Raw genomic sequence first — 126,463 nt, 5'->3', positions numbered from 1 at the left:
TTGATGTAATATTAGAAAGCACTCTTTTTTGCGGATATAATCGTGTGAGCTGATGAAAAGATTGTATCTCTTATTTTCCGAATTTTTTAAAATTTTTTGTCCTTTATTTCCGGTTTTTTGTTATTTTTATTATTATTTTTCTTTTCCCCCACTCTTTTATTGTTCTGTAATTTTTCCCTTGTTTTCTTCACATTTCATGATATATATATATATATATATATATATATATATATATATATATATATATATATATATATATATATAATGTCTGCTTTCCACATACTGTTTTCAACACATATATATTATATACGCATAAGTCTGTTTATAAATACTTAATTTATCCCATAAATGAGATTGTGTAAAAAATTTTTCTTTCAATTAATGCATGTATATTTGATTTTTTTTAGTTTGTATCACGTCCACAGGGACGATAATGATTTTGATCTTCTGGAAAAAGGATTGTATGAACATAATAGGTATGGTGTTTTGGTTTTTGATATTTAATTTACTCTTTATGTAAACTAATACAGATTTCTACCATTATGCTAATGATATAAAAAAGTATTTTTGCCGAATTTATAACCAAATTGAAACCAATCCACATTTTTTTAAACTTGATATTATTAATCAAAATATAATTCTTCTGGAGGCATTTAAAATGATATGCCATTTTAGTTAATCTATGTTTAATTTAACTGAAGAAGGAGAGGGTGAATAATTTTCTTCCATTGATTATTCGTAGATCTTAAATTATTTTTTTTTAATATTTGTAATTTGAGTTCGCACAACGTCCAGTGAAATAATGGAGATTTCGCTTCTTTTAAAATAGGATTGTATGAAGATAAGTGATTTGTCTAATAATAGGTAATATACTCTTTATATATATTAGTGCAGATTTTTACCAGCATTGGGCGATTGCTTGAAAAAAAAACTTATTATGCAGAATATCTTATCAAATTGTAATCACGCATTATTTTTTTCTTCCTGACATATTTAATGTAATAAATTATTTTTCTTTCGTGTCAATTAAAATAGTAAGTTCTAAATATTTATAGATATTTTATTTATCCGAGATAAGTATATTTCATTATTTTATTTATAATTTTAGTTCTATGAATTGGGTCGATGAAGATTTTGATCTTCTCGAAAAAGGATTGCATGAGCGAACCAGTTATAGTGCTTTGGATACTGATAGGTAATTAACTCTTTATACATTTCAAAGATTAATATTGTGCTAATGATTTAAAAATATTTCGGTGCAATTTATTATCAAATTGAAATCAAGTCTCCTTTATCGTCACTTAATTTTTTTTAATAAAGTTAAATAAATTTTTTTCGAGGCATTTAAAACATTAAACCATTAAAATTTATCTATAGTAAATGAATCCATGGAACGAGATTGCATGTAATTCTTCTTTAAAAAAATGCAAGTATATTTTATTTTCATTCATAATTTAGATTTGAACAAGCCTCATATTTATTTTATTACTAGCACTTAAACTTTTCTTTAAAAAAAATTACTATTCCATGGGAGAGAGAGGTTATCGTGCAGATGTGGTAGTTTAGACAAAAGGAATATTTCTGTTATTTTGCACTTAAAATATTTCTTTAAGTTTTGTCAGGTTGTGAAAATTCTGTTACTGTTGCACATGCAGTTACATGACAGAGGACATTGTTATATACCAAAATAATGGCTTTACTTAAAAAATGCTTTACTTTTTGATTTGTTTAAATTTTGTTGATTAAATAAATATTGAATCTTGAATAATTGATAATTTTTTAGAACACTAAAAAATATTAAAATAATATTTGCTTATAATTCAGACTAGACTTATGGTTTACAAGCTTTTAAACTTCTACTTAAATTATTCAGAAGTTTTCAGATCGAGAGAAGTTGTACAATATTGACCTCTCAGTAATTGATTATTCACTTAAATCATCCATGAACTTTTTTGACTCGTGTTTTTTTTAATAAAATAACGGGTTTCAAACCAAGTTTTTTTGTGCTTTTTTGAAACGCAATTACATTTTGAACGCTATTTTCCTTTTATTATATTTTGAAGGAATGTAGTTTATCAAGCTAATTTAAATAATTGTTTCTCTGATTAATACATGCTGAGATAAAATATAACTGAGACTAATTTTTTAAAGCATATAACATTCATAATTTTATTTATTTTCTTGTAAATTATGACTTATATGATTCTTTATGATAGGAAATATTACATATTAGCTGTTCATCTATTTCATTTCCTCATTGCTTTTATTTCAGGTTAGTTACTCGCATTAGAGTAGTTTATGGACGCCCGGTGGCTGAGCGGTAGCGCTTCGCGCTGTCGTGCCACAGGTCCTTGGTTCGATCCTTGGGCCGGGCAAGGCCGACTCAGCCTTTCATCTCTTCAGTGGGTCTATAAATGAGTACCAAGCATGCTTGGGAACTAAACGCTGGGGGTTCCGCGTTCGGCTGACCACCTGACCGGAACATATGCTCCTGCACCCCAGAGCCCAAGGTCAAGAAAACTGAGATGGGCACAGTCGGCCTTGGCCCTCTTTGGGCTGTCGTGCCACTGAGTTTAGTTTAGTAGAGTAGTTTATCAACAATAATTTATTTATTCTAATGTGATTTAATTCTATAAAAAAATAACTTGGTACGAAGAAATCCTAAATTTATGAGATATTAATGGTTTTTGCAGAGAAACTCGTGTTGAGGTGATTGTGGAGACCGTGGTTGAAACCACGGCGAGAGAAAGAGTAAAAAAGAAGGAAGGGTTCTTTGAATCTATTAGAAATTTGTATGGTTGGTTTAAGAAGTTCTTCTAAAATTGTGCACGTATAGGTAAGATTGAAAATTGTACTTCATGCTTTTCTAAATTTCTAACAACTTCTGAATCATTAGTCATGTCGACTTAGTTTGGGACTCATTTGATTTTAGTAAGAAAATTGAGGAAAAAACGTCTTCTGTCCACAATGATTAAGTGTTATTCCTTTTGACTCCTTGCCACAAATAAATTCAAGATGACGGCTAAATTTCCTCTAGGGGGAGGGGGAAGGACAAACTTCTGACATTCATATTAGGCTCAAACCCCAACTTTAAAAAAAAAATTAAATCTGTCTTCTAATTATTAATTATTCAATAACTTAGGAGCTGGCTTGCACCGCAGTTTTCGTATGAAGAGAAGTAATGCGCTATAGACCAAAAATGGGGCACGTTTTTTTTTCGAATAAGATATGCTATTAAGGAAGACACGACCTTTTTTTTTGCACTGAATCATGAATACAATATTGATGCATAGCTTGATGCAATTAATTTATGAGTACAATATTAATTTAACTATATGGGAAGATTTATTAAGTTAAATTTAAATTATTGTTTTCCTGATTCTTAAAATCGCTGAGACACAAAATAATAATGGCAAAATTATGAAGTATATAATCGTTGCTTTACACTTTCTACTGCAAATTACAAATCATTAAGACTTTACTATTTATTAAATTATATTTAAATCTAATTAATTTTATAATACATTATTAATTAATATTATAAGAAACGGTTTCTAATCGTCCTGGTTCAGCTGCTTTATTTCCTCTTTAAAATTTTGTTCCAGGTTAATAACTCGCATTATATTATTTATATCAATTATTAATTTTGTTTAATATGATTGAATTTGATAACAAAACAACTTTGTGCGGAGAAATTATAATTTATTTGAATTTATTATTTTTACAGAAGAGCATTTGTTGATCTATTTAAGAAAGATTGGTTGAATGCACAATATAAAGAAAAGTAAAAGGGTACAAGAAATTCCGAAAGTTCTCAAAAAATTAATTTTGTTGGGAGATATTGAAGAATGTATTGACCATACCATATTTGAAAATTTTCATAAATAAGCCAATGAATCAAGTGTTTCTTAAAAAAAAAAAAAAAAAAAAAAAAAAAAAAAAAAAACTACGTAAGAAAATTTGTTGGCAATACGTTTAATAAATTATGGGTAAAAAAGAAAAAAAAAGGAAAGAAAAGAATTCTCATTATATTTAATAAATTATGCATAACAATGAGTAAAAAAAAAAACATTCTTGTTATATGTTGTAAAAAAAAAAAGAACAAAAAAAAAAAAACTACTCTCCAAAATTTGTTGTTAATGTGCTTAAAATATTATGGGCAAAAAGAAAAACGAATCTTGCCATATTTTGCAAAAAAAAAAAAAAAAAAAAAAAAAAAAATTCTTGTTGCATTTCAAAAAAAAAAAATCTTGTTATATTTGGTTAAAAAAAAAAAAATGGGGTGTAATGCGACAGGCCTCCTCGTGGTGCACCCTGGGTAACGCTAAATCTGTCGCGACGTTGCTTTGCTTCTTCCTATTCTTTTTAGCATTTAGAAATCACGTTTACTATGGTAAAGCAAAGGCTGCTTATCTTCCAGTAGGATAAAATCTTACATTATCTTTATAATTCCATTTTTAGGAATCGTTTTTAATTCGTTGTAGATTGTAGATTCGTTGTCAGAGGACGCCATTTGGTATAAATATAAATTCTGAAAAGAAATTTCTTAGTACCTTTGAAAGTATTTTTTCAGCGTGTTGTCAGAACTTGCAGGAGGTTTTGCGATTTTCACTCTCGCAACGCAATTTGCAATCACCTGGTTAATCTTTATATCACCTCTATGAATATGTTGGTCAAATTTTGGAGCACCTTCTGTAGTATTTACATTAGAGTGGACACTCACAGATTGTTGCATAGCTTTTTACAATGCATATTCATTTGAAAATTGATTTCACATTAAAATATAAGCTTTCCGAGTTTTTCGAAAATTCCCATTACTTTCAGAAATATTTATAGAAAATTTAAGACTATTTTTATTTTGTTCAAAAATGCCAAGTTCTTGAGCAATTATTTAGCACTACTATGAGTATATACTCCTTGGCTTATTTCTTTTAGAACAAATTTTAAAATAGGTTAATTTTAAGGGAAGATCGCCGTTATGCATATTTAGAACACGTCATATACATTACAATAAGGCTCCCTTGTGCCCCGTCTTGTGATTCGTCTATAATTTTGCGACTGGGTCTCGTAGCCCAGTTAAAATTAGATCCCAAAAAAAAAAAAAAACGATTTGCTTCGAACTTATTCCCAGAAAGTTGGAAATGATTTTATTTCATTTTGGGCATACAAGAATAATATGTGCTTACAACGATTTCTCAAGTGAGTTGAACTTTTGAGAACCAAAGATCTGCTACCTTCTAGTAACTTTATTAGTTTTGGCCTTATAACATCTGAAAGGACCTTCGTTCGCAAAATTTAATTCAAACCATAGAACAATATATTCCGCATCCAATGATATACTGTGACGCTTTAAATTTCGCTTTAGAAGTTTGGTCAGAATAGTTATCAAAATTGAGCAAAATTTCTTTCCTTGGTTGAAAAAAGCAATTTTGCTTTTTTTAAGCGTCTGTAACTCAATAACGCCTTTCCAAATGAAATATATAAATTACAAAAATGAAAAAACATCTGAAATTGCTTTCAGGGAGCATATGAATTTAATGTTTTTTTTTCTTCTGCACATAGGAGTACGCAATAACAAAAAAAAGAAGACATTCTACCATAATTTTTTTGGTCCTGCCTTCATTTTAATAATAAATAAATTTCCCCTTTTACGCTTAAATCCTCCTTTTAAACACTCTGTCTGAGTACTCGGATGGAATCATTTCCCACTTCTCTATAAAAATTACAGTTCTGATTTACTGTTCCATTCGTGTTTCAGTTATTGGTAAAATTAAGCAGGATTGCTTCAAAGTATGATGGGATTAAATCGAATGCTAAAATTAGAACCCAATCTATGGCATGTTATCCAAAACTTACCTGGAATCAGAAATGTTGAAACGTTTTATGAAATTCAGTTTAAATATAAAAAGCTTTTTATACTTTTTAATTTGTTACAAAAATGATCTTATTAAACATTAACGTTCGATTATGTTTTTATGTCAGTAAAAACCTCCTGTATGAAATTGTAAATGTTAAGTAATTATAAAAACATCATACATAATTTAAACAGAAAATGTACGAATTTCAAAAATGAAATACAACAAATTAGTATTTTCTTACCAAATTTGCCCATCAAGACCCCTAGGAAATCGTTACTGTTTCGCAGGTCAAGGTAGAAAACTAGTTACAGAAAGCAAGCGTTTGTGACTTCAGGAGAAGAAGATATTAGGTAAAATTAGGAATTTCAGTGAGGGGGCAGAAGGAAATAACAAGATCAAATATTATTTTTTCTATATTTCTCGAAATTTACCTCTAAAAAATACACAAAAATTGTAATGACTCTAAAAGAAAATAATAACATTTTAAACTTGGAAATATCTAATAATTTTTTAAGAAATTGCAGTAATCAATTATTCTCTCATGAATTTTAGAGTTCCTATCTTGTGCCATAAAGATTTTTTAGCATCTTGGGTTTCTAAGTTACGGAACACATTATTTGTTTTATATATAATGACCGTAGAAAGGAGAATGAAGATAGTTTTTATTATTAATCCTACAAGCCTTCATTGGCTGCGATAGTACTTTTGCCTTTTTCAGGCAAGGAAAAATAAAAAGTTTAAAGTTTTTCCTGAAGATTTCCAGTTTTCAAAGGAATGTTTTTGCTTTTTCATGATCCTAAAGGTACACCTGATTAGGTTTCTTATGCTGGTCACAAATTTATAATCCGTCTATGTACGGAAGACAACAAAGCTTTTTGTAAACTAACTCGTTTACATCTTTTTCAAAAGGCACTCTTGAAGGCTAATTTCAAATTGTCAAGTTTGCCTCCAACCGAGGCATCTGCGTGACAAAGCTGTCTCGAGGCTTACCTTCATGTGTAACTGTGAAACCTTTCCTTCTTTCCCAGGAGACCGAGCCATAAGAAATAATTCTGATATCAAATAGCTTCCAAAACCACTGAACAATGTTTCATGTTCCAGTAAAACAGGACATCAAGTCGTTTGCTCTTGTGGCAAATCAGGAATGAAATGTTCAGTGATATGTGCAAATTGCAATTACCACACTTTTAATGACATGTCTACTTGAGGATCATACTTTATTGCTGGAAACATATTCGTATGACGAAGAAGATCTCCCACTTCAAAACTCTTTCGAGCATGAAGATCTGGATAGGACATTCTTGAAAAAGATGAAAGAACATTTCTGGACTATCTCATGCCTTGAAGAAATTTTTTTACTAAAAATGAAACTATTTTGCAGTAACCTTGAACGTAGTTTTTATATTTACGAGTTATTCATAAATCACTAGTTGTATTTATATATTACTAGTAATATTTATATATTATTAGTTGCATTTCATTTATATTATATTACTTTTGTACTCAGATTGCTATTAAATGTTTGTTTTTAGCTATAATGCATTGAACATTATGGTGACTTTCTTGTTATCCATTACTATTTCTGATAAGCAATATACATATATTTTAAATTTCTTGAAAAGAAAGTCTTTTTCATAACCTTCCGTCGCTTTGTGAGTAAAATCGGAAAATTAAATAATAACAAGCAAAAGATAAATTGTCGATTAAATGATACATTTAGTCTAATCCATGTGAAAACTAGAATTATGTGAACTCAATGTGAAAATAAAGCACAAAATAGGGAGGTCCTACACTTTCTCTATCCATGATTTATACAGCACCTCATTCCTTATATAAAAACTCAATAGATTCCTCTTACAATATGCAAAATATAGAACTTTGCCTGTTTTAATTTATAATTAATTAATTTTCAATTAAATAATAATTTCAAATTTTTTGCTTGTTTTAATGCTTATAAAATAGCAAAATTGTGAACTTGGTGCCCTCAGAGAGCAGAATTTGATGCTCTAAATATTTCATTTCTATCATTTTTATTGGGAGTGGCATTTATAGTTTATAAGAATTTTTTGAACGCGAGAGCAATGTTTTTTCAAGCAGGGTGTAAAATACTTCAAGTGTTCGATTACTGATTTTGCTCAAACAGCGCAAGCCAAAATTAATGTTTAAGTACATCATTCGATGTGAAATTTATTGATCTTTATTTTGATTTGATTAAAATTTTTTGTATGAAGGACGTTTTAGATGTTTTGAGGCAAAAAATTAAAAACTCCTAAAACTTTAGCAGTTTTTCAGCTCTCAAAAGTTTAGCTCTCACTTCAAAAATCGTCGCAAACTCATATTATTCTGATTGGAATATCCAAAGTGAAATAGAATCATTTCCAGAGGAACGAGCTCAAAAGAAAATTCAAATTTTACTGGGTAATTGCGTTAAGGTATATTTTAAGGATAAATGGAACCAAGTGTAAAAATTATAGGTCAATATATTGAAAAAATGGAAGGTTTCATGTGAATGCAGAGAACACACACAAAAAATAAAGATTAACATTGCAATTCGGCCCCAATGAGCTCCAACTAATTCGTCTATAATAATGCTGCTAGGCCTCGTATTGGGTACATTGTAATAGTAAATAGGGTCGAGTTTTAAAATTATAGGTTAATATAGGGAAAACATAGGCCTTCACTTTCATAAGCAGAGAACTAAAAAAAAAGAAAGACATTAAAATCAGGTCCCCTAGTGCCCATAATTGGGTCAAAGTTAGGAAATTATAGGTTAATATATAGGGAAGATATAGGTCTTCATGTATGTGCAGAGAACCCACAGAAAAAAGTTTTACTGCAGAATAGAAATATTCTGTATAAAAAAAAAACGATAATGAGATATAAAAAAAAGGTTTTTAATGGGATTGAATAATTCTGTAACAAAAAGAAAAAATATTAAGCTAATAAATATACGTAGCTGTTCACATACGTTATGAATGGTTTCTATCCTGAACTCTTCGAATTAGCAGAAAGACACTACATACCATACCACGGGACCATGGGCATCTCGCGGATTGACGGGATTCAGGCTTCTAAGTAGTCATTCTTACGCATTCGCGTAGTGTGCACAATGGGACCCAACTATGCCTCATTGTGCGGCCCTTAATTCATCAATAAATTTTCATCTTAATCAGGCAGCGTAATAAATTATAACAATATATCTGACATGTTTCATATAGGTTAATATTAAGAGGAGATATATGCCATAATGTATAGTTAGAACATGAACCATTTTTTCTAGTAGAAATTATAGTTATACTAGAAATTATAGTTAGACCCCATGTGCATGAATTAATTCCCCTGCAAATTTGCGGCTTTTCCTCGTGACGTGCAATATGTACTTTGTGCTATATTTTTCTATTATAAAGGGAATACGAACGTTACAATTAGGCCTACTTGTGCCCGAATTAATTTGTTAGGAAATTTGCGACTTGGCTTCTTGTTCACTTACATAGAAATTTTAATTAGGGATAACTTTTAAATTTGTAGGTTTATGCAAAAATAAAGTATATGCCATTATGTATAAGCAGAGAACACTAAAATCTTTCATAATGTCCCGACGCATTATTTATAAAGTGGAATATTGAAAGCAATGATTTAAAATATTTTATTAAAAATACCATACAGTGAGAAAAAAAAAGATTTTTAATTCTTTCATAAAAAGAAGTTACAGGCTAAATATCACCTTATAATTAGTGTTTTTATTTATAAATAATACGACTGACCATTCCCGGCTCGCTACTTAGGATTGGCAGTTTGGCACTTCTTAAAATACCACAGGACCATGAACCTTATCTGCTTAACGAGAATCAAGCTAATAAACTATTTTCACGGTTTTGCATTGGGCACAAAATGGAACCATATTATGTCTCATTGAGCTGTTTATAATTATGCAGATTGGTGTAGTAGTTTTATGCGTATAACAGAATATATGAGAGAGTTTCAAAAATATGGGTCAATATAGAGAGAAGATATAGGCCATTATGTATAGAACACGAACTATATTTTTCTATTAGAAAAGGAACATTTTCGTTATAATTGGACCCCTGAACTAATTCGTCTGTAAATTGGCTGCTTTTCTCGCAATGACTTGTACTGAAATAAAAAAAAAAAAATGGGGCGAAGTTTAAAAATTATAGGTCAATAAAGAAGTTGAAAAAAGGCCTTCATGTATATGAAGAGAATAAACACAAAAAAACGTGGTTTCTCCCGTCCTCGAACTTATACATAAAGCAGAGCTCGTAATGTAATAGCCTGGTTAAACCTCTTTCAAGACCTAGGAGATCATCTGAAGATGAGGCAAATATTTATATTGAAAACGAAACAGGTCAGAGGCTCCGTATCATTCCAGTTGTGTAATGAAATGGTTTCGTAATGAAATATGGGAGTCTTACTTTCCAAAAATATCCAATGGACAATAGTTCCAAGTGCCCACCATTAACAAATAAATAAATATATATCCATATATGTCAAGAAAAAATTAAAGACAATTTTTAATAAAACTATTCAGTCCAAAACACGCATAGTTCAGGATATACATGATGCTAACATAAAAGACGAAATTTTAAAAATTTGCAAAATTTTAATATGATTTTGCTATCCAGGATTCATAAGTAACGTGTTTCAAATTAAAACTTGGGAGTCATATTTTAAGAAAATGACTTTGTATCTTTTAAAATATTTATAGAAAATGTTTACAAAATTTATAATGTCGCAAAACACATAAATCGGAGAATATGTATCGAGCTAAAATTTTAGAGGACAATTCACAAGTTTTTATGATATTTTGAAAGGTGGAATTCATTTGAAACTTGTTTCTAATACAAATAGTTGCGTCATACATATCAAAAAGCATCATATGCGACTAAAAGATATACAGATATTTTTTTAAAAATTTTATTTCGTCAAAATCTTTTGATTATTTTTTGTGATTTAAAAAACAACAATTTGCAACGCGAAATTCATTTGAAACTTGTTTCATTTCAAAATATTATCTTCATGTTTTCCATTAATACCGATATATATCCATGGATAATTATCGAAAATTGTTTTAAAATATCTTTAGTTCAAAATATGCAAATAACTGTAGATATAAATGGTCCCATATCTATCTTTAATATTAACCTATAATATTCAAACTCGGATAGGTATTTAGTGTAACATAGGAAATGATTATAGACAAATTAGGAGGACCACAAAGTAGCATAATATTTATGTATGTACGCATATATTTTTGAATGCGTGTAATAACGTTAAAATGAAGAAATTATTTCTCATATAGTAGATATATACATATATAGTCCCAAAACTCCAGTTGTGGGGACTGATGAGCGAAGCGAGTAAGGGTCAGAACCCCCTTGTATAATATAGTATTTCTTATACATATTTACATTATCTTCCCATCCCTTTTTTATCTACTTTTTTATCTTTTATCTACAGTGTACATTACTTATTTTTTTCAAAAATAAAATGACTAAAATAGTTACAAGAAACATTTTAAACAGAAGTTTTGTAAATATGCTACACAAAACTTATATTTTATGGACATTAATAATTTCTACGACTATCATACTTTAAAATGGTACACACGCAGTTGATTGTAGCTTTGATTTTAACCAGGCAATCAAATCTTGATATTTTTTTATTTCACATTTTATTTCACATTTTCTGAAATCCGTACCGTGAAACTTCAAATTTTTTACCTAAATTTTTACAACGAGATAAATTCTATGAAACAGAGCTATATACTTTGGGGTTTCAGCTGTTATTTTCTTTGAATATGTTGCTCTTGACACAGCGTTTCTCTTTCGTCCTTTTTTTCCCACTTCCCTTTTTAAATGAAATTGTGACTAAACTTTAATTGTTTAAAGAATGTATTTCAGGAAGCGATTTAAAAAATTTGAATCGCTAAAGTTTTCGGATAGAAACATTTTCTATATAATAATATTTCGGATATAAGCATTATTAAACTATAATTTTCAAACTTTGTCCCGTCCCACAGTGTACTGATCGTAAAAACATGGTTCCCAGTAGAACACCGAAGTCAAGCATTACTGGCTGCTGTCAGTAAGAGTGTGGGTAACCATTTTGATCAGCCTACGTAGGATCCGAGGATGCGCGGTATTGGTACTCTTTAAACTGTTCTACCGTAAAGTGCTCGACTTCGCATGCTGTTTATCGGGCTGCCAAAACAGGGGAGCCATCCCCTCTGCAGAGGATCAAAAATTGCGATGGCATGTCGGATCATTCTCAGGAATGTTTCCCAGACCATCACCAATGGCCCATAGTGCAACTCTAGGGTGACGTAAATAAAGTACCCACCAAACTTTGCTGGTGGTATAACTTCAATCGTTCCCCTCAGGATTGTATAGATAGAAGAAATAAAACGAAATCACGGTACCTAGGAAACTACGGAAACTAGAGAATCAAAGGAGCACCTGGTCTATAAGGCCACCTCCGTACTGGAAAGATGGTTGGTTGGTTGGTGTCGTATTCTCTATTGAATCATATCTCATGGTGTGCTTGAATAGTCTTTGCTATCTCTATGGCATTAAATGAATATAAATCTTCTGTGGGGTAGTTTAAGAGGTGAAGGCCTGCAGTGACTGCAGGGCAGTTAAAAACATGATATGGTGTGAGTTCCGGATTAAGACAGTTGCACAGTTTTGATATTTTCTAGCCCCACCTGCAGAGATTTTCATGTTTTTATGATGATTTGTTCTTAGTCTGATGAGAGTGGTGGCTGTCTTCCTGTCTATGTCAAGATTAGTTATTTGATCGTGGGTCTTGATGGTAAGATGGTAACTGACTGGAGAAGATGAGTTTACATGATGTTGCAGAAGCGATGAAGTAAGAATTCTCCGTATGATGGGTACCCTAGGGTGACCAGCTGAAAAAGTGGTCACTCAGTAATCCGTCTGGGCATACTAGGCTTACAATTCTTTCATGTGTAGCCTTCGTTGTACAATGTTGGCAAATATCGTCTTACCAACGACCGCTATAACCATAAATGTGGAAGATTCCTTACCTATATGTCGTAGGACATCGTTTGGGATTGTTTCGATAATCGTAAAATGATGGAATGATGGGCGCCGAAGAAACGAACAACATATGTGTTAGACTGTACTGCTTCAATACGCCTGACTACAAGACAAACTCACAATTTTTCAGAAGGGGATCTTTTGGAAACCATAAAAAGAACGTCTAGGTTGTGAATAAATTGTAAGAATGTTCCAAAAATCTTTCTACTGCCTTTTCCTGTAAACTTACACAAAGTCAGTTTCTTATACTACTATACCTATTTTACATATATCTAGATTTAAAAACGTGTTTGGCGATTATCTAACTTATTTTTATTCTTCCTTCTAATGTGACACGATTTACTGCTTCTCTAATTGCCATTGTCTTCCAGAGATTAGACTTTTTTTTCCTTGTCTGACTTTGAAAGTTAGAATCAAATCTACATATATACTGAGTGCATATATTTAGTATTAATATTCTCCTCAACGAAAAACTTGAAATCATCAGTAAAACTTACGTGAGAAAAGTGAGAAGGGTTCGCATAATTATATTTAAAACAAAACGTTATTGAAATAAATCAAATCACTAGTCAAGAAGGCGGAATGAAAAACAGTTGGATTTTCTGATGAAACTTGGATGTGTTTTTATCCCTAGAGATTTATTTACTGCGTTCCTTCTTACGAATACACGAGTTTTTTTATGTTTTTAGTCTCCCATTCCGCAATGTGCATTTGATGAATTTCGATGACGTTTTGCTTTTTTCTGTTTTAAACATTTGGCTTTATTTTTGACAAAAATGTTAATATGCATTATGATATTAAACAAATATTAGCGAAGCAGTAAAGGAATTATAATTTAGACTTTTTTGTACTTTATACTTTTTGTAGAATTTTTATTAGTGCACTTCTTTAAGAAATTTCTAATTTTACGCATTTTTTACGGAATAAAAATAGATAGTTGTGCTTTAAACATTTTTGCTTAAAAGCTTTAATTTATATAATAAAAAGTTTTTTATATTTTATAACTATATATGACTAGTTTTAAAATGGTTTAAATGTGAAAAAAAGAGGTTTCATGGAACTGGACTTTATATCAACATATTTGGAGGTAGATTCAAACTTATTCAAGAGATTATTTACATGCATAGTTGTTCATTTATAAAGTTGTGCGATATACAAGGCGTCAGCCAGAAGTCTTATGCGTCCATCCGCTGACTGGACCCGTTCCTAGGCTGAAGTGGAGCTGGATTAGTTGGCCAAGTCCTGGGCTATATGGTTAAGGGTTTTTTATAACCTAGGTACATGCTCAGGACTTGGAGGAAAGAAAGAAAAAGAAAAGTCTTATGTGTCCCTACCAGATATCTCTAATTTTTTGTTCAGAATAAACTAATTAGGAATATATATTAAAAAAAACACTAATGTCAGATTAATTTATAAAAGCTCTGCATATGTTTTAAACCCTTTTATATGTGTTTTCAGCAAAATTTAGATCTCTTTTTTGAATATCAGTCTCTTGTATTCAGAAATCCTTTTTCTTTAATCTAATATTTGGAGTTTTTTCAGCAATGTCTATGTTAGCTTTTGTATTTAATTTGCAACAATGAAACAGGCAAAAATATTCACTTTCGAACTACAACAATACTTAAATTTAATGAAATGTCAGAGAAATATATATAAAATTATATTGTTACACATTGTTGCCAAACTTATAGTAATTGTTGAGAACTGCAACAAAGGTATAAAAGAAATTTCATGTTCATTCTTTTTTGAGCTATATTCAGAAAAGGTTGTCAATTTGACTGCGATTCTCAAAAGCTTTAAAAAAGTGTTTAATTATGAGTGATTTGTATCACCAAAGAATGATTTCTTACTGGCTTCAGAAGAGGATGAGGTTTCCTCTTTATAAAAGAGCCATTATTAATCACTGGTTAAACCAGTTGAAAGAACATCCACGACCTCTATGTAAGTACAAAACACATACTTTTTAGATCTTAATTCATATAGCAAAAATTTGAGTGAGATAATTCAAATGTATGCTGTCAATAGCGTGATAAAAAATGCAGTATGTCCTTTAAATGAAAATATGTATTTCTTGTATATGTTTAGCTGAAAATAATGAATTTGTAATTATTTTTGTTTACAACTCACCATTTTCAAAAAGGAAGAAAGACATATTTTTATTTGGCGATTGCAGTCTTGCAATTTAGCAATCTTGGTTAAGCTTTTTGCAATAAAAGACTTTATCTACCTTCTTGAACTTCGATGCTCTTGATGCATTAGGAAGCGAGATACCCGACTATTCACTTAAAGATTGTAAGTTTTCTTTCACAAAAAAAGTGCATGATTGTTCTTTATAATTCTTATGAGTCAAGCACGTTTCTTTATAAAGATTTAATAGCTTCATTTTGAAACTACAAAAAAAAAAAAAAAAAGAAAATTCAAATTTGTTGTGCTGCAGGTAATGGTTTACAATTTGGGGCACCTCTTAGATTTGGCGATTTTGTTTTGTTTTTTTCGAAAACTTCTTGTAAAAATTTGTACTTTTTCATAAAAAATATCAATATATTAGCAATAAAAATATCAATATATTATAAATTAGCATAAAAATATCAATATATTAATAAGGCAATATAATATTTGCAGTTAATTGTAAGAATGTTCCTGGCACTAATGTCATTATATCACTAGGTCAAAAATCGTTAAGGTTAATCGTATAATCAAATGTAAATAAAAAACTGTAAAAAAGCTTCATATGGCTGAAAAAATTACAAATTACGAAAAGAGAGCATTAACTCGCATTATTAGCTTGATTATGATTATAAAATTTTTAATACTGAATAAAATATGTTAATTTTAATAGAAAGGTAATAAAATGTGCGATTCATTGCCGAAATGTCATGGGCAGTAATCTCAGAATATAACTTTCTCAAAAAGTAAGAATTGTATATGGATAATTTATTTTATTTCATCAAATAACAAGAAATAAAATAAAACATCTGTTGAAGAGCTTCAAGGCTTGGCAAGTATTTTTTTACAGAAAAACGTCAGTCTTTCCTAATGTATTGTAAGTTAATAAATATGGTAAGTTAAAGACATTAGGTTTCAACCAAGTTTTATAAAAGAATAATATGATAGTTACAACAAATTTTGTTTATTCTTTGCATAACCTTACATTGTCTAGTAAATTTTTACTTTTGTTTATTGAAAATATAAAAAACAAAGTGTAATTTTTCTTCATTTTGATTCTTTTGGCATTATGTTTCTTTAAATTGTGTTATACTTGTAAGTGTTGTAATGTTCTTTTTCTTCCTATTTTTAATTGTAGTTGAGGTTGTAGTAAATGTTGATGAGGGCTGCGATGGCAGCGGTGATGATGAGACTCATATGTCTGGCGATGAATTGTCTGATATCAATGATTGCAATAATTTGCATCACGTCCAGATGGACGATGACAATTTTGATCTTCTTGAAAAAGGATTGTATGAGCATACCAGGTATGGTGTTTCAGTTGATGATAGGTTATTTACTTTTCATATAAACTAATACAGATTTCTACCAGTATTGTGCTAATTCTATAAGAAAAAAAATACTTTTTTTGAATTTATTACCAAATTGAAATAAATCCCACTGTTTCAAAACTTGTCATATTTAATACATTCAATCAAAATATATGTATATATATTTGGAGGCATTTAAAATAATATGCTGTTCTTGCTAATATATATTTAATGTATCTGAAAAAAGAGATGGAGAATAATTTTTCTTTCACTGAATACTCGCAGAAACTTTTTTTTAAATATTTTATAAGTTATAATGTGAGTTCGCACATCGAAAATGAAATTATAGAGATTTCGTTTTTTTTTTTTATTATTATTTATTATTATTTTTTAATAGAATTGCATGAACATAAGTGTTTCGGCTAATAATAGATAATTTATTCCTTAAATAAAAATAAATTAGTGCTGATTTATACCAATATTGCACTAATGAATTTTAAAAAAAAATTGATTTAAGTAGAATTTGTTATCAAATTGTAATCAAGTATTATTATTTTCTTCCTGACATATTTATGTCAAATTATTTTCTTTCCATGACAACTAAAATAGCAAATTCTAAATATTTATAGATATTTAATTTATCCGAGAAATGAGATTGCTGACATTCCTTTTTTAATTGAATACAAGTATATTTCATTATTTTATTTCTAATTTTAGTTCTATGAATTGGGTCGATGAAGATTTCGATCTTCTCGAAAAAGGATTGTATGAGAGAAACAGTTATGATGTATTGGACACTGAGAGGTAATTAAATCTTTATACATTTCAATGATCAGTATTGCGCTAACGATTTAAAAAAAATTTCTGTGCAATTTATTATCAAATTGAAATCAAGCCTCATTTATCTTCCTATTTGACTTTTTCTAATAAAGTGAATTTAATTTTTTTCGAGGCATTCAAAACATTAAACTATTAATATATTTATATATAATTAATGAAATTGTCTGTAATTCTGCTTTAAAAAAATACAAGTAGATTTTATTTTCATTCATAATTTTAATTTAAACATGCTAAAAATATTATTAAAAACAATTTTTGCTTATAATTCAGACTATACCAATGATATACAATCTTTTAACCTTATATTTAAGTTATTCAGCAGTTTTCAGACAGAGAGAAGTTATACAATATTGACCTATCAGTAATTGACTATTGACTTAAACCATCCATGAAATTTTTGGACTCGCGTTTTCTTAAAAAAATATCATTTTTTTAAATAAGTTTTTTTTCCTCTTTAGAAACGCTATTACATTTTGAACGCTATTTTAATTTTATTATATTGTGAAGGAATGCATTTTATCAATAATTGTTTCTATGACTGATAAATGCTGAGATAAAAAATAATCTAGAAATTTTTTTAAAGCAAAACAGTCATAATTCACTTCTTTTCCTTTAAATTAAAAATCAATTAGACTTTTTATAATAAGAAATTTTACATGTTAGCTGTTCAGTCTGCTTTTTTTCCTCATTACTTTCATTTCAGGTTAGTTACTTGTATTAGAGTAGTTTATCAAAAATATTTATTCTAATGTAATTTATTCTATAACTAAATAAGAAATCCTAATTTATGAGATAATAATGATTTTTACAGAGAATCTCGTGTTGAGGTGATTGTGGAGACCGTGGTTGAAACCATGGCGAGAGAAAGAGTCAAAGAGAGAAAAGGATTCATTGAATCCATCAGTAATTTGTATGGTTGGTTTAAAAAGCTCTTCTTCTAGATTTGTGCACTTATAGGTAAGATCGAAAATTGTACTCTCTTATACTTAATACTTACTAAATTTCTAAAAAAATCTGATTTATTAGTCCTTTTGACTTGGTTTGGAATCCGTTTGATTTTAATATGAAAATTTGAAAAAAAATGTCTTCTGCCAATAATGATTAAGTTTTATCCCTTTTGACTCCTTGCCACAAATAAATTCAAGATGGCTGCTAAATTTCCTCTGGAGGGAGGAGCAAACTTCAGATATTCATATTAGGCCAAAACTTCAACTTTAAAAGCAATTAAGATCTTTTTTCTAATTATTTATTATTCATTAACTTCGTATCTGGCCTGCACAGCAGTCTTCACATAAAGAGAAGTGATGCACTATTGATCAATGCTAATATACAATCCATAAACAAATTTTGCGGAACGTGCATTTAAAAAAATGGGCACGTTTTTTGAGAAAGATACGTTATTAAAAATACACCCGATCTTTTTTCTGCGCTGAATCCTGAGATCAATATTAATGCAATGCATAATGCAATTGAACTATGAATGCAATATTAATTTAACTATGCGGGAACTCATTTTATTAAATTATTTAAATGATTTTTTTCCTGATTGTTAAATTCGTTGAGACACATAACAATAGCTGCAAAATTATAAAGTATATAATAATCGCGCCTATACACTTTCTCCCGTAAATTACAAATTATTAAGACTTATTATAATAAGAAACAGTTCCTAATTGTCCTGATTCCGCGGTTTCATTTCCTGTTTCAAATTTTTGGTCCTGGTTAATAACTCGCATTATTATATTATTTATATCAATAATTAATTTGTTTAATATTATTGAATTTGATAACAAAGCAACTTCGTGCGAAGAAATTATAATTTATGTGAATTTATTATTTTTACAGAAGAACATTTGCCGATTTGTTTAAGAAAGATTGGCAGAATGCACAATATAAAGAAAATCAGAAAAGTAGAAGGAATTCCGAAAGTTCTAAAGAAGTTTATTTTGTTGGGAAATATTGAAGAATGTTTTGGCCATGTCATATGTGAAAATTTTCATAAACAAGCCAATAAATCAGTAGTATCTTAAAAAAAAAAAAGAACTTCTTAAGAAAATTTGTTAGGGGCCGTTCAAAAAGTACGTACATCCCGAAGGGGGGGGGGAGGGGATTTGCTATTATGTACGGTTTTGTACGATGGGGAGGGGGGGAGGTATTATACAAAGTACGTACTTTATAAACATACACCAAATTTAAATTTGACTTTATCCTACACCCTCCTTAAGTAAATATTTAATTTTATTTAAAACATAATTATTTTAATTTTTATGAAAAAGGGGGGGTAGACTAATAAAATGTACGTACTCTAAGGGGGGGGGGAGTAAAACCTTATGTACGGTAATGTACGAAGGGGGGGAGGGGTTTAAAATTTCTCCATTTTTGTGTACGTACTTTTTGAACGGCCCCACTCCTATAAATAAACTCTGATAACAGAATGACCAAAAAATATGGTTATCTTGGTGAGCTCATTTCAAAAGTTGTTCTTTGTGGTTTCTTATCAACTGTTCTTAAAAAAATGACCACCCAAAAAGTTTCCAAAGGAAGAAATTTGCGTCCGAATTTCGGACATAAGACCCTGAAAGAGCCATGCCATAGGAGAGAAAATTTTGGAAGATCAGAAGGTAGTTAGACAACACTTTTTCTGAAGCAATAAAGATAAGATGGAGTGACATTTGAAACTAAGAGTTTTCCCATAGGACAGCAAGGGAACATATGTCACCTCAGCGGGGAATTAATAAATGATAATTTGGTAGTTTTTTGAAAACTAAGAATAGAAGTTTTTATCAGAGCATTTTGCTTATATTGAAACAAAAAAGTTCCAATCGAAACAAAATTGTCCAAGCAGGTGGGGTTTGTTAGTTTCTGGGAATTTACAGAATATCATACTGTGACCTATGACCTCTTTGAACCCCCATTGTGGTTAGATGGAACAAAAAAAAGACTGTTTTCTTTAGAGGATGTGAGAAGGGTGAAGAATAAAATAAAATTTTATTACAAATCGTTCGTTTTTTGCCTAAATAAACGGAAATTTAAAACAAAATTAATGTCAATTTACTTTTCTTTTTAAATTTTTTTTCAACAGAAAGTTGGAGGGCACCAATTGACGAGGAGCACCGGGATAGGTCCCAGTCCATCCCTGACGTTAAGGTACGAACAGGACATCTTTTTTTTTCTTCAGATTCTTCTCAGGCACAGGGGATAAGGCGTTCGCCTTCTAATGAGGTGAACCGGGTTCGAATCTCAGCGATGGCTGGTCAATACGAACTCCGCATCCGGTTTGCACCGACCACTGTGCTGACGTAAATAATCCTTGGTTGACGGATCATGGGCTAAACTCTCCTGGAGCTAGGCTAACCATGGGAGGTTTTCCTCTCCATGTAACGCAAATGCTGGTTAGGTCCATCAAAAAGTCCTCCTCGAAGGCACATTTTTCCCAATACTTGGCCCAGGAGTTCCCTTGTCTTCTGGATTGGGTTCTAAATTACAAGGCAACGGAGTTGAACATTGGTGGTGGTCGTAAACCCAAAAATTGGTTTGGCTGTACAAGGACGGTTATAAAATAAAATTCGATTTTTCTAAATTAATGTGCAATATTCAAATCCAAAAATCAGTTAAAATCTTACTTGCTTATTCATTTTTTGTATAGTTTTCATGCAGTTAGTGAATTTTTCTCAACTCTTCAGTACCTACTTAATTTTGGTTTTAACATTTTGTTTTCATGAGGGTTAAATAAAATTTTAAATTAATTCTTTACTTTTAAAATTATTATTAAGATATTATTTAATCAAAATTTCTGACATTATAGTATAGAAAACTTTTTTTTATTTTAAGTTAACACTTTTTTCTTCTAAATCATCTTTTAAGTAAACCTATAAAAAAAATTTCAGTTTTAAGCAACAACTAGACCGCTCGTAAGTCAAATTTTATTTTTAATTTTCAGTTTCAAATAGTTTTAATTTAAAATCATTTGAAAAAATGTTTAATTAGAGTCGATTTTGTGAAATATTTTTATTTAAGGTTTGATTCAATACAAAATATTGCCCTAATTTAACTTACAGGGTTTTTCGTTAAGAATAATCTTTTTAGAATTTTTATCAAAAATGAAGATTAAAACTTATGCGTATTGGGGTTATAAATGAATTTTAAGCGAGGAAAAAACAAATTTGCAAATCACTATTGAGGAAAATAAGTGTACGAAACACCAAAATCTTTCTAATTTCGAGATGAAACGAAAAAAAAGTTAAAATACGATTATTAGGATCACATTCAACTTTCATCAAGCAAGTTTTGATGTTCCGTGCAACCGCCTTCCTCGAATGTGATTTGTCATATTTCGATAGTGTTTTTGTTTGCCAAGCTTACATATTAATTTGCGACTCAAAATGTGTATACTTTTGTCTTCATTTTTGATTCTTATTCTTGGGATGCCAACTTTCCGCACTCTGACGTACAGTAATATACAGAACTTTAACAAAATTCAAATTAGCGCAATTTCAAGGTATTTTTACTATTTAATTCTATAAAGGTATTTACCTAATATTATGCATGAATTTACTATTAAATTAAAAAAAAGTAGCACTTAATTGTTACTTTCGTTTGGATATTTTCCGCGATCAACGATTTCACAACTCTTGGTAGTAAAGAAAAACAAAACTTGTTTTAAACAGATTAATACAAAAATTCTCAAAAAACGCAATTTTCTATGCTCATCCGTAAGACTGCAATATTGACTACGAAATCGTAATAATCACGAATGTATCGTAGTAGTTGGCTGGGATTTTAAGAAAATATATACTAAGGGTGATTTTTAGGAACAACACTATGGGTACTCGAAACATAACAATTAGTAATTATCAACCAATCGGGTTTTAGTATTCATTTGATCAAATGGTAAATTACACTAGTTTTCTCAATTAAAAATCTATTTTTTCGAAAAAATAATTTCAACAAAGCTATGAACTTAATCTTAGTTTACATCCACATGACATGTGCTGACAATGAGACTGAAATATTTCACATAAATTAGACCTATGGCTTGTTACCGGACCAATTACCAGCCATTTTTTTTCCATTTACGTCGCACTAGAGCTGCACAATGGGTTATTGGCGACGGTCTGGGAAACATCCCCGAGGATGATCCGAAGACATGCCATCACAATTTTGATCCTCTGCAGAGGGGATGGCACCCCCGCTTAGGTAGCCCGACGACCTGCACGCGAAGTCGAGCACTTTACGGTAGAAAAGTTTAACGAGGACCTATACCGCACACCCTCGGTCCCAACGCAGACTGATCTAAGTGGTCACCCACCCGCACACTGACCGCAACCAGTGATGCTTGACTTCGGTGATCTGTTGGGAACGTGTCTTAACGATCAGTCCACTGCGGGACAAATTCCGTTATGAATAGCCTATTAAGTAGACCAGTACTTGAACTAAAGCAGTAATTTTCACCATGACATTCTTGTAATTTTGAGAGGAAAAACAATAAAACAGTTCAATAGTTAGTCTGATTACCCATAATCTGTCGACCGTTAAAAATAATTTATGATCGCTACTTTAAAGCTCGTTTTGGGCTATTCACGTTTAAAATTTTTAGTAAGTATTATTTTCAGTTTCTTATGAGACTTTATGGTTAGGAAAGTTAGCAATATATTTTACTGATTATCTTAAAATTTCACTATACATCTTTGAATATGTACTTTTTTAAATATGCTCTCGAAAATGTTACACACTAGGAAGATTCTTTAAGAGGATGCTATACCACTGGAGAAAACCTTCATAGAAAATTCTCTTTCACCTTCATAAGTAATTTAAAATATAGAAAATGTGAGTAAAGGTAAACCTAGAGTAAATTATGAAGTTTCAACCACAGAAATTTTTTTTCAAAATATTGAAATGCAACATAATTCCAAACTTTAAAATAACAAAGGAAGTCCAACAGAATTTTTCTGAAACGTTTCTCCTGTGCTATTACGCCCGTTTATGCCATCGTTGCTCTTAGCAAAATGAAATAAATTTTTTCTCACAAATCTTGTATGATGTTGCAGTTTTATTGTAGTTTATTTACGTCGCACTAGAGCTGCACAATGGGCCATTGGCGACGGTCTGGGAAACATCCCTGAGGATGATCCGAAGACATGCCATCACAATTTTGATCCTCTGCAGAGGGGATGGCACCCCGCTTCGGAAGCCCAACGACCTGCACGCGAAGTCGAGCACGTTACGGTAGCACAGTTTAACGAGGACCAATACCGCACACCCTCGGTCCCTAAGCAGACTGTTTCAAGTGGTCACCCACCCGCACACTGACCGCAGCCAGTGATGCTTGACTTCGGTAATCTGCTGGGAACCGTGTCTTAACGATCAGTTCACTGCGGGACATGTTGCAGTTTTAATTTAGTCATAAATTAATACTTAGTGTGGATGGTGTAAAGAAAGAAATTGAGAATAATAACAAAAAGAAGTTACTTAGACAGAAGGGGAATTGAATTTTATTCAGATATGACAGCCAAAACAGGAACACTCTTGACAAAAATACACCTCAATCGCACTGTAATTGCAATGTCAACAGCGAAGTTTCCATCAAAATTAGAGACTAGGATAGGAAACTTTGAAAAATGAAGAGTGAAAATGTCTGTTATAAAATTTACATAATGCTTGGCGATTGCGTTTTCTACTTTTAATTCAAAAAATGTAAATTTATTATAGTACAAATACCAAACAGGTAAATTAAGTGGATAATTTTGGAAATTTTTTTTAAAATGTGTGACTTACTGAATGAATCTTTGCAATGCTTTTCATTCATCATATGGAAAACTATTTATATACAAAATCATAATTTAAACGGATAAATTTAGTTAAATTGATTCATTAATCGTGGAACAGCTTTTGATGTTTCTAAAGATAAAAAAAAAAGTTTGCCAAACAACACTTTTCAACATAGCGACAATTCTTTTCTCTTCATTTTTCAGCTGAAACATTGCATTTAACTATAAATAATTCTTTAAACATGGCAACATAACATAAGTTCAAAACTGATAGATAAATAAAATACAATAGAAAAAAAATTTATAGTATGAAAAAAATTAGCATTCGACTGACTATTGCAAAAGTCTCTTTACACGGGGAAAACAAATTGACTTTTATAATCCAAGTCATGAATATACAGCCTGGTACACCTTGGGAAAGATAGATGGGACATTTTTATCTTCACTGACATTATAAAAAGGCTGCTTATTTCTATAACAACAATACTGCATAATACAACCTTACTTTTAAGATTGAATAATTTATTATGTCACAAAATGTAAATAACATATATATACAAAAACAGTACAGTATCATGTAATTTTTATTGCAAATTGGTTAATAAATCATGATTTATGAAAGTATTACAATGATATATGTATAACTTCATAACATTTTTATTCCTCACAGATTAACCTAAGTTATGCTAATTTCAGAATTTTAAATTATTTTTTATTAAAAAGGAAAATCTACTTATGCCTGTAGAAGTAATGAAAGAAGAAAAAAAAACAACATATAAAATAAAAATTAAAAACATAACAGTGAATCTTTCTTCCAATCTAAATTTTGTAAAATTAAATAATTAACAATAAATTTTATGAGGACAATTATTGCACGAAAGACTCAATAGGATAGTTAAGTTTCTGTTTATTAACCTATAATGCATATAAATTTTCGAAAATAGAATAATTCTTTTTATATTTAACACTACACCAATTCATGATAATTTTATTGCACACAGAAATGAGGTTCAGGTTGATAAGAATAAAATTAAAGAATAGCCTCATACAATTTCATAATAAATAAAATTAAAGTCAGTTCTTCGTACCTTTCCAAAAACTTAACGAGAGTAAATATTTTAAAATCTACTTGGAAAAAATCAGCTTGTTTAATGTATGAAATGTGAATAAGTTTTCTCAATAAATTTCTATATAATAGGGAATTTACATAGAATAAAAATATTCCTTAAAATCATGCAAAATGTTTACTAATGAAATGATCATTATAAACATTCAGTTTATATTCATTAAACTAATTTCTCTTGTGTTAGATATTTATAGTCCACATACTATTTACAAACTTAAATAAAGATAAACCTGTTTTAAACAGGAAGAACAAAGCCACATTTAAGGCATTCAGAGCAACATAAATTTAGGTATATATAAGCAATATTTGAAGAAATGCACACCAATATAGCCTTGAACATTGAATGATATACAATAAAAACAACACTAACACACTACTCACTTCTATTCGCCTAAGATTTATTGTAGTGCGAGCAGTGCTAGTGTTTTCAATATTGCATTTAAGTGATTATATTCATAAAATATAGGATGGTACAAAATATTTTAATACAACTTAAAATTCTATTGAGTAAATGTGTAGATTTAATAGTGCTTGTAGCCTGATTTAGAATCGATGAATATTTCGAACTGATTTTGAATCAGCTAAAGAAATATTTTCGCTAGCTGATGTTCAAGGCTATCAGCACTATGAAATTTAAATGTTTATTTTCAAAAAGAAATATCTCAAACTAAAATCAAAATAATCTAATTTTCTTAAAAAATGCACCAAGTAGCATGAAGTGAAAATAAAACACATTTGAGTGTTTTGCACTCCAAGCAGCTTGGTCAGTTAACTGATAATAGGGTGAAGTGCATTTTTATATCAAAAGATTTGATTTGTTTTTCTTCAATTGAAGACTAGTTTTCAGCGCTCGAAGCTTTAAGAATGCTGGATGATTAAGTCTTATGCGATTGAGACTTTGGTAGCTATCTGTGCATAACATTTAAGGGTGTAAACACTATCACATTTTATCACATCACACAACTCTTAATTTAGAAAACTAAGATGGAACATCACTTTCTCAAGTACAATTTTGGCATCATATCACTAAATGCACTGATTGTTGTTTTCTGTCAGCTAAGATGGTTTCATTGTTCCCATGTCAGTTCCTCTTATACAAGTTCAGTTCAAATTTCAATATCTTCATCCACTGTTATTAAAAGTTTATACATGACATATAAATAACTGCAATTAGAGATATTTGAAACAAGCCTGGTATGATGATATTGCAGATCTCTGTAGAACATCAATATTATATTTTCCCCCTATATATAGCTATACATTTACATCATCCTTTTTGAACAAAGATGAAAAAAAGGAACAGAAAATTTGAACTTTTTCTGTTAAACTCACATTTGGCGGAGTTTTTTTTTTTAAAGAATGTTTTCCATTTCATGAGCAGGAGATTATTTTGAGTGATTTACAAAGATTAAGCTCATTCTGCACTTCATACTATACACATTCCCAAACTTTTATCATTCAAGTAGACCTTTTAGTTTTAAAAACTACTGAATAAGAGGAGAGTTTGTTGGGAATCTCCTGCTGAGCACCACCTTAGGAGGCTCTCTTTAAGTGAAAGATCCATCAAAAATTTAACGTCTGTCTTTTATTAGAATAAAATCAGACAAGAATTGCGCTGGTCACATAGGACTAGGCAAATTTGGACGTCTAGGACTTCCATAACGCAACATGCACACACAGAATTCACGGCACATTGCAAGATTACTGACCAGGTCAGTACTGAATTGCTAAAACGTATACTCACGGATTGAAGAACAAATAATCACAGATATAATTCAGTCAAGATTTGAAATCCCTTTTATCATTTAGTTTTTGGCCCAAGTCCAAGAATGGAAGGACTTTTAACAACAGGTTATTGCACATTTATATTTTTATACTGCACCAATGGAATGGATTAAACCTTCAGTTGTATTAGAGCAACAATATTTTTCATTTAAAAGTTTTAGTTATGCCAGTAACTAGTAAATACTTTTGTAGTAGAAATAGAAAAGTATTCTATCCTGTCAATTGGATAGAAAGAATGGGAATCAACAGTATTGTACAGAAGCAATAAAAATAACAAAGCTAAAATTATAAAACGTAATTAAGTGTTTGGAAGAAGTAACAGAATATATATAAGAAAGAAATAAAAATCTTTGTTAAAAAGACTTATCTACACGACAGTCAATAGTTTGGTTATAGCTTTTTAATACTGAAGGCCTCAGTCAATTTTATAAGCATTATTAGGAGAGGAGGGCTCTTGTTTGATTCCTTTTTGGGAAAAGGCAAGAAGGGCATTCAAACTGTTGGAAGTTCCTTTCCCGATAGGTTCAGGAGAAGAAGTTATATCAACAACAGGTGAATTACTACCTCCAGAACCATGTTGATGATGATGCTGGTGATGATGATGATGGTTAAGACCATTTGTTCCATTCGTCATGGGCATTGCAAATCCATCCACAGAATGAGACGAGGCACTGATTGGGATGCTAGAACTACCATTGTTGTTGTGGGATTCAGAAGGGCATGATGGACCATTCATAGCAGATGACATACTACGTCCATTTTGAGCAGATGGTGATGATGTAGGAGCACTTCCTCCATTATTACTATTAGAGTTGTTTGTTGTGGAAGGAGAAGGAGTAGATGCTGGTGGTGGATGGCTCATAGGAGTGGGAGCTCTAGATCCACCACCAGTGGCAGAAGCTGTTGATATTGAATAGTCTCTATCAAGCCTAGGAGGTCGACCTCGAGGGCGACTCCCAGTTTCGGGTTTGGAACTGTTTGAAACATTAGGAGTAGGACCATTTGAAGTAACATTGATGCTGTTATTGCGTGGAGGACTTACATTAGGTGGAGCAAGGGCTGAGATTTCATTCTCTTCTTTCATTATTTCTTTAACAACTCTTAGGCCTTCATCCATTAAAGTTTCTTGAACTAATTGTTTAGTAATTTGAACACTGGTTTTCTTCACCATTTTCATAGTTCCAAAAACATCCGTTGTATGTACAGATTGATTTGAATCTTGGGATGGTGAATCATGAGCATCATGACTTAGAGTAGGAGAAGAAGCATTACTATATGCAGAGAATTGTGAATCTGAAATGTAAGAAAAAAGTTATGTATCGGCAGAAGTTAAAGAGAAAATAAATAACATAAATTAGAAGAACGAAAAAAAATAATTTTAATAAGTTTTATTAATTTAATTGGTAAATGTAGAGCTAAAAGTAAGCACTAAACATAGTAAGCGTTAAAAGTTTTCCACAAACTTCTTATATTTTCTGAATCAATGAACAAATCAATGAACAAAATAAAGTTAAAGTGTTTTTTAAAGATCTCAGAGTTAAACATTTATTTGTATTAATAATTAATAACTATTTTCTAACATAAAATGCTGCTCGGAGTTTGTAAAAAAGTGATTAAAATATTTCAATAACGTCAGCATAATCTATAACTTCTCAGTAACTAAAAAAGCAACAGGAATCTGAAACCAAAAAACCTCTATCCCTTAGCAGTCATTTATGTGATTCCCAGAGTTTTCTCAATATAACTGGCTCACAAAAATAACTTAATAATTAAATAAAATCTTACACTACATCATTAATTTTAGTTTCAAGCCAATGGGATCACAAAAAGTAAAAAATGAACCTATCTAGCAGCTTGTCTGACCCCCGGTGGCTCAGCGGTAGCGCTTCGCGCTGTCGTGCCACAGGTTCCTGGTTCGATCCTCGGGCGGGCAAGGTTGACTCAGCCTTTCATTCCTTCAGTGGGTCGATAAATGAGTACCAAGCATGCTTGGGAACTAAACACTGGGGGTTCCGCGTTCGGCTGACCACCTAATCGAAACATCTGCTCCTGCATCCCAGAGCCCACGGTCAAGAAAACTGAGATGGGAACAGTAGGCCTTGGCCTTCTATAGGCTGTCGCGCCGCTGAGTTTAGTTTAGTTTTCAGCAGCTTGTCTAGATCTGATCCGGAAGACAAGGAAATACCCAGATCACTGAGACAAATTTATCTCTAATGAGGACTTCATGACTAAAAGAGTTATATGGAGAGGAAAACCTCAAAATTCATACACAGTTAATCTGATAACAAGATGAGTCCAAACCATGATGTGTTTACCACTAAAGACATTTTGCGTTATAATATAATTAAGGATTCTGAGTGTCTTGATTGAATTAGATTGTCTTGTGAAATGAGCAATCTATTCTTTTAAACCATTTAGGTTGCCTTAGATTGAGACGAGGGGTGCCGTGACGTCTCCATGATTTTTAAATTTTTTTTTATAACCGTCGTTGAACAGTCGACAAAATTTTTGGGTTTACGACTTCTAATGTTAAACTCCGTAGCCTTGTAATTTTGAACCCAATCCAGAAGACAATGGAACTCCTGGATCAAGTATTGGGAGAAATTTGCCTTCGTGGAGGACTTTTTGATGGAACTAACCGGCATTTGCGTTACATGGAGAGGAAGACCACGAGAGCTTCCCACGGTTAGTCTGACGGCAAGGGGACTCTAACGCCAGCACTGTGGTCGGTGCAAGCCGGATGCGAAATTCGTATCGACCAGCCATTACCGGGATCGAACCCCGGTTCACCTCATTGGAAGGCGAACGCTCTATCCCATGAGCCATCGTGGCTCCATAATCAAAGCCGACAAGGATTGGATTCGAACCCACGCGGGCAGAGCCCAATGGATTAGCAGTCCATTTATAGTGAGCCATGATGCCGACTTTATAGTGAGCCATGGTGGCTTAGTGGCTAAAAGCACTGAGCAGTCATTACGAAGTACTGGGGTTCGATCCTGAGTGGTTTTTTGAAGCTCAACTAGCTTTAGATACATGAGTACCAGTTTGTCTGGGAAGTAAAGGCGGCTTGTGCGCAATGCTTACCATATCAGCAAAATCAATATGGAGTCTTAACCTCCATGAACCACCTGGCCTACAATTTGCAGTTGCGAGAATGCTTTAATAGTAATCTGTTTTTACTGACACATATCAAACATATGTTATGTATATCTAAGTAATAAATATTATACGGCAGATAAATATTATGACAGGGGTGCCATGAGATAATTTTAAATCTTGTAAGAGAGTCCCAACTTTGAGAAGTTGGGGAAATCTTTCAACCTTACTAATGTTTTTAGACCAACCCAGAAGACAAATGAACTCCTGATAATTATTTTTATCAATGCATGAAGTAAGTTCTTGTCCTGCAGTCCTTTTTCTTTACCACATCAACTGAACTGTTTTATTGAAATAAAAGTTGTAACGTGAATTTTTCAAACCCCTATGCGATTCGTTAAAAAAACTTTGCAGATTTTTTTTTTCTATTTGTTAAAATAGTTTTTGAGATATTGCGAAATACGCAATAAGTAAAATTAACATTATAGGTGTTTAAACTCTCCTGACCAAACTATTTTTTTTTCGGATTGTGAGTCTCTCTCTCCTTTTTTAAGTAAAGAATAAGAATCCATTAGAAAAAAAGCATGCATATTCCGAGAAAGTCCGCTTTTGTGTCCAATTTCCTAACTTAAAATATCGTCTGCACTAATAAGTTTGCTCTCAAACCATTAAGAGTTGAGTTCTGCTATGTGAAAATCTAATCATTAGATCAAACACTATGCAGGGTTTTCCATTTTTTTAATTTACACACTATCTGCAAATTACTCCTCTTTACACCTGATAGTTAGGTGCATAATAAATTTATTAGAAAATTCTATTCACATTCAGAGTCAAAAGAATGAGTTATCCTCAAAATATTTTTGCTTTTATAGAATAATTTTTAAAATCATACCTGTGTCATCATTATCTATTTTATCTGGATCAGAACATGAAGATAATCTTCCACATCCTTTTCCTCCAAGGTAATACCTATATAAGAATATATTTTATGAAGTAATGTTTCATACATTCAATGAAGGTAAGCTTAAGAAATCAAAATATATTTTTGGTGAAATAAGAAAGCGATAAGTATTTTTACAATGATCAGATAGTGTATTTCAAACTAATTTTTTGCAATAAAACTTTAACTTGCAAATTAAATTAATAGCAATAAAAACTAATTATATACAAAACCATTCTTAGTGGTCCAGTTAATATAAATAATTGGTTATATCGGGTCAAAAGTAAATATAGAAAATATAGCTCGTCCATCTTAAGAAGACGGATATCATCCAAGGCCAAATGAGGGTACGAATCCATTATAGGAAAACTTAACAAAAATTATTGGTCCACTTAATATATTTCATAACTAGCGTTGAACAGCTGACCCAATTTTGAGTTTACGGATATCAATGTTTAAATCCGTGACCTTGTAATTTCTAACTTAACCCAGAAGACATGGAAACTCCTGAATCAAGAATTGAGACAAACAAGCTTTCATTGAGAACTTTTTGATGGAATTAATCCGCATTCGCATTACATGGAGAGGAAAACCACCCAAACCTCCCATTGTTAGCTCGACGGCTAGAGGATTGGTTCACTTAACAAAAATAATTGCTTATTATAATATTGTATCTATAGTAAATGTACAATATATATATATATAGCTCGTCAACCGTAAAAAGACAAATGAAAGTCAAATGAGGAACGTGTATAGGAATTATGTACGAATGCGTTCGAGGAAGTTAACAGTAAGCAAGAAAAAAGCTTCGCGTCAACAATTCGTCAGCACAATGACACACGAAATGAATTCTTAAAGGTTAATAGTTTACTTATGTTGAATAGACAATAAAGATTCTCAGGGCTAATAATGAGATAAGCTAACCTTTCTATCCGTCTAAGCTGCTTGTTTAAATCACTTTGATCATTAATGAGCTGCATCTGTTGAGCTGAAATTTGCTCAAGCTGCGATTGCAGGTGAGTAATAACAGCATAATTCTGGGCTTCCCGAGCCTGTTGAAGTCTATTTTTTAGTTCTTCTTGTTGACTTCCCAACAATTTCAATTGTTCAGAAATAGTTTCAAGACGTTCCTGCAAAATAAAAAATTTAAAATGCAATAACATTTTAAACTTAACAATATAAAACTACTTTTTAGATCTTAATTAGGTTTCTGTAACACATTGTTCTGCGTAAAATTACAAAAAAAAAAAAAAAAAAAAAAGAGAGAGAGAAATTGTTTGCTGAATAGATAGAAAGATTTTTTCCAGGTATTAAAATAATCCTACGTAATTAGAAACATTTATTATTTACATTGAATAATACTTAGCAACATTATATTATATGATTCAATTCGTATGCAATTTATTTTAAATTGAACAAAAAGAAATATATGATAGTATAGTTAATAAATTTGATTTTATTTATACTGAAATCTTCATTGAAAATTAAAATTGTCAAAAATTCATTAAACTACTTACTTATCAACAGTTTAAAAAAATATGTGCGAAAAGTAAAAAAAGAAAATAAAAAAAAAAGAAAAAAACTAATGCCAATTAAAATATTTTCAATAAATTAAACAAGTTTTTTTAATTTTTAATTAAATAAATAATTATATTATTTATCTAATTAAAAATTAAAAGCATAATTTTTTATCAAATTACCCTTTTGAACAGCAATTATTAGTTTTCTTAATTTAAAAGACTAAATTCTCAAGCAAATTTATTTTAAAGTAACATCCGGCTGCAACTTAAGTGGCGGCACTCAAGAGTTCGATTTATAAATAAGTTTAAAAACAATTTTTTAAAGTACAATATGTGTAATTCACACCTGTCTTTTCTTTCGTTCTTCATCCAGTTGAGACTTTTCACCAGCTTGACCAGGACTGGCATCTAATCGCGATCTTTTACAAGATTCTTCGTCGAAAGACTTGTTGTAGAGCTGCGACCTATAAATGAAAATAGTATTTTTGCTAAATAATTTTTAAAATAATAAAATTAAAAAAAACTAAATTTTATTTAAAAAAAAGTAATTTCTCTCTTTAATTTAAAAAGAGTTGTTAAAAGGCACATAAAATATCCAAAAATTGCACATTAGATATGACTGTACGGGAAAATTTGTGATAACTATTTTAAATCTTCAACCCCGTTAATAAAAAGCAACAAAATCTTTAATTTAACAAAATCTTAGATCTAACATCTAAACCTCAAATTTAAATCTAGACAAGGAAAAGGTATCTTTTTTTGATCGAAAATAAAAAAAAATTAAAAAATTGTGAATATTGATTTCAAAATAATTTTATAATAATAATATCTAAATTAATGACAGCCAGTCAATCAATAATCTTTAAATCAATACCGTCAATTCACTTGAATTTCAATTGAAAAATTTGATTTCGAATAAAACAATTAATTTTAGCATGTTATCAGTTCATATTATTCATAATCTCATAAATAAAACTAGATTATAAAAATTAACAAATATTGCTTATAAGTATAAAAATAATTATTAAATTTATTTCTTGCAGTTTATAACAAATTATATAAATGAATTTTTCATAAAATGTCTGAAAGTATAAATGCGTATTAAACTAAATAATATTAAGTGCTTATAATCCATTGATTTAACTAAAATGTTAGTTTGATAACATTAAAATTGCAATTTTCTATAATTTTACTATATTAGTAAATTTTTTTTTTATCATATGTCACTGATATCTGGGTAAACTTTTCATTCCATGTCTTTGTTACAACGCTTTTATGAATATATATACTATTTTCAAGGGACATGAGAGAAAAAAGAATTATTATGCTTGTTTTTTTATTTATTTGAGGATTGAATGTAAGGTTTATTACAATGGAGCATATTTATCCAAATATCATCTAATTATACTCTAACGATCTAATTATTATTTGAACAATTAATATCAATCAAAAAGAGTTTTTTTTCCCTGAACGGATAATTTAGTTAGTTTTTTTAATCTATTAATAAAAATAAAGAAGATCTAAAATTTATAACTTTTTCATTTGGGCAGAAGATAGACGGGAAGGTTTTTATATAAGTAAAAAATAAATAAGTGAAATAAACAAAAAAGAATATAAAACGACGAGAACAGATTGCGTAAGTATGCAATACCAATAGTATTTAAATTATTGTTAGATAGATATAAAATGCTAGTATTCAATAGCACAGCTGCCAATCTTAGGAATAAAAAATTAGGAACACTATATGCGACACAATTATACGCGCCAATTACGAGAGTAAGACAAATATTTAACTAATAAATAATAACATTAATAGACATATACTTAAATATCTTATGTAAATTAGTAAAGAAAATTATAAACACTATCTTTTAAGGGAAATTTTTAATATTTTTTAATTAAGAATACTGGTATAATAGTTTAAAAACAACCATTACCTATTAATATGTAATTATTCTTCTCCAAATTATAAAACACAGATAAATATTAAACTACATCATAGACAAATATTTCTGATGCAAGTGCTAAATACTACAATACATTAAAAAAAATAATAATAGTTGTTTAAGATTCAATTTAGTGAAATGATCAGCAACAGCTATTGGAATAGTATTTTCCAATAAAAAGCTACTAAAAATTACTTCTGCACAATAATCACAGGAAGCGCGATTACAGCGATCAGAACAAGGGATTGGTTTAAAAGCAAAAATACTGCAATTTTACAAAAATTCGGATTTTTTTAATAAAAATATCAGATTTTCAGATTTGATTTAAAAATTAGGAACAAATCCGAAAACTTCTGGTCAGTTGGCAGCTATGCAATAATATAGTATTTTTTTTACTTTATCAATAATTACCATATTATGAGAATAAATAATACTAAATATAATTCAGATAGTGGCAAAAATATTTATATCGATTTTTAAAAGTTTAGTAAAAACATAAAACTAGTTTTATAAAATTAAGAAACATTTTGAATTACATATATTAGTTATTATATTTCTTATAAATTGCATTCATAAGTTTTCAGAGAAGCTAAGATTATTTTTAAAAGAAAAGTATCAATTATAATGTTCTATCGCAGCTAAAGAAAGTTTACTTCTGAGAAATAAATACTATATTTTCTTTTATTATGTATTCTTTTGTAAGTTCGTAAATTTATTGTAATGAAAATATTAATTAAATGCAGCTGATTTCGATTTCAACACATGGATTGACAGGATATTTTTTTTGCGGCTAGGATAAATTATTTTTAAATAAATGTTGTTTACAAAAATAATACTTGCATTTTAATTTTAATGTGCCCTCTTTTAAAACATGTCAAACATATTTCTAATTTTAAAAATAATTTTTTTTTCATATACACGAGCTAGGTTTCCGGGAAATAAAATGTTAGTTTTTATTATTTTTATTTAAAGACTTATAAATACCTTTTAATTTCATATTTAAGAGGAGTATAAGATTTTTTTTAGATTAATAGGTTTTTTCCGTAGTTTAGACGACGGTTTAATTTGGAGAGAATGCTTTGGAAAATTTATTTTCAAATTTTATTTTTGAAGAATAATTGTTTTATAAAACGCATTAAACTTTACATTTTAAACATTTTACAAAGAAAATAAAGAATTTGTATGAAAATAGAAGAAAAAAAACGTCATCGTAACTGATTTTTATGAACAAAATTTGCAAAAAGTAAAAAAAATTGTGTCATGCTCTATTAATACAATTTTAAAGGAAAATCAATTTTATGCACCCCGTGTTCTTTTAGTTTAAAATACGGAGTAATATAAGTATTCATGAAAAAAGGAAGATTAAAATGCTCTAATACATCTTTCATACAAACAATGTGAAATTATCTAACTGTAATATAAAATATATTTACAGAGACGAAATAGACGATTTTATCAATTTATAAAAATAAAAATTAAGTGTGCTTCACACCTAACTCATTCACGCTTGGAACACAATCATTCTTCTTACCTTAATCTCCCGTACCGTACTAGGCGTTGATACTAACTTAATGAATACTTAGATAAGGTAGTATTACCAGTAATTTTGTACCTACCCTTATTAATAATTCTTACAATAACTAAATAAATAAGTAAATAAAAACAAATGAAAAATATGCAATACAATAAGCAAAATAAAATCAAACAAGTTAAAATATTAGCTCAAAAAAGAAAAAATTAATTTCACCAAATGCTTTTGGAAAAATAATGTATATTTGTTTCAAAATAAAGTAATACTGCATTCAACAAATGTACCCGATTAGAATTTGAAATAAAGTTTTAGAATTTGAAATATTCTAAAGTATTGAAGTAAATTTGTTTTATTTCACTTAATTTTTCAGGAAAAAAAAACTTGTGAGGAACTTCACACACTAAACTATGTCTGATCTAAGTTTGAATTTTTTATAGATTCGATCAATCGAAACATCACATACAATTATCAATGATATAAGTTGTTATATTTAATGAACTGATGACGATATCCAATTTGTTGTAATTTAAGTTGATTTCAAATTGCTAGATAACTCAACCTACAACAAAATTTACAATTGTAATTGAGAGAAAAGTGTGTTTCGAAATAAAATAATCAATGAATTTTTTTTAATGAGTAATCATGCATAAATTTCAAATTAAGTGTACAAAGCTGGAGCAAACTAATTTAAAATATTTCTTAAAATGAATACACGACTCAATTATATAAATTAATCAGATATTTTATTTAAATCCTTTCATTTAAAGATTATGATAATTAGGTTAAATTTTTTTTCTTCTTTTTCTGAACAGTGAAATAAACTGGAAAAAACCAGAATAATTATGCAGACATTTTTTTTGTTGATTAAAATGCATGAAATTTGTCTAAATTTAGTTTGAAAAATGGTTATATTGGAAAATATAATTATATATTTTAATTTATATAAAATTTATAAATATAATTGAAGTTTTAAAAATAATTTAAAAATTAAATATTAAATTTGAAAATAATATTTATTTTTATTTCAAAAATTAGATTTATTATATGTATACGTTTTAATTTATTTAAACAGATTTTATTTTTGTTTTTTTCAGTTAGTTTTTAGTTAAAAACTATTAAATGTTTACTTTAATATTTTTTTTAAAAAAAAACTAGGCTTTTCAAACTTGATCCTATTTCCTTAAAAACAAGTAAGGTTTTAGTGAATGATGTTTTAAAACTTGTATTCTGTTTAAGAAAACACGTTAAAAAAATGCAATTGTATAAAACTATTTTTCAAACTGAAAACAAAAAATTCCTATATTTTTAGAATATAAATGAAAAATATGAACATTTAATAAAGCTATAATACAATACGTATCGGCACTAAACTTATTTAAATTTACAATAATATTTAATTTTACCTAATGATTTATTTAATTTAAAATATCTCTTTCATATACACAGTGCAATGTGTAGTTTAAAACAATTCATAAGTTTACAGGGATAAATTTTATAGAAATGTAGTAAATTGGAGATAATATTAAGAGACTGAACATATATAGCTATTTATTTAACTTAATTAGACTGAAATAAAATTATCTAGCGCTATATTAAATTTATCTAGCGCTATTTAAATAAGAAAAAAATTAGTAATTTTTACGGGGTACGCGTTTTTATGCGATAACAAACGAAAATTTCAAAAATTTTTATTTAAAAACAAAGCTAACCATGAAAATGTACCATTACGTATTTTTCTATTGGCTATATTTTGCAGAGTTAACAGTTAATAATTAGTGGTGTCAACAGCCATTTGCGATTTTTAACTTTTGTAAAAATTTTTGATAGAAAAAAATTCATGCATATTTTTTATTGGTGGTGCACAGCGTTATGAAAAATTTAGAAAGAGTACACAAATGTCGTAAGTTTGGGAAACACTGGTCTATTTGAATATAGACATTAATTTACATTAGTCATGCATTCATGGTTCTAAGTTTTCAAAACATATTAAAAAAATATTTTTTTAAAAGTTTTTATTTTTAATTTTAACAACGCGGATATTTTGACATGTTTTCCAGAGATGGATAAATCAAGAATTTTAAATGGTTAAATTATTTGTGGTTAAATTATGAAATCACAAAGAATTATTAAGTGAGGGAAGGGGGAATTAGGTTTTGTTTTTAACCCCTTTCTTTCCCATCCTATCTGTGGCGCGTAACTACTCTGAGAAAAAAATTATGGTCAAAACTACCAGAATATGAGGACCACAATAAGCTCGATATATTTTACCGAAGCGCTTTGCTAATGATTTTAGTAAAATTAACAATAAAATATAGTTTTATAATGTGTGATAAAATTTGGTAAATGAGGTAAAATTTGGCAATTTTATCATGATATCAGAGCATGGCATAAAAACCATTTCTTCGGCTGAATTTACTTTTCAAATTTTAATTTATACTAAATGTGTAGTAATAAGAACTATAATTTTGAAAAACAGAATTTCCGGTAAACCGTTGCCATATGAACCGAAAAATTACCAAAAGGTTTTAATACCATATATTTTGGTTCTTATTACCAGAATTATGGTTTTTACTGTCAGAAGTGTCATTACCATACAGTACGGTAATTTTACCAGAATTTTTTCCACCGTGTATGAAAGGAAGTTGGAAAAGGGGCTTAATGTTAGCAGCTAAAAATCAATAAAAAAGGAAATGAAGATCATTACCATTACATTGGAATGTATTGCATATATGATAAAATATTTTAAACTTCACTATGTAAAAAAGAAAAACCGAAACGGCAAAGGAACGAAACGTTAACGGGAGTGAAAAGGCAACGCTACGAAAATAGCGGGATCGAAACATCCTGCTCCGGACAAAACCGGTTTTTATGAGCAATAATATTTGATGCTATCTCATAATATTTTTTTATAAATTATGAGTATCATTAACAAAAAATTTCAATAAATGCATTCTTTTCAATAATTGCTAAAGAGCTAGTTATTAAATTTTCAGTGCTTAGACGGTTACTTCAGTATTGAAAGTATGCTAAAAGAAATGCACCAAAACAGTGAACACGTGAATTAAGAGCAAAATTTGAATTTTAAAATGGGAATAAAAAAAAACATATTTGATTTGATGTAAATGATCAAATGCAAAACTTAGGGGATACGATACCCTAACGCAAAAATTACAGAACTGCTTTTCGTTTAAATAAATAAATTACACATAATAAATGCAATAACGCATTTATTGATGAAAAAAATTAAAATTTTTTTAAACAAATAAATTTTTGAAGAAAAAATTTTTTTAGTTATTTTTTTAATAATTAGTTAATGATAAAAATAAAATGAGATTTTTGAGTTTTAGGCTGTAGTCTGTATAGCTAAAAAAGTAGACCTCAGCCCCTAAAGTAGGCCATTGTAAATATCGGAATCTAACTCAAACTAATAATTGCCACAAAGATAAGATACACTGTAAGAAAGTTATGAGCGCATTGAAGCATAATACTGTTCAAACTTGCGACAACGCTAAAATGATTATTAAGTTGAATCACATTATCATATTTCTTACACACGATAATAACTTGAACGGAAACAATGTACAATTTGACACTTTAATAAAGTTGGAACAAATTTGAACCTTATTATGGTTCAAAGTTGAACAGGTTAGTAAAGTATCGGCTTCTTCTTTTAATTGCTGATTTTCTTGCGGCTCAAAAATTTTTGACGAGGGTGATAGACAAGTATAAAATAAAGTTATTAATTAATGTGAGTGTAAAAATTTTCTTTTTTTGTCGGTGATAAAAAACTTATTGGTCAAAGTTTATTCTATATCTAACAGTAATCCATTAAAATGTGTTATTAAGTACATTTTAAATGCATTTGAAAAGTTAAAACAAAAAGAAGGAAGATTTTTATTAGCATATTGTTCAATATTTTGGAAAGAAGGTTGCCATTTTTCTTAACTTCTTGGATATCGAAATATCCGAACAAGTCATTTAATAATAGTCAAGTTTAAGAAAACTAAAGAATTTCTATTTCGTGTTGTATTATGAAATAATTACTAGGAAGTTTATAAACTTTTCATTATATAAAAACGATTTTTAGCAAGCTTTTATTTTTGAAAGAGGTTAGTTTATAAAATTACCTTTTGAAACAGTTAACAAAGAGCTTAAAATTGTCTAAAAGTGTTTGACCCATAGGTCTAAGGTTTATTATCACTGGTACGTACGAGAACCTACTAATTAATACAGTTAATTATTTTTAATAATTACTAAGGAAATTGTGATTGGTGGAACTTGATCATCATATGATGAAACAGGTAGACAGTTAGTTGAATGATGAAAATTTATGCATAATGATCCTACATAATAAATTCAAAGAAAACAATCCATCAACTTTTATTCATTGTTTCCTCTGAAATTGAAATAAAAAATAAAGCAGTTATTAAGAGTAAACATAATTTTTATTTTCGTTTCATCGGATTGATTTAAAGCAGTAAACGTTTCTCTGTGAAGTGCCTAAAAACAATGAAAATATAAAAATTTATATGATATTAGACCTCTATTTTTTGTAATTGCTTCAAAGAATTCAATTTCAGTACTATTGTACCATCTATTAGCGATTGCTACCGTTAATTTAGTGACAGATGAAAATAATTTACTATTCGCATAAACATTGCGACTTAAATATTCCAAAGATTTCACATGAAGTTCAGTTTTAGACATTGAATCGGCCATGGTAAAGAATTTTTTTTTTTTAAACCGTTCCTAAATTGGTTTATATGCATGATAAAAAGCATTTTCCTGCTGATATACCGAATTAGAAGCACCAAATCAGGGACCAAAAGGAAGCAGGTTGCGAAACAGAAAAGATTGATATAGCGCAGAGTATATAGGTCCAAAAACTCGCTGTAATTCATACACTCCGTCACGTGAAAAGGATTCCAAGAGCTTCAATCTCTTCCCATATGTCGACAAAAGCATTCTTTTCATTTGGTCATCAAGTCATGCCAATAGTGTTTGCAACCATCGGAGTCATCAAGGTTGAATTTCTTTTCATCAGAAAATATCATTTTATATTTTATAACCGGCGTTGAACAGCTGACCCAATTCTGAGTTTACGACTATCAATGTTCAATTTCGTAGCCTTGTAATTTTGAACCAAACAGAGAAGACAAAGGAGCTCCAGGATCAAGCATTGAGACAAACAAGTCTTAGTGGAGGCCTTTTTGATGGAACTAACCCGCATTTGCGTTACATGGACAGGAAGACCTCCCACGCTTGACTGCAAGGAGACTCTAACCCATGGGTCGCCAAACTTTGTTGATCATCGACCCCTATATAATTTTTCGAAATCTCCATCGACCCCCATAAAAGTAATTTTCGGTTAATTAAGATAAAACTCTATTAGATACTGTGTTTGTACATTTATTTTATGATTTAAACATTTATTAAAGTAATAGTACATTGTGTAACAATAGTTTTATGAAAAATATATAAATGTTGAAATTTAAATACCTTAATATTTATTAAATAATAAGTAATTATAAATAAGTAGAAATAATAAGTAAAGTAACTACAGATTTATTGCTTCTTAACCAATGAGATGAGTGTGCCTGGTGTTTTTTGCAAGGTTCACTATATTGGGTTCAAAATTGGTCAATTTTAATTTTAAATCCCCTCGTAACTCCACATTTAATTTATTTTAGTTAAGATTGAATTTACGTGACTGAAACCGGCTTCAACCATATAGGAACTTGGAAAAGGTTGAGTTATTTCTTAAAGTTCTACATAATTTTGCATTATATTTATATTTGTTTAGAATTTACTTATTGTTAAATTTTTAAAAAGCGTCTTTGCTTCAAGATCCGATAATAATTTAGCAAACTCATCTTCCACGTTTTTGATGATGCGTTTATTAATTTATGTTCTATAATGAATGATATTAAGTCAATTATAAAAAAATTCACAAATTTTACATACTCAATTAGATATGTGTGATTTACGTATTAAGAACTGCTTTTTCTTTGACCTCCAATCGACCCTTCCGATTCGGATCAACCCCCACTTTTGTTAAATAGACCCCTGGGGGTCTATATAGACCAATTTGGCGACCTCTGCTCTAACCCATGATCCGTCTACCATTGAGGCTATTTTATATCAGCACTGTGGCCGGTGCGAACCGAGAGTAGAATTCATATTGACCAGCCATTGCTGGGAATCGAACCCTGTTCACCTCATTGGAAGGCGAACACTCGATCTCCTGAGTTAACGCAGCTCAAAAAATATGGTATCACATTTTCACCTAATTAAATAATTTGCAATAATTCGCGCAATAATTTGATGTATCGCCTGTATCAGAAGTGAGAACTTATCTCTTGAGAAATTTTACTTGAACACAATTTTACCTATTTAATAATTTTAACTTGATCACATGATAAAACTCAAACTTTAAACTTCTTCCTCTAAGCATAGTTAATATGAAATTTTGCCCGAAAATAAATACCTTTATTGATATCCTTTGAATTATTTATTGACTGTTGGTATTGAAAGTTTTGATTATGATTGTTAAAAATAATGCTAATTGTTAAAAATAATAAGGCATGGCACAGAAGACGTTTTTATGGCTGCTATATTTAGAAAAAAGTACTGTTTATAGAATTGAATTAGTAGTATTCCTATTATTTTGCTATAAAAAGGAGTCTCAAAGAACAATACAGTCGAACACCGATTTAACGAACTTCAGTTTGAAAAAATTCGCAGGTTAACGATTTCTTTTCCTTCTACGATTAAATTGAAAGTGAAAACTGCAATATATTGTATAATAAATTCCGAAAAAGGTATGTTTCAAGTAAACTGTTTATAGAAAAAAGTACTGTTTATAGAATTGAATTAGTAGTATTCCTATTATTTTGCTATAAAAAGGAGTCTCAAAGAACAATACAGTCGAACACCGATTTAACGAACTTCAGTTTGAAAAAATTCGCAGGTTAACGATTTCTTTTCCTTCTACGATTAAATTGAAAGTGAAAACTGCAATATATTGTATAATAAATTCCGAAAAAGGTATGTTTCAAGAGCTAAAAAAATATTTTTTACTCTATTTTGACAAAATTTCCCCTATTTTTGAACCAAAAGAGATACTTTTTAAATATTTTAATATTTTTAGATTAGTTTAAAGATACAAAAGTGAAGAATTATTTTGTTAATTTATCAATCTCCTGTCTAAAATTAAGGAAACGTCTGTGTTTTCTCTAGAAAATTGTACCAGTGTGTTTCAGTTACTGCACTTTCGTAAAAATTAATAACAGAAAGTTGATAATGAGAAATATTACAGCATTGTTGGACAAAAATGAGGAAAAAAGATACAAAACCACTTTTAGGATGCTTTATATTTTGTGAGATTATCTTGAGACCAAGTTTCCAAATCAAGTTTCCAAAAAATACAATTAAAAAATGCCTTCAAAAAGTAGGATTTCTAATGAGTTATCCAAAGTCATCAGAGTCCATATGTTGAAACATTCTCCAATGATGTAAGAGAAATTTAAAATAGAATTTTTAAGAAAATGTGATGGCACCAAAAAATCTTGAGGAGGTCAAGACACTATGTGAAGGTCAGGAAGACAAAACAGAACCAGCGATGAATTACTAATTTACAAAGTAGAAAAGCTAATACACGGCTTGTTAATAGTAATAAAGAAAAAGTAGCGTTAGAAACTAGTAGCAAACTTAACAGTTTAAATAAATGTTGTTCCAAAAACGTGGTCAGCAAAACATGAGGAAGTTTAAAAATCGCAATAGTCATGGATAACATAAAATGCAATAACTAAAATATTAAAACTGTGCTATGATACAAGATCAAATGAACATAAATTTTTCTAAAAATTTGATTTTATCTTGCCAAACAAATATTCATGGATAGCATAAAATGCAATAAGTACAATATAAAAACTGTGCTTTGATACAAGATCAGATGGACATAAACCTTCCTAAAAAATTTCACTTCATCTTGCCAACCAAATAAATATGGATGGCATAAAATGCAATTAGTGAAATATTAAAGCTGTGCTTGAACACAATATCAGATGAACATAAACTAAAAAGTTGAGTTCTTAGTCAGTCTAACACTGATTGTATTGTAGAAATATGAAAAAGTGAGAGAGAGATCTGGAACAATAAATAATTTATTAATAATTCTTAAAGAATAGAAATAAATATTTCATTACTAATTCTTAAAGAATATGTAATAGCACAATAGCTAAAACAGTAGAAAACTATTGTAAGTGCAGAAGAATCTGAAACAACTAGAGAAAATCAGTTGTAGCAAAAACTACACATAGTAAGTTTTCTTAAAGGAGCCACACAAATGCATTGTTCTACTGAAAATTTGAAGATATTTATTTCGCCGAATTATCACTTTGTCAATCTAACACTGATGGTATTGTAGAAAGATGAAAAAGAGAGAGTGAGATCCGGAACAATAAATAACTTATTATTCTTAAAGAATAGTAATAAATAACTTATTATTAATTCTTAAAGAATAGTAAAGAATATGTTGTAGCACAATAGCTAAAACAGTAGAAAACTATGGGAAAGAGTGCAGAAGAATATGAAACTAGAGAAAATCAGTTGTAGCAAAAACTACACATTGTAGGTTTTCTTAAAGGAGCCACACAAATGCATTGTTCTATTGAAAATTTAAAGATATTTATTTCGCCGAATTATCACTTAGTTTTTATCTCTATAAAGGTTTATAGTTTAGAGGAATATAACAACTTATAACACTTGACGTAAGATTCAAGTCGATGCCCTTTAAGGGTTAATATCCTTAACCCGTTCTTATGTATCACTTGTCACCTGTAAGGTGCAAAACATACCTTCAAAGTAGCAGCTGTCTAAAAGAAGGGATATTCACCTTTGTACACTACCTTTAAAAGGTGAATGGGAAAAAGGGTGCGCAAACGACAATACATGCTTTTTTTTCCCAATTCCTTAAGGGCCTCTCTTAGGTAATTTCGGTATACCCCTTTCCCTCTTGAGATTTCAGGGGGAAAAATCAACTCTTTTATGAAAAGGATTTTTTTTTTATTACTTCAAATAAAAAAACGTAATAAAGCAGTGCTAGGTTGGAAACCAAAAAAAAGGTAGAAAAAAACTACACGACTTTAAAGCACGATATATACAATAAGAACTTTTTCTCATATAGGAAAATAGGTACTACACATGTGCCTAAGCCAAATGTCCTTCAAGTTCAATAACTAAAAACAACAATACTGGAATAAAAAAAAATCTTTTAAGGCTCTATAATGAGGTTCTTAAATGATATCTTCGAAGGATCTGGCATGAGATGAACTAACGCTTTTTAGTGAATACCTAGATAGCTTTGTAAGATTGATTTTAATATAGCAGCAACCTTTATCAACAATCTCAACAAGGTTTATAAATGATTTGCAACTAAACCATGCAAGCTTGAAACAATGTCAAATGTAACTATGCTAGTTTAGGCACAATGAGGTTCGCATTACGCTTGTATAAACAGCTTTTTATATAGAGATTGAATCTAAAAATACTACACATTATCATTAAAAAAATATTTAATTTTTTTTAAAATACATAGAATTTTTATTGTAATTAAAATAATAATATGCTAGCCGGGGACTTTTGCACGCCAGTGTTATTGATTTTATTTTCAGTTTTTATTATTTTTCGCCCTTAAGTGTCGTTTATTTGTCCTTTCGCCAATGTTTCAGAGGTTTTTAATCGGTATCTGTTTGAATTAATATGCGTGATCTGGCATGTAAATGTAAAAAATACGTACCCGGGGGATGTCGGGAATATAAATTCGAGCAATAAAAAATTGAGCAATTTTAATGAGGGGAAAAAACTAATTTTCTTATAAAAAAAAAGCGCTTGTGATTAAATTTTTTGTTATATTTTAAAAATTACTCTAACATAAAATTGTTTAGACTCATGAAAATATTCAAAATTGAGAATTAATTGATTTTAACGATTTTTAACTAAGTATTAAAATATAGCCAACTTGGCAATTTTAAAAGCCCAGTCAATTCGTCTAAGCAAGATAATAACTAAAGTTTAAAGCTAGAGCTTTATTTCGATCTTAAGAATCTCAAACAGGGTTTTTCCTCTTGACAAAAGAGCTTCGTAAACCACTCTTAAACATATAATTGTAAATTATTTTGTTAAAATAAAAATAAACTTCGTAATTTAGAGAATAAGATAGTATAAAGAAAAAAAAGCAACAATTGGAATAGCATAGTATAACACACAACCACTAATACCAATCGTATTTTTTCATATACCAATTCCCAATAATAGCAATTATAAAAACAAATAAACAAAAATAAAGCTTTACATAATTAAATTTGAGTTACTTAGTGCCTAATTTCATTGTTAATAAAAAGAGACAATAGAAAAATCAATATTCAAATTGCCCTCATTATTTTAAGACAAATGTAAGAGCTATAATGTCTCGAAAATAAATCAACGTTAACAAACAAGAGCCAACGACAATTAGTTATAGCAAATTGAAAAATAAAAAATTATCGCCATTCAATTAAACTTTATTCTAAATTAATGTAATAAAATAAAACTAAATATAAGAAATTAGGCGTTCATTTGCGGCAAACTCTAAATTTTTTCTAATTAAATGACCATCTGGTTAATGGTAAATGTACTTTAAACAGATTTATATTTTTCTTTAATTTTTATAAGCATAAAAAAAGAAGAAAAAAAAATCGAAATTAAAAAAACAAAAAAAACAAATCAGAATACTAAGATGAATTTTCTTTTAAAAACCTAAAACGTTTGTAATAAAAAAAATAAGTGAAAGGAAATTTAGTATTAATTTTATGAATGAATTACTTCGATAAGAGCTCGCCTTACATAGATTATTTAATAATTTTACTTCTAAAAATAGTTATCAAACATAATTAGAAAATTCGGCGGATTGAAAGCATATAATACCATAATAACTAAATATTGTATACTATAATAACTAAAAATTGTAAGATAATAATTATTAAATAATAATTCACATATGAAAAAAAAACCTAGAACACGAAGGTTAATTTTTTTAAATGCCCAATAATTTCTAGTTTATATAATAGCTAAATATAATGAGCTTTAAGCCAGAAAACTTTATCATTACAGCTTTACAAATTAATGTTTGTACTCAAACAGTTAGGAATTTTGATGCGTGCTAAACCATATATTTGGTTCAAACTTGCGTCAACTTTTAATATGACGCTAAGTTGTAAGTTAAACCAAATTAACGTATTTCTTAAATTTGATTTAACGATAAGAACGGTTCAAATTGAATGAAAACATAGCGCCAATTTAAGGTTCTAGAAATTTTAATCACATAACTGTTCAACACGCCAAAAGACATAAATATTATGGTTCAAGGAGGAATTGATTTTTTTCAAGATAATACAAATAATTTATATTGAAGGAGTTTGTGTACAGTTTATTAGACAGAAACAATATGCATTGAGTCCTAGCACTTATTTGGAAGGATCCCCTGTACCTGGTAGAATCTGTTTCTAGGATTAAGGTTTTTTTGATTTGACGCGTCATTAATTGAATATATTTTTATTTATACAGTCCTTAATTTATATATATATTGAAAATTAACAGAGGGGCCGTTCAAAAAGTACGTACATCCCGAAGGGGGGGATTTGCTATTATGTACGGTTTTGTACGATGGGGAGGGGGGGAGGTATTATACAAAGTACGTACTTTATAAACATACACCAAATTTAAATTTGACTTCATCCTACACACTCCTTAAGTAAATATTTAATTTTATTTAAAACATAATTATTTTAATTTTCATGAAAAAGGGGGGTAGACTAATAAAATGTACGTACTCTAAGGGGGGCGAGTAAGATCTTATGTACAGTAATGTACGAAAGGGGGGGAGGGGTTTAAAATTTCTCCATTTTTGTGTACGTACTTTTTGAACGGCCCCTTAGCAATATGTTAAAAAAATTATATGTAAAAAAGAAAAAAAAAACATCTTGTTATATTTTGCAAAAAAAAAAAAAAAGAAAAGAAATACTTTAGAAAATTTGTTTTTAATATGTTTCATAAGTTCTGCGAAAAAAAGGAAAGATAAGAATTCTCATCGTATTTTGCAAAAAAAAAAAAAAAAAAAAGTACTACTTACGAAAATTTGTTTTTAATACGTATAATATGCATAAAAAAGAGAAAAGTTCTTGTCTTGTTTGTAAAAAAAAAAAATTCTTTTTTTACATTTTGAAAAAAAAAAATTCTTGTTAAATTTTGTAAAAAAAGAATTAAAAAAAAAAAAAAAAAAAAAAAAAAAAAAAATAGAAATAAAAAAAAAAAAAAAAAAAAAAAAAAAAAAAAAAGAATGGGGTGTAATGCGACAGGCCTCCTCGTGGTGCACCCTGGGTAACGCTAAATCTGTCGCAACGTGTTGTTTTGCTTCTTCCTTTTCTTTTTAGCATTTGGAAATTGAATTTACTGTAGTAAAAAAAAATCTGCTTATCTTGTTGTAGGATGAAAGCTTATATTATCTTTTTAATTCCACTTTTAGGAATAATTTTTATTTTGCTGTAGATTGTATAACGATGTTTGGGGACGCCATTTGGTACAAATATAAATTTGCCATTAAATGATACACTTAATCTAATCCGTGGTGTGAAAACGAGAGCCATGTGAACTCATACTCAATGTGAAAATATAGCACTAAACAGGGTGGTTCTACACTTTTTCCATCCACGATTTACAGAGCAACTCCTCCCCTTTATAGAAACCCAATAGATTCCTCTAGCAATATGCAAAATATAGGAGTAACTAAGGAATAACTAAGAATAACTAAGATTAAGTTTTCTTCTTGTTATAATGCTTTAGCTTTGCAAAAGTATGAAATTTGGTGATCTCGGAAAGCAGACTTTGATGCTCTAAGCATTTCATTTTTAAAATTTTTATCGGGAGTGGCACTTCATGGTGATTGCTCGTTTTTGATTACTGATTCTGATCAAACCACGAAAGCCAAAATTAATGTTTCAGTAGATCATTAGATATGGAATTTACTGAACTGAATTTCGATATGAAATAAATTTTTCGTATGGAGGACTTTTTAGATGTTATGAGGAAAAAAAAGTAAAAAGTTAAAAAAATTTAGAAATTTTTTGGCTCTCAAATGTTTAGTTCATATTAAAAATCGTGGCAAACTCATCTTATTCTGATACCCAAGGTAAAATAAAATCATTTCTAGATTTTAAGGAACCAGTTTGAACCAAAAAACTACTTTGACTGGGCTATTGCATTGAGATATATTGCAATGAGAAATGGGACTTTAAAAATTATGGGTCAATATATTGGAAAAATAGGTTTCATGTATATGCAGAGAACACACACATAAAATGAAGATTAACATTACAATTAGGCCCTAATGTGCTTCAGTTAATCCATCCATAACAATGTGGCTTGGTCTCGTGTTTAGGTATATTGCAATAATAAATAGGGCCATGCTTATGGGTTAATATGGGGAAAACATAGGCCTTCAGATGCATAAACAGAATACAAAAACAAAAAAAAAAAAAAAAAAAAAAAAAAAGCATTACAATTAGGTCCCCCTACGCTCAACTAACTCTTCTATAAATTTGGAGCTTGACCCCATGTGTAGAGGTATAAAGTAATAATAATTGGGTCAAAGATAGAAAATTATAGGTTAACATATAGGGAAGATATTGGCCATCAGGTATATGCAGTGAATCTACAATGAAAGTTTTTCAATAGAATGGAATAATTCTGTAATTAAAAGTAAAAGTGTAAATAATTCTGTAAATTATCATACAGTAAAAAAATAAAGGTTTTCAATAGGATTGAATAGTTCCGTAAGAAAACAAAAATTAGTTTTCATACACAAATAATTAATTAAAGCAATTAATAATTAGTCAAATAATAAGGTTTTGATCCAGAACCCTATCGAATTAGCAGTATGATACTCCGTATGGTACCACTGGATCATGGGCATCTCGCTGGTTGATCGACGTCAAGCATCGAAGTTATTTCTGAGCATTCGCCCAATGGGCACAATGGGACGCAAATTTTGCCTCAATGCGCGGTCCTTATTTCTGTTATAATTTTGCAACTTAATGTGGTAGTGTAATAAGTTATTACAATAGATCTGACGTAGCTTCAAAATTATAGTTTATTATTAAGAGAAGATATGGGCCATTTTGTTTATTTAGATCATTGAACTTTATTTTTCTACTAGGAAAGAAATATTGACATCATAATTAGAGCCCCTTGTGCCTGAAATAATTCGTCTATAAATTTATGACTTTTCCTACTGACGTGCTATGTGCTATATATTTGTACTATAAAGGGAATACTGCCATTACAATTAGGTCCTCTTGTGCCCCAACTAATTTGTCAACAATTTTGCGACTTGGCTTCATGTTCAATTATATTGAAGTTATATTTGGGGCAAAGTTAGAAACTATAATATAAAAGTTATGTATACGCCTTTATGTGTTAGCCGAGAACACTATAATCCTTCATATTGCACCGACGCATTTTTTATAAAGGGGAATATTGAAAGCAATGATTTTAAATATTTTATTAAAATTACCAGACTGTGAAAAAAATGTCGAACGACGAAAGATTTTTGATTCTTTTATAAAAAGAAGAAAAAATGAGCTTATGATTTGCTTTTTTATTTACAAACCATACAACAGACGCTCATTGCTCTCTTTTAATTTTTAATTATTATTAATAGATGCGCTTGAGGGAGTCGTTTGGCGGAAATTTTAATGATTTTTTTATAATTGTTTCATACAAAAGAGATAATTATTAAAATTCTACAAAGTCTATAAGTGTTGTATCGCCAAATGCCCAGATTAACAATTGTGTTTTTAAAGAAATTCTATAAAAAGTTTTAAATAAAAAAACTCGTGTTTAGTTTTCTACAACTGCTCCAGCTACTTCTACAACTGCTTCTTGAAGAACTTGGCTCATTGATTAAAAATTTTACAGTACTAACTTTACTTCTACTTACATTATTGCTATGACCCTCTTTCAATGCATTTCACAACTTCATGCTAAATTTGAGGACTTCACGTTGTTTTGTGGTTGAATACACTGACATTTAGAAATGTGTACATAAAAAAATAATATTTAAAGGTTAAGAGTTGCCTCAGAAAAATTTGAATTGTTGACACTGAATTTAATAATGGAAACAAACGTTTTTGCGAAAAATTGAATTGTATTGCTGACATCGAAACTAAAAATATTGTGTTTCAACTTAACAAACAATGCTACCTAAATTTTTACTTATATAATTACTATGATCCTTTATATATATATATATATATATATATATATATATATATATATATATATATATATATATATATATATATATATATATATATATATATATATATATATATATATATATATATATATATATATATATATATATATATATATATATTACAACTTCATATTAAACTTCTGTTGTGTGTCTGAATACTGACATGTAGAACAAAATTAAGGTTTAGAATTGCCTCGGAGAAATTTGAATTGTTAACATTGACTTAAGCAAAAAGTTTTATTTTAACTGACAAATACTATATTATAATTTTAACTTTTTCTATGACTATACTCATTTTCTTACTCTTTTCTTTGTTTTTTAAACATTTTATTATTTTGTGATAAAATAAAAACTTATAGTTGTTCAGCTTCTGAACACTGATGAAAACACAAAATGATGGGCTTCATCAAGAATCAAAAATGTATACATTTATTTTACAAATTCCATATTATTAGGGTGGCGCCCACAGTGGGACAAAATCAGAAAAATGCGGCCGAAATTAGAGTTGGCGAGCGACAGCGAGCAGGGGGCGAAGCCTCCTAGTTTAAAAAATTTATTTTAAAACTAAAACTGTTTGTTCAATAATTACAGTTCAAATGACAGTAAAAAAAAAAACAGATAAAAGCCACTTTGATTGCTGGAAAGTAGCAAGTATATTTACTCGTAATAATACAAAATAAGGAACAGCAGAGTTGAAAACAATATTAAATTTTAATAAATTGTGTGATGAAGCCATATTGGCGTTATTAAAAAAATGACGATTAAAACAAACCAGAAATACCAGCATTAATAGGGTATGAGAGCATTTTTTATTTGCATACACAGTGTACATGCTTGATTTTATATTGTCCATCAGTTTTAAAATTCGGGAGATGGCTGGAGTTGGCGCACATGCACACACACCTCCGCTTAGGGCATTCCAAAAACTATCAATTTTATTAAATTCCGAAAAGGGAGTCGGCCGACAATCCCCTCATTCGTCAGTTAGTCGTTGCGATAACAGCTTTATGAGTACATCATTATTTAGAACGAAAGATGTTCCGACTTCTGACTGCGTGGAATTTGACTACGAGGACTAGAGCTTTATCCCCCTACCATATTGCCATCCCCGTACCCGTTTAGTAGATTTGCAGATCAGTAAGATATCCCTATGAAATTTATGCCCATACCACGATGCTTTTTTCCGTGGATTTCGATGATTTTAGTGGCCTGCAATGTGCGGTTTGTTCCCTTCTAACACTTAAACGTTTGTTATTGGATTGCGGGCCAAACCTGGATTCATCCGGGAGTATGACGTCGTTCTAATCAGACATAGTCCAATTAGCATGCTGGTGGTACGGCGGTGCTTCAATCGTGCCCTTCAGGATTGTATGGATAGAAGAAATAAAACAAAATCGTGGTACCTGGGCTTAAAAGTCTTTCATGTGTAGCCTCTGTACAATGTTGGCAAAAATTGTCTCACCAATGGCAGCTATAACCATAGATGTGAACGATTCCGTAGCTACATGTCTTCGTACAGCTGTTTGCCTCGTTTGGAAATATTTCTACCATCCTAAAATGACGGAATGCAATATGAGTGATAGACTGTCCTGCTTCAATACGTCTGACTACAAGCCACACTCATAATTATTTCAGAATGCGATCTTTTGAAAGCCATAGAAATACGTCTAGCTTGAGAACAAATTGTAAGGATGTTCTAAACACCTTTTATCTGCACTTAAGTCTAAAATGCACCTCCTGTAAACTTACACAAAGTCAGTTTCTCATATTACTATACCTGTTTCACGTGCATCTCGATACGAAAATGTTTGCAAATTATCTTAAATATACGACTTCAATCGTGCACCCCAGAATTGTTTAGACAGAAAACAAAATCGTGGTACCTAGGCTTACAATTCTTTCATGTGTGATCTTCATTGTACAATGCTGGCTAATATCGTCTTATCAATGGAAAGCTATAGCCCTAGATGTGAAAGATTCCTTAGCCATTTGTTTTCGGACAACTGTTTGTCTCGTTTGGAAATGTTTCGACCATTGCAAAATGACGGAATGATTGGCGCGGAAGAAACGAGAAGCATATGCGTCAGACTGCCCTGCTTCAATACACCTGACTACAAGACAGACTCACAATTTTTCAGAATGCGATCTTTTGGAAGCCATAAGAAGCACGTCTAGGTTGAGAACAAATTGTAAGGATCTTCCAAAAACTTTTTAACTGCATTTAAATTCATCTCGAATAAACTTACGCAAAGTCAGTTTCTCATACTACTATACCAGTTTTACATCTATCACGATTCTATTCAAAAACATGTTTGGTGATTATCTAACTTATTTGCATTCTTCCTTCTAATGTGGCTCGACTTACGGTTTCTCTAATTGCCATTGAATTCCAGAAATCAGCATTTTTTCCTTGCCTAACTTGTCTAAGTGAGAATAAAACCTACATATATGCAGAGTTCATATATTTAGTATAATTATTCTCCTTAATCCGTAACTTGGAATCATCAGCAAAACTTAAGTGAGAAAAGTGTGAGTAGAAGAGGTCACAAAATTATATTTAAAATAATACATTATAGAAATAAATCAAATCACAAGTTAATAAGGCAGAATGAAAAAAAAAGAACCAATTGGATTTCTTGATCTATTTCTTTTTTCTTACGAATACACATGCTTTTCATGATTTTAGTTCAAATCATTCCGGAGAGCGAATTTGAAAAATTTCGATGGCGTTTTTGTTTTTTCTGCTCGCTTTATTTCGCTCTTTTTTTCCCTCAAAATGTTAGAAATATGCATGAGGATATTAAACAAATACTAGCGAAGCAGTGGAGAAATCAAAATTTAGCCTTTTTTATACGTCATACTTCCTGTAGGGCAATTCCATATGTGACGGAATGACATTTTGACTTGGAAAATACCATTTCATTTAAGTTTCTATGCATCTAATTTCAAGTAAACATTGTTTTTTCTCATGCATATCATTATTATTGGCATAATGCGATTCATAAACTAAAAAAAAAAAGGATTTTCTATCTTTTTTATTTTTAATTTTACGAACATTTTATTTGTGTGACGGAATGACATTTTGGCAACCAAGCTTTCGGCATGCTGCTTAAAACTGGTAGTTTCTGTGAATTTTGCAGCTATTATTTTTCTGAACTGTTTTTTAATGTGTAAGCAATGTAAAATCTGAATTTGGAAAATTAACCTCAAGTTGGCTAGCAGTTATTAGCATCTATTTGCTGTGACGGAATGACCGTGACAGAATGACAAAAAGTTTAGTGGAAGAAAGTTTTCATTTAAAAAATGCTTTATTAATATGTAAATGATAAAAGGAATGTAACAGATAAACAGGATTATTGTGTATCTAACGGATAAACAGATTTAGTAAATATTTCAACAATTTGAAAATTAGCTTGTCTCTGAAGAGTTTTATATCTAACTTGCCAATTACACATCTTATCTTCTTTCTCAGGAAATTTATGCATAAATCAATTTTTGTCCCGTCTTCTTTTTAGTACTTTAACATCTAAATGGTCTATCAAAGTAATTTGACCCACATATAAATGTTCCTTTTCTGAAATATGGGACAGTGATTAAAGAGTCTCCTCAGTCATGTTTTCCTCTTCAAAACAGTGGCCTTCTTTCAAATCATATACTTGGTTTTGGTTAAAATTAGCAAACATTCTAATTTTGATGATTCACTTCTCAACTACATGAACGTCTAGTGCACGTATCTTGTCTCTGGCAATGCTGCTGTAACAAGTGACCAGCTGAAGTCATTCTCTTTTGCCCTCTCTTAACCCCTTGGGGACGGGTGATTCAGAAAAGCATTAGTACAAAATCAGGATGTAATTAAATAAAAAACGGTAACTTAAACGTAGTCGTTTCTAATTTGACAGATTTACTTTGCTTTTACTTTAATTATTATTAGTTTAATCACACATATAATCAATGTTAATTCAAGGTATAACTAAATAGTTTTATTTTGAACAAAGTAATGGTGAATTAAGTAAATCAAACAATTATAACTCCGCCCACAAATAAACTGCTAAAGAATTACTTTGATTACCAGTTTTATCTTTTTGCCCTGATGGATACGGTTTTATACTGGCACGTATTTGTGACAGTCGGCGCGAAAGGGTTAAATAGAATAGCTGGACAAAAACAAAACTTCAACAATTTGTTGCTTCGACTTTATGAAATCATAAAATTCTTTTGCATATTAGGTGCCGTTTTGAAGCATCCAACGCCTTGTTTGGTTTTTTAAAACAACCTCACATTTACGTGGTATTTATAGGTGCATGTGTTGTGAGGTATTAATGAAATACACTTAACAAAAATTAAACACACTTTATATCATTATCTGCTTCTTTAAACAAATGAAAAGGCTCTTTTAGTGCACTCTTCGTTACTCTGTCAGAGTTTGTATTATGATTGAATCCTTCATATCACCTGGGGGCTTGTAACTAACATCATCTTGACAGTTAAATTTTTTAACCAAAATAAACAGCTTATCGACATTCACTTAATTTAGTTTCTTTTGAGTTGAATGTTAAATACTTCTCACATTAAGACTGAATTAATTTTTTTAACTTTATTGGTGATTTTGGAAGTGAGTGTACAACTTTTTTTACGGCTTTATCAAGATTTGTAGGGGGAATTTAAATTATTTGTATGTGAAGAGGTTGGTAGAATTGGATTTTTTCCTTGTTTACACAATCTCTGCACAACATCTAAGCTTTTAAGTTCAGCTTTTGTGGCGGAAGCCTTTTTATCTGCTTTTCTGTCTCTGGCTTTTTTTTCTCCATCGTATTATGGGGATCTTGTTCCTTTTCAATATTCTATCTGTCTTTCAACAGTTGTTTTAGCCATTAGGTTAATTGAAAAATAAATAATTCTCTAATTTTTGAATAGGCTTTTCAAGGACTCGTTTTGTCATTCTATCGCCGAGGATGAGTCATTCCGTCACATTAATTATTGGAAGTTAATAATCAAATGCATAAAATTTTATAATCTCTCATTGATTCTTATGCCACATCTGCTTTATATTCCAAAATATACAAATTTTCATTTTGTAGTTGCAGTTTGAAAAAAAATACTAAAACATGTGATGGAATGACACAACAAAAAGTTTCTTTTATTTTATATATTAAACTTAAAATGACTTAAAGACTATGTTTTAAATGTTTAAATTTTGTACTATATGCATAATTTTATCAAAATATTGCAAAAGAAAGATACATTTATTTTATTTTATAAGTGTTTTCAAGAAAACAATTTCATCACAAATGTGAACAATTCACTTGCTAGCCATGTGATTACTTTAGAATACTGCTAGATTCAAAAAACCTTAAAATTATCAAAAATGAAACATGAATAAGTAGACTTTGGCTATTTCTGAACATATTTTTAAAATCAAAATATGCAATTCATAAAAAAAAAATTCGCTTTAAAGTTGACACTTTCATGGAATTGTCCTGTAGAATTTTAATTCGTGCACTCTAAATTTCTTGCAGTGTATAATATAGTTGTTCTTTAAACTTTTGCTTCAATACTTTAATTTCTTTTAAAAAATGTAATGTATTATTTATAACTATATATGACTAATGTTTAAATGTTTTAAATAAGAAAAGTAATTTTCATGAAACGGGGCGTTATGTTAACATATTTTGCTGTAGAATCGAATTATTAAGGTTACTTCAAGAGATTATTCACCTAGATGTTTATTTATAAAATTGTGTGATAAATAAAATTGTGTCAGTCATAAGTTCTATACATCCCTGAGTGATATTTCTAATTTTTGAACATAATAAACTTATTAGGAAATTATAATAAAAAAATATACTAAAGTCAGCTTAACTTCTATAGGTTCTACATTTGCTTTAAAATTTCTTATATGTTTTTTGCACAAAATTTAGATTTTTTTTTTGAATATCAGTCTCTTGTATTAAGATATCCCCTTCTTTAATCTTACATTTAGAATTTCTTAACAATGTGTATGTTTGATTTCATACTTAATTTAAACAATAAATTTAAAAAATGTTACTTTAGAACTGCAACAATACTTTAATTGAATAAAATTTCAGCGAACTGTGCATGAAATTGCATTGTTGCACATTGTTGCCAAAAATATAGTAATTGTTAAGAACTATAACAAAGGCATAAAAATTTTTTTTATGCTCATTCTTTTTTGAGCTATATTCAGAAAAGGTTGTCAATTTGACTGCGATTTTCAAAAGCTTTAAAAAAGTGTTTAATTATGAGTGATTTATATCACCAAAGAATGATTTCTTACTGGCTTAAGAAGAGGATGAGGTTTCCTCTCTATAAAAGAGCCATTATTAATCACTGGTTAAACCAGTTGAAAAAACATCCTCGACCTCTATGTAAGTATAAAACACACATTCATTTATATCTTAATACATATAGTTAAAATTCGAGTGAGGTAATTCAAATGTATGTCCTTTAGATGAAAATGTGTAGTTCTTTTTTTAATTGAGTGAAAAATAACACATTTGCAATTAGTTTTTGTTTACCATGAACTTTTTTAAATATAAAGGATAGATTTTAATTTGGTGACAATGCGTATTTTAAGAGCACGTTTTAAAAACTTAGGCAATGAAAGGCATTTTAGTAATCTTGGCGACAAAAGACTTATCTACCTTTTTGAAGTTTCGGTGCTCTTAATGCATTTGAAAGCGAGATAACCGACAATTCACTTGAAGGTTGGCGAGTTTTCTCTCATAAACGAAAAATGATTGAATGTTCGTTTTGGTCACTTTTCAGCCACTATAATAAATCAGCCACTTTTTCCTAGCAAAAACTCAATAGTTTCATTGAAAATACAAAAAAAAGTTCAACTTTACTGTGCGAGCTCACAATCGGGGCCCGTCTTAGATTTGGTGATTTGAAAATAAATTTTCATCAATAACTTCGTACAGAAATTTATACCATTTTTTGAAAAATTTATATAAATAACAGGGCAATAAATATTTGCAGTTAATTGTAATAATGTTCCCGGCTCCAGTACTTTGTCGAAGCACGGCAAGGTCAATCATATAATTAAGAGGCTTCATAGGGATGAAAATGTACATGGGAATTAAATATATTTAATAAAAAAGGTATAAGTAAAGAAATTTAAAAAAAGGATTAGCTGAATTTGTAATAATATAATATGTATTTCATTTGAAACATCTAGTCACTTTATGGATAAAATATTTCTGACAATAAAATTTTCAAAGTTAATAAAATATATAAATTTAAATACAACTTAATAGTGATATGTCAATTTAAGAGTATTAAACTATTCTAACAAGCAAATATTTTCAAAAAGAGAGAAAAGTATATTGTTAATTTACTGTATTTACTTACAAAATAAAATAAAATAAAGCATCTACAGAAGAAACTTAGTACTGCAACTACAGAAAGAACTTAAAGACGCAGCATTTATTTAAAAAAAAAAGAGACTTTTATAAGAAATAGTAAAATAATAATATGGTTAGTTAAAGACAGTAAGTTTCATACAAACTTTATAAAAGAATAATATGAAAGTTAACAATTCTGTTTATTCTTCGCTGTGCACTACAATGTTTCATAAACTTTTACTTAAATTCAAAATCAATAAGACAATATCAATGATTTTAAGACAATACAGAATATGAAATTTTTTTGGCATTTAGATTCTTTTGTCAGCATTACATATCTTTAAATTGTATTATACTTGTTAGTATTGCAATGTATTTTTATTTTTTTATTTTTTTCTAATTTGTAGTTGAGGTTGTAGTTAATGTAGATGAACGCTGCGTTGGCAGCGGACATGAGCAGACTTATATGTCCGGCAATGATTTGTCTGATATCAATGAGTAAGTATAACTATTTTTAAAATTCCTACAATTTTAACTCAAGGTACAAGAAATTTTTAAATGTTTAGCAGGCAGTCATGTTACGGGGCAATTCGCAAATGGTATCACATTTGGAGGGGTTTTGAATAGGTTTGTAAATTTTTGGTGTTGGGCTAAAAAATTGAATATATATATGTCACGGCGAAAGACAGAAATCGGTGGTTGTTGACTTTCACCGGTGAATGTCGACAAACACCAAATACGTCGGTGAAAGATCGAATATTTCATTACATTCTAGTACATTCGGACCCTCACCGGTGTATGTCAACAATCACATAGTCGCTTTGGTGAATGTTCGAAATATTTATGACATTCGATTTGATATGAATTTATTCGTGGATATAATTACATTTATTCGATATTTTAACCCTACACTGATGTTTTTTTAAGGTTAAGTGCCACTGCCCGGTATATATTTGCCCGGTATACCCTACACTGATGTTTTTTTAAGGTTACGTGCCACTGCCCGGTATGCCCTACACTGATGTTTTTTTAAGGTCAAGTGCCATTGCCCGGTATATATTTGCCCGATACTCCAAACACTGATGTTTCTTCTAATCTATCGTCAGTTATTAAAGGATAGAATAAATATAAATATATGAAATAAATATAATAATATTAACGAATAAATTAATATAAAATTCGATATAACAAATATTTCGGACATTCAGTACAGCGGTGAATATATATATATATATGTGTGTGTGTGTTGTGTATGTGTTTTTATAAATATTTTTTATTTCTCCCAGACATTTAATTGTGTAAGTAGTTTTTCTTTCAATGATTACAAGTATATTTGATTTTTTTTCTTCTTAATTTTAGTTCGTATCACGTCCAGAGGGATGACGATGATTTTGATCTACTCGAAAAAGGATTGTATAAACATACCAGGTATGATGTTTTGGTTAATGATATGTCATTTACATTTTATGTTCCAGTATTGTGCTAATGATGTAACCTTTATGGTTCTGATGATATAAAAAAAAATTGTTGAATTTATTACCGAATTGAAATCAATCCACATTTTTACACTCCTGAAATATTTAATAAAATGAATCTAAATTTACTTTTTTTCGAGTCATTTAACGTAATACGCCCTTCAAGTAAATATATATTTAATTTATCCTAAAAATGAGGTTTTAAATAATTTTTCTTTCATCAAATACTTGAAAATTTTTTTATTTATAATTTTCCATTATAATGTTCAAAGTCCATTTGATAAATGGAGATTTCGTTCTTTTTTCAAAAAGTATTATATGAAGATATGTGTTTTGGCTAATAATAGACAATTTACTCTTTATATAAATTAGTGCAGATTTCTACCAGTACAGTGCTAATGATTTAAAAAAAATATGTGGAATTTCTTATCTAATTGCAATCAAGTTTTTTTCCCCTTCTGACATATTTAATATAATAAATTTTTTTTTTCCGTTTCAATGAAAATAGTAAGCTCTTAATATTTATATATATTTTTTTTATTAAAAAAATCAGATTGCAAATATTTGTTCTTTCAATGTATACAAGTATATTTCATTATTTGATTTTATAATTTTAGTTCTATGAATTGGGTCGATGAAGACTTCGATCTTCTTGAAAAAGGATTGTATGAGCGAACCAGTTATGGTGTTTTGGATAGGTAATTAACTCTTTATGCAATTCAATGATTATTATTGCGCTAATGATTAAAAAAATACGTCAGTGCAACATATTATCAAACTGAAATCAAGTCTCATTTTTCTTCACACTTGACGCGCATAGTAATTTGAGTACGGCATTTAAAGTACGGGGCTCTCACCATTTATAAATATTAAATGTATGCGTGAAATGAGATATTTTCATTCGTTATTTTAATTTAAACAAGATTCCTATTTATTTTATTATTAGGCTTTAAATTTTTAATTTTTTTTATTGTATGGGAAAGACCGTATCGACAAATGGAATATTTCTTTGATTAATCATTTAAAATAATTCTGTAAATTTTGCCAGGTTGCGAAAACTCTGTTACATTTACACATGCAGTCATATGACAGAGGAATTTAATGTTACTTACCAAATTAATAATGTTTAATAATGTTAATTAATAAATCTTGACTAGTTGCATGTTTTTTCAGACTGCTAAAAAATATCAATAAAACCTATTTTTGTTTATATTTGAGACTACATCAATAATACACAAGTTTTTAAACTTCTACTTCAACTATTCCGCAACTATACAATATTAACCTATCAGTGCTTGACCATTGGCATATAGTAACCATAAACTTTTTGTGATTTAACATTTAATGACATAACATAACATTTAATGATATAACATTTAACATTAATGACACCATAAACATTTAAATGATTGTTTTGTAGATTGATAAAAGCTTTGGGACACATAATAATTAAGACAAATTTTTTTAAGGCATATACCAATCATAGATTTAAATCTTTTCCTGTAAATTACAAATAAACAAACCTTTTTTTAAAATAAGAAACGGTACTTATTAATAATTCGTTGACTTCAGGTTAGTTACTCACCTTGTTGCAGTTATTTATTTATGATGATGTGGTTTAATTATATAACAAAACACCTTGGTTTGCAGAAATAATGAAATAAGATAAATTTTTCGTTAAAATAAATATTGAATCGTGACTAATTGGATATTTTTTTCAGTATGTAAACAACAATTTTTGTTTATAATTGAGACTACACCAATGATACACAAGCTTTTAAACATCAACTTAAACTATTTCCCTGTTATATAATATTGAGCTATCAGTCATTGGCCATTCACTTAAAACATGCATAAACATTTACGATCATTTTTTGTTGTATTTTATCAAAAATAATATATTTATACTAAAGTGATTTATTTATAACAAAACACCCTGTTATTAAGAGTTCCTAATTGGTGTGATGTTAATAATTTTTACAGAAAAGATAGTGTTGAAATCATTGTAGAGTCCGTGGTTGAAACCACGGCGAGAAAAAGAGTAAAAAAGAAGGAAGGATTCTTTGAATCTATCAGTCATTTCTATGGTTGGTTTAGGAAGTTCTTCTTCTAAAATGGTGGATATATAGGTAAGATTGAAAATTTTACTTTTTTACACTTCACACCTACTAAATTTCTAATCATTTCTGAATTATTAGTCCTATTGACTTGGTTTGGGTATTCTTTTATTTTCGTAAAAAAAGAAAACAAACAGTACGTCTTTTGTTTATAATGATTAAGTTTTACCCTTTTTGACACCCCTGCAACAAATAAATTCAAGATGGCAAAATGTTCCTTGGGGGAAGGGGCAGACTTCAAGTATACTTATTAGAAACAAAACACAGGTTTAAAAACTATTTAAATCTTTTCTCTCGTTATTTATTATTTGACAACTTAGAAACTGGCCTACTCTGCAGTATTCATGCAAAGAGAAGTAATGCATTGTTGACTAACGACTTATACATTGTGAAACGTGCACTTTACAAAAATTGCAAGTTTTTTTAAGAAAGCTAAGTTTTAAAAGAAGATACGTCTTTCTTTCATTGTTTTGAGAGGGAAAAAAATCATGAATGCAAAATGTAAATCTTACAATGCGAGAAAGTATTTTATTAAGTAAATTTAAATGATTCTTTTATCATTGTTAAATTTTTGGAGATTTGTAATAATTACGGCAAATGAACAACGCATATAACATTTATAGATTTACCTTTTCCCCTAGAAATTATTAATGTTAATTATAATTAGGAACAGTTCCTAATTGTCCTGATTCTGCGGCTTTATTTTCTCTATAAACTTTCGTCCCATGTTGATAACTCGCATTATTATATAATTTAATATCAATAATTCATTTTTTAATTTGATTGAATTTGATAGCAAAACAAACTTCGTGCGAAGAAATTATAATTCATGTGAATTTATTATTTTAACAGAAGAGCGGTTGTTGATGTGTTTAAGAAAGATTGACTGAATACACAATATAAAGAAAAGGAAAAAGGTTCAAGGAATTCCGAAAGATCATAGAAAATGTATTTTGTTGAGAAATGTTGAAAATTGTTTTGAGTAAAAAAAATCTTGTTATATTTTGTTTAAAAAAACTATTTAAGAAAATTTGCATTCAATGCGCTTCATAAATTCTGCGTAAAAAAGTATGAAAAATACTCGTGTATATTTTTTAAAATATTTGCTAAAAAAAGACTATTTTAGAAAACTTGTTTTAAAAATATGTAATAAATTATGCGTAAAAAAGTAAAAAAAACAAAACAATTCGTGTAATATTTTGCAAAAAAAAAAAAAAAAAAAAAAGACTACTTAAAACTTGTTTTTAATACGTATAATAAATTATGCATCAGAAAGAGAAAAAAAAATCAGGTTATATTTTGCAAAAGAAAAAGAAAAAAGAATTTTTTTTTTTTAAAATATGTTTTATCAGTAATGCGTGAAAAAGAAAAAAAAAGAATTTTTTGTTATATTTTGAAAAAAAAAGAATTTTTTGTTATATTTTGAAAAAAAAAGTCTTGTTATATTTTGAAAAAAAAAAGTCTTGTTATATTTTGCAAAAAAAAAAAAAAAAAAAAAAAAAAAAAAAAAAAAAAATGGGGTGTAATGCGACAGGCCTCCTCGTGGTGCACCCTGGGTAACGCTAAATCTGTCGCAACGTTGTTTCACTTCTTCCTATTCTTTTTAGCATTTGGAAATTGCATTTACTATGGTAAAGAAAAGGCTGCTTATCTTGTAAGAGGATAAAACCCTTTTTGATCACAGTCCGATTTCAGGAATCCTTTTTACGTCGTTATATAACGATGGCAGAATCAATAATTTGCGGTTAAGTGATTTTGTAGTACACTTGGTAGTAGTTTTAAAAATATTTTTTCAGCATGTTGTCAGCCAGTATGGGGTTTTGCGATTTTAACCCTCTCAACATAGCATGTTGAGAGGGTTATGTTTAATTCATTTCTATTATGTTTAATTCATGTTTAATTCATTTCTATCGCATGTTTAATTCATTTATCACCTCTCTGAATCTGTCGGTCGAATCTTTCTGTATAATAGGCTTACATTAGATTGGACACTAAGAGATTGTTGTATAACTTTTTGCAATGAAAATTGATTTCATATTAAAATATGAGCACAAGGGTTTCCGAAAATTCCCATTATCTCTAGAAATATTAAAAAAAACTTCAAAAATAACCAATTTTGTCCAAAACTGCAAAGTTTCTGGGCAATTATTTAGCGCTAATATAAGGGTATACTTTTTGCCTTATTTCTTTTTGACCAAGTTTTAAAATTATAGGTCAATATTAAAAGAAGATAAATGACGTTATGTATATTTAGAACATGAGCTACACTGACGTTGCAATCAGGTCACATTGTGCCACATCTATCATCTTGTTAGACCCTGTAGTGTGAAAATAAAACAGAATACCTTAATAGCTTTTGAGCTAATGATTGGATTATCACTTACAAAGATGCATTATTAGTGATTTCCAAGAATTTGCCAATAAATTTGAGATAATTATATTTTAAGTTGCAAAATAGCAAACAAAAGTGCACCTTCTCTGAACGTGCATAGCTATTTTTTTTTGACAGATTAGAATTTTTCTTTCAAGTTTGAAATTATTGTTCCAATTAATTTAAATGCGAGGGCAGTCGAATGCTTGGACCCCTTATTGCTAATTTAAAATTTTTATCGTTGATCAGTACAAAAAAAACTATATTCATTAGCTTCTCAAGAACTATTTGTCCTACTTCTTTCAAAAATTTTTTTTTTTTCATTTAAAACTGATTGGTTAAAAATGATTTAAATTAGTATCTGAAGTATTGGTATCTTAGTTAAAAATGATCTGAATTAGTATACCTAATAGCTAGAGAAATGTTTTTGAACTATTAAGTTCATTTTGATAATCGGATCATTAAATCAAATTTTAAAAATCTGCACTTCAAAGTGACCACGAAAATTTTAAACTCCTTTTTTCATATTCTAATTTAATGCTTTTTTATTAATTATAAAATGTGGTACACGTGTAAAAACCTGACGATCAACTTTGCCATAATAATGAATTTTTCTTTATTATAATGAATACTTTCATGTTCAGTTATTTACTTATAAAAATTTTACATGTTACTTATAAAAACCTGTGCCTTAATCTATTTAATTGAATATTTTTAAAACCTTGATTTCAGTAAGTTTTTAAAGTTAACTTAATTCTCTCTTTCTTATTAAATATGCACTTGTCACAATATGAAACCATTTGATTTTAATTTGGTGAAATTGCGCCAACTTTCTTGGTTGTCAGGATTTTACACATGTACCTAAAACACTCCATTGGTAAGTAATTTGATGTAAATAATCTTACAAAAATAATTTAAATTTAAATTTATACAACATTAATATTGGCAAATTTCTATCTGAACTCAGTTTATTTTCTCCTGCGCAACAGATTTCTCTTACAAGAGAGACATTTGAGTATTCAGAGGACATTTGATTTTAAGTTGGCGAAATTGCGCCAACTTTCTTGGTTGTCAGGATTTTACACATGTATCTAAAACACTCCATTGGTAAGTAATTTGATGTAAATAACCTTACAAAAATAATTCAAATTTATACAACATTAATTTTGGTCAATTTCTATCTGAACTCAGTTTATTTTCTCCTGCGCAGCAGATTGCTCTTACAAGAGAGACATTTGAGTATTCAGAGGACATTTGATTTTAAGTTGACGAAATTGCGCCAACTTTCTTGGTTGTCAGGATTTTGCACATGTACCTAAAATACTCCATTGGTAAGTAATTTGATGTAATTAACCTTACAAAATTAATTTAAATTTATACGGCATTAATGTTGGCAAATTTCTATCAGAACTCAGTTTATTTTCTTCTGCGCAACAGATTGCTCTTACAAGAGAGACATTTGAGTATTCAGAGGACATTTGATTTTAAGTTGGCGAAATTGCTCCAACTTTCTTGGTTGTCAGGATTTTGCACATGTACCTAAAATACTCCATTGGTAAGCAATTTGATGTAAATAACCTTACAAAAATAATTTAAATTTATACAACATTAATCTTGGTGACTTTCTATCTGAACTCAGTTTATTTTCTCCTGCGCAATAGATTGCTCTTACAAGAGAGACATTTGAGTATTCAGAGGACATTTGATTTTAAGTTGGCGAAATTGCGCCAACTTTCTTGGTTGTCAGGATTTTGCACATGTACCTAAAATACTCCATTGGTAAGTAATTTGATGTAAATAACCTTACAAAAATAATTTAAATTTATACAACATTAATCTTGGTGAATTTCTATCTGAACTCAGTTTATTTTCTCCTGCGCAATAGATTGCTCTTACAAGAGAGACATTTGACTATTCAGAGGACATTTGATTAAATTTCTTTCCGTTGTTTGGGAATGGAGAAAAGTGAAGTAAACTTATTTATGTCCCTTCGATACCAACTCAGAAAGTATGTAACCTTAAAACAACCTTGCATCGACATTTTCCTTTTATTGTCACGAAAATGTTTGTACTAAAAAACCTTTTTTTCAATAAAGCAAAAATATTGTAGTTTTTAAACCTTTCATCTTAAAAGGATTAAAAATTATTTTTTGAGCATACAAGGCGTTGCGAAAAAAACCCTTAAAATTACCTACATTTAAGATTATTTCACCTTAACACAAGCTTTATTTAAGGATTTTTTTTTCGTGCTTGAAAACCTTACGACAATCTCGATTTCACGGTTTTTATACAGAAGGTTGTTTTCCAAGGTTTTGAATTACGGTAATGTGTGTAGAAAAGAGCAGATTGTCTCAGATCTCGTTTAAAGATTAGAAGGTTTACACTTAAACTGCATAAAAAACCTTTTTATGTTTATATTCAAAGGTCTTTGCTGAGTGAAAATGAACCTTATTTTGCTATCTGGTAAATTCTTCTAAAACAATAACTTAACTGAACACAGGTGACTACTAATCAGTTATTAGTTTTTATTTCCTATTGTAGTGTATGTAGGATTATTAAAAGATAGACAAGACATTTAACTCTTTAAATACTTTTAAAGTTTAGATGCTATAACGAAACAAATGAGATCAACAAATGTTGCAATAACTATATATTCATTTCTATAGTATCTATAGATCAATCAGCGATGGAGAGTTGTTGTTTTCTGAATACATGAACTCGATTTGTTTGGAAAAATATTTCTCACATACAGTCCTTTTCGTTTTCAGAGTCGGGGTAAGATGATCATCTTGGAGAGTTAGAAGATAAGGATGCAAATGAATTTTTTTTACCTAAAAATTGAGTAAAAAATAATTACTAAGGACAAATAAAGATTATTTTTTACAACACTACCGGCAAAAATATTTTTATATTTGCATTTGTACTGATTTTTTACAGATTTCTGCATGTTTTTAAAATTATTTTATGTGACATTTACTTTAAATCTTATTAAGATAAAGCTAAATGCGAATATAGCTTAAAAAATAGCGTAGTTGACACACAGAACTAGTTGACACACAGTTCGGGATCAATATGTAAACAATAACTTTCTTCAGTGTCGAAACACAAAAAAATAAAATAAATCTTATTAAATGGCAGAGCTAAACAATGTGAATAGAGCACAAACAGTGCTGTAAAGTAGACTTCTCTGTAGATCCGACTCTGTAAGCAAGAACTTACGTAACAGCCAAAAGTAAAAAATTTTAAAATCTTTTTAAAGGTTAAAGCTAAATAATGTGAAAAAGACACAAAAGAGCATAAAAATGAACACACTGCAACTCCGGTAGTGTGAACAAGAATTTTCCTCAGTGACGAAACACAAAAATTTTAAATCTTATTAAATGACAGATCTAAAAACCGTGAATAAAGAACAAAAAACTGCATAAAAAGGGAATGCTACAGTTCCGGTTCTGTAAACAAGAACTCTCCTAAACTTCAAAAGACAAAAATTATAAAATCTTTTTAAATGATAAATCTAAACAATATGAAAAAAAAAGAAAAAAAACTGCCTACCGTCAAGTGCTCGACTTCGTGCGCAGGCCGTTGGACTACCAAACCGGAGAAGCCATCCTCTTTGCAGGGGATGAAAATTAAGATGGCATGTCTTCGGATCATCCTGAGGGATGTTTCCCAGACCGTCGCCAATAGCCCATTGTGCAGCTCTAGTGCGACGTAAATAAAGTACCTAGCAACCTAACTACATTTCTGTTTTAACAGCCAGACGAAGTGTGCAGCACAATGTGCAATTGAAAAAAAGGTTCAATTTCGTCGCAGAAGAAAGAAATCTGAAGTGTGTGACAGAATTATTTCGCCAAAAAGAAGTATATTAATAAACAAGCCACATAATGTTTATCCCACAATATGTGCAAGCTATTTGAATTATAAAAAAAAAAAGTTGAAATTGTTTCAAAGTACAACATTCCTCTCTTTAGACACATCCAGCAGTCTCGGAACTCTGAAATAGGCGGCAAAACTATTCTCTCCTCTGATATACTTTTTTGTGATCTTAATTTGATCGCCGTATAGCCAATTAATTCACAAAATGAAATAAAATATTGATATTTTTTTTACCTGTTCGAAAGACATAAGTCCAGCTTCTTTGCCTAGTCGCGTCATATCTTCCAAAATCAATTTTTGAACAACCTGAAAAGACATACAAAGTCATATAAGATGAGATAAAATTTTGTGCTTATTAATCATATAAGATAAGATAAAATTAAAAAAATCAAAATTAGACTTTTAAAACAGTTTAAAAAGAAAAACGAAGTGAAATGAAAATAAAATGTAGCATGCATTAATATCAAAAGTACAGTAAGGGGAGTTCTGGAGGTGATAGAATTTTATTTCGAGAATATTATTAAGTGGTATAAGAAAGTTATCTAAAGTATATTTATAGTACAGAGTATATCCAAAGTGCATTTAATGTATATTATAAAAGTTAATGTAAAGTATAATAGAAGTTTATCATTAAATTGTGCAAAATTGGCTGCTTTGTAAATACAGCCTATTATACTCCACACTGAAGTATTAGAACACAGGGTCCACGCTTAGCTTTTACCACCTCGCCAAATGCGATAAAATCGCACATTTGGCGAATAAAACTGTGTCTTGGCGAAAGGATTAGCGAATGATTTTTTCCACTGGAAAGAAAAATATACATTTCACTCGATCCACAAAATTACGTCAAAATGTATTTTTCTAAGCAAATCAGTATTTTTTATTCGATAACAGTAATTTTCGAAAGCCAATTAGAATTGGGTCCAGATAATGTAAGTCGTAAACAAATAAATTGTTTTCTATGGAATTCTAAATTTAATCGTAAAAAATTGTTAAGATTTGCATTTGGAGAATACTTTTGATATTTGGCTAATTTAGTGGCTAATAACTTGAAATTCTCAGCGTGGGTCCTGGAAACCCATTATAAAACCCACTTTAAACTATTTCTAAATGCTAAAAAATTCATCTGTTAATTGTCGTATACAATTTTCTAAAAGTTTCTAAATTAATCATTTTAGAGTTTTTAAAGCAAAAACGAAACTAAAGAAAAAAACCTGCTGAAATTTTTCAAATCATAAATCTATTTATATACTTCAAGTATAGTCAGTCCACCGTGAGAAGAAGATTGAAGGGGAAAATCATGGAACATGTTCATCAGTTGAAATAAGAGTTTATAGTAGCCCAAGAAAAAAGCTTAGCGTCGATTATGATTCTCAGCAATCTTTCGTTGAAATAAACCCTCCCAAGATCAATTGTCTTCTTACGGTGGATGAATTGTATTAGACATTTTACCAGTTCATTGCAAACTTCTTCCCACGAATTGATGGCTAAGTTATTTTCACACCAGGACATGACCACATTCTGATCTGGTATCACAATTGCCACAAGATAGTTCTGGTTTAAAAAAAAAACATATTATGCAAAGAAAAATAAAAAGTAACAAGATTATATATATATATATATATATATATATATATATATATATATATATATATATATATATATATATATATATATATATATATATATATATATATATATATATATATATATATATATATATATATATATATATATATATATATATATATATATATATATATGTGCATATATTTACACCGAAGAGCTATTACATTATGACTACCCTGCTAATAAAATGTAGGACCACCTTCAGCCCTCAAAACTGCTAGCACCCGCCGTGGCATTGATTCCACAAGGTGCTGATGGGTAGTCTGAGGTATCTGGTACCAAGCGCTCACCATCTGGTCCTGAAATTCCCTCACATTGCGAGGGGGTAGCGTGGCAGCACGAATTTGGCTTTCCAAGTAGGACCACAAATGCTCTATTGGGTTAAGGTCAGGTGAATTTGGGGGTCAATACATGACTTGAAAGTCACTGGAATGTTTCTCGAACCAATCCATGACGATTCGACCCTTATGACATGGTGCATTATCCTGTTGGCAGACACCATCCCCCGCAGGAAAAACTGTTGCCATTAATGGGTGAACCTGGTCTGCAATTGTGTTCAAGTAGCTTACAGACGTCAGGGATTGTTCTATGAGGATTATGAGTCCCAATGTGCCCCATGAAAACATTGTACCTGGGCGAGAAACATTGAAAACCTGGGTGAACCCATTGTTATAGGTGGTAGGTGGTCATAATGTAATGGCTCTTCGGTGTATGTGCATATATATATATATATATATATATATATATATATATATATATATATATATATATATATATATATATATATATATATATATATATATATATATATATATATATATATATATATATATATAAATAAATACAAGAAAACACTAAGAAAGTTAAAAAAAAAACAATAAGTACAATAAAACAATTTATGTAGTTATTTTATAAAAATTTTTTTGAGTGCTCCTCACACTATTGTATTAATATATTTTGCTTTGGCTTTATTGATACAATATCAGAAAGCACTCTGTTTTGCCGATATAATCGTGTGGGCCGAAGAAAAGATTATATCTTTTTTTTCCGGTTTTTTAATTAAAATTTCATATATTTTTTTTTTTTTAAATAATATGTTGTTTGTTATTTTTTTACTTATTATTTCCCACCCCCTTTTTTTCATATATCTATAATTTTTCTTTGTTTTATTCTTCATTTTGAACTTATATATATATATATATATATATATATATATATATATATATATATATATATATATATATATATATATATATATATATATATATATATATATTTTTGATATGTTTGCTATTCACTGAAGGACAAGAGCGTCAATTAAAAGTAGACAAAAAATAAAAACAAAAACCATGACACCTATTAAAGACAAAATCAATAACTATAATTACAAAGACGATTAAACAAAAGAAGATGAACAATAAAGACAAACAAGTAACAACGATTAACAAAGAAAAAAAAGAAGTGACTATGACTAATAATAAATACAAAGAAGTAACAATGATTAATATTAAAAACAGATTTATTAAATTAAAGACATTCGAGCAAACGATGACTCGCAATAAAGACTAACAAATAAAAATAAAGACAATTAATTAAAAAAAAAGACTAACAATAAAGACAAACAAGTTAAATATACTAATAATATTAAAGACAAACAAAAAATAAAGGCTAAAAACTAGTAGTTTTAAAAACTTTCTTCACCTTTAAACTGTCACCGTGAACAAATATTTGAGAAATGTAAAGACTTGTTAAATAAATATTTTCCAATTTTCCAGGTGAAACGTACTCTCCTTGAGAAAGCTTTAATATATGTTTAATTCTATCTATAATTTTAACAGCACCAGTCTGAAAAATAAAGGGGAAAAAAGTAAGCATTGAGATTAGCATTTATTTGTTCATTTAAAATTAATTTGGAATTCATGACCCGAGAAAAGGTAATCTGGTATTTTTACGTTGACTGTTTTGGTTTGAAGAAAATCTTTTTATTGGGTATAAAAAGAATAATAAAAAAAATTACCACTTTGATACTAATTGAAATTAAAACAAACTTGAAAAGTAATAAATTTTATGAAAAAAGGCAACATATTGTACAGTTTAAATTATCTTTTAAAAAAGGAGAAAATTCTTCTTTGAACAAAGATTTGGTTATGATATGAGAAACAGCTATATTTATCTTACATTTTAAGCGATTAGGCCACACTCACTATATATATATATATATATATATATATATATATATATATATATATATATATATATATATATATATATATATATATATATAACACTCCTTTTTACAGTTTTACAGATATAATCGTGTGAGCTGATGAAGCTGATTTTTCCTTGGCTATTTAATATTTTTTTAAAATATAATTTTTTTTTTAATATTTGAAAAAAAAATTATTGAATTTTTTTTAGAATATTTATGAAAAATTATTGATTTTTTTTTAATATTTAAGAAAATTTTATTGAATTTTTTTTTTAATATTTGAAGAAAATTTCGGTTGAATAAATTTTGATTATCTTCCGGCTAGTTTAAAACATATTGTATATTCTTTGTTAGAATTTTATAATAAAAATCGCCAACCGGTGTCCACATAGCAATGTCTCCAGTGTGTATTTATTTAAATTCAGCCATTTTTGATTAATAAATTTTGATAATCTTCAGTCTAGATTAAATCATATTGTACATTCCATGTTAAAATTTTATAGTAAAGGTCGCCAACCGGTGTCCACATAGCAATGTCGCCGGTGTGTGTTTATTTAATTTCAGCCATTTTTGATTAAGGAATTTTGATAATCTTCCATCTAGTTTAAAACATATTGCATAATCCTTGTTAAAATTTTATAGTAAAAGTCGCCAACCGGTGTCCACATAGCAATGTCGCCTGTGTGTGTTTATTTAATTTCAACCATTTTTGATTAAGGAATTTTGATAATCTTCCGGCTAGTTTAAAACATATTGTATAATCCTTGTTAAAATTTTATAGTAAAAGTCGCCAACTGGTGTCCACATAGCAATGTCGCCAGTGTGTGTTTATTTAATTTCAGCCATTTTTTATTAAGGAATTTTGATAATCTTCCGGCTAGTTTAAAACATATTGCATAATCCTTGTTAAAATTTTCTTGTAAAAATCGCCAACCGGTGTCCACATAGCAATGTCGCCAGTGTGTGTTTATTTAATTTCAGCCATTTTTGATTAAGGAATTTTGATAATCTTCCGGCTAGTTTAAAACATATTGTATAATCCTTGTTAAAATCGCCTACCGGTGTCCACATAGCAATGTCTCCAGTGTGCATCCATCCCTTTTCATCAATTGTTTTTTCTGTTTGTTCTACATCGTGGTAGTATCCTTTGAACACATTGTATCCTTTCACACACAACTAAAAACAAATCAGCAAATTAACCTTCATCAATAGTATTATGTATAGCTTTTTAGAGCTCAGCATCTAATAGATAAGACAATATTTAGTATAGATTTATCACTTAAAGGAAATATTTTAAGAATTTGTTTCTCTTCGCATGTTTTTAGAAAGTGATGGACTAGTTAAAAATTTAAATTAGTTTGACTGGATTAACTGGAGTTTCTAATTGAAATGAAAAATTAATGCAATTTAAAATATTCAATATAGGGAAACCTTTTGTACAGTTTAAAGGCATCTAAATAAAATATGATTTAAATCTTGTAAATTATGTTTCATGACCAAAACGTTCAGACAAACATTGAAAATATTCTACGCTATGCGAAAAATGCCATTGAGAAACAATGCAACTAATTTTAAAATTTAGTAGAAGGGTTTATCTGGTTTTCTGAGAAGAACTCTGTAAACAGAATGTTTTCCACGTTTTCCATTGATAAGTATTTAAAAATCATCAGTAATTTTTAAAATATTTAGAAGGAAAAAGCACTCTTATAGAGAATTATTCGAAATCGGAAAAAAACACTTCATAAAGAATCTGGAACAGATTTATCTATATCAATTGGTGCACCCAATGAATTTGATCGAGGTATGCGTTCCGCGAAAGAAAAAATATGAAAGTGGAAATGGCCTTTCTATTGATATTTTTTCCTTAATAATTTTCTTTAAATAAACGAACACCGTAAATCTTCAACGTTTTAAGTGTTACTTTAAGAAGGCAATTTGAAGCTCTAAAAGTGCTATAATCGTAAAATGCATTTTATAGTTGTTCCGTGCCATCTATTGACAAATATTGCAACTAATTTTAAAATTTAGTAGAAGGAATTTCTAGTTTTCTGAGCAGAAACTAGTTTTCTAGTTTTCTGAGCACTGTAAGCAGAACACTTCAATTTCTTCCCTATTTTCTTTAATTAATGCTTAAAAATAATCGGTAATTTTTATAATATTCAGCAGAAAAAAAAACATTCTACGCATAATTATTCGAGATCGGAAGAAGAAGCACTGCATTAAGAATCTAGAACAGATTTATCTATATCAATTGATGCACCTTATAAAGTCTAAAAATATAAAAAAGATAATTGGTTTGCAAATGCGAAAATAAAGGTAAAAGTATTTAAAAATAACGGGCTGGCAAAAGCATAAATAAAATAAAATAAACTCAAAAAGAGATAAATTTAAAAAAAGAAAATCAGACGATAAAATTAGAAGTCAATTTTTAAAACGACAGAGTTGTTGGTTTTCTTTAGATTAGTTTTTGTTTGGAATTTGAGTTTCCTTATATCCCGTTACGGGTTTTTCTTGTTGTTTTATGATCTTTTTACTATTCCGTTACGGGTAATTCATATTTGTTACTGTTCGTGTTGTTTATAAATTAAAGTTTTTTATAAAAAAAAACTGAACAGTTCTTTAATATAGCTTGATACGCTACAACCCAATGAATTTGATCGAGGTATGCGTTCAGCGAAAGAAAAACCATGAAAGTGGAAATGGCATTTCTATTGACATTTTTTCCTTAATAATTAACTTTAAATAAACGGACAACATAAATCTTCAACGTTTTTTCAAGTGTTACTTTAAGAAGTCAATTTGAAGCTCTAAAAGTGCTATAATCGTAAAATGCATTTTATAGTTGTTCCAGTGCCATCTATTGACAAACATTGCAACTAATTTTAAAATTAGGTGGGAGGAATAACTTGTTTTCTGAGAAGTACATTTCAAACAGAGCACATTAATTTTTTCTCTGTTTTCAAAAAGACAACTTGAAGCTCGGAAACTAGTGCTATAATCTTAATTTTGAGCAACGTTGTATTAAAAAGGAGTATGTAACAGTATTACTTACTTCACCTTCTCCATCTTTTGCGAAATATCCTAATTCAGGAACATCGACCAGTTTTAACATGTTACTTGGTATTGGTATACCGACATGCCCTTTTAATTAAAGAAAATAGTGAATATATTAAATGCAAAGACACAGTGAGCTAAATAAATAAGTAAATAAATCATTAGAGCAAGTAAACTTTCGACCATTCTCTGGTACTTTATTGTGGCCACCCTCCATAGTGGGAGAGTCAAAATTCGAATTTATTGAAAAACTTTTTGTCCAGAGAAAGTACAATTTTTGTTCGATTTCGTAACGAATATCGTCTGAATTAATTATTAATATATTTAAGACTGAGAACTTTGAGATTGATTTCCATGTGATTCATTGAGATTGAGTTCTAGTTCATGAATATCCGCTTATAATAGAGTCAAAGAGTCCATGAGAATCAAAGATTCGAATTTATCGAAGAAAGAAAAAGAATTTTTTGTTCTGAGAAAGTACAATTTTTGTTCGATTTCGTAACGAATATCGTCTGAATTAATTATTACTATATTTAAGATTGAATACTTTGAGATTGACTTCCATGTGATTCATTGAGATTGAGTTCTAGTTCATGAATATCCGTTTATTAAATCAAAATCTATTAAGCTTTATGGAGGTCTCTCGTATGATGAAAACTTTTTATTAAAAAACATAAATTAATATTACCGAAAGAGTTGTCACTGTCAATATTTAACGTGCAAGGTCCAGTAGTTTCAGTTTGCCCGTAGGCTTCATAAACCTAATAGGTGAACAAATAAATAGATAAAACTGATTAAATAGTAGCAATAAATATTATCTAATTAGATAAAAGTTAAAAAGAATGTAAAGTAATAATTTATTTGCAATTTAATTAAAAAAGCATTTACGCTTTACGCTGTTGCAAATTCGTTGTGCTGTTATTCCCAGACTTTGCAAATTAAAGATTTTTTTAAGGCATAGTTACACATTTTATTTATTGCAATAAAACTTATTTATGTCACTTGAATTGGAGTACAAAGTAGTACTCACAGTAGAAGAGCCTTAGGAACTAATGGGTCACTTTGAAAATTGCTGACTTCACTTTTCAATGTACCCAAGGAACTCATTTTTATAAACCTAACAAATGACGTCAGCAGTTTGCAAAGAGTCAATTTTTCCAATTAGCCGATGACATATACAGCGCAATACCGAAATTTATTCATTAAATAAGAGATTCAAAATTGCCAGGAGAAAAAATAAAACAATTACTTTCAAACTGTACATCAACATCGCCAATTCTTGAAGTGATATTGCATAATCCCCTTTTTGATTGCTTTCTTATTAACAGTAATAATGAATTAAGAAGCAATAAGAATTAATATAAATGATTTCTAACAATCGTAACAAATATATACATCTTACTATTCGCATTTAAAGAAACTGATGAAAGAATATTATAATTTCTCCCACAACGAAAAAAAATAAAAATTCTTAACTCACATTTAATGTGTTAAGAGCGTATCAGCAGAAGACGAACCATTTTCAGTAGTCCAATCAAATCCAATGCTCTTGCAACGTAATATAGTTGTTTCCTTTTCAAGAACGAATGTTCTCCTTCGTTAGCGAAATATGTTACCAAATCTAGAATTCCCGTAAGACTACGAAACTATAACTCTTTTTTTTAATAATTCTATGATATATATATCATAAGAAATAGAGCTGAACTTCTGAGGACTACAAGGCTACAAAGTTGACAATTGATAGCCGTTAATCCAAAAAACCAATAGGTAATGATTGAGAAAACAGTTCATAATGCTTGTAATACTTATACGCATTTACCGATATTTTTAATTCTCTGAATGGCGCCACCCTAATATGGAATTTGTAAAATAAATGTATATATTTTTGATTGTTGATGAAGCCCATCATTTTGCGTTTTCATCAGTGTTCAGAAGCAGAACAACTATAAGTTCTTTATTTTATCACAAAAATATAAAATGTATAAAAAACAAAGAGTAAGAAAATGAGTATAGTCATAGAAAAAGTTAAAATTATAATATAGTATTTATCAGTTAAAATAAAACTTTTTGTTTAAGTCATTGTTAACAAGTCAAATTTCTCTGAAGCAATTCTAAACCTAAATTTTGCTCACTACGTGCTCTTGCGCGCCGAATCCAATCAATTAAAAATGAAAATTGTTGCCAGGGCGAGAAAAGAAATATCATCGGTTTTATTGATACATACATACGTACGTATTAGCGTTTTATATAATATAGATGATTTCTAACAATCGTAACAAATATATACAACTTTGTGTTTGCATTTAAAGAAACTTATGAAAGAATAATATAATTTCTCTTACAGCGAAACAAAATAAAAATTCTTTTTGTTACATTTGATGTGTTAAGAGCGTATCAGCAGAAGACGAACCATTTTTAGTAGTCCAATCAAATCCAATACTCTTGCAACGTAATATAGTTGTTTCTTTTTCAAGAACGAATGTTCTCCTTCGTTAGCGAAGTATGTTACCAAATCTAGAATTCCCGTAAAACAACGAAACTATAACTCCTTTTTTAAATAATTTTATGATATATATATATATCGTAAAAAATATAGTTATTCTACTGAAGACTACAAGGCTACAAAGGTTACAATAGATAGCCGCTTATCCTAAAACCAATTGGTATTGATTGAGAAAACAATTCACAATGCTTGTAATACTTATACGCATTTACCGATATTTACTCATTATGCATTGAGAATAAGTTTGTAAATATACATAATTTGCGTGTGAAACAGGGTGATTCGCCAATCACGGCGCAAACTAGGAAGGTGTACGCGTAAGCAATTATAATTTTGTATAGGAATATAAGGTTTAAAGGGTTGTGTTTAAGCGCAAAGGCAAAAAACTACACGGGAGGCAAAACTAGTTCTTTTTACAAAACTAATGCAAAGTGCTTCTTTTGCTGCTTACTTTCGAACATTGTGTGTGCTGCAAAAATCTTCACTTTTATTGTACCAAGAAACCATTTTTGGTACAACAGTACAGATTCTTTGCTGTTTCCTTTAGCAGCGCCATCATACATTCGATGCATGTCTGGCTTTTCCTTATGCACCAACCATTCATTTTCATCAAACCTCCCCACACTCTCAAAATCACGGTTGCTAATGACATTCTTCATTTGATACATTGGATCACGGTTTTCTTGCTCACTACCATCTTCTAACTACTGTATTGCCAGTCAACATCAGCAGTAGTTCATTAGTGATCGCAATCTCGAACACTTATTGAAAATACTGCTTTTCTACAAAAAAGCACAGATTTAGAAAATAAATGTCCCGCAGTGGACTGATCGTAAAGACTTGGTTCCCAGTAGAACATTGAAGTCAAGCATCACTGGCTGCGCTCAGTAAGCGGGTGGGTGAACACTTTGATCAGCCTGCATAGGACCGAGGGTACAGGGTATCGGTCGTTGTTAAGCTGTTCTACCGTAACGTGCTCGGCTTTGCACGCAGATCGTCGGGCTACCAAAGCAGGGGAGCCATTCCTTCTGTAGAGGATCAAAATTGCTACGGCTTGTCGTCGGATCATTCTCAGGGATGTTTCCCAACCAGATGTGCAACCCCAGTGTGACGTAAATAAAGTACCTACCTCTGTTAAAATGAAACAACTAACTGAAAAACATTAGTCTCAACTGACCATTGAAACCGTTTTCTTTTCTTCAGATTCGTGATAATATGTACTTAAACATCTCTTGGAAAAAAATTGAAAATTGAAGTATTATTACATTTTTTTTAACCGGGAGTTTGATGCGCTCAAGCAATCATCAAAAATTTGAAGTTATGCACAATTTTTTTAAAATGAAACTATTTTATTTTCTTACAAGTTTAGTGCAAAAAAATCCAAGTATTAACTACAGACACATGGAAAAACTATAAAACAGAAGCATTCTCAGCACAAAAGTGAAACTCATTCTTTTAAAGCTTCTCATCAGTTAGCTAACGCCATCTGTTAACATGAAGACTCAGCACCCGCGTAACTTTTCGCGTGCTTTAACGCGTTCCTTTAGACCCCATACTACTATACGAAAATTACACGCTTAGTACACTCAACTACCTCTCTAAGTTTACCTCGTGGTTTTCTTCTTTCTTCTTTTGTTTGTTGAGCTTCGCACCTGGGCAGCACAGCGGCCCCTTATCCCATCCATCATGTTTTTTAAAATAGTTATGGTAGGAATTCATGAGGTCAGCAGTCTATGTGGTGACTGATTTGTCTCGTGATCGTGCTATCACGCTGCATATACACCGAAGAGCCATTACATTACGACCACCCTGCTTATAACATGTAGGACCACCTTTAGTCCTGAAAATTGCTAGCACCCGCCGTGCATTGATGCTAAAAGGTGCTGATAGGTAGTCTGAGGTATCTGGTACCAAGCGCTCACCAGCTGGTCCTGCAATTTCCTCACATTACAAGGGGGGTAGTGTGGCAGCACGAATTTGATTTTCCAAGTAGGACCACAAATGCTCTATTGGATTAAGGTCAAGGGAATTTGGGGGCCAAGACATGACTTGAAAGTCACTGGAATGTTCCTCGAACCAATCCATGACGATTCGACCCTTATGACATGGTGCATTATCCTGTTGGTAAACACCATCCCCGGCAGGAAAAACTGTTGTCATCAATGGGTGAACTATGTTCAAGTAGCTTACAGACGTCAGGGATTGTTCTATGAGGATTATGGGTCCTAATGTGCCCCATGAAAGCATTGTTCCTGGGCGAGAAACCATGAAAACCTGGGCGAGCCCATTGCTATAGATGGAGGGTGATCATAATGTAATGGCTCTTCGGTGTATACCCAAATAGTAAGCAACCTTACTTATTTGTGGTACCTCTTGATTGACAATAAAAGATTGACGGTGAAATCATTATTTCCACAAAACAGAAATGTTATTCTTTTTTTTTTGAATATTAAGTAAAGGCACACATCTTCAGCTGTCAATCTTGCTTTAATTTCAGCAGGTTTTCTAAGCCTCGTTTTGTCAAGATAGATTCAATCTCGATATAAATTGGCAGGTTGTGCAAGCTTAATGCGAATTTCAAAACCTTGTTAGGGTTTTGTGAAAAAGGTTTCTGCTGGCATTAAAACCAACTTTACACTGTTATCTAGATGAAGATTTAAGAATAGTATGAACCACAACTTTTAAATAGCTTCACAGTTGCTGCAATAATAAGATTCAAGTTTTTTGAAGTTTACACAAGGGTTATTGTTCACACAAGTGCTTACTTGGCAGTTTAAGACTTTGCGATAAAATCGAAGAACAGTCTCTGATATGGGTGCTGCTGCGGAAAGAATGGCTTTTAGGTTTCCCCCTAAACTTTCAGCGATACCTTTACATATTTCTGGAGTCCAGAGCTCTTCTATACCTTTAGATCTGAAATAAGGATAGATTCAGCTCCAATTAAAACTAATTAACTTTGCTAAAATAAAATAGGAAATTGGCAATTTTTAGTTCTTAAATCCAGTTGGATACTTGCAAGCGGTGTGGGTCAGCCAATCAGGTTCGACACACACGGGTGATGTCATCTGCAGGTATCCAATTAAATCTTATCCGAAAATTGATTCAGCGTGATAGTTAACTCAAACGAGGCCGGGATAGCCTTGTTGGCAGGACGCTGGACTCCCGTTCATAAGAACGAGAGTTTGAATTCAGCCGACCGAAGACTCCCCGTGTTGTCAGTGGTGACTGATGCACGCTAAATCTGTAGGGTTGCAAATTCCTCCACGTTCCCAAAACAAATTAAACCTCTGGGGGTACTGAATTGGAGATTAATCGTTCTCTAGTTCAAGTCCAAATTACGATCTGTGGAGGAATGAATGGATGCATAAACGGTACCACCCTGTAAATAGGTGTGACGTATGGGTGGGAAGTCGAATTATTGGCCATAGATGGCGCCACTGGAAGACATGAACAATCGCACCGTTTGCCTTAATGGCCTACGACAACAACAGCAACATTAACTCAAACCTTAAAGCTGAGACATATACATGCCACGCACAACCACGTCATTAGACACAATCATGTGATTATTTTCAAGTGCCCAATTAGATGGGTTGTTCATTTTTTTATTGAGGGCGTTGAATTTATTTTTAGGGGTAAAATTACTATGGTTTTCTTCCTCATGAAACCCGTGCTCGCAATGGCTTCAATCGCAAAGTTCTTTACGAATGAAATTTTACCCTTGAAATTTACCCGAGAATTCGAGAACGTCCTATTGGTTCAGTCTAATAATAATTGACTACAGAATCGAACTTAAAGTAATTTTATATTATACGATTTGTCAAATTTATTAATGTTCTTTTATCATAATTAATTACTAAATCATAGCAGTAATAGTCCATGCTAGAGCATGGCCTCTCTAGCAATTTTACTTTGAAGTAGTCTGTTGCGCGCGTGCTTTAGTATTCCTACTTCTCAAAAGTGTTTCTCGAATCTATTTCGCCAAGTAAAATAAAACAGCCACAGTTTAAGTGCTGTTACTCTTAAGGCAAATTTATAGTTTTAAATTTCATATACCGTAAGGAATCATTTAAATTTTAGAATGGGAAAGCAGCTTAAATATTTTAATACTTATTAAACACTCCATTACAAATTGTTAATTTGGCGTGATTTTTCAACCTATGAGAAAATTACCAAAATCAATAAGTAATTCCTAAATTTTTATGAGTCAGGTAATGCAGCAATAGAGTGGCACTACCCGAGGTGGCCCAGGAGATAGAGCGTTCACCTTCCAATGAGGTGAACCGGGTTCGAATCTCAACAATGGTTAGTCAATACGAATTACACACTCGGCTTGCACCGACCACAGTGCTGAGGTATCCTCAGTGGTAGACGAATCATGGGCTAGAGTCCCCATGCCATCAGGCTAACGGTCGGAGTTTCTTGTGGTCTTCCTCTCCATGTAACGCAAATGTGGGTTTGTTGCATCTAAAAGTCTTCCACGAAGGCAAAATTTCTCTCAATACTTGAGCCAGGAGTTCTCTCGTCTCCTGGATTGGGTTCAAAACTACATGGCTAATGGAGTTAAGACAGAGCTGAAACACGCTGTTGATAAAATCAGGAATAACAAAGCTTCAGGCTACGACGGCATACCGCCGGAAGTCTTTAAGGCAATCTATATATTAGCACCAGACTGGATGCTAGGGATCTTTAATAAATGTCAAGAACTCTGCTACTTCCCAAGCTTTTGGAAAATAGCAAAACTAATTCTGATTCCGAAGATATGGAAAAATTTAGATTAACCTGACGGTTATAGACCAATTTCTCTACTCCCGGTTTGGGGGAAGATTTTGGATAGGTTGATCACTTCCAGACTCTCGTACTTTTTGGAATCGAACAGTTTACTCCATGAAGAACAACATGGCTTCAGAAAGCATAGGGCCACAACAACTGCGGTTAAGCAACTCCTTAACATTATTGAGCAAGCGAAAACAAAGGGTGAATATACACTGGGGGTCTCCTTGGACATCAAGGGGGCCTTCGATACTGTGAGGTGGCATAAAATACTAAACCAGCTACTGAAATTTAATTGTACTCACACTACCTTTCATCTGGTTAAAAGTTTTCTTACAGACAGGAAGGTCATATATACAAGTGATGAAGTTACCATAGAGCATATCGTCACCACTGGGGTACCACAAGGCTCGAGCATGGGACCATTACTGTGGTTAACAATAGCTGATGTTGCACTCAGAGAGGAGAGGCAAGTGGACGAATACGTCATCGCATTCGCCGACGATTTTCTTGTGCTGGTAACGGGAACTATAGTAAATAGACTGGGACCAAGAGCCACAGATATTCTAAAGAAATATCAATCATGGGCAGAGACACAGAATCTCCATTTTAGTGTCAATAAAACCCAAGCAATTGTATTTCCAAAATCCAGGAAAATAACGAGGAAACCAACAGTAAAACTTCAAAATCAAAATATTCCTATTAGTGACACCATAATGTACCTTGGGTTTCGGATAAACTGTCAGCTCTCCTGGTTGCCGCACCTTGATGGTTTATACGATAAAATTTTATCATTCTATGCTAAATTTAAAAGATTGTCCGGGCTAGATTGGGGGATCACATCAGAAATACGTAAGTTTATATATCAAAACAGTATAATTAAAATCATTTCTTACGGGTCTGAAGTATGGTTCAAAAAGCAGGTCAGAATCATTAATAAACTTAAAAAGATCGAAAGAATAACTTTATTGAACATCACTAGGGCTTATAGAACCACCTCAACATCGGCACTTCAGGTGTTGGCTGGGACGGTTCCGTTGGAGCTGATTATTCAGACAAATTCTGATATGGCTAATCTTTATTTACATAACGATAACGTTATAACAAAACCGGAAATCACGCCCAGACACCCTGCGGGGCTCATTTCTATTCTTTATAATTTTGATCCACCAATAGGCAATGATATAGAGATCTAAACAGATGGATCGAGATTAATTTATAATAACGAATTCCGCGTGGGATGCGCCTTCGTGGTGTACGATGGGGATATTCAAATAGATTGTTATAGATATAGACTTAATAACTACTAATCCGTTTTTCAAGCAGAATTATGGGCGATTCTTCAGGCAATGTACTGGATAATTAAGAACAAATTAAATAGAGATGTTCATATTTTTTCCGATTCCCTTTCGGGATTACAATCACTGGCAAACCCCGAGGAAAACGATTGCTTAATTAAACTGATAAAAGACCAATATAAATCAAACATGATAATCCATTGGATTAAGGCTCACGTCGGACACCACGGCAACGAGGAGACTGACTGTCAGGCGAAATTGGCCTGCCAAAGACCCGAAATTGATCTCTTTGACCAGAAGCCAAAAAGTTCAGTAAAGTTATCGATGTTCAAACGAAATATAAATCTTTGGCAAAATATGTGGGATGATGATCAAAACCAGGGCAGGCATACCCACCATCTAATCCCGAGGGTAAATTACCGTAAAATTTATGGAAATTTCTACTTGAACCAATTTATCACAAACCACGGAACCCAGGGTACATACCAATCCAAGTTTCACAATAAATCTCCCCTATGCAATAACTGCAAAGTTACAGATGACCTGGAACATATACTGATTCACTGCCCTCTATTTGATAACATAAGAAAAGCAAATTTCCCGGTAAACCTGACCTATAGCTCACTCAAACAACACTGGAGGATACCAGCAATGCAAAAGGGCATAGAACGAATCATCGAAAGCCACTTTAGGTCTGGCTTGCCACCAGACACGTCATAATAACGAACTCAGAACGTTGACATCACGCACTGAAATTCAGACTTATCCAAACCCCATCAAACTTTTCGATTTGTTGTAAAGGTAGAAAGTTCCCTTTCCATCTACCCTGAATTTTATAATTTAAATATAGGACACTTTGTGTATGGAATTAACATTTCACCTGTACTTACTTTCACATTTTAACTTGTTTGATACATGGATTGGATCAGCTTTCCATCTGTTAAAATTAACAACTTTGTACACCGAGTTAACTTTTCATCTGTTCAAATATCTGCTTTTTACATATCTTGCATTTTTACATTCTTCGTTACTGTGTTGATGGAGTCATCTTTTTATCTGTTTTGCTATCTATATTTTGAATTCAAGTCACCCCTTCTATTCCTCATTGTAAATACTCATCTTCCCTTTGTTTTTCAAACTGGGAATTGTTTTTGTATTTTTAGTTGATCAATAAAATTGCTCCCCGGATGCCCCCGACAGGGGGCGGGACGGGGTTAAGCGTTTCTGATGGCTATGGAGTTGAACATTGGTAGTCGTAATCCTAAAATTGGGTAGTCTGTTCAACGACGGTTTTATAATGTAAAATAGAGTGGTATTTTAAACGTTAAAAATATTAGATCCCAAACGCTTTGATTTTCACAAAATTGTGCCACTTCTTCATATTGACATTTCGCGCCCCTTTTTTGGGCCTTTGGTGGAGAGCGCTGGCTAAAGTTAGGATAAACGCGTCGTAACAGTCATAAAGTACTGCTGCAATTTCACAGTAATGTAAAAGCTTACAGTAAGAGAAAAACGTTATTTAATGTCACGGCAGGGCCTCAAGTCTTGAGGTCCTCCTCATCAGCGTTCATCCATATATTCTTGGGTCATATACCCTTTCGTTAATCCTCGCACATTGCTTTAGAGATCTTCTTGTGCCGCGATGGCTCAGGGGATAGAGCGTTCGCCTTCCAAAGAAGCAAACCGGGTTCGAATCCCAGTCGATGCGAATTCCGCATCCGTCTTGCACCGACCACAGTGCTGACGTGAAATATCCTCAGTGGTGAACGGATCATGGGTTAGAGTCCCTTTGCCGTCAGGCTAACCGAGGGTGGTTCTCGTGGTCCTCCTCTCCATGTAACGCAAATGCGGGTTAGCTCCATCAAAAAGTCGCAAATTTCTCCCAATACTCGATCCAGGAGTTCCCTTGTCTTCGCGATAGGGTTCAAAATTACAAGGCTACGGAGTGGAACATTAGTAGTCGTAAACCCATAAAATTGGGTCGGCTGCTGAACGACGGCCATAAAATAAAATAAAAATCTTCTTTGTGCATTTATTCCTTTTCTTTATAATCCCAAACCATTGGATTTTTAATGACTTCAGAAAGTTTATTATTTATTCTTTTATTGTATTCAATTCTGTTTTTCTTAATTTTTTTAATTAGAAATTTTTTTAAATACTAATTTTTATTTTTTTAAATACAAGAGGGATTTAGACTTTTGCCTACGGCTGGTACAATAAGTGGACCAGAATAGCTTCATCATACTTATCGCCGTAACCAAATAGTTAATACAGCCCCTTGCAAGATTATTAGACTCACTATAAGATTCTATTTAAAATCTTAATTATCATGCGATACTATACAGCTTTATTATTTTTACGCTACTGAAACCTTTTTGCACTTGCTTACGTTCGTGTATAAATTGGTTAAATTAGACGATGTATAATATAAATTTGACGATTGAATAAATTAGACGATATATTATATAAATATTGAGCATTTTTTTAATAACCGTCGTTGAACAGCTGACCCAATTTTTGGGTTTACGACTACTAATGTTCAACTCCGTAGCCTTGTTATTTTGAACCCAATCCAGAAAACAAGGGAACTCCAGGATCATGTATTGGGAGAAATTTGCCTTCGTGGAGGGCTTTTTGATGGAACTAACCCGCATTTACGTTACATAGAGAGGAAGACTACGAGAACCTCCCATGGTTAGCCTGAAGGCAAGGGGACTCTTAACTCATGATCCGTCTACCACTAAGGATATTTCACGTCAGCACTGTGATCGGTGCAAGCCGGATGTGGAATTCGTATCGAACCGTATCGCTGGGATCGAACCTCGGTTCACCTTATTGGAAGGCGAATGCTCCATCCCCTGAGCCATCGTGGCTCTAATATAGAACATTTGTTATATCAGGTATTATATTAGTATATTATAATAATTATAGACCAGATTATTAGACGCACTGTAGTTTTTTAATAATTACATGTTTTGTACGAGATTATAGGCAATACTTTTCTATTTAAACATACGTGCAATGGGTTTTTATTCATCAGATTTTTTTTATATATTTTCTATTTGTGTTTATTTTTAACGTATTGCATTACAATGTTAACCGACTGATAAACGAATCGATACACAAGTGCAAACCGGTTTTAGTCGCGTAAAAACAATAAAGCTGTATAGTATCACCTGGATACTATACAGCTTTTAATTAATAATTAAGATTTTACCTAGAATTTTATAGTGCGTCCGATAATTTGTACAGGGATTGAAAATATAATATATATATATTTTTTAATTTTACTGTTGGATTTTAAGTAAATATGTTTAAATTTAAGTTAAAAATTTAAATTGTGCATATAAATAAATCGTGAATTCATTTTTTCAATAATTTAATCTTAAATTCATTACTTTTTCATTCCATGTCCATTGCTTACAACATTCATCTTCATCATTTCTTTACTAAGTTTTGCTTGAGTCTGTAAAAAGTGAATAAATCAGTACTGATTTTTCGGTATATTTTTACAAGATTACTTATCGCATGCAAAACAGAAATAGTTAACAAATGCATTTTCTCAGTTATGAAGAAAGAGGATGGTTTTAAACAAGTGAAAAACTCAATTTATGAAAAGTTAATTTATGAAATAAGGAACACTTACGATATTTTATAATAAATAAATTTCGGGTATTTTTTTACTTCATACTTAGGGACTAGGAACCATTTTTTAAACCTTCTTTAAAAATGCATAAAAATTGTAATTCGCATCCATTTCTTACTTCATTTTTATTGCGAGTGTTTATTGTTTAACGTCCCGTATAAAATCTTTTAAAATTTTAATTGAATTTTACCATGAGTTTTTTTGAATGTTTTGATAGTTAACGGCCACTAAAGCTTTGTCGTAGATTATTGGTGAAGGTATTAGGCTCATCCTTAATGATGACTTGAATTTGGTTCTGGCACAAGCACGTAATTCACTTCCATAATCAAACCGCATTTGGTAGTAATTACTCGGTCTCCGCACCACGCTCCCCAACTATTCATCTCTGTGTGAACTTTTCCTATTTTGGAAGCATTGCATTTTACTTACATGTCCAGTAAGACATGTAAGTAAAATGCATTCCGACGCACAGCACAGGGAATCGAACCTTGGTTCAAAAGTTGTATCGTCTAAATATGCAATGCCATTAATAAAATATGCACAGTGGCTAAAGTGCTGTAAGTAAAAAATTATATGTATATAAATACTTTCTCATTACCATATCATAGAGCTTGTTCATCATTCTAGGTACTGCTGGCCAAAAAGTGGGTTTTAAAACTTTCATATCGTCTGAAAGTGAATTAACATCGCCAGAATAGAAACCTATGCTTCCACCTACCATAAACATTACAGCCTAAAAAGGAAAAATATTAAAACTATTTAGTAGTTACCCCTATTTACAATTCTATGAAAAATGTAGAATTTTTATGTAGTTTTTATTTAAAGAAATTTCAAAAATTCTCTTGAGTTCTCTTTTCTATTTGATCAGAGAGAAAGAAGAATTTTATTTTTAGAATGTTTTCGAAGTCTCCTTAAAATGAAGTCTCCCGATAATACATTTCCCTCCATAACGCTATTCTTAATCAGAGAGAAAGAAGAATTTCAGAGGATTTTATTTTTAGAATGTTTCTAAACTCTCCTTAAAATGAAGTTTCCCGATAATACATTTCCCTCTATAACGCTATTCTTAATCAGGGAGAAAGAAGAATTACAAAGGATTTTATTTTTTAGAATGTATTTGAAGTCTCCTTAAAATGGAGTCTCCCGATAATACATTTCCCTCTATAACGCTATTCTTAATCAGAGAGAAAGAAGAATTACAAATGATTTTATTTCTTAGAATGCATTCAAAATTTCCTAAGGACGAAGTTTCCCGATAATACATTTCCCTCTATAACGCTATTCTTAATCAGAGAGAAAGAAGAATTACAGAGGATTTTATTTTTTAGAGTGCATTCGAAGTCTTCCGATAATACATTTCCCTCTATAACGCTATTCTTAATCAGAGAGAAAGAAGAATTACAAATGATTTTATTTTTTAGAATGTATTTGAAGTCTCCTTAAAACGAAGTCTCCCGATAATACACTTCCCTCTATAACGCTATTCTTAATCAGAGAGAAAGAAGAATTACAGAGGATTTTATTTTTTGGAATGTATTCAAAGTCTCCTTAAAATGGAGACTCCCGATTATATCTTTTCCTCTTTAACGCTATTTTTAATTCCGATGTAAAAATACTCTCCATATGACGAAGTGGTTATCCTTTATAACGTAATTAAAGACGTTTATCTTTCGATTTTGATGTTGCAATCAAAAAGAGAATTGCAATTAAAATTTGGAATTTCTGTGAAACTGACTTACTTTTACATGTACACTGCACAAAATCTAAAAGATGTCAACCAGAATAACTTTTGTTCTAATTATCGGATTTTTATAAAATTTGTGCCGATAATTATGGTTTAAAAGAGCAACCTCAAATATGGTAATTAGTTACTGCTAACTAATAATTAAGCTGCAGAATCAGATACGAAAACTTCCTCTGAAAAAGCATACATTTTTTTCAATGAGGTTGACTTTTTTACTATCAAAATACACAGGTTGCCGCACGTTTAACGCATTGTTATAAATATTGTTCTTTGAACGATAGTTTCATTAAAAAAAACCTTCAATAGTTTACTTTATAATTTTATTTCTTCGTCTTATTTCATTATTTTATTAAATAAGTGCGAAAATTTTTCAAATCGTGGGATACATCTACATTCTAAACTATGTAAATTTAGAGACAAAATATATAATTTGAATAAAATTGGTCGAAAAGTTCTTGAGAAAAACCTCCTATCCAATACATTTTGAAATTTTTTTTATTTTTTTTGGATTTTTTTAGTTTGGAAACTATACTAGCAACTGGATAATGTTGCTCTCCCAATTTTATGGCAATATTTTGGGAAAGACGCGTTTATCTTCCAGCAGAATAACTGCTTCATTTACGCTTATCGCATTGGTTTGGTGAAATGAGTGTTCAAAAAATAAACTGGTCTTCTAAAAGCCTATCTAAACGCATTGGGGACGAATTAGAATGCAGATTATGTAGCCAGGCCAATGGCAGCTCTCGCTTTAGCTGTGTTGGACACCAGGAAGTCAATTCTCATGGCCACCTATAAGGAATTAAGGGAAAGTCTCCCTGACCAGTTTCATACTGTTATTATGAGTGCAGAAAAGTGACCGACATCATATTGAACCTCAGAACTTTCCGAGTCCGGGAAATTTTTTGGCCAAATATTGTATGCAGGTTATACATCTTTCTGACACCATGAAGGATCACTTATCTCAAAACTACAGGGTAATTCAAAATAAATATAGCGATTACAAACAGCTATAACTATTTCATGAAAAAGAATTTATCGGTAAAATTTGCAAAGAATGTAGAAGGAACTTCAAAATTTTGAATGCATCCTTCACATATTTAGTATGTGACTTTCCTTCATCGCATGGACAACATCTAGAGCAGGGGTTTCCAACTTACATGTGGCAGCAATTAAAAACACTAGTCAAATGACGGGCCGCAACTTTATCAAAATTTTATATAGGACTCTTTTATGTTTGAAAGAACATTAAATATTACTGTCAGATTTTTGTCAAAGATTTTTTAATGTTAGAAAGTAAAATAATAAGCATTAAAAATAATGTTTGTTACGTATCATTTTGAATCTTCTCTTAATCAGAGACTTACAAAGGAAACTAGGGAAGTGTGACTCGCCAATTTTGAAATAAACTAGTGGGACGTATGCCTTATGAGGAATAATTTTAGGGGGCAATATTCGTTTCGGCCCATAGAAGGTCCTATGAGCGATAAAAAAATAATTCAATATATAGAAAAATCGGTATTTTATTATTTTAATGCAGACTATTGGTTATTGTAATTATCTCATACTCCAATTAATTTTGTGGTACTTTCACGTACTATAAAATGCATATTTATTGTCAAAATTGATTTCGAAAATTTTATATATCTGTAGTTTTTCAGAAAAACCTGTTAGGTTAATTTTAAAAAAAAATTGACATCTTTTTTAATTTTTTTTTCAAAAAAGTTTCGAAATTAATTGGAGTATGTAATTGCAAATCAAGTAATAAATTATCAATTAATTTATTAATAAATTATTAATAATTAATTAATTAAGAATTAATAATTAATTATCTAATTTATTACTTAGAAAATTTATTAATTATGAGTATGAGATAATTATGATAACTAACAGTCTGCATTGAAGTAATAAAATACCGATTTTTCTATATATTGAATTATTTTTTTATCTATCACAGGATCTTCTATGGGCCGAAGCGAATGTTGCCCCCTAAAATTATTCCTCATAAGGCATACATCCCACTAGTTTAATTCAAAATTGGAGAGTCACACTTCCCTAGTTTCCCTTGTTAGTGACAAGATTGTTTTTCTTTTAAATTTAATTTCGTGATAAATTAATATTTGTTTCCACTTATTAAGAATTATAGCAGCAAAAAAAAAAAAATTTCTCGAGCATCCGAAATGATTTTTTTTTCTTTTCCGCTCATGCGATATTTAATTCGTTCTCTCTTTTACGCGTTTTAAAATTAACAAATGTAAATAATTTCGTTCAAAATGAGTGGCTTCAAATCGTTAAATGACAGAATTTCTTCGAGAAAATTTCTCATACTCACATGCTAAATTATATTCACAAAATGCAAAAAAAAAAAAAAAAACGAAATAAAAAATAGCAACTTACACGATTATTTTTGTATTTGAATAAATATTTTCCTGGATGCGAAGTATGAGAAATAAATTTTTTTGCACCGTTGGTATGGTAAATTTCCCAGAAACGAAGAAATTAGGCTTTTTTAAGAGAAAGAAAAGTATTTTAAACCCATCTAGATTATTTACGAAAATTGTCTGCAAAGAAACAATTAATATATTTTAGTTCGCGGGCTACAGAAAAAAGCTTCGCACTCCAGATGCGGGCCGCGAGCCGCCAGTTGGTAACCACTGATCTAGACTGTATTCCATTTCATGCCGTACATTCTGAAGCATTTGGACAGTCAGCGACGCAAGCGCATTCCTTCCTTGAGTTTATCAATTGTTTTGAGCATTTATCTTTCACACAACCCCATAGATAGAAATCACAGGGTGTCAAGTCCGGAGATCTCGATGGCCAAGAGCAGAAGCACGCAGAATGCTTTCTTCGCGGGACTCGCCATTTTCACTAATGAACTCGCTCATGCGCAGGATTCCGCTTCACTGTGCCTGCGCCTTACGTAAGGAAATTTTGAAGTTCCATCTACAATCTACGATCTTATCGATAAATTATTTTTCATTAAATAGTTATAGCTGTTTGTAATCGTTATATTATTTCCGTTTACCCAATATCATAAACCAGTAAAATATAAAGCTATTTGCCTCTAAACGTTCAATATTTTTCATTAAAAACCGCAGTTTTGTAGCAACGTGGAGCTAAAATGTATTTCTTTTCTTAGAGTCGAAGTTGTTGATGTGTTGTTTGACTGTAATTTGAAGTTTCCCGTGTTATAAAAAGTTAAGTTGATATTTTGGATTTTTAACTGCAAGCACGAAAGCTCTCAGACAAAAAATTCGCATGCTGCCTATTAAAGCACAATGCTTAACTACAGCATATACGAACCAGAGATAACTCACGGATAGTAAGGGAGTGATGGTTAAAAACAGGAAGTGGTTAAAAACAGGAAATGTTAACAAAAAAAATGATAAACTTACTTCAACAGTTTGCTCGAAACAATGTGCTAAAGGCAAATAGGATATTGTAACATCTGATTTAGTAAACGCAAGTGACCCCTTTAAAAAAGTTTTAAAAATATATTCATGGTATCATAAAATATATACTGCAAATGTCACTTAGAAGTATTTGTATAAAAGCAATATGTCATTTAATGCATTTTAAATTCAACTTATTACATGCTTATGTTATTCAACTGACGAAAAAGGAGGAAGAACTGTTTTTGTCCATTTTTCACGAAAATGATGATTCGATCACCATGCGTTGTATTTTGAGGATTACTAAGTTTTGACCAATCATTAACGTGTGATATTGATTGGTTAAAACTTAGGACTTCAACTACTATCTAACAATATTAGATAATAGTTGAAGTCCATTCTAACTTCTAATAATATCGCAGAGCTGTGGTGGCTCAGGGGATGGAGCATTCGCCTTCCAATGAGATGAACCGGGTTCGAACCCCAGCGATGGTGGTAGATACGAATTCTACATCCGGTTTGCTCCTAACACAGTGCTGACGTGAAATATTTTCAGTTGCAGACGGATCATGGGTTAGAGTCACCTTGCCCTCAGGCTTACCGTGGGATATTTTCGTGTATTTCCTCTCCATGTAACGCAAATACAGCTTAGTTCCATCAGAAAGTCCTCTACGAAGGCAAATTTCTCCTAATACTCGATCCTGGAGTTCTCTTGTTTTCTGGAGTGGGTTCAAAATTACAAGTCTAAGTAGTTGAACATTAGTTAACACAAATTGGGTTGGCTGTTCAACGATGGTCATGAAATGAAATAATATAAGCAACGCGGAAAATCTGTCTTCCCCGAGAGTTATTACATTTTGAATATGGGCTATAATGGGGAGAAACGGATCCCGTCCACGCCTTAAAAGAAAATCAGAGTTAATAAAACGACTATAGTTCTGCTGAGGAAGTTTTGATTGGAGAGGAATTTCGAGAAAAAAATGGTCTTTGTCCACCCCGATTTTCAAAGTTTTTCCCAACATGAAAAATTTTAAAATTTGATTAAAATTTTTTTAGAGGATGTAAATAAGTGTATATTTTTAATTCACGCGATATTCAAGTATGTTTGTATTCTTACGATGTCATTTGTATACTAGCTTCTGAATAATCTCAAAACTTTTCGTTTCGTATCATTTGCTTTCATGAGCATAAGCAGTTTTTCCTCCTTGGTTTTCAATTCATATCAACTTACAATATTGCAAAATATGTTGCGTCATTTTCCTCCCTCTTAAACTAGTAATGAAAGTAGAAATTTGAGTAAAAGTAGTAGAAGTTTACAAAATTTATAATCCCGCAGTAGACTGATCGCAAAGACACGGTTCTCAGTAGAATACCGAAGTCAAGCATCACTGGCGGCGGTCAGTAAGCGACCACTGTGATCAGCCTGCGTAGGGACCAAGGGTGCGCGATATCGGTCCTCGTTAAACTGTTCTACCATAAAGTAATCGATTTCGCGTGCAGGTAGTCGGGCTACCAAAGCAGGGGATCCATCCCCTCTGCAGAGGATCAAAATTGCGTTGGCAAGTCTTCCTATTATCCTCAGAGATGTTTCCCAGACCCTCGCCAATGGCCCATTGTGCAGCTCTAGTCCGACTTTAATAAAGTACATACCTACCTACAAAATTTATAAATTAGCAGAGGTACTAGTAAAAGTACAAATTTTTTACCTGCTCTTTTATTACTTGTGAAAAAGTAACGAGTAGCAAAATTATTTATGCGTATGTTTTATGGGAAGTAAGCATAATAAAATCGTATATTTTTTACTAACGTTGTTTGAGAGCTACTACAAACGCATGTGATTAGGAACAAGAGTCAAAATTTACTGAAAAAAAAACCTAACTTTCCAATTAAAGTGATCAGCGACAATCTGCGGAATTATAGACAAGTATTTTCTCACTCTATAAATATTAATATTCCGTATATATTACTCGCAAAAGTAATGCAATTATAATGGCTACACTCGGAACGTTTAAAAAATATTAAGAAAAATTTACTGAAAAAAAAAACCTAACTTTCCAATTAAAGTGATCAGCGACAATCTGCGGAATTATAGACAAGTATTTTCTCACTCTAATATTAATATTCCGTATATATTACTCGCAAAAATAATGCAATTATAATGACTACACTCGGAACGTTTAAAAAATATTAAGAAAAATTTACTGAAAAAAAAAACCTAACTTTCCAATTAAAGTGATCAGCGACAATCTACGGAATTATAGACAAGTATTTTCTCACTCTAATATTAATATTCCGTATATATTACTCGCAAAAATAATGCAATTATAATGGCTACACTCGGAACGTTTAAAAAATATTAAGAAAAATTTACTGAAAAAAAATCTAACTTTCCAATTAAAGTGATCAGCGACAATCTGCGGAATTATAGACAAGTATTTTCTCACTCTTTTAATATTAATATTCCGTATATATTACTCGCAAAAGTAATGCAATTATAATGGCTACACTCGGAACGTTTAAAAAATATTAAGAAAAATTTACTGAAAAAAAAAACCTAACTTTCCAATTAAAGTGATCAGCGACAATCTGCGGAATTATAGACAAGTATTTTCTCACTCTTTTAATATTAATATTCCGTATATATTACTCGCAAAAGTAATGCAATTATAATGGCTACACTCGGAACGTTTAAAAAATATTAAGAAAAATTTACTGAAAAAAAAACCTAACTTTCCAATTAAAGTGATCAGCGACAATCTGCGGAATTATAGACAAGTATTTTCTCACTCTAATATTAATATTCCGTATATATTACTCGCAAAAATAATGCAATTATAATGGCTACACTCGGAACATTTAAAAAATATTAAGAAAAATTTACTGAAAAAAAACCTAACTTTCCAATTAAAGTGATCAGCGACAATCTGCGGAATTATAGACAAGTATTTTCTCACAGTTTTAATATTAATATTCCGTATATATTACTCGCAAAAGTAATGCAATTATAATGGCTACACTCGGAACGTTTAAAAAATATTAAGAAAAATTTACTGAAAAAAAAAACCTAACTTTCCAATTAAAGTGATCAGCGACAATCTGCGGAATTATAGACAAGTATTTTCTCACTCTTTTAATATTAATATTCCGTATATATTACTCGCAAAAGTAATGCAATTATAATGGCTACACTCGGAACGTTTAAAAAATATTAAGAAAAATTTACTGAAAAAAAAACCTAAATTTCCAATTAAAGTGATCAGCGACAATCTGCGGAATTATAGACAAGTATTTTCTCACTCTTTTAATATTAATATTCCGTATATATTACTCGCAAAAGTAATGCAATTATAATGGCTACACTCGGAACGTTTAAAAAATATTAAGAAAAATTTATTGAAAAAAAAAACCTAACTTTCCAATTAAAGTGATCAGCGACAATCTGCGGAATTATAGACAAGTATTTTCTCTCTCTTTTAATACTAATATTCCGTATATATTACTCGCAAAAGTAATGCAATTATAATGGCTACACTCGGAACGTATAAAAAATATTAAGAAAAATTTACTGAAAAAAAACCTAACATTCCAATTAAAGTGATCAGCGACAATCTGCGGAATTATAGACAAGTATTTTCTCACAGTTTTAATATTAATATTCCGTATATATTACTCGCAAAAGTAATGCAATTATAATGGCTACACTCGGAATGTTTAAAAAATATTAAGAAAAATTTACTGAAAAAAAAACCTAACTTTCCAATTGAAGTGATCAGCGACAATCTGCGGAATTACAGACAAGTATTTTCTCACTCTTTTAATATTAATATTCCGTATATATTACTCGCAAAAGTAATGCAATTATAATGGCTACACTCGGAACGTTTAAAAAATATTAAGAAAAATTTACTGACAAAAAAAACCTAACTTTCCAATTAAAGTGATCAGCGACAATCTGCGGATTTATAGACAAGTATTTTCTCACTCTTTTAATATTAATATTCCGTATATATTACTCGCAAAAGTAATGCAATTATAATGGCTACACTCGGAACGTTTAAAAAATATTAAGAAAAATTTACTGAAAAAAAAACCTAACTTTCCAATTAAAGTGATCAGCGACGATCTGCGGAATTATAGACAAGTATTTTCTCACTCTTTTAATATTAATATTCCGTATATATTACTCGCAAAAGTAATGCAAATATAATGGCTACACTCGGAACGTTTAAAAAATATTAAGAAAAATTTACTGAAAAAAAAACCTAACTTTCCAATTAAAGTGATCAGCGACAATCTGCGGAATTATAGACAAGTATTTTCTCACTCTTTTAATATTAATATTCCGTATATATTACTCGCAAAAGTAATGCAATTATAATGGCTACACTCGGAACGTTTAAAAAATATTAAGAAAAATTTACTGAAAAAAAAACCTAACTTTCCAATTAAAGTGATCAGCGACAATCTGCGGAATTATAGACAAGTATTTTCTCACTCTTTTAATATTAATATTCCGTACATATTACTCGCAAAAGTAATGCAATTATAATGGCTACACTCGGAACGTTTAAAAAATATTAAGAAAAACTTACTGAAAAAAAACCTAACTTTCCAATTAAAGTGATCAGCGACAATCTGCGGAATTATAGACAAGTATTTTCTCACTCTTTTAATATTAATATTCCGTATATATTACTCGCAAAAGTAATGCAATTATAATGGCTACACTCGGAACGTTTAAAAAATATTAAGAAAAATTTACTGAAAAAAAAACCTAACTTTCCAATTAAAGTGATCAGCGACAATCTGCGGAATTATAGACAAGTATTTTCTCACTCTTTTAATATTAATATTCCGTATATATTACTCGCAAAAGTAATGCAATTATAATGGCTACACTCGGAACGTTTAAAAAATATTAAGAAAAATTTACTGAAAAAAAAACCTAACTTTCCAATTAAAGTGATCAGCGACAATCTGCGGAATTATAGACAAGTATTTTCTCACTCTTTTAATATTAATATTCCATATATATTACTCGCAAAAGTAATGCAATTATAATGGCTACACTCGGAACGTTTAAAAAATATTAAGAAAAATTTACTGAAAAAAAAACCTAACTTTCCAATTAAAGTGATCAGCGACAATCTGCGGAATTATAGACAAGTATTTTCTCACTCTTTTAATATTAATATTCCGTACATATTACTCGCAAAAGTAATGCAATTATAATGGCTACACTCGGAACGTTTAAAAAATATTAAGAAAAATTTACTGAAAAAAAAAACCTTACTTTCCAATTAAAGTGATCAGCGACAATCTGCGGAATTATAGACAAGTATTTTCTCACTCTTTTAATATTAATATTCCGTATTTATTACTCGCAAAAATAATGCAATTATAATGGCTACACTCGGAACGTTTAAGAAATATTAAGAATAATATTATGAACTAGGAGGCTTCGCCCCCTGCTCGCTTTTTGGTCGCTCATTGGATACGTTCTTAACGTCTAGTTTTTGTATACTTTTTTGAATACTGAAGTTCCGAAAACTTTTCACTGTAGAAAATTCCAAACCTGTACATTTCAATATTAATTTGAAATTGCAAACAGTTCACATATTTTTCTTAATCACACTACTCTAAATTTCAGTTGTTGAGAAAAGTAACTGTTGTAAGTTTTGTTTTAAAGTCTTTCCCACCAGAGGGCTAAAGCCATGTGTTGTAAAACAATATGAAATAGTAGTCTGCCACTGAATGTCGGATGTAAAGCATCGGCTTTGATGAAGATAATTTTGTATTTTTAATTCTCTGAAGGGCACCACCTTAATAATATGGAATTTGTAAAATAAATGTATATATTTTTGATTGTTGATGAAGCCCATCATTTTGTGTTTTCATCAGTGTCCAGAAGCAGAACAACTATAAGTTTTTTATTTTATCACAAAAATATAAAATGTATAAAAAACAAAGAAAAGAGTAAGAAAATGAGTATAGTCATAGAAAAAGTTAAAATTATAATATAGTATTTGTCAGTTAAAATAAAACTTTTTGTTTAATTCATTGCTAACAATTCAAATTTTTCTGAGGCAACTCTTAACCTCTAAATATTATTTTTTTTATGTACACATTTCTAAATGTCAGTATTCAACCACAAAACAACTTAAAGTCCTCAAATTTAGCATGAAGTTGTAAAATGTAATGAAAGAGGGTCATAGCAATAATGAAAGTCGAAGTAAAGTTAGTTCTGTAAAATTAAAACAATATTTTTAATCAATGAGCCAAGTTCTTCAAGAAGCAGTTGTAGAAGTAGGTTGTTTATTTAAAACTTTTTATAGAATTTATTTAAAAGCGCAATTGTTAATTTGGGCATTTGGCGATACAACACTTTTAGAATTGAAGGATTTGTTACGTCAAGCGCTCAGGTATCATAATTTTGATCTAGTTGCGCTTCTATGTCATTTTGATTTATGTTGCTGAATTAACTTTCAAAAAATTCTATGGCTGGCAACAGCATTTTTATTTTTTAAGTTGTTTATTTTTATTTCTTATAGAATTCGTTATTTTTTTAGCGAAATGTTTTTTAACCTAACAGAATTCTTTGCCGACTGTTTTCTCTATGAATGAAGAAAATAAAGTAAATATTTAACTGTTGTGAAAAGAATCTTATTTAGTTGTACAAAGTACTTCAGCCAAAATTTGGGAGCCACGTAAGAGAATTTTATATATTAGATCAGAAACACGTCATTAAAAGGCAGAATGCTTTGGTACTTTCAAAACAAAGTAAACGTTGCCACCGGCGGAAAAGAAATACTGCCAAAATTTAGGAGCCACGTAAGAGAATTATATATAATAGACAAAATTTGGGAGCCACGTAAGAGAATTATATATAATAGATAATATTAGGAATTATATTATTTGGAACTTTTAACTTCCTTTTAGCTTAAACTTAACGCTCAAACTAGCAAAACCTCTTACTCACGGAGGTGTTGAACAAAATAACATTTTTTCTTGATTTTACTAAACAACTTTTTAGCTACTTTTTTTGTAAGATAAATTGCTATTACAAAAATAATATTTTTAATGTTTAACGTAATCATAACTTCTTAACTGTTTGCATTATTAATTAGTGCTTAAAAAATAAACGATACTTCATTTGTCTAGATTAAATAGAAAAAAAACAGTGTTCATCAGGAAAATAAATGCAAAATAAAAATTGTACTTTTCCAATTGACATGTATTTAAGGTTATTTTTATAAGTGCAAAATATGTATAAAAATAATTCTTCGTTTGTCAGTACAGCAAAGACAGGTGCATAAATAATTATAAGAACAAATCTGTACTTTCTGTTCAAAAAAATAATTTCTAAACACTTAGTCTTATTGTTCTTAGTCTTAGTCTTCGCTTTATTCGAATCCGTTGAAAATGACATCGCTAACAATTCCTCATTTCTCTTCATAAGGTAAACTTTATCGTAACCGTTTTTATACAGATTTACTCATTGTCTAAAGCCAAATAAACATAAATTCTACGATAAAACGAAGGTTTTCTGGAGAAAAGTTATTTCAAATAGAACATTTTATAAACGTATTAAAAAAATTGCGTATTTACATAACAAGAGCTTATTTTTTGGTTCGAAAATTTTGCCCAACTCCATTTATGACAATTATTAAGTATTTTGGCTTAACTCTCTTCAACGTGCGTAGTAGCAGTAGTATAAGTACGTACTTTTAATTTATACTTTTATTACTTATAAAAAAAAGTAACAGTACTTATGATTAATAAAGAGTAAAAGTGTTAAATGTCTATTGCTGTAGCATAATAAACATAGGGATATGTGCTTACCATTTCTAATAAAAATCCTCCTGCAGCTGCTATCCAGTTTTCATGAGTCAATATTACACCCTTAGGATTGCCAGTGGTACCGCTTGTATAACATAATTCAACCATATCTTCAGGATGTGGTTTCTAAAGAGACACATTGGATTAACATTTTATGCAGAGTGAGCAACAAAAAGAAATCGAAGCAACTTAATAACATTTGATCTAATGATACATTAACTTAAATGAGAAAATCATAGCGGCTTAATAACTTTCGATCTAATGATACATTAACTTAAATGAGAAGATCAAAGCGGCTATATAACTTTTGATATAATGATAACTTAACTTAAATGCGAAATTTAAAGCAGCTTAATAACTTTTGATCTAATGATACATTATAATCTTAAATGAGAGAATCAAAGCGGCTAAATGACTTTTGATATAATGATACATTAAAATAAATGAGAAAATTAATTTGAGTAGATGAAACCTTAAGTTTTGAAATCAGACATAGGAAAGTACTTTCTCTGGTAAACTTTTTTTGACAGAATTTAATCCTCTCTCTTGAACCATACTATTGGAACCATATTTTCAAGATTCTGAAATTTTGAAAATAGGGTCCCAATAGTTTAGTTATGAGAGTCGGTCAAAATTTCAGCAACTTTATGTTGCTGAAATTTGTAAAATTCTTTTGCAATTGTAAAATTCGTTTACTTAAACAATAATTAATTATAGTAATAATTAGTTATAGTAATAATTAATTATAGTAATAATTAATTATAGTAATAATTAATTATAGTAATAATTAGTTATAGTAATAATTAATTATAGTATTAATTAATTATAATAATAAATGAAAAATTTAGTTTTTAAAGATTATTTATTATTTTTGAGGGTCCCAGGTGTCAATCATAAATTTCCTTGTTCTACAAATCATAACAAAAAGAACAAAATCAATCACAGAGTTTAATCACAAAATTTGAAACGAGCTTAATTGAAAGAACATTTTGTTTTAATCAGCCAAAAGAGGAACTAATCGTTAAATGGAATGTGCTTAGCCACGTCTTGCAGTCTTTTAGCTTAAATTTAACTCTCAAGCTAGCAAAATTTCTTACTAACAGTGTTGAACACAAAAACGTTTTTTTATTATTGTTTATTACTTTACAAATTTTTTGCTGGGTTTATTGTATGATAAATTGGCATTACGAAAATATTATTTTTGATTCATAAAAAAAAACATAGCTTCTCAACTGTTTGCTTTATTGATTAACGATCCGTCTTATTCAACAGCTTAAAAAATAAACAGTCCCTCGTTTGTCTCGATTAGACAGAAAAAAAACAGTGCTACACACGAAAATAAGTGCAAAATAAAAATAGCATTTTTAATAATGAAATCTTTATAACTTCTAAACTATAAGCTCAATTGACTTGTATTTATTGTTATTTTAATAAGTATAAATAATATATGTAGAAAAATATATATAGAAAAAATATATATGGGTCATTCTCACAAAAACAGTCATTTTCATGTCCCCAGTATATTTTATGTTTGTTTTACAGCTTACGAAAAAAAAATTCAGGGAAAGTGTCCTTCAGAATGCAAGCTAACAAAAGAATAAAAATAAAATTATCAATTTTTATTTTTTATTTATTTTAGGTAATTAAAATATACCAATATGTCATTCCCTCACTTGTCCCCACTGCTGATTTAAAAAAAGAAAAAAATTGCTACTGAAATAAAATTTTTTTTTTTACAAATTCGTGTTTTTTATTTCAGAATACTAAAATATAGAATTCAGAAAATCAATTTTAAATTTAATTTCTGATAAAAATATTAACACAGCACTATTTTAAACTTTGTCCCCAGTGTTTCGCGTCATTCCCTCACAACAATGTTCTTATCACCTGCAATCTTCTTAGAATAAAAATATTTTAATAAAAACTTCAGAAGTTAACAACTGGCATCATAGAACAAAATTGCAGTATGTTTCCATCTTCAACTTAAAGAAGCCTTGCTGTGGAATAAATTTGAATGAATCAAACCAGGTAAAATTTTTTAATTTGTCATTCCCGCATGTCATTTTTTAGAGTAAAATAAAATACAACTTCATCGAGAAAGTGGATAATTATATGTTGCTTTCTTGTATGAATATAACTGTATGTGATTGACTTCAGAAATTAATTAGGCCTAACTGTTATTTTTAAATTTTATTGAATTCGTCATTCCCTCACTAGTGTATAAAGTGAGGGAATGACGCTGAAGTGAGGGAATGATTCAAGATGAGTATATTATTAAATTTTTTTTTATTCAATCGTGCCAGCCAATTTTATTTCCCAAACCTGTAAAAACTATTAAATATATAAGAGTAAATTATAATAAATATTAGATATACTTAGTATGTTATCATTTTCAAACTTTAGGTAGATGTAACTTAGATAAAAACATGTATTAAAATAAAATATCATTCCCTCACTATTAGTGTCATTCCCTCACTTTTTAAATAGTGAAAATAATTAATTTACTTATTAATTAATTTGAAAAATAAATTAAAAAATTAATAAATTAATTTATTAAATCAATTAATTTATTTATTAAATTAATTAATTATTGTAAATTAATTAATTATAAATTAATTATTTAAAAAATTAATTAATTTAAATATTAAGTATATTTTATAGGATATATACCTTCTTTATAATGCCATTACGTATTTCTATTAATGTAAAAAGTTTCAGAGCTTTTTATTCACTTTACTTTTTCGGGATTTTATGAACTGAAAAATGACAGTTTTCGTGAGAATGACCCATATAGAAAATGCATATAGAAAATAGCTCTTCGCTTGTCTATACGGCAATGACAGGTGCATAAATAATTATCAAAGTTGTAGTTTTCTGACACTTATCCAAATTGTTTCGTGTTTTGTCTTATTCAGTTCCGTAAAAAATTACATCGCTGAAAATTCCTCATTTCTCTTATTAAGGCTGAACTTGATTGTAGCCGTTTGTATACAGGCTTGCTCATTGTCTAATTTTCATCTGATGTGACATCTCAACTATAGTGATCCAGGGTTGCTACGTTTGCGTTGCGTAACATATTAAGTATGGACATTCATAAACGCGTTTTAATTGCCTTGACAAGGAAAGAATTTGAGAAATCATAATTAGGATTTTAGCTCAATTGATACTTTCTTTTCTTTTATTTTATAACAGTCGTTGAACAGCCGTTCCAATTTTTTGGGTTTGTGACTACTATACAAATCCGTAACCTAGTAATTTTGAACCCAATAAAAAAGACAAGGGAACTCCTGGATCAAGTATTAGGAAAAATTCACCTTTATGGAGGACTTTTCGATAGAACTAACCGCATTTGTGTTAAATGGAGAGGAAAAGCAAGAAAACGTCTCACGGTTAGTCTGGTGGCAAGAGAACTCTAACCCATGATCCGTCTACCACTGAGGATATTTTTTACATCGGCACTGTGGTCGGTGCGAGCCGGGTGTGGAATTCGTATGGACCAGCCGTTGCTGGGATTCGAACCCGGTTCACCTCATAGGAAGGCGAATGCTCTATCCCCTGAGCCATCACGGCTCAAATTGATATTTAATGTTGTCAAGAGCGTTGTTATTACTGTATGTCCTTTTGTGGAATAAGAATCATAGAATATCCTAGTTCGTAGTAAGAGCAATCACCTCATTAGAAGCCTGGGAATGGCAAACTAAATTTTAAGGTCGTAAAGCATGGCTTTGTACTTTTGAAATTACTTCAATGCCGTGCAATATTCATGTATTTTTTAAATAAAATAATATTTGTTTCAAACTCTCTTAATATTTCATGTCTTTTCATTGATTTTATTATTGTAACAGACAAGCAAAAGATGTATAAGTGATCATTAAGAGGATATTTCTAACCTATGAAAATATTAATAATTCAGGTTTAAAGTTCTCCTCCCGTGCTGTTGCTTTTTTTTTCAAACTAAATTGAAAGACAATAATATTTTTTAAACGTGGTAAATCATAATTTAAAGGAAATATTTCATTTCTTAAATTGGTTTGTCCACATAGAAGTACTGATTTCCTGTATCAGACAGATTCGGCCAACATTACCAACCTGAAGGACGCAATCTAGCTTTTGCGACGTACCATTTTAGTACATTTAGACAGTATATGTAACTGATAAATTACTGGTCGATTCGATCTAGCTAATTCAGATTATAAAACGTAATTTATTAATATATACCCCTCTTAACAACTTCCTTCTTAATTGGTTCGTCATTGCTTTTCTCATTCTACAATGCATCCCAGCAGCAAAATACATTGGACCAATATTCACCAATCTTGGCACAATAAGTGCTCTAACGGCCGTTATTTTCCGATATTGGCCATATATAGAATTGTCCGTTTCATTCGATATTTTACAGCCAATAGCGGTCCTATAACCATTTATCAGATTTACCCGATGTTTTATATTCATTATTCATCCAATATAGGCCCTATATTAGACCCATAATGGGTGTTATTGGTCCTATATCGGAGCAATATTGCAAAATCAAGACATCCTAATATCGGTCCCTCAGTCCATGTTCATATAAGACCCATATTGAGCCAATTACAAGCCAAACTGGGGCCAAGGTAAAACTGCTGCTAGGGATAATACTTAACCATAAATGTGCCTTAATTGGTTTGAATAGTAGTAGTTCGAAAATCGACTTCGTATTCATAACAATATGTTATGATAAAATACAAAAGTTATTGTTACATAAGATGGAAATTAGCAAGAACTTGAGACTTGCCTTTCGATTAAAAGTAAGTAAAAATCTTACTATTAATTTTAGTAAGAGATTAGGAAATATTTAAATATTTTATTAAATAATTATTTATTAAATAATTTTTTATTAAAAAATTTTTTATTAAATAATTTTTTATTAATTATTTTATTTAATTAAATTTTTTTTTACCATCTAATTTTTTTATTAAAAATTTTTTATTAAATTATTTTGTTTTTAAGTAATTTTTTATTAAATATTTTTTTTTAATCAAAGATACACTTACTTTTATTGGATGAGGATTCTTTTTTCCTAGATCCTGAAAGAAACGTAAAACAAAATTCTTGTTAGCATTTTTGTCCTTTAAAAATAAATGAAATATATCAACTCATTTTAAGCTCTCTTATTTCAATTTAAAATCACATAAATAAACATGTAGATATTTTCTAACAATGATACGCTTGACATGCAGGCACCGGTGAATAATACTTAAGGATTTTTTTATGAAAATTGGGAGATTTCATAAAAAAAAGAGAACTTACCGGTAAATTTCGAAACACTTGTACAAATTGGCATTTTTGAGCCGTGATGACTCTGGGGATAGAGCGTTCGCCTTTCAGTGAGATGAACCGGGTTCGAATCGATGTAAAAATATTTCGATATAAAAATAGACTCAAAAAATGTCATTTTTAAAACAATTCTGTAGCTTTAGGAGCGAAACTAGTTTCAGATTTAAAATCTCAACACTCGAACTAGGCAAGATCACGTATTTGTACAAATACAACAAAAAATTTGTTCTCCGATATAATTTGCTAAAAAGTATTAATGTAATAAGCAATGACAATGACACATCAATATTTATCCGAACTGACCATTAGGGCTTTAGGCAATAGGTTTTCTAATGTTTATTAATCCGAGTGTTAGTTAAAAAAAGATTAAATGTGCATGCCAAGCACATTAGTATACATGTATTACATTGAACATGGAAACAAATTTCAGAATATAAAAACTGTAATTTCAAATATTTGAATCAGGTGTTAAGAAAAATTTACTTTATTCTCCCTTGATGCTCAAAATCTTTTAAAAAATATGCAAGCATTTACAGAATTAAAGCAAAACAAATTAATAAATCATTTTGGCGAATTTTCCAAATTCAATTGCAAATAATAATAATAACGCCGACCGGATAGTGTAGTGCTCAGGAAACTTTCCTTGCATCAGAATAAGGTTCTGGGTTTGAATCCCGGACAAGGCATGGATGTTTTTTCACTCTCTGTACTATTTGTCCTTGCTTTGGGAGCAAAGTTGGCCCACCTAATATGATGCCCCTGAAAGAGTGGCTAACAAATCTGCCCTAATATGACTGAATTGACGAAATGACAACCAAGGTGGGCATAGGAAAAAAATAACAAAAAAACGACAAATCGGTCGTTTAATTATAGTAGTAAAACTTAATACCACATCGGGATGCTATACCTATTTGGTCAGTAAGTTCTTCTCTTCGGCCAAGCTTTGAAAAAAGCTTCGCATTTTAGAAGTTCTGGTAGGAGAGTGGAACCTCTTTACACACTGCCCAGTACATATAAAAATGAAACTAAAATAGGCAACAGCCACCAGCAAAACTAAAATTCTGACCTCTTTCATTCCGCGATAAATGCGATTTCATACATGATGCGTCATGGCCCACGGCACCATGTATGAAACAAGTCATTCCGTCATTAGCATCTAAGTATCACACGAATGTGATGGAAAGTTTTATTTCAATTTTTAGGTCCCGCAGTGAACTGATCGTTAAGACACAGTTCCCAGCAGATCATCGAAGTCAAGCATCACTGCCTGCTCTCAGTGTGCGGGTGGGTGACCACCCGCATAGTCTGCATAGGGTTCTAGTGTGCACAGTATCAGTCTTCGTTTAAACTATTCTATCGTGAAGTACTCGACATCACGCACAGGCCGTCGGGTTACCGAAACTGGGATGCCATCCCCTCTGCAGAGGATCAACAAAATTGTGATGGTATGTGATCTTCAGATCATCCTCAGGGATGCTTTCCAGATCGTCTCCAATTACCCATTGTGCAGCACTAATGCGACGTAAATGAACTACAACAACAATCAATGCTTAAGCAACATTAGATAGTACTTGAAGTCAGTTCTAATTTTAAATAATGTCTCCGAGAGCGTCGAGCTTCAACATGCGCTTTCAGTTCCAAGTATTTTTTTCCTTATCTGAAGTATTTAAACATGTAAATAGCAGCATATATGCGGCTCTTTCCGAAGAACTGGACAATGGAGATGTGAATTATTGAGCTCTGGGTCTCTTGTTTCTATTTCGACTGTGTGGGAAAAGGATGGAATGCTTATTTGTTTAGGTGGGTGTAGATTTGTCATTCACAGTTTGCTAAATAATATTTTGTACGTTCTGGGTCAGTTTTGCGATTGCTTTCTTAAATACCGGGAGCAAATTATTACAGTATATTCAGGCACTATTCCTTAAATAAAATGTAAATTTTAGCGTATCAAATTGAAAACAATGATTTTATATGAATTTTTAAATGAAATGAAAACGCCAAGATCAAGCTGGTTAGGGAAAGTATGTCTGTCTCCATTCACTGGATCTAAAGGGGTTACAATTTTACATCTTTATCACAAAAAATCTCTTTCTTACCAAAACACTTTCAAATGAATGAATGCTGACGTGCTTCTCTTCTCCAAGAAATTTGACTTCATCGCTCAATTCGGCAGTACATATTATGACCTCTAAACTTGGTGTATCATCTTTTTTGTCCAACAAGATTCTAACTTTCTTTTCATCATCACAAACAATGTATTGAATTTTACCTAATTATAAAATTTCTTTTTTAGAGAAATACTTTGAAAAAGAAAAACTGCTTTTACAATTGTTAAATTAAAAAAAAACTGTGAGGAAAATCAAAAATGCTGAAAGTTGACTGCATATTCGGTAAAGGACACCATGTTCCAAAAATGCAACTTTTAATGGAAGCAGATCTTAGACTATTTTTACCTTTCGAGTTTGGCATTTTTTTTTTCGTCATTCATCATGACAGAACAAAGTGTCCCGTACCACGAGAGAGAATGACGAATCTACAACATGGACACGGTATCAACTAAACTTTATAAATAAATGGAGATGGTGCAATCCTCTGACTTACAGATATATAACTCTTTAAACTGAAATAATAACATGTTTGTGGTGAAAAAGATAATGTAGTTTCTGACCACCATCTTAGACTTTTTTCTACCTAAGGATTCATTTTTTTCAAAAAAGCAGAAAGGGACGATACAAGTATTTCATTATCAGTATCTATTTAGACCAAACAAGTATGTTTGTCTACCATAACAAATTTATGTTTGGGTTTAATGACAATATTGTGCTTTCTTCAGATCTTAAAACAATAGATAACAGTGAGAAATATCCACTTGGTCGTAATAAATATCCCAGATAGCAAAATAAGTTTTATTTTCACTCAGCAAAAACCTTTTACTGTGAACCTAAAAAGGTTTTTCTGAGGTTTGCGTGTAAACCTTCAAATCTTGAAACGAGATCTGTGACAATCTGCTCTATGCTACGCACATTACCCTAATCCAAAACCTTGGAAAATAACCTTCTATATAAAAACCTTAAATCGAGGTTGTCTTAGGGTTTTCAAGCGTGAAAAAAATCCTTGAATAAAGCTTATCTTAAGGAGAAAATAATCTTAAATCTTGATAATTATAAGGCGTCTTTTGGCAACGTCTTGTATGCTCAGCTAAAATCCACCTTGTCATGAAAGTTTAATGGACAATCCAATTTGATCCTATCGTTAGTGTGACGTCAGCTAAAACGTCATTATGGACCTAAGTGACCATTTTTCCTAAGTGACAATACTTTTTAAAAATATTTTTTAACCCTTTTAGGATGAAAGGTTTGAAACTGCAACCAATCATTTTGCTGTACTGAAAAAAGGTTTTTAGCGCAAACTTTTTCTTGACAATGATAAGAGCATTCTGACACAAGGTTACTGTAAGGTTACATGCTTTCTGGGATGTACTACTTTTTTCTCAATGACTGCTCTTTTTACATCATTTCTGCATTTGCGGCCTGGCATCAAAGGGAAAGTAATAGATTAGCATCAATGGGTTAGTAATGGATTAGTATAGCGTGTTGATAATTAAGAAACCGTTTTTAGTCTATAATAAGGAATGGGTAATAGATACCCGCATTAGTCAGTTTTAATCTGTAAGTATAAATGACAAAGTTCGCTTTTTTTTATCAGTTATTACAAAATACTGAGCAGTAGAATTTCATGAAAACTGGATTGTGGAATAATAAAAAATAATATTTAAAAGAAATGTAATTAAAAAATTCAAAAAAAAAAATATCGTGAGATGACGCTTTTCTCTAAAGACCAGCCAGTCAGATCACTAGACTTGAAATCTTGCGTTGGTTGAGGGGATAATTGAAAGACTTAATCGACCGTGATATCCCATAACAACTATTTCAAAACTTGAAAATAGCGTGGGTAATACTTGAAAATAGCATATATAATGTGCGTAACATTTTCAAGCATACATAGCTTTCAACGATTGTACAGAGTACCAAAAAAATAAACATGGCACCATGAATACTTTTGATTTAAGGATCTTAAAAATTACGAAAAAATTGTATATTTTCCAACTCAAAATTTATTTTCCATTATCATTAAATGAAATGATAAAAAATGATAAATAATTGCTGAAATTTATTTTTTTCAGGAAATTACTTTTGAATAAACGAATTTTACAATTTCGTGCAAAACATTTCTCAATTCGCTTAAAAGATTCTCGAGATATGCCAAAAATTAAGCGAAAAGTAAAATAAACATTTAGGGGTTCAAACTTGGGATTGAATAGCTCTCTTTACCAAACTATTGGGACAAATTTCCAAGTTTGCCCCCTGCCATATTTTGAGGGCCATAAATGCCAATACGTCAAAAAATGGTGCGGTTATTCAGAAAAAATATGCTTTTGTTACTGATTTCTCAACTTAAAATATCGTCTGAATTAATTAATCAGCATATTTGAGGTCATTCCCTCAACCTTAAGATTGAGTCTTAGAACGAGAAGATCCAATCATTACATCAAAAATTATTCAAGGTAGTCCATTTTTTTATTTTGCGCACTGTACACGTAGATTTGTAACAAGCAATAGTGGATCACATATTGCGCAAGTTTCTGAAATTTTGCATATTATTTATGTTAGTCACACCTACTTTCTATAAAGATACGATACTCCAGCCAGAGCTGGATTTTTTGGGGGAGGATTTGGGTCTTCTGTACTTATGCCTATGTGTGTATGTACAGTTTTCTTAAGGTACGTTTATTATTGATACGCTATACTTGCTTAGATATAACACTGCTTAAATTTATGACAACAAATTACAAATTGCATCATATAGTTAATAATAAAATGAAATCAATTTTTACCATGATTTATCATGTATGAAGATGCATCAGGACCAAGTGTATCGTAAAGAGGAACTATTGGTGTAGAATAATACATACAGCCATACATTGCTATGACCCACTGAAAATGTAAATTATCTTAACGAAAGCGATCACGTGTAAGAACGATATAATTATTTATCTGATATGAATGAATCGTATAAATTAAATATCGAAATGAATACCTACTTCCACTGAATTTTTGCCATAAATTCCTACTTTACTGAGCTGCCCCAGATCCGCTCCTATGTTAATTAGACCTGATCCAAAATTGATGGCTTTTTCTCTAAACTGAAATGATATTTGTAATTATGAAAAGTATAATTTTATAAAATCGAATTCAGAATTATATTCTGTTGTTGTTGTAGGCTATTCAGGCAATAGGTGCAATTGCTCTTGTTTTCCAGTGGCACCATCTATTGCAAAGAATTCGACTTCTGCCACACCTATATGTCACACTTGTTTATAGGGCAGATCCATTCATACACCCATTCATTCATCCACAGATCGTAATTTTGACATAAACGAAAGAATGATCAATTTCGAATTCAGTGCCCCCTGAAGTATTATTTTTTTAATGGGAACATAGAGGACTTTATGATCCGACAAATTTAACGTGCACCAGTCACCATTGACTAAGCGGGGAGTATTCGGCCGGCTGGGTTCGAACTCCCGTTCTTACGAGCATGAGTACAGCGCCCTGCCAACCAGGCTATCCCGACCCCAGAAATATATTCCACTTACGTATTTTATTTTCTTAAAATTATGATATTTCAACCGTATTAACAGGAAAATTTTAAAAAGATGGTCTTTTTTTTAAATGCAATCGATACTTCATGCAACATGCGTTTTTTATACACAAAATCTTGACTGATCAAAAATATTAGAAAGATTTAATAAGTAACATAACATAATTGCTATAATTTAAGGGCTGTGACCTAGAGATAATTATGAAATGTTTCTCATACTTTTTCTATTTCTGAATATTATGATAGGCTAATATCTTAATAAAACAAGTATTTCAAGAAATAAACCATAAATAAATAAATACTAATCCTTGAGTTTGATACACTGACTAGGTTTTGATATCAAAATAACTTTGAAATAGTTGCGAAGAAGATCCATTATTATTCTCGCTACAACGGCTAACCGTGTTTAATTTTATGTATTTAACCATCCATAAAAACATCCATAACCATCTATTTAACCATTCATAACCATATATTTTACCATTCATAGCTGTCTACTTTTTCAAGTCTTAGTCTTAGTCGTGTGGGTTGGTCGGGGTCCCTGAGGCCAAGATGGCCCTTTACCCCTTCATCGTGAAGTAAGGATCGTTGAGGTGAAGCACTGAGGTGTCAAGCATAATGCTAAAGTTGAAGTGGGGAGAAAGTAGCACATTGCCATGGTGCGGAAAAGCTGTGGTGACTTGAAAAAGAGTTGAGAGAAATCGACAAAAATGAAGTCCACTGTGCTTTGCTTGAGGAAAACATCTCGCTGTTTTAAGATTACTTATCTCGAATTGATAATTAACATCTCCAGTCTCCGCTAGTAACTAAACTGGTGAGGACCCGAAGGACAATAGATGTTAGTAAAGCCAGACTCCTACTTGCGAAACATGCTTCGACCAGTCGGTTTCAAAAGCAAATGGCCGCCATTAACATGTCGGACAGGCCTAAATGCTACTAACGAAAGGTCAATGCAATCATCACGTTCACGTACGTCGAGGCTAAACAAGTTATTACTGCCGCTTAAACGGTGTGTTCACGTTGACTGGATTTGAAAACTATTTCATCTTGACGTTTTGTCTTTCAAACATTGATCAGTGATCGACGTCGCAGAAGAACTGCAGAAGGCTTGCATCAAACGCTCACGAAGAGAGGAAGAGATCATCGCTAAGGCAGGGAGGTGGTGACGACTGGCTGGCCGGAACTCTTCGTTGGTCATCCCGCTGACTGGCGACCGAGCCCCCGGCTCGGAGAACTCGCAAGGCACGTTCGTCTCCTAAGGCGTCTTCATCACTACTTTTTCAAATAAATGAGAACACATTATGGTAAAAAAAAAATAACTCGGTATACAGTACCTATGCCAATTTTGCTTTTACTGTTAACTATCGCGTTTAGCTTTATGCTGTTAGCCTTCATTAAAAAAACTTCTATAACCATCTATTGAAACATCCATAACCATCTACTTTTTTAAATATAAGAGAGCACATTATTTTAAAAAAAGAGCATTGATATATCAGTATACAGTACCTACGTCGATTTTGAATTTTCTTGCATTTCTATTTCTGAACTATAAAAAATTTCGGTATAAAACTTCAGGGCAAAGCAGTTAACAGACCTTGCCATATTAAAAGACAATAGATAAACTTACTTCTGAGTAAATTAGCCAAGAATATTCCGAAGGGGAACTTCGCCAACCAACACAGTGACCATCTCCTATGACAAAGAAGTATTTAACATTAGTTATAGAACATGGGAAAATGCCCTTTGAGAATAACTATGCAGAAATTCTATCCAACTGCCATGTGTCTCTGTCTTCAAACCTATTTTTATCGAATTCGGATACTGGATATGCAGCAGTGAAAGCTGAACAGTTTTCCTGTCTGTTCAGCTTTTAGAACAAAGAACTGCATATTTTCCATATATTGAAAAGGTAAAGTTGGGCTGAAAGAATATGCATATATATACACAAAAGAAGAAGACACTTTCAGTTTTTGAAATTTTTTTTAAATTTTTTTTCAAAATATACTTAAAAGACCATTTTGCAAAATTAGAAGTAATTAGTTCATGCGATTTTTCAATAAATTTAAACCTTTCAAAGGTTTCAAAAACCTGCAATAAATTACGAAAGAAAATAAATATTTTTGAATACCCTGTGCCAGAGAATTAAGCTAGGAGCTTGTACCTTATAGAGATTACTTTGGTTTTTATTTGCAATAATTGAATAAAATTTAATAAATCCAGCTTAAATATTTATGGAGATATAAAAAATTTAATAAAAAACTAATTTTTTTGTCGTATATTTTTGGTCCATAACTTAAAAAAATATTTTAAAAAATTAAGCTAACCTTTTATAAGAAATTAAAAAATAATTACAAAATTATTGTTTTAAAATTTGAGAAAAAAAAATCGTTAAAAATAATTTAAGATATGACTATTTGAAGTAGTGACTTTATATTGCTCTTGCGCGGGAAAAATAAAATTTAAAAAAAATATCTTTTTCATAATTTTCTAGTGAATCGTATTTGGAAACTAATAAAAAAGTCTTATTTGAATATCTTACAAATTTAAAGAGTTTCAACTAATTTTTCTAATCAGTTTTTGTTCTTTTTAAAAGGAAGCTCAAAATGATAAGGGGTTTTCTTCAAATCTCATTTTGTCTTATTAAATCATATTTAATAAAACTGACACCGGCATTGTGGGAATCTCTCACTAAAGAATGATTCCTTTTGCAAATTTTCATTTTTTGCACCATCACTTTTTGGTGTCTGGACATTTATTATAATTCTGATTTGTTATTAAATTTTGTCTTATAGTACAAAATGAAATTTGTGAAAAATCTCTTATTTTGAGATTATTTTTTTCCTTAAAGAAGTTCAAAACTGCGAAGAAAATTGCTTGAAACTCTTTAAATTTTTTAGATATTCAAATCAGACTTTCTTAATTAGTTGCGAAATACGATACACTGTAATTATGAAATTTGTTTTTATGAAAATTGTTCAGGGTATGAAAAGAATAAAGGAATTACTTTAAGTAGTCATATCTTACGCAGTTTTTAACAATTTTTTTTTCAAAATCTAAAACAATAATTTTGTAATTAATTTTTAACTGTATCAAAAATTTTATTAAATTTTACAATATTTTTAAAGTTATATCAAAAAACAACCTAAGACAAAAACATTAATTTATTATAAAAATGTTCATATCTTCATATATGTTTAAGTTAGGTTTATGACATTTTATGCAGATGTTGCAAATAACAGCGAAAGTAAACGGCACACGTAACAAGTTTATTATTGAGTTTCTGGTATAGGGTGTATAAAAATAATCTTTTCCTGAACTTCTTCAAGCTTTAAACTTCATTGCTAAGTATGAAAATTCGCATGAACTAATTAACCTCAAGAGTTTCAAAATAATCTTCCAAGTATTTCTTGAAAAAAAGAAAAAAAATATTGAAAACTGAAAGTGTCCCTTCCATTATTGTTAGGGTAGTGTATATATATATATGGCAGTCATGTGAGCAGGACAAACAGGCACAGGATTAGAGGATGAAAATTCAATTGACACAAAATTGAAGAGATCCTCAATGAAAGTTTGGGAAAATCTTGCAACATAAGTCCGTAGAATGTTTCATTTCAGGGAATAAGAGAAATCTTAGTAATTGAAATCGGTTTGTTGAATAGGTCTTGGGAAATCAAGCTTTCTCACGTTTAGTTACAGGGATAAACGTTAAAATGTTAATTAATGCATATTTGAACTAAAAAGTGATTAAACGACAGGATGTTAATATTAAAGCATTTCGTAATCGTAATAATAAATAAATTATATATATATATATATATACATACATGCATATATATATATATATATATATATATATATATATACATACATACATATATATATATATATACATACATACATACATACATACTACATATATATATATATATATATATATATATATATATATATATATATATATATATATATATATATATATATATATATATATATATATATATATATATATATATATATATATATATATATATATATATATATATATGTATATATATATATATAGAGAGAGAGAGATAGATAGATAGATATAGATATGCAGAAAGAGAGAGAGGAACAGAAGAGAGGACTGTGTGTTTTATTTTCTTTACCCGTAAAAGGTTAATCGAATAACCGGCTATAATTGGAATGGTTTTACTATTAGTTTCTCCTCTTCTCTGTCTTACTTTTACTCCTGAGTTAGTGACTTTTTGAACAGTTTTACAGATTTTTTGCTTTGATAGGGAGTTGATCGTGTGTTTTTTATTGTTTTGCATTTGTTTTCTGTATGGTGTTAGGATAATGTTTTTTAGCCTACTGATCAAGAAATGAGAAAAAATATCCAATATTATCTTAAAAAATCGAAGAAATTATTATGAACAAATTATAAAAACAAATATAGAACAAACATATAAGTATTATTGTTTTGAATAATTTACTTTAGCATCCATGTTTGCTATTCTGAACGAAAAACGTACTAACTTACAGTCATTGAAATTAAGACAAAGAATTTAAGAATTTAAACTTATAGTTTTTTTATTTAATATATTTTCTACAGTTGATAGTTTAAAACATTGAATTTCAGAAGGAAAATTGTCAAAATAAGTTATCAGTAATAAACACCTCAAATTTTTATGCATTAGTTAATTATAATAAGAACAGCTTCACTTCCCTTTAAACTATCTTGTACTTTGGTCTAAGAATTCTTAATTGTATTATTTATACAAATAGTTCTTTTTTTTAAAAATGAAATCTCAGCACAAACGATTTACGTTTCTGAAATTCTAAGAGAGAGAGGGAGACAGAGAGAGAGACACTCACCAACTCTTTATCTTATTATCATTACGTTTACTATTATATCATCATCATTATGTTATCATCATTATTTTATCATCATTATGTTGTATATAAATTCCTTAAGCTTCTATGCTGACAAAAACACACCTCAAATGTAGTAAATATTATGAAGGCGGGTAGAGGAAAATTTTTTTAATCTAAATAATATTATTTATTCCTCTTTTGGTTTTACTTTTATCGTAATTTTTGACGAATTTGTTTTTGTGGTATGCTACAAATTATGTAAATCCTAGTTTTGAATCCTAGTTTTGAATCCTAGTTTTGAATCCTAGTATTGAATCCTAGTTTGAAACTCAGAATAAGTTTTGATCGAGTAATCGGATCTTCACAAGTACTCAATCTCAATGATTCAAAGGGGTGACCTCAAATATGTAAACTATTTATTGCAGGCGATATTAAGTTACAAAATAAAATACAAAAACGTACTTTCTATGAATAAATACACCTTTTTTGACGGACTTTTTTTTTGAATAACAAAATATAGGTTGCAGCCTAATTCTGGTAAATAAAGTCCGAACAGTTTGTCCTGGAGTTCGTTTGAACCCTTCACTGTCAATTTTACTTTTACTTTTTGCGTATTTTTCCATATTTTGAGAATTTTTTTAAGCGAATCGAAAAATTTTGCTCACTATTATAATAGTCGAAAAATTTAAATAAATTTATCGAAGGTATAGTATTTATTAATGATATAAAATCGAAGGGTTACATAAATTTTTACATCATTTTAAAGAATATATTCTTGTTTGTAAAAACACAAATTTGAGCGAAATCAGTGAAAAATCGAATATCCTGATAAATCGAATGTCAAATATACGACTTCTTTCATTTAATTAAATACGTTTTGTAATAATTTAAATACGCAACTTATTTAAACTTTTTAATTAAATGCATAATTTAAATTAATTTTATCATTAAGTCGTTCAAACTTGGAATCGCTTTCTTGACCAAACTATTAGGACCATATGCTTGAGGTCACCTCCACGAATCATTAAAATTGAGTTCTATAGTACGTAAAGATTCCTTCATTAAATCAAAAGTTATTCATGGTGATTCTGCTTTTTTCTATTTATATATGAGCACTGAACCTAAAATGTTTCCTGAGATACTAAAAATGAATAGCAAGATCTGTGGTACAACCTGTTTAATGTTTACCTGATAATTTACGACCTCTTTCCAATGCTTCGACTAATGTTGTTGCATCAAAATAAAAGAATTTAACTGGCTTTCTGTGAGGAGCTGTTCGCGATATTCTTGCACCATCTTCATTCTGTAAAGCATAAAACATTACATAAATAATCAATTTAATATTTGTATTAATAACAATACTTTTTAACACTCGTAATCCTTATACAATGAATATTACTTTATGATAAAATAGATTTCGTAAATTTGAATCACCTTTAGAGACCTGCCAATTTTCATCTTCAAGTGATAGTACACCAAGTGGTAGTAATTATTTTTACAATGAATATTGCATTATGATTCAGAGTCTTTGAAATAGATTTAGGAAATTTGAATCCCCTTTAGAGACCTACCAATTTCTCCCTTCAAGTGACAGATTAGCCTAATAATCTTTTAATAATAAGCGAGTGATAAACACCTTATGAAGTCACTTAGTTTCTTGCAACTGGGTATACATACTTTAGACGAGAGAGCTAATCTGTCAATCTCGTGGCTGGCTAAACGGGGGTTCAAATCCCAGCGTTGGCACCACAATCTGTCCTCTATTATTTTAACACATGACGAGCTTCAAATGTCCTTCAATTGATCACTCTTCAATTGGTTTACATTGATTATTAGAATATAAGAAACTCTCATTTACGTATTGATGACAGCACCTTAGAGGTGATTAACACAAAAAAGTCTAGTAGTTAACATCTGTCACGATAGAAGACACCTTTAGAACCACTTTCCACTGTTCACTTTAAAAAACACAACCCAACCATTTCTTAACTTCAATATCCCCTGAAATTTAATTTTTATGGTTTTGAATCCCTGCTAATAGAAAATGGTTACAAAACCGTATAGTTTTGTATTCACGGTTTTCAACCGTATCAGTGGAAACGGTTTCAAACCCGTAAAGATAAGGAATTGTTTCTATCCGTAAATTTTACAGTTATTTGGGTAGACTGACTGCTGCTGATTGTGTTACCATAATTTCAGAATGAAAATTTTAAGAGTGTACCTACACAATAATTCCTGATGATTTCAGCACATTTGTCCTTCATGAACTGAACAATGATTGGTTATAGTTTTAATATTTTTTTATTTAAATGTTTATTTATTATACATAGGCTTTTTACTTCAAAGTTTACTGAGATTCTAAACTTCTATATCAAAGATGGTTATTACGAAACCTATACTTTGAAACAACGTATATTTTATAAAATGAAACGTATGTTTTATATAATGAAAATGTGTTCAAATGATTACTTACAGGCACTGATACAGACATTGTTCTTCTCCTTGGATGCGTTTTTGATTTCTTTTCTTTAAGTTTTATGCAGAAAGAATCGTGAAAGCAATTTTTTGTTGATATTTGACCCATAAAAGCTAGAATGAAATGCATATCATATTTTCATGCAAATCATGCAAAAAATGAAATGTGGGAAAGGTATATATTTCAAATATTTAATTAAAAAATATATCTAGTGACGATAATTTTACTGCAATATCATTGGTACAGAAATTATTTGAAGTTAAAGAAACTTTGAATTCGATTATTCATTTTATTTAATTGGATTTCAAAATATTTTCATAATAAGTTGAATAGATATTGAATCTTAATATTACTCAATTTAATTTTATTTTCACGCAGTGTTGATAATAATTGTTTTTGAGGAATGATCCATACGGAGTTCTACATATTTTAAAAACGAAAACATGGAAATTATGTAATGAATTGCATCACAGGAAAGGAGTGAATTTTATGCTGTTTTTGAATTTCTTCAGTTTTAATGGTGTTCTCTACTTCAGAAAATATATGGTTATTTCCATCAAATTTAGAAACTTATTACTAAATTTATCAAATTGTGGAGCTATTTACTGGAAAATTTATAAAACGCTCTAATTAAAATAATTGAACGGACGTCAGTTAATTTTGCTATCAAACTGCACCACGTTGCTGCAAATGGTGGTTAGTTTGAAAGCACTGTTTTATGTTTACTTAGCAGTGCCATCTGTTGACAAAATTTATTTCTAAGTTTGAATTTTAAGGAGAAAGGAAGTTTTGGTTACCTTATCAAAATACAAAAAATTACAGTTAGCATTTACATTTTTCATTTAATTTTTTTTAAAATCATTGGCTGTTTTTGAGATAAATATGCATAATATGACTGTTATATATTAAAAAAAGGTATGATAGAGAGATAAAATTACATATTAGTAACAAGTGCAATTTTTTTTAAGACGATCATGCTTCTTGGATATTTCTCGATGTGACGTTTTCTTTTCTTTCTTGTCATACAACTGATTCATACCATCTGTAGAGAAATTAATTCTGAAGAAGGTGCTGATAATAATATTTGGTTCACACTAGAATACATGAATAGCTTCTTGATATAAGGATCAGATTTTCATGCATAAATATGTAATATTTATATTTTTAGAAGTAGACTCTAATCATGCTACTTTAATGGTGAATAGTTTTCTCAAGGAAATTTTGGAGCGAGCTTGTATGACGTGGTCATACAAAAACTATCACGTCTACAAAAAAGCTTCTTCCGAAGTGGAGATTTCGTAAGATTAAAGACAGAGTAATGTTCAACTTCAGAAAAAAAGAATAAGCAAAAGGGGCGCTTCTCAAATAATTATGTTGACCACAACTAATTTCGAATTTTACTGAGGCAATTGCTATATGCACTAATGAATTCGCAATGTATTTATAAAATTAGTTTACTTGAAGGCAGTTTTAAACATTTTTTTTTTGAATTTTTCCATTTTCTATAGCTTTAATTAAAATTTTTCTTTTTAAATTTACTTATTTTAATAATTGTTTTAATAATTACTCTAATATTTTAATATTTAGGAACTTTTAATTTTTATATTGAATTTTTATATCATTAATTAATAATGATATAGAAAATATATACAATAAGTACTAAGCAATGAGAGTAATAATTATGAATTAATAATTAATATCATTCTTAATAATGATGTTAATTAATAATGATATAAAAAACAAATTCCACAACATCCCATTGTAAACTGAGGAAAGTCACCAGAATTTTATGAACAACCTTTGGTAATGTAATAGCTTGTCATGAAAGTATATGTGGCGTGTGTTTACAAGCCACCTATACTTTCATGACAAGCTGTTGCCAATTAATCTGAAGCTGGGTTTTCTTCAAGCCGCCGCTGTGGTTCGAACTACAGCTCTTCACAATGGCAGTATAGTATCTTTAACCACTGAGGCATTTCTGTTTTTTTAACTACATAATTCTATAACTATCAAGAAAGTGTTTATTTATGTGTATAAAAACTTTTACTTCGTGTAAATATTATAATTTTGCATAAATTCAAAATTTGAAATATCACCGTTAAGTGAAGTTTCAAACTTTCAGATTCCATCGAGAAATACATATCTAAAATTAGGTTATTTTTATGAAAAAAGAGCAAGCTTTCATAATTCTGATTTCCTATAAATTATTTGCCTGGCTTATCACTTATTAGTTAAAAATATATAAAATATGAAATACACAAAATGTTTTTAAATGTTGTTATAAAACTTTTTTTAAGGGTTATATGTAAGAAAAATAATAAATTATGTTATTTTTCTTTTAAATCATTAATCCATTGATAAATTACACTGGAAAAAATATTACTGAAATAACTTACGATTCTTCGAAGAATTTTGTGATTTGTAAGCTGAGACAGGAGATAGGTATTTAGTGTGCTGACACTTTCCTAATGAATTAGCAGTGCTCAGGTAAATGGGATAAAAATAAACAGCAAACACATTAGTAGATAGCTATTGCTATCGAATGATACGGAAAATTGCTTCTTTTTCCTCCGTTGCTAATTATAACTTAATGTCTAAAGTTATAATTATCAACTGAATATAAGTGAAATTCACTTTCCTGTAATCTGTTTGACATTTGCACTGAGAACCCGGATGGAAAAAATTCGGCTAATAATATCGATGCTAAACAATTCCTATTATATGATTTAAATTTTGAACAGTCAAACTTTACGGATTAAGATTTTAAAATTTTAATATGGACGATTGTCTATTGTCTCTACGGATAATGTAACGTAAATTTTGCATTGTAAATTTGTTGTAGATATTTTTAAAGGAATTAGGATAATGATCATTAAAATGACTACGTCCCTCTTATGCAAGTCAAAGTTGTAAAAGAAGGGAAATAATTTAGCGTTCCGATGTGTAATATTTTATATTAAGTTTACGTATTATATGGCTCTGTTTCTGAAACGTAAAATGAATGCTAATTTTGAAAAGAGCTTGATTACATAATTCTTAAATCAGGATAAACTGGATCTTAAATAAGGATAATCTTAAATAAGGATGAATTAGATAATAATTAGATATTAAGTATTATATTTTTGAACGGTAGTTAAACTGAGGAAATTTATGTAAGCAAAAGGAACAGGCAGGGTAAACTAACCAGTGAAGGAACACTTAAGCTTCGCTTGCCTTTTAAAAAATCATATTAATTTCAAAATTCGTAATTTTAGTTAAATGAGAGTGTCAACATATTTGTTACTAATTGCAAACTATGTAAAAAATTGTAGAGAACTTACATAATATTGTTTTAAAGTTTTGGAGGTTCAAATAACAAATTGTAAGAAGACCAAGTGAAGGAACAGCTAAACTCTACACTCAGCGGCGCGACAGCCCATGAGGGCCAAGGCCTAGTGTGCCCATTTCAGTTTTCTTGACCTTGGGTTCTGGGGTGCAGGAGCAGATGTTCCGGTCAGGTGGTCAGCCGAACGCGGAACCCCCAGTGTTTAGTTCCCAAGAATGCTTGGTACTCATTTATCGACCCACTGAAGGGATAAAAGGCTGAGTCAACCTTGCCCGGCCTGAGGATCGAACCAGGGACCTGTGGCACGACAGCGCGAAGCGTTACCGCTCAGCCACCGGGTGTCATATCTTTGGGCTCTGGGGTGCAGGAGCAGATGTTCCGGTTAGGTGGTCAGCCGAACGCGAAACCCCTAGTGTTTAGTTCCAAAGCATGCTCGGTACTAATTTATCGATCCACTGAAGGTATGAAAGGCTGAGTCAACCTTGCCCGATCCGAGGATCGAACCAGGGACCAGTGGCACGACAGCGCGAGGCGCTACCGCTCAGCCACCGGGCGTCGAAGGAACAGCTCTTACCAATGAATGAACACCCAGTAAAGGAATACTTAATTTTTGTTATTTTTTAATGCTCCTTATGAATTTTTAAGCCATACAATACTAAACAAATAATTAAGCAATACTAAAGGTACAAGAAAATTAAAGTTTATTTTTATCTTCATTAACTTAGAAGAAAAAACCGTAAATGAACACTTGTTCCTTCACTGGTTTTTCATCGTTTGGTGATCCAGTGAATAAACACCCCCTTATCTCAGTACTTTATTATGCTATGATGCTTAAAAAACTGAAACGTAACTTCAATAACTATATTTTGAATTCTCTTTTTCACAGTGAGAAAAATAAAACTATTACATGCAATTAATTCCACTTCAAACATATAAATACAAACACTCACCTTATAATTTTTTCAAAGAAACAAGGTGTTGCAGAGATAATAACAAATTCAAAAATTTTTCCAGAGAAGTTTATGTCACCAGGTAATCCAAAACATTGCTAGATGACTTTCTATTGTTTGGCAGTAAGCTATTGTTACCAATCAATCTAAAGAAAAACTTTCAAATTCTTATTTTTAATCAATATATATGAAATGTTCCTTCACTGGTCGGTTTACCCTACCTTCTCTCCTTGTCAGTTTCGCTCACCAAACCCCATAGTATCTGAGTAATCATTTTCTTATCATTGACAATAAACATATTGGTAAATCAAAATTTAAAATGATTCAATTAAAAAATCCCGAATATTTTTTCTACCAATAAAGATTTAGCTTCCGATATTATTGGGATTAAATTTGATCTTAATCACTGCTCTCGGATTATTATTGTAAATTCATTTACAATAATTTTCTTTTTGATTTTATAGACAAGTTTACATTAAACATAGGTTTACATGAAATTTACATCATTTGCATAATAGTTTAGCCGACCGGACTGTGTACGGATCAGGGAACTGGCCTTGCATCAGAAAGGTTCCGGGTTGGAATCTCGGACAAGGGACGGATGTTCTCGGTTATTATTATAACTTCAGTTTCAATTTTTTTTGTGTTTTATAGACAGGTTTACATTAAATTTACATAGTTTATATTATAGTTTGGCCCACCGGATTGTGTAGGGGTCAGGGAACTGGCCTTGCATCAGAAAGGTTCCGGATTCGAATCTCTCACAAGGTGTGGATGTTTTTCATTCACTCTGTACTATCTGACCTTACGGTGGGAGCAACGTCTCACAGCTAATATGATGCCCTTGAAAGAATGGCCAACACCTCTGCCCTAATACAACTGAATTGACGATATATCAACCCAGGTTGGCGCTGAAAAAGAAAAACACTACACATTACATTAAGTAACAATTAATGTGATGACACTTGATTATGATACATAATTACAGTGTATAACTTATTTACCTTTCAATAACAGTAAAGTAATAGATTTATTCTACAATGTAGAATAATCAGTTAATATCATAGGATTACTGTAAAATTTAATAAAGGAATGCGTTCTTCATTGCCTGGATGGGCCCTGGCCTTCTCGGAAAGTCTCTTCTAAGCATCTCTTTATTTGGCGGCTCTCCTCCAATTTTCGATTTTCAGAATGGGCATGGCTTTTTTGAGATAGTCTATTTAAGGCGAGGTTTGCCTCTTTGTCTTGTTCTTATAGGCTTGGCTAGAAATGGTTTTCAGCAATTTAGATCTTCTAGCATTGTAACCAGATGTGTTGCCAATTTAATCCTTTAGATTTTTAGTTATTTCACGTATCAGGCTTTTTAAAGATTTCCAAATACAATTCCGAATTGGTTACCGAAGAGTCTTGGTAATGGTTTTGGGGAAATTAATTATAAATTTAATTTTATGATCCATGGTAAAATTTGTTTTTTTTCTCCAAAATTTGGTCATTTAATCATGATGCCTTAGAAAATGTCATGAAAACATTTAGTTGGTTAATTTCACTTCTCATTTTTGTATTTTTACTAAATATATGGTTATAAAAACTGTAAATTTGAAAACCAGAATTTGCATTAAACCGTTACGATATGAATGTTTTAAATACAGTATACTTTGATTAAGTTGAATTAAGTTATTTTTCTTATCAGAAATGTTTTTACAATTCCATACTGTAATTTCACCATAAATTTCCATAGTCAAGCACATCTCTTTTTTTATGTGTATACCATATATATGGTACATATTTTCCATTCATCAGGAAGTGTATCATTGCTTCATATAATTTGAAATAAATCAGTCAGGGGCACTGCACAGATATGACCTGAAACTTAACGGAAACAACCTTTTGAGTTTTAAGTAGTTAAATTTGAATAATAATCGAAATTAAAAAAGTAATAATGCCTAAGAATAATATTAAGAAGGCCTAATAAATAGTTTTTGCGTGTAAATGCGTTAGAATTATTTATCTTATTATTATATTATTATTAGGCTTATTATTACCAACGATATTTGGATCTTTTTTTATTAAGGAATACACCATGGGATTTTTCTATCTAATGAGGATGCAAGAAACGATAAGACTGCAATTACCTTTTAAAGACTTAAAGATATATGAATTAAATCTAAACATTATTTAGTGATATGAAGCATGGGATTTCTCTTGGGCTCTTAAATGTTTAAATTTAGCATTTTTCTATTTAAATAAAGTATATATAGATTTTTAGTGTTACTTTGATGTATGTAGTATTCGAAAAAGTAGGAATACGTGATAATTTTTCTAAACATAGCGCCTACTGTGAGATTTAGTGTTTAACATTTATTTCCTACATTGCTGTTTCACTCATTTCCGCCCCGCTAATATTTCGAATTCCTCTTGACCCAGACTGACTTGAAGCTGAGAGATGACATGCCACATTCCTAACATTTACTTGAGTTACTCACAACCGCAACTAGAGTCCTATTTAGCCCTCTCTATAATTGCCTGGACACAGAATTTCGGATGTGCCATGGCGTGCATGTCACTCCTGACAATATGAAATAGACAATACTGATGCAAATCTAAGTTCCGTGAATTTCTACATTAACAAGAATCGAAACTAAGTGTTATGCTTGAAGTTATGATTGAGTTTTGTAGTTGTAGTTGTAAAAGGCGATATGAGTTCGAATGATTCTTTTTACAAGAGAAATATAATAGAATGAAAATTTCGAAAATAACTTTTTAAGTGGATTAAAAAATATAAAATAGACAATACTGATGCAAATCTAAGTTCCATGAAGTTCTACAGTAGCAAGCATCGAAACTAAGTGTTAAGTTATGATCGTGTTTTGTAGTTGTAAAAAGCGATACGAGTTCGAATGATTTTTTTTACAAAAAAAAAGAAAAAGAATGTAGAGAAAACATGGAAAAATTACAGAAGAAAGAAAAAAGAGGAAAAAAGAAAAATAATAATAAAAATAATAAAAAACTGGGGACAAAAAAGGACAAATAATAAAAATAAAAGTCCGGAAAATGTAAGATATAATCTTTTCATAACCTCACACGATTATATCTACAAAAATGAGTGCTTTCTAATATTGTATCTATATAGCCAAAACAAAATATATCAATACAATAGTGTGAGAAGCACTCAAAAAATTTTTACAAAAAAATTACAACAAATAAAATAGAACACAATAAGTAAAAATATCACGTAGAAGCAAAAAATAAAATACAAAGAAAAAACAGAATAAAAC

At 30.3% G+C, this 126,463-nt stretch overlaps 2 protein-coding genes across 2 annotated transcripts; both read right to left on the bottom strand.

Moving 5' to 3' along the window:
• Positions 1-27,202: 27,202 nt before the first annotated feature.
• Positions 27,203-40,683, bottom strand: LOC147806535 (uncharacterized). Its single transcript, XM_087149667.1, has 5 exons — positions 40,556-40,683; positions 32,834-32,951; positions 31,892-32,097; positions 30,920-30,996; positions 27,203-28,224 (listed from the first exon to the last, which is right to left on the bottom strand). Exons 1-5 carry the CDS (start codon positions 40,681-40,683, stop codon positions 27,347-27,349), a joined length of 1,407 nt encoding a protein of 468 aa, XP_087005793.1. The 3' UTR covers positions 27,203-27,346.
• Positions 40,684-67,154: 26,471 nt separating this feature from the next.
• Positions 67,155-123,908, bottom strand: LOC122273059 (long-chain-fatty-acid--CoA ligase 6-like). Its single transcript, XM_087169337.1, has 20 exons — positions 123,890-123,908; positions 118,911-119,026; positions 117,626-117,740; positions 113,208-113,272; positions 111,021-111,122; positions 110,814-110,913; positions 108,016-108,188; positions 105,637-105,669; positions 100,610-100,732; positions 92,771-92,848; positions 88,230-88,364; positions 87,384-87,451; positions 80,680-80,827; positions 76,100-76,172; positions 75,410-75,498; positions 73,417-73,533; positions 71,850-71,993; positions 69,972-70,073; positions 68,754-68,825; positions 67,155-67,474 (listed from the first exon to the last, which is right to left on the bottom strand). The coding sequence occupies exons 2-20, from the start codon at positions 119,019-119,021 to the stop codon at positions 67,313-67,315; spliced, it is 2,010 nt and encodes a 669-aa protein (XP_087025463.1). The 5' UTR covers positions 119,022-119,026; positions 123,890-123,908; the 3' UTR covers positions 67,155-67,312.
• Positions 123,909-126,463: the final 2,555 nt, after the last annotated feature.

Source organism: Parasteatoda tepidariorum, chromosome 8, assembly GCF_982258835.1.
Source record: "Parasteatoda tepidariorum strain Cologne lab strain chromosome 8, Ptep-v5.0, whole genome shotgun sequence".
Classification (NCBI taxonomy): domain Eukaryota; kingdom Metazoa; phylum Arthropoda; class Arachnida; order Araneae; family Theridiidae; genus Parasteatoda; species Parasteatoda tepidariorum.
The sequence above is the reverse complement of the archived record's forward strand: the minus strand, read 5'-3'. Positions and strand labels throughout refer to the sequence as shown.

Excerpts from the sequence above, each read along its gene's own strand:
- LOC147806535 (XM_087149667.1), bottom strand. The coding sequence starts at position 40,683 with ATGGCCGATTCAATGTCTAAAACTGAACTTCATGTGAAATCTTTGGAA. Across the intron at positions 32,952-40,555 it reads GTAGCAATCGCTAATAGATG|GTCGCAGCTCTACAACAAGT; the intron begins GTACAATAGTAC and ends TTTCATTTATAG. Across the intron at positions 28,225-30,919 it reads AATAGATAATGATGACACAG|ATTCACAATTCTCTGCATAT; the intron begins GTATGATTTTAA and ends CTTACATTTCAG.
- LOC122273059 (XM_087169337.1), bottom strand. The coding sequence starts at position 119,021 with ATGGGTCAAATATCAACAAAAAATTGCTTTCACGATTCTTTCTGCATA. Across the intron at positions 100,733-105,636 it reads AGAATCCTCATCCAATAAAA|AAACCACATCCTGAAGATAT; the intron begins GTAAGTGTATCT and ends GTGTCTCTTTAG. Across the intron at positions 92,849-100,609 it reads GAGGATTTTTATTAGAAATG|GGGTCACTTGCGTTTACTAA; the intron begins GTAAGCACATAT and ends ACTTTTTTAAAG.